Here is a 132,413-nt window from a genome sequence, read left to right as displayed (position 1 = left end):
TCGCTGCTGGTGCCTCCTACGAGCTGCTAAAACCTTGGAAGTTTCCCTCAGGAGAGCCTCATCCATCGGCATTCCTGCCTGGGAAATGCCCATGGAGAGCACAGGACACAGGGCCAGGTTCTGGAGCCAGGGGGTGCAGGTGCGACATCGGCTCTCGGAATTCGGATTTTGGACTCGTGAGGATTCTGTGAGCGAAGGAGAGGGGGAAAGAAATTAAGGAACAACGGTCTGGCCAAAATCCTTTGGAATCTCCTGATTTCAGGGCCAGCTCGCATGGCTCGGGCTGGATCCCTGGCAGTGCCCAAGGGATGGTGGAAGGGGTCCCTGCCCAGGGCGGGACTGGGTGGGATTGAAGTTCCCTCCAGATCATTCCAGGATTCCCTGATTCCGTGGTCGGGTAAAACCCCTCTCAAACACCCGCAGATGAAGAATTCCCTGCCCATCTCATCACTTCAAGGAGGAGAATTCTGGCACAGCAGGATTTTTCCTGAAGGCAGGGGTGGCTCCTCTGGACACACAAAGCTGCTTTTCTCTTCCTTTCAGTGAACAAAACCGCTCTGGACGAGATCCTTCTTCCCCTGGATGCTCCAAGGAAGCACCAAAAGTTCTTTTTAACCTTAATTCTCATTTGAGATGTTCTCCTCAGCCACGGATGGATCTCCTGCCCACACCTTTGCATGGAATGCAGAGCACCAACCCAGAGGCTGAAGATGGAAAAAAAATTTCCACATTCCATCTAAAAAAAAAGCACTAAAAAAGTTCATTGTAACAGAAATATTGACAAAATATTCCAAGTTTATGGATTTAGAGAAGAATCATCAGCTTTCCACTGAGAGCGTGACCCACGCTGGGCACTGCAAGGGAAGTTTGCAATTATACAACAAATAAAGTGGATAAAACATTGAATGATGGGTTCAAAATCCAAATCTAGAAAGCTTTTGTGCATCAAAAAACGTTCAAAAATACTGCTGTATCCATGGAAAACATGGATGTGGGAGATAAGGAATCCAAATCTCCTTTCAAGTGGGGGCTCTGGATCCTCAGCAGTCTCCACACCAGAATGTGCTTTTTGGTTAATTCCTCCCCAAAACCGCTCTGTCTGCACTTTCAGATAAAAAAATACAGAATGAGCAGATCTGACAACGAAAATTCACATTTTTCCAAGTAATTCCTTCAGAGCAAGGGAATTTCAGCTGGAAAAAGGACAGATCCCAATTTCCCTTCACGAGACAGAGGTGGTTTCCATACAAAAGTCAATTTTTAACCTCTTGGGACCGATTTTTTTGTTTGTTTGTTTGTTTCAAAAAGTGCACTTTGTGATGGAGCACTCCAAGTGGTGTGCACTGGATTTTAATTATTCACAGAGTTTTATGAGCGTGGAAATTTTATGTTCCTGGATGGATGGATGGATGGATACATGGAAAATGTTTTTATGTCTTTAAAACACAGAGAAGAACCTGCAGCCCCACCGAGGAGAAATCAGAAATGTCAAAAGCGCATTTTATAGCAGCAAAATAAAAGAAAAAATTAATTATCATTAAGTTTTTTTCAACCAGTGATTTTAGGCGTTGATTGCAAAACGAAAAGCTACAAATTCTTGGACAGAAACAGAAATAAAAAACCATCCCTGTCCCAAAGGTGGAGCAACAAATCTCAGCTGGATGGGGAGAAATCTGCACTGCTGCTGGTAAAAGTGCATTTCTAGTGGAACTTTGACCAGTCTATAAATATATAAATATGTTTAAAGAATAAAATGAAATAAAACTTCATCCCTTTAGCAATACCGCTGGACTGCTCGGTGTCCCAGACGTGAGCAGGCTCCGTTCCCGCCTCACATCCCTGCAGGATCAAGGTTTTCATTCGTCAGTTCCCTGGGTTGTATTCGGCAGTTTCTGGTCTGATTTGACTTTTCCTGAGATTTTTCTTCCTGGTGAATCCATGGGAAGTCACATTTTAGCTGCAGAAAAGGTTCTTTTATTTCCACATTCACTGAAATCCTGGTGTTTTTACTCGTTGTGTGTTTAATGGCCGGGCCTCAATTCACTCCACATCAGCCTGAAAAATCCAATCTCTTCCTGTACAGTTGATTCCAGAGCAGGAATTCCCTTCCTCTCTCTTTGAGGATTTATCCCAGGCCCTCCTCAGCTCCAGACAGCTCCAACTTTTCAGGTTTTTCACAGAGAATCTCCCAGATTTGGGACAGTCCAGTCATTTTTATTGTGGTTCACGAGGAGTCAAGCCTGGGATGCTGCCGGAGGTTCCGCTGGAATAATTCATCCCATTTTTTTCTGTCCAGTGCTGTGAAAATGTGAGTGGATATTCAGAGTTTCCCTCATGGTAATTTTTCCATCTCTTTTTCCCCCCAAAAAAACGTGCAGGAAAGGTTTTAAAGGCAACCAATCCTCTTTTTTAGAGGATTTCAAAAACCCAGGAGTCGAGGAAAGGCTGGTGGTGATGAGCTGGGATTGGCCTGGAGCAGGAGAAAGGAGCAAAAAACTGGCTCCAAACACAAAAAGCACATTTTTCTCTTTTCTATTTCCTTCTTTCCTTCCGTCCTGGCAGCCAGAAACGCAGCAGGATTTGGTGGAGTCCAGAACTCACCACCACAATAAGCCACAACCCCAGGGGTCTTTTTTTTTTGTTCCTTTCCAGCCCAACCCCAGCTGTACAAACGTGTGAAATGTCATTTTTTTCTGCAGTGGTTGTAATTAGGTGGTTTGTGCTAGCAGACTGTTCATCTGTACCCTGAGTTTTGCTTTGTATTATTCCATAAAATCTGTGGATATTCAATTAAAATGAGACTAATCCTTCAGCCAACCCTTCCTTCTGTCGGGAGATTTTATTTAGGATTTGGCTTCACGTTGAAAATATGAGGAAAATTTTTTGTTTGGATGTCATTCCCTTGAAGAAAGGCCTCCCTGGAAATTCTGACACTGCAAAATTCCAAGTGTTTTCACTAAAATAACTCCTGTTCTGGAGGATTCTTTCCCAGTTTCCCTCAGCTTTAGGAAAGAGCCCCAAAAAAATTTCCTTTCCTTGGGTTTCTATCAACCTGTACAGAACCCTGCTCATCTCAAGTTGTTTAATCTCATATTATTTTTACATATATTTTTATAATCTAATTAATACCATGACTGGAAATTGAATTATGAGCTCAAACACACGAGGAGTGACTTCCAAGAGGGCAGGGATGGGTGGGATTTTGGGAATTCTCTGTGTGGAATAAAAAAAAAAAGAAAAGAAGCTTGGGTTTGCCTCCAGACAGAAAAATCTTTTCCAATTTCAATCTACCTTTAGCAGCTGAGTGAAAATCAGCATTTTGCCACCTCTTCTGTCACACGAGCTGGGAGCTGAGCTCTGTCCTCCCACGGGCTGCTCTTTCTTCCCTGACTGCAGCTCCTGAGTGGGGAAATCTCCAGGAAAAGCTCGTTCCAGCATGAATATTCCAAGGGGTTTCCCTTCCTGGCTGATGTCCCAGACACAAATCAAAATTCCCAGCTCAAGATAATGAGGATTTCTCCCGAACTGTCAACCCCTACTTGAGGAGTGAGGTTGATCCTGCCTGGTTTTATCCATCTGAAAATGAGATGTGCATTTAAAGGACTTCGGTTTCCCTCTAGATGAGGGAGGTGATTTCAAGGGATGATTTCACCTGCCTGGGGCTGAGTCCCTCTCTGGTGAGGTCTCCTCCCCACTGGGGGTAAACCAGTAAATATCAGTAAATACCCAGTTATCAGAATATAGATAGATAGATAGATAGATAGATAGATAGCAGTAAATACCCACTCACATCCTTTAGGATTCATTCACTGAACCACAGCTGAGGGCAGGAAAACAAAGTGATGATGTGAGAGGAAAAGAGAAGAAGGGCTGGGACATTCCCTCCTTTCCCAGCACACGCTTGGATCGCTCACCTTGGCACCTGGGGTTAAATTCTGGGCCTGTTTGAGGCTTTTTGTTGACTCCACCTTTTGTTTAACAATCCCCAACCATCCAAAGCTCCCCCACAATCCCAGCCTGTCGTATTTTCCAAAGGCTCCTGGAGCTCGGGCAGCTTGGGAATGTCCCCGTTCCCTCAGGAGGGGGAAGAACCTTTCCCTGATTTCCATCCTAAATTCCCCTGGCACAGCTCCTGGTGAGGTCCCTCCTCACTTCCAGGACCCTTTTCCAGGTTGATACCACTTCCCAAAGCAGTGTCTAGAACCCAGTTTAGAACCCAGTCTAGAACCTGATCTAGAACCCGATCTAGAACCGCTCTAGAACCGAGTCTAGAACCCGATCTAGAACCGAGTCTAGAACCGAGTCTAGAACCTGCTCTAGAACCCGATCTAGAACCGAGTCTAGAACCCGATCTAGAACCGAGTCTATAACCCGCTCTAGAACCGAGTCTAGAACCCGCTCTAGAACCGTGAGTCTAGCACTTGCTCTAGCACCACGAGTCTAGAGCCACTAGCCTGCCCTTCCAGCTGGTTATCCTGGGTAAAGCCCCGCACTTACACGTGATCATTTTCCAATGGGACATGGCATTGAAGGATCCACTCCCTATCATCGAGTGGATCTTCACACACAATCAGCCCACCAAAACTATCACGACTCCACAGGAAATCATGGCTGAACTCATTAAAAAAGCAGGAGTTCGTCTCCGCACTCTTGCGGGGTGTGAGTTCACATGCATTCCATTGACAACTGGGGATTTGGAGCCTTTACTCCAAACCAACGAGAGCCTTCAGTTCGCTCTCGATAGCTATTCAGGCCAAATTTCTATACACCCACCTGGCCACAAATTGTTTAAAACCACGTTTAATTTGGTCCCCAAATTATTACTTAGCAAAACACCGCTCAAGGCTCTGACAGTTTTTACTGATGGCTCGGGGAAATCCCACAAGTCAGTCATGACTTGGAAGGACCCCAGGACACAGAAATGGGAGTCTGATGTCCAAGTGGTCGAGGGATCACCACAGATTGCTGAATTAGCAGCCGTCGTCAGAGCTTTTCAGAAATTCCAAGTACCTTTCAATCTGGTGACCGATTGGGCTTATGTGGCTGGAATAGCTCTGAGAGCAGAACATGCATTTCTGAAAGAAGTCTCTAACCCAAATTTATACCAACTGCTTTCTGAATTAATATATTTCATCTCCCACAGAAAGCAACCATACTATATCATGCATGTGAGGTCACACACTGACCTCCCTATCCACACTCGCATCCAGAGACTCCAACATGCGGTTCAGGAACTCAAGACTGAAAAGGAGCCCCAATGGTTTGAGGACTTTTTGGGCAGCTGGAGACTCAAGGGATGGCTTGCTTCCATTCTAAAAAAAAAGCATTTTTTGGGTTATCTTAATTATAATTATTTACTGTTTGTAAGAAGTTGTTGACAAGGTCTCTGGGAGATGCCTTTTTATTAAAAAAAGAAGGGGGAATTGTGGACGCCAAAGAACCAGTCAACCTCAAAATCGTGGCTCGCCCCTGGAGAGCTTCTCCCTAGGTGAGACACTTTTATGTCGTGAAGAGAAGAAGTGTCACTCCCAGAGGCCCTTGAGTTGAAGATGTTAATTTCTTACACCCCATTGGTTTCCCTCCCTATCAATCCACCCCGATATATGTATCCAAATTTCCCCTGCCCCTCTCCTTCCCTATATATAAAAACCGAAATACCTCGGTTTTTCCCCAGTTGGGAGAGCTGCTGTCCCTGGCTGCCTCCACTGAGGGCCCTGCTATAATAAAGGCTATTTCTCAGTGGAATGCCATCCAGCTCTCCAGTCTCTCTCTCCACGTTGCCTGCACGCTGCCGCTGAGCTGAGATCACTCACCGGGCAGAGGATGTGCCTGTGCCCCTGGGCAGTCCTTTTCAGGACGGCTTCTTCAGGGTAGTCACGGCACCCCTGTCATCGACACCGCCACAGCACTTTTACACTGAGGAGAAATGAGCTTTTACACTGAGGAAAAGGAACTTTTACACTGAGGAGAAATGAGTTTTTAAATGAGTTTTTGCATCGAGGAGAAATGAATTTTACACTGAGGAATGGGGTTTGCAGCTGGGAGCTTCAACAAAGCCCAACAGCAACAACAAACAGTCCCGTGTCCTTCAATCCTCCCGTTCCCAGAAGGAACAGAAGTGTTGACATTCCTTATGGAGATAGTGGGACACTGCTCTGGATTCCCTGATCCCAAACCATCCACCACAATCATTGTCTGCTTCCAACACTAATGGTTCCTTGTTTCTTTTGGTTCAGCTTTGGCCAAATCCTCATTTGTTTCACCCTTTCCCAAGGGTAAAAACCCCACCTGTATCCCCGAGCCGCGTCCCTGCAGGCAAATCCAACTGGGCAGAATGCAAATTTCACTCACTGGGATGGAATTTTCCAAAAATACTTGGATTAGCAGGTCTGCAGTGCAAAGAGAACTGGAGCAGAGGTGGCCGGGGTCGGTGTCCCCTCGGACCTTTGACACAATTTTGGAGCCTCTTGGTTTCTTTTTCCCTTCACATGAGGTCAAATGCGGTAAAATAATCCCTGGAGTTGGATTTCTTAACCCAGACAACTTCCTAGTTCAGGAATGGGCGAGAAAAGCAATAAAAGGCATAAAACTCTTGAGTAGGAGACAATTTGAGGACAATTCAGCAATTTTTTTTACCTTTGTCAGTTGAGGGGTGATGTGGGGATACCCTGGAAATGTCCAGCAGGGCTGGAAATTCAACTTCCCTGAGTTTGCTCAAACTTGAGGATCCAAGCTCCAGATTTCTCTGGAATTATCATTTTACCCTGGAATTGATGGTGACAGTGCAAGGGGTGCCTCCAGGAAAAACCAAATTATTTACATTTATATTATTTAATAATAATAAAAGTCTAAAACCACAAGTCTGGAACCACAGTGTCTGGAACCACAGTGTCTGGAACTCAATCTAGAACCATGACTCTGGAACCGAGTCTAGAACCCGATCTAGAACCGAGTCTAGAACCCGCTCTAGAACCGAGTCTAGAACCCGATCTAGAACCGCTCTAGAACCGAGTCTAGAACCCGCTCTAGAACCGAGTCTAGAACCCGCTCTAGAACCCGATCTAGAACCGATCTAGAACCGAGTCTAGAACCTAGTCTAGAACCGCACGTCTGGAACCCAGTCTAGAACCACTAGTCTAGAAACCACCATTCTTTTTTCTCCTCTGTCTTTTCCTCGGCCCCAGCCCTGCCTTGTCCAAGCCCTCCATGTGAGCTCTCCCACGGGATCTCCAGCAGCCGGAATGTCACCCTGATGGTGGCAGCTCCTGGCTGGGAGCCACCAGGAGGAGGTTCCAGCCACTTAAACCTCACACTAATTAACTCTGCTATTCCACTGCCCTCATTTCCCTCGCTCTGAGCTGCTGCCCTCACTGAGGCTCATGGCAAATTCTCCTCTCCGGATGGTTCTGCTTCCCTGTTCTCCTTCAAACACGGAGCCTTGGGAAGCTCTCCAGCCTTGGAGAACGACTCTGAGCCACCCAACTCCCCCAGAGTCCTGCAAAGAATAAATAACTCCAAATTTCAACATTCCCAAGTGAAAATGACTCCCATTTCTTGCCTCTGATGTCCCCTCCAGGCAGGCATAACCTTGGCATAACCTTGCTCATCCCATAAACAATGTCTTATGATTAGGGGAGGATTAAAATTCTGAATTAAAGCCGCAGAAGAAATGAGTCACTTTCTGCAGCAGAAAGGTCAGCAGGCACCCAGGAACTAAACAATCCCAGGGGAATAATGTCCCGATGGCTCCGTGAATATTAAACTGCCCCCTGCTAAATTTAGCCGAGTTTGAACAAAGAATATTTATATGAACTTTTAGTAAACATTAGTACTCTAAAAATAACATTTTGAGAGGGAACATTGCCTGTCTTTGATTCAGACTCCCTGGTGAATGGCATTTGTATGAGTAAAGTGTCAGGCAGATAACGTATCTCTGCCATAAACAAGCCCCAAAAAAAGGAAGTTTCAGATGACCAACGTGCAGCTCGCCCAGAAACGGGGCTAAAAAAAGCCTTTCTGAACATCTGGCATTTGCGTAACTCATATTTTAGTGGTTTGGGTGAAGTTTGCTGGAGCTGGGCAGGGTTAAGGGCCGGCAGTTGTTGGGCTGAGGTGGGTTTTGCTGGGAAGGAAGGAGCCAGCTGGAATGGGAGCTCCAAATACAGGCAGGCACCTCCAGAGGAGCAGCAGCTCCCAGGCCAGGCAGGAATCTGGGAATTCCAGCTATGTGGGTGAATTCCAGCTCCCAGCGTGGCTGCTGGCTGAGCAGGAATAGGGGAGAGAGGAAAAATACCCCGAGGAGCCTGAAAACAAAGTGGGGAAAGGAACAGCACTGAGGGGCTGAGCAAAAGGTTTAAAAATGAGGTTTTATACTGAGGAAAAGGAGCTTTTAAATGAGGAGAAGTGAGCTTTTAAATGAGGAGAAATGAGCTTTTCAATGAGGAGAAATGAGCTTTTACAGTGAGGAGAAAGGAGCTTTTACATTGAGGAGAAATGAGCTTTTACAGTGAGGAAAAGGAACTTTTACACTGAGGAGAAATGAGTTTTTAAATGAGCTTTTGCATCGAGGAGAAATGAGTTTTACACTGAGGAATGGGGTTTGCAGCTGGGAGCTTCAACAAAGCCCAACAGCAACAACAAACAGTCCCGTGTCCTTCAATCCTCCCGTTCCCAGAAGGAACAGAAGTGTTGACATTCCTTATGGAGATAGTGGGACACTGCTCTGGATTCCCTGATCCCAAACCATCCACCACAATCATTGTCTGCTTCCAACACTAATGGTTCCTTGTTTCTTTTGGTTCAGCTTTGGCCAAATCCTCATTTGTTTCACCCTTTCCCAAGGGTAAAAACCCCACCTGTATCCCCGAGCCGCGTCCCTGCAGGCAAATCCAACTGGCCAGAATGCAAATTTCACTCACTGGGATGGAATTTTCCAAAAATACTTGGATTAGCAGGTCTGCAGTGCAAAGAGAACTGGAGCAGAGGTGGCCGGGGTCGGTGTCCCCTCGGACCTTTGACACAATTTTGGAGCCTCTTGGTTTCTTTTTCCCTTCACATGAGGTCAAATGCGGTAAAATAATCCCTGGAGTTGGATTTCTTAACCCAGACAACTTCCTAGTTCAGGAATGGGCGAGAAAAGCAATAAAAGGCATAAAACTCTTGAGTAGGAGACAATTTGAGGACAATTCAGCAATTTTTTTTTACCTTTGTCAGTTGAGGGGTGATGTGGGGATACCCTGGAAATGTCCAGCAGGGCTGGAAATTCAACTTCCCTGAGTTTGCTCAAACTTGAGGATCCAAGCTCCAGATTTCTCTGGAATTATCATTTTACCCTGGAATTGATGCTGACAGAGCAAGGGGTGCCTCCAGGAAAACCCAAATTATTTATTAATATTTCCCCTAATAATAATAATAATAATAATAACAGTGGGAACATTGGAATTAAGACTGGGAAAGCTCATTAGCTGTACTCACACCCATAAAATCACCAGGTTCTACCTTAAAACCGATTTCCTTTCTTACCTTCAATATCTTCCCTCCAAAACCTCCAGAATCTTGACCTCTGACAGTTAAAATTTACCTAATTTGAAGCTCATGTTTATTCATGAGCAGCTCATTTTAGCACTTGGCTTTGGCCTGGTGGCTGAGGAGCAGAAACAGCTTTGAAGAGAAAAACAACATTTTTATTTTTATTTTAGCTCAACGGACACAGCTGGGCTGAGACAAAGGAGGTTTGAAGCCACAAACCTCCTTCCTCAGGCCTGAAAGAGAAAAAAATTCAAGTTAAACACAGCTCAGGAGCAGGTCTGAATAAAAGTTAATGATGTCAAACACAATTTGAGGAGAAGTACCCTGAAGATAATGAGGATAGGAATAAGGAGTGGGATGGTGCCATGGGGCACAATGAGGCAAAGAAGATGCCAGAACCCAAAAGATCTGGAGGATCCTATACTTTATTAAATAGGAAATATCTAAATATATATATATATATACACACATATATTCCTTCAGAAACTTCCCTTGGAATCCTGGATATTTGGATTTTACACTGTGAAAGCTGAAGACCCCAAGGCAAAATGACAAACAGGACCCCAAATACACGAATTTGGTTTTACTGATTTTTTTACCACCCCACTGCAGGACAAGGAACCTTTAATATTTTTAACTGTGACCTTTTAATCCTGCCACAGTGGTTTTATAAAAAGGGAGAACAAGGCAAGATATTATTTTAAAATGCACATTATCAACTTAAAAAAATATGGTTGAAAAGCCTGATATTGCTCAGAGAACCCCAATTAAGAAACATCTGGAATAATTCAAATTAAAGCACAGGTTCCACAAGGTGTTGAGTTAACTTACCTTAAAAAGCCTTATTTTATGTGAGTTAACTGGGGAGGAGGAGGCTCTCTGGAGAGATAATAGTTTAGGAATTTGTGTCTATTTACAAAAAACAAACTGTTCAAAAAATTCCTTGTAAAGAGACATTCCGGGAAGATTCACTCCACATTCCTTTCTCTGAACAGCTTAACTGAAAAGGAAAAAAACCAAAAAAAATTAAAATTTAATTCCTCCCACCTTTTTTTTTTTTCTTTTTGTTTTTCAGGAGTTTAGAGAAAAATCCTTCCCGTGCCACTGCTGGACGAGTTTCAAACAATCAGATGGGAATTGGGGAATAAAGGAGGGGAGACAGCAAAGGAAAAAAATCACGACTTAATTATATCCCGCACACCTCTGCGGCTCGCCGGGCTCCCGAGGGGATGGTGGTGGGGGTGACATTTCCACCTGCCCCATGACTAATTTAGGAAAAGGAAAAGCTGGCCAAAAAGTTATTTTTGGCCACGATGGTGACGGCAGCGCACGGGGCCAGCGAGGGAGAGGGACAGGTGCAGGGCCAGAGTGTGACATGGGGCTGGGATGAGCCCCAAAAATGTCACACTGGAGTTCAAACTCCCTGAAAATGTGACACAGCGGGGATGAAATTCCCCCAAAAATGTGGTATTGGGGGGTTGAACCTCCCTCACCCCCCCAAAAAAATGGAATGAGAGGGTTGGAACCCCACAAAATGTAACTTGAACCACCCCCCTGCCCCAAACTGTGACATTGTGGGGTTGAAACTGCTCAAAATGTGACACTGGGGGCATTACACCCCTCTAAAATATGACATTATGGGGCTGAACCCCTAAAATGTGGCATTGTAGGGTTGAACCCCCCCCAAAATGTGACATTAGAGGGTTGAAACTGCCCAAAATGTTACACTGGGGGGGGGGGGTAAACCCCCTCAAAAAGCGACGTTATGGGGTTGAACCCCCCCAAAATGTGACATTGGGGTGTTGGACCCCCCCCAAAATGTGACATTGGGGTGTTGGACCCCCCCCAAAATGTGACATTGGGGTGTTGGACCCCCCTCAGGATGTGCCCCGGGAAGGTTTGGGCTGAATCTCTCCCAAAAATGTGACATTGAGGCTTGGCCGGACCTGCCCAAAACGTGACATAGCGGCTCATGATGGTCACAGGGCTCCTCCGGGGCGGGGACACGGCCCTATAAATCCGCCCCAAAATCGCCTTTTCCTCAATGAAAGGGTCGGGGAGGCAGAGCAGGAGCAGGGAAAAGAGGGAAAAGAGGGAACAGCGGAGTTTTTGTTCCGCTGAAAGTTCTTTCAGCCTTCCCAAATTTGGGTTTTTTTCCACCCCCCCTTCCTCGCCACATTCCGGCTCAAGAGGCGACTCGGCAAAATGAAATATATTATAGGCATCGGAGGGTAAGTGCCTGCTAAAATCTGGGATATATAATGTTTTTCCTGTTTTAATTTGGGGAGTATTTATCTGGCTATAAAATAATATTCGGGATACAGGGTTTGGGAGATGATGCAACTTGCTGAGTGTTAATTCGTGATGCTTAAATGAAGAGAGCTCCACAGGGTGACATACACTTTTATATATACTTCAACATGTATCTTAATATGTACTTTTATTTAAATATCTTTTTTTATATATTTTTATAGGATTAAAAGGATGGATGCTGCTTCAACAGAGTTTTGCAGGGCAGCACATCCCTTTATACAGACTTAGCTATATTTTAGATACACTTTATATATATCTTATATACTTATTTGTGCTATATACATATTTATAGATACAATTTGCACGTTTATATATTTTTAGAGCTACTTTCATCCATAGTTTTATATATCCTTTTAGAGGCTTAACAGGAGGGATGCTGAGATGGCAAAAACACTCTCAAGTAAATTTAGAGGCCAGATAGGCAAAAAATATTATTTTAAAATTTTCTCTGAAAAACGAAGAGGGGGAAAATCCCGTTTCTAATAAAATGGGATGGTGGTGTATAGAGGGCATTGATTTTCAAATTAAAAAGCAGGATTTAAGGTGGGTTTGTGCTAGGACAGGGTGAGAGTTCGGGAAACAGTGAGGGGTAACACAGGTTATTAGAATGATAATATATTAATAATATGCGACCGAGGGATTTACACAGGCTCGGGACGAAAAAAAGGAGGAACAAGACAAGGGAGAGGAAAGTTATTCAGGGCTTTTACATTAAGCGAGTTATGAGGGAGCGAGGGCATCTTGAGCAACGGGGCCGCGGCTGTGAGGGACCGGCCATGGCGGCCTCCCGTTCCCCTCAGGATCCCCGGTTCTGTGAGGGACCGGCCATGGCGGCCTCCCGTTCCCCTCAGGAGCCTCAGTTCTGTGAGGGACCGGCCATGGCGGCCCCGCGCTCCCTCAGGAGCCCCGGTTCTGTGAGGGACCGGCCATGGCGGCCCCTCGCGCTTACCTCAGCGCCGCCGTTGCGCGCGCGCGGGAACCGGCGTGGCCGTTACACGCGGGCGCGCAGCGCTGGAAGGGGCGGGGCCGGTTGGGGCTGCCACAGCCAATCGGCAGTCGGGGAGGGGGCGGGACCGGGGTGGTCGCAGCCAATCGACGGCCGGCGCTGGAAGGGCGGGAAATTCAAACGGGGGCGGGGTTGGGGTCCCTCAGGGTCAGTGCCGGGGTCCCCTCAGGGGCTCGGGTCCCCTCAGGGACTCCCGCCGGGGTTCGGATACCTCAGGGCTCCGCTCCTTCAGCGGTGTCTGTCCAACCGGGGGTCCCGGTGGCTCCCAGATCCGGTTCTAATGAGATTCTTCCATCTCTGTCTCTCCCCGCTCTGTGCAGGGTCACCAATGGTGGCAAAACCACCTTGACCAACAGGCTCATCAAGGCGCTCCCCAACTGCTGCGTCGTCCATCAGGATGATTTCTTCAAGGTAAGTTGAATCCCCTCTTCCTTGCAGCGTTAATTGTACTGCAAGGCAAGTCAGTTTTGACAGTTTAGGAGCCACAAGCTTTCTGGTTTTGTGGGTTTTTTTAAATATATATATATTTAATTTTTAAATGACTGGGCAGGTGGGGAGTTCCTGACCTTTATAAATGCCACAGGAGCTTGCTATGACCCCGCTCAGTCCAGTCGCAGAAAAACCACCTTTAAGTGTTCACAACAGATTTAAATTTACTACTGATATCAGGCAGAGGTTATTTACTGCTCATGATTTTCTCTAGATTGGGATTTCCCACCTTATTTTATTAAACTAATAATGAGACTGCTAAATGATGCTTTAGGATTTAAGCACCTCTATGCTGGTTTAAATACAGAAAGGAGGTTTCATGGGGGAGCTTTGCTAGATCTATATCAAAACCCAATTAAAGTATTGCAGAGATTAATGCAGAAGACACTCGCTGCCTTCTGTCTGGGAGTGCAGAATGTTCCTAACCCTGCACCATTTCATGGGAATGATGATATCCCTGGACCCCACCAGGTGTGGAAGTCCAAGAGATGCAGGAATGGGCTTGGAGCAGTTGTGGGTCATCCCCAAAACATGAAGTGCTCCAGCCCCAGCATCGTGTGCTCAGTCTGTCCTGCGCAGATTTGATCACTTAGGAGCCCTTGGGGGAGGAATTCTGTTTGATTCTCCATAAAAATCTGTAACTTCTCTTTAGAGTGAATGCCAGGATGAGGAAAGCAGTAACTGAGCAACCAAAGTGCTGCTATGCCCATCTGCATTTGTAGTAGAGGAGTTCAAATACCTGTTCTTTAAAAAAAATGTACATTCTAGCACTTGTTTAACTGTATTTGCACTTTAAAATCCTTACATTTAAAAACAATGCTCTGTAGTATTGTATAACAAACAATGTATCCAGTGATTAACGTAAAAGTCTTTATCCAAAGTGGTTTGAGTGAGCCAAGGGAACTTTCCAGAGCAACTTGGGGTGGGGAAAGCTGGGAATGTGAATGTTCTGCAGCCCCAGGCAGTGCCCAGGGGTGGTTGTGTGTTGCAGTAGTGGCCAGGTGCTGATGGCATCGGAGGGAACTGATCCCGCTGAGGTTGCAGCAATGTTTTATTGCTCACTATATTTCAGCCACAAGATCAAATAGAAGTCGGGGAAGACGGCTTTAAACAATGGGATGGTAAGAGCAGTGTTCCCTATAGGATGCAGTAATGTATATTCCTTTCCTAAGTATTTCTTTTTCATTATTAAAAGCTTTAACAGTAAATTTCCGTAACTGTAACTTTACCAAGCTCAATCTATTTCATCCTTTCGAGCCCGTGGTGTTTGATGGTGTTTGATGGTGTCCCTTTTTCCCACCCACCCCCTTTCTCCTGACTAGTGTTGGATTCCTTGGATATGGAGGCAATGGTGAGCACCGTGCGGGCCTGGATTGAGAACCCAGTGAAGTTTGCCCGTTCGCACGGGGTGAATGTCACACCTGGCTCTAGAGAGCCAACCTCCCAAGATATCCATGTATTGGTCATTGAAGGCTTCCTGCTTTATAATTACAAGTAAGGTTTGGAGAACTCTTCATGGTTTGCCAGGGAAGATCTTTAAATCCCCCGTGCCAGAGCAAAAAAACCCTTTTGGCTAATTTCCCCTTCCTGCCTTGTTTTGAATTTCTCACCCCTGAGGGTTTTCTGCTGTAAAATGTAAAATTAATGATATAGGGCACAGCCTTGAACTCCAGGGGAGTGTTTGGAAGGGGCCTCAAAGCCCATCCAGCTCCAAGCCCTGTCCAACCTGGCCTTGGACACTCCCATGAACACAAGCTGAGGAGTTGCCCTGTCCCAGATTTTGCTGCAAACTGATTTGGAATGATCCAGGAAGAGCCAGGGTTCCCAGCCCAGTGCCTGATCCTCCACAGGATCCCCTCTGATCCCTTCCAGGACCAGTAGCAGATGTTTGGGTGGGAAAAGTCCCTGCTTGGGCCTTCAGAAAGAAGTTTTCCATGGTTTTGAGTTAACAGACCCGTGAGGGAAGCACTTACCCATGTGTTGTCTTCAACAGACACAAGTCCCATAGAGGCAGAGGGATTTTTGTGGTGTCTGGGGTGATTTCATGCTTTTTCCTGTCACTAAAAGTGAGATCTCCACGCTGTGTCCTTGTCCTCTCCCCAGACCTCTGATAGAGCTGTTTGACCTTCGCTACTACCTGGCAGTGCCGTACGACGAGTGCAAGAGGAGGAGGAGGTGAGAACATTCCTGGCTGTGCATCCACTCCTTCCCTCTGCTCCTTTACTTTGCTCTTGGTCATGGAATCCTGGAATGGTTGGGGTTGGAAGGGACCTTAAAGATCATCTCATCCCACCACACCTCCCACCATCCCAGGCTGCTCCAGCCTGGCCTTGAACGCTTCCAGGGTTGGGAATGCAGTTTCTGGGATGTATTGGTGTCATGAATTGGATTTGAATAGAAGTGGACAAAGGGAATTTGCTGTGGTGAGCTTGGCATCACAGGCTGGGGTTGGAGAAGACCTCCGAGATCGAGTCCAGCCACAGCCCTTCACCACTGCCCACGTCCCCAAGTGCCACATCCATCCTTTCCAAACACAGGCATGGCAGCTCCACCACTGCCCTGGGCAGCCTGTGCTGATCCTTTACAATCCTTTCAGTTAAAATTTTAATTCCCAATAGCCAACCTAAAGCTCAGGCCCTCCTGACATTCCTTTTCCGTGCTGTTTTTTCCCAGTACACGGAACTACACGGTCCCCGACCCCCCGGGCCTCTTTGATGGCCACGTCTGGCCCATGTACCTCAAACACAGGAAGGAGATGGAGGACTCTGGGGTGGATGTGGGTAAGTCCCAAACACAAATCCCTCAGCCTTGGGGTTGGAATTTAAGGAATTGGGTGATTTCATTCGAGGAAACTTCCACTGTGATGATGCAAAGTGCTATTTTTACTCCCAAGTTGTAATCCTGGCCTACTTTGGATAAATCCAGGCAGTTTTAGAGCTAAGAACTTACTCCCTTATCTTTGTACTCTCAAGGACTTAGAGGGGATAAAAAAAATTAAAAAGAAAAGGAAGGAATTTATAATGGAGTAAGGACTTCACAGGCCATTATGATTTCAGGATGGTTCTGTTTTCCCAGTAGGAAAACAAGCTGTCCTTTGGGTCAGTAAAATATGAAATATTTAAAAATTAATCTCCCAAAATCTTGTTCTGATGGGAAGCCCCAGCCTGACTCCCCCTTTTTTCTCCCAGTTTATTTAGATGGCCTGAAGTCAAGGGATGAACTCTACAACCAAGTCTTTGAAGATATTCACAACAAGCTCTTAAATTGCTCATAGGTAACTAAAATCCAGAGGGCTGGGACACGAGGGGCTGTGCTGGGAACAGCCTGGATCTCACCCTTTTCCCCTTCCTGCTTTCCAGGGTCTGGGAAGTTCGGGAAGAGCCGTGTACAGCGCGATGTAAATAATACTTGGAAGTGGGAATGGGGGATATTTGTGTGAACTCCTCCCACTGCCCTGTGGCAAGTCCCTTCTGTATATAATTGAAAACTGAGGATAACTTATTCCCACCACATGGACAGGATTGCCTTGTGGGTTTTTTTTTTGTAATTATTTTATATTCCACTGGCTTACAGAGAAGTTGGAAACAGCATTTTTATAGCAGAACAAGCAGAGCTGTGCTGGGAAAACAAGAGAGCTCCTGCAGACAGGAAGGCTTCGTGCAAGGCTTGTTTGTAACCTCATCAATTCAGTAAAAATCCGTTTCAGCCTCCTTTTGAGGTGCTGATTTAATTCATCACTCAGCTTTTATTGCAATAAAAATTGCGATGGAGCTCATCCAAAACACAACAACAGTCCCTTTTTCTGGGGTGTTTGAAATTCCAGCCCTGGGTGGCTTCAGAGCTCTTTCCACGTGTCACTGGTTGGGTTTGGGTGCTCACACAGGCCCCAGCCGGGTGGGGATGGCTCAGTTTGTAAATTTAAATCCATGATGTGAACAGGGGCGATTTCTCAGGGAATGAGAAATTAAAACTGCTTCCCTAAGAACAATTTCAGGCATTAAAGCTAAAACACCACCCCAATTTCAGCGTGGGAGAGAGCAGTGCCATCCCTGCCTGTCCATACAAACCCTGGGAGCTCTCAGGCACTGGAATTACTTGGCTGTGGAGGGGTCCCTTCCCAAGATTTTGGGGCCTGAATTAGAAACAGTGCTCTGGAAAAGCAGCTGCCACAGATTAGTGAGGAGTCACCCAAAAACCCACCGAGGGGGTGGCCAGATCCACCTCCTTGTCCTTGTCCTACTCCAATGATTTCCCAGTTGTCCTGAGCAGGGATGCCATGGCCAGAAAGGGCTCTGGCTCCTGCTGGCTTCCCCAGGCTATAAAAAGGGAGATTTCCTGGTGAGCAGCACCGAACGTGCCTGGGGACACCCACCCCACTCTGCTGTCACCGTGCCAGGGGCAGGGACACCCTGCTGGGACCCAGCACCCTCCTTCCCACAGGGAACGTTCCCCACGGGCTCCCAGGGGCTGCAGCCCTGCTTCCCGTGGTGTTTCCCCAGGCCTCCAGGGCTTGGATTAAGCCCTGCAAAAGTGTTTGGGGTTTGTGAAGACTTATAAGGGAAAAGCCCTCGCTCCCATCTCCTGCCAAAGTCGGGGAAGCAGAAATTGAAGCCTAAAAAAGGCATTTTGGTGTCTCTGTCCACAGAGAAGGAAATGTTGTGGGGTGCAAAGAGGGAACTGGAGCAGAACATCCTGGTGACAGCACCAGAATCCCCTGGGCAGCACATCTTGTTCATTCCCTACACCAGTTCCTACAGGCATCATGAAATCATGAATCACACCCCAAATTCTGCTTTTTTAGAGCTATTTTGGTGTCCTTTTGTGTATCCACGTGGGTGAGATCCCCTGCTGCTCCAGGGCCGGGGTGAATGACCAGTGACTTCCAAGAGCCTTTTGGGAGTGTGAAACCCAAACCCTCGGCACGAAGGGAATCCGGGAAGGATTCTCACTATGTGAACTTTCCCTGACTCGGCAGCAGCCAGGACCGTAGGATTTCCATACATCCCTTCACCCTCTGCTGCAGGGACTCCGTCCAAATCCACAGCCCAAAGCCTCCCCAGGGCACAGGGCCTGGATGGGGCACGCTGAGGGCTCCAAGCCCCCCGGCTGTCCCCTCAGCGTGGCTGGAGCCTGTGGCTGTGCTGGACACTGGGACAGCCCCAGTCACGCCATGGGAGCCTTGGCAGGGAACACCGGGGCAGATTAAATTCTCAGCAGGTCCACGTGTCCCACGGACGGGGATGAAACCTACACCTGCTGTCACGTCAGCAGGGACAGGGACATGGGGCACAGCCCCCCTGATCCCCCCAGGGGCCACAGCAGAGTGACAAATCCTAAATGGAGCAAGCTCCCTGGGCCTGGAGGTGACACCACCCTGGCCAGCCAGGGGGATGCCTGCCATCCACTGGGATTTGGCTGGTGATTCCCCCGGATCAAATTCAGCTGGATCTTGGCTCTGTGGGGCCACAGGCAGTCAGAAAGCCCTGGGTGCTCCCAGGGGAACCCTCCCTGCTCTGGTGTTCCCCAGAACGTGGTGCTTTGGGACCTGGCTCCCCAAACCTGGGAACGCCCCACAAACATCACCCTCCACACCCCCAGCGAGTTCCCCCACCAGCACTGGGTCTCTGTAGGAAAAAAAAAGCATTTCCCCCCGCAAATGAAGGAAATCCCTCTGGGCTGGGAGCCCAGTGGGGGAGCTGTCACCACAGGGCACATCCTTATCCCCCTCCCAACCCCGTCCCGCCACGGCAGGAGCTGAGGCTACACAGAAACCTTTATTCTGGGAAAGGGGGAGCCAGGGCTGGGACAGGGGACAAGGGCTGCAGCACCCTGGGGGGAACAGGGGGCACAGGGGCCACCCGAGGGCTGCAGAGTGAGTCCTTGGTCCCAGCCCACGCGTGGCTGCAGTGGTGCAGAGGGGGGCTCTGCCCACCAAACCCCCCTGGGGCAGCTCGGGGACCTGGGTGGGGGCACAAACGGCCCAGAGCGCGGTGACGGGGAGCGTGGGGACACGAGCCAGGCACAGGGAGCTGCACGCAGGAAGCCAAACCCCAGGGTGGCACAGCCCCAGCCCCCCGAGGCAGGGGCTCCAGGGAGGCACAAGCACCCCCTGCACAGCGGCAGGGCCAGGGGACGCTGCCCGGGGGCGAGCAGGGGGTCCGGGGAGCAGCAGAGCCCCCGGGGCCGGCGCGTTAGCGGATGCTGCCGTCGCCCTCGCTGCTCTGCAGCTTCTCCCGCTCGATGGACCACACCAGCTCCTGCACAAACTTCATCTCCGAGGCCACCTGCTTGGCCAGGGCCTCGTAGTGGTTCTCCAGCTTGCGGTAGCGCCGCTTGAGCCCGTTGGCCGCCTGCACCACGCTCTTGGTCTCCTCCTGCGCCTGCTTCTTCAGCGCCTCCGTCTTCTGCAGCTCCTGCCGGATCTGCCGCAGGTCCTGGCTGATGCTCTCGTTCTCCTCTTTGTACCACGACTCCTTCTCCTCGTAGATGGACAGCAGCGCCTCGATGTCCTCCTGGAAGGACTTCTTGTTCCTCTCCAGCTCCCGCAGGCTCTCCTCGGCCGCAGCCACCTCCTCCATGACCTTGGAGAAACGCTCAAAGTTGATGTAGGTGTTGTTGGGGGGCATGCTGGAGTGGGATTTGATGGTGTACTCCTTCAGGCGCGTCGTCTTCAGCCGGCGCCGCTCGGGCTTCTTGCAGCTGTCCTCGTTGCGGACGTTCCTCCTCTTGATCACCTGTGGCAGGGACAGCGGTGGCTGCAGTGACACCCAACCGGCCCCCGTGGGGGTGAGGGAGCAGCAGAGCCCCAGCCCCGGGGGGTCAGACACCCCAAAAGTGCCAATTCTTTAACTTCTCACCTTAATCCAGGGGTGCTCCAGGCTCTGGGCGATGGTCATTCGCTTCCTGCAAACACAGCAAGGCTGGGATCAGGACAGAGGCTTTGTTCTGATTTCCCTGTTAAAGCCCTGGGACAGCAGCTTGGATCCTGTGGGGTCTGGCTGAGCCTGGACAAACTCGCTGCACTCAGGGCCCCCCCAGGCAGGAGCTGCATCCAGCCCCCAACTCCTCAAACTGCCTCCCAAGAGAAACACAGGCAGAGCATCCGTGGGAGCCTCCCAACTCCTCTGCTCCTTCCCAAACCCTGAGCCCTGGGGGCCCAGCTCAAACCCTCCCAAACCTCAGTGGAGCTACTGCACCCTCGGGGGATCCCAGAATTCACCCCACCCTGGCTCAGGCAGGAGAGGGGGAGCTGCCTGTACACAGCAGGCTGGGCAGGGGGGGCTGTCCCCTCTCCCAGAGGAACCCCCAGCTCTGCTCCCTGTCCCTCACTTGGGGTCCTTGACGAGCAGGCGGCGGATGAAGTCCTTGGCCAGCTCGCTGGTGTTGCTGAAATATTCCTCATCGAAGTCGTAGTTGACAGCAGAGATGTTGGTCAGCGTCTCCTGCTTTGTCTCCCCCAGGAACGGGGAGGCTCCACTCAGCCTGAGAAAAGAGAGGGTTGGGACACCCCAAAAAGGCTCCAGCCTGAGGTGGGGGAGCTGATCCTGCAGCCCTGTCCCCTCCAGGGCTGCCTCATACTCACAGGATGTAGGTGATGACCCCGATGCTCCTGGAAGAGAAAGGGAGAGGAGGCTGAAGTCACACAGAGGCACGAGGGGGTTGGCTGCTGGGGCCATGGGAAGGATCTCGGGAGGGAAATCACTCACCACATGTCGGCCTCCAGCCCCAGGGGTTCGTAGTTCACGATTTCTGGGGCTTTAGGAGCAAAGGGGAGAAAATGGGTTTATTGTGGGGGAAGGAAGCCTGGCCCCATGGACACACCCTGGCAGCAGCACCGGAGTGCTGGGTGTCTCCTCCAGGATTAATCCAAAGCTTTCAGCACCCTGAGGAGCCCCCAGGAACGCTCACCTACAAACTCTGGGGTCCCAAAGATATTCTTGAACTCATTCCCAGCCTCGATCTTGTGGGCGATCCCGAAGTCGATGAGTTTGATGCGAGGGTTTGGCACATTCTTGTCCAGCAGCATGATGTTCTCTGGCTGTGGTGGGGAGAGGAGCTGGCTCTGTCCCTACACACCAGCCTGTGGGAGCTGGGCTCCTCATTCCAGAGGATGTGCCTCAAATTGGGAGAGATCCCAAGCACCAGCCCCACTGCACTGCAGGAGTGCACTGACCCCCACTTCTCAGCTCTGATTTCCAGACCCCAGCTGGGGGCTCATCCCTTCTCCCAGAGCTGGACACGGGGTGGCTGCAGCTCCCAGAGCTCACCTGGGGGCTCATCCCTTCTCCCAGAGCTGGACACGGGGTGGCTGCAGCTCCCAGAGCTCACCTGGGGGCTCATCCCTTCTCCCAGTGCTGGACACGGGGTGGCTGCAGCTCCCAGAGCTCACCTGGGGGCTCATCCCTTCTCCCAGAGCTGGACACGGGGTGGCTGCAGCTCCCAGAGCTCACCTGGGGGCTCATCCCTTCTCCCAGTGCTGGACACGGGGTGGCTGCAGCTCCCAGAGCTCACCTGGGGGCTCATCCCTTCTCCCAGAGCTGGACACAGGGCAGCTGCAGCTCCCAGAGCTCACCTTCAAGTCGAAGTGGGCGATGCGCTTGGAGTGCAGGTAGTGCACCCCGTCCAGGATCTGCTTGAGGAACTGGGTGGCCTCTTCCTCCGTCAGGGATTCCTTCTCGGCCAGGAAATCGAAGAGCTCCCCTCCGGACACCAGCTCCAGGATGAGCACCACGTCGGTCTTGTTCTCGAAGATGTCGTGCAGGGTGATGATGTTGGGGTGCTGGATCTCGCGCAGGATGTCCACCTCGCGCTCGATCTCCTCGCGGCTCACGCCCCTGCGGCTGGACGACAGCCGCCGCTTCTTGATGAACTTGGCCGCGTATTCCAGGCCCGTCTTCCTCTCCCGGCACTTCCGGACGATGGCGAACTGGCCGCTGTGGGGCAAGGGAAGGAGCTGCAGGCTGGGGATCTGCAGGACGCCGTTTCCCCCCGGGGAATGCCATGAACTGGGATCTGGTGATGCCCATCTGCTCCCCGGCTTTGCACCACCCCGGGTGGAGGAAGGAAATTCCTCCCAGGAATGTGGAATGCCAATTCTCCCTGGGCTGTTGAGGTGCTGCTGTGATCACCCAGGGTGGGAGATGCCCTTCAGCCCCCATTCCAAGCCAGGAGGCCCCAGGAGCAGATCCCAGAGCCCGGTGGTCCCAGGAGACCCTAAACCTCTGATGGAGAAAGCAGGTGGAGGGGGAAATGCCTGAAATCAGAGTGACTGCACCTGGACCCGAGACTCCTTTATAGCTTTATACATCCCTGGACCAGGGCCAGGGACACACACAGCCCTGGGGGGGTTCATCCATGGGCTCACAAACAACCACAGCCACAGAGGGCCAAGAGAACACGGAGCAACCCCTGGAAGTTCCTCTGCTTTGCCACTTAAGTGACCCAAAACTCTTTTGCTGCCCAGGCCTCCGAGGAGGAGCCACAGAGCGGGGCTGGCACGGCCGAGGCAGCGCTGGAGGATCCCAAAGCAGCTCCCCCCGCTGCCGCCTCTGCATCCCGGCTGATTAAATCCCATCCGCAGGCTCTGAGTCACCCTGGATCCCTCCCACAGGCTCCAGGCCAGGCGCAGCCATCGAGGAGGGCCGGAAGCTGCCAGCCCCGGACGGGAGCTCCACCGGCACAAACGTTAATTAACACTTTTCTTTTTAATCTCTATCTGCTTTTTAATCTCTTATCTGACTCTGCACAGCCCTGGCCCTGCTGCCTACAGAGGGGGCACAGGGACACCACAGGAGATCCAGCAGCCGGATCCAGTGAAGCTCCCGGCTGGGGGTGCAGCCATGGAAGCCCCCCCAGAATGCAGCGGGATGTTCCTCACCTGCCCAGCTCCTCTCCCATCTCATAGAAATCCTCCACGCTCTCCTGGCGGAAGGTGGACATGGCTGCGGAGCCCTCTGGAGCGGGAGCCGCCCCGGCGCTGCCAGCGCTGGATATCAGGAGCGGGGAGCAGCCCGAGATCAGCACCTGTGGCACCGGGAAAAGGGGGGGCTGTGTCCCAGGAGCTCACACCGACACCCGGCACAGGGATCCCCGGGGACTGCACAGCCCCGGGCTGGGCGGTGCCGCGGGTTCGTCCCGGGGATGCCCCCCGGTCTCACCACACCCCAAAGCCCAGGGATGGAGCAGGGAAGGAGGACAGAGAAGGGGCCACAGCCTCTCCCTGCTCCACAGGCCCCACACCCGCTGTCCACCCAACCCTCCTCATCCCTTTCCTGGCCCACCTCCCCTCCTATCCCAACCCTCTGCTGACCCTCCCTGCCCCACAGCCCCCCACCCAATCCCCACAGCCCCTCCCCATTTCCAGTTCCCCGGAGCCCCTCTCACACCCACAGCCCCCCAATCCCTCCCCATCGCTTCCCTTCACCGCATCCCACCCATCCTAATCCCCACCCCTCCTTTTCCAACCCCACTGCCCCTCCCAATCCCACAGGCCCCACAACCCCTCAGTCCCTCCCCACCCCTTTCCCGACCCACAGGCCCCACAACCCCCCCAATTCCTCCCTTCCCCACCCCACCCCACAGGCCTCAACCCCACACACCCCTCCCCGCGCCATCCCTCCCTCCCCACCCCACCCACCCATCCTCCATCCCCCCTCTCCCACCCTCACAGCCCCTCCCGGCCCCACATCGCCCCTCACAGACCCCTCATTCGCACCGGGCCCCGCTCCCAACCTGGGCCGCCGCCGCCGCGCGCGCCGCCACATTCCACCACAGCAGGCCCCGCCTACCTCCGCACGAGGCCACGCCCACCCATTGCTTATTACCCAAGCCCCGCCCACCCTTGGCCACACCCACCCACCACTTATTATCCCGGCCCCGCACACCCTTGGCCCCGCCCCGCCGGGAGGGTGGGCGGGGCCAAGGGTGGGCGCGCGCTGGTGGCGCCACCCTCGCCCTTAAAATCAACCCCAAAAAATTCAATTTTCGTCACCATTTATCCAATTTTATTAATTCCAGTGGCACTAATACAGGCGGCGATGGGCACGACGGACAGTCACGCTGCAGATAAGGCATCCTCATCCCCTCACTCTTTCTCTCTCCCCCTGTTTTCCTTGCCCTCCCTTTTTGATTTAAGCACGTCCCACCCCCTCTTCTGGGCCATTCTGCAGCAGTATTTTCTTTTTTTTTTTGAGTCAAATAAATACAGAATTGGGCAGATCTAGTGGAAATGTTTTAGTTACAATGGCAAAGATGAGTCATGTGCAACACAGAAACCTATAAGGCTTTTTTTTTTTTTTTCCTTTTTGTTTGTTTTCCTCATTTGAAGTTCTCAAAATCGCTATGAAACCCATTTAATTAACAAGATGGTGGTCACAGGCGTCTAGCCCCTGGCGGGCATGGGTGATAACGCTAATTAATTAATTTTTTCCTGTTCTCCCAGAGTTCCATGAGTTTCATTAGAGTTTGTCCAGGAAGTTGTCGAGGGCGGGGATTCCTTCCTTCAGCCCTTTGCGTTTGCGGGTCTCGGCCACCACCTGGCACGGCCGGCTGGCGCTGTCGAAGGGGTCCCCGGGCAGGATCTGCCAGTGGTCAAAGACGCACTGGGGGAAGGCCTGGCCTCCCGTGTTGGACCTCAAATCTGCTGTGAAACCTGGGAGGGGAAAGAGAAAAGGTCAGACAGGAATGGGCGCAGTTCAATGTTGCTTTCACGGATAGAGCAGAGGAACCCGGAGCAGCCCTCAAACGCCTCCCGAGATCCCAACCAGTATGAGGTGGGAATGGAAAAAAGGTTCCCTGAAGTCCCTTCCAAGGGCCTAAAACTGGAGAGGGACTTTGGACAAGCACAGGGAAGGACAGGACACAGGGAATGGCTTCCCACTGCCTGAGGGCAGAGATGGATGGGATATTGGGAGGGAATTCCTGGATGGGAGGGTGGGGAGGAGCTGGGATGGAATTCCCGGAGCTGCTGGGGCTGCCCCTGGATCCCTGGCAGTGCCCAAAGCCAGGCTGGAGCAGCCTGGGATGGTGGAAGGTGTCCCTGCCATGGCAGGTGTAGCACCAGAAGACCTTGAGAAGTCCCATCCAACCCAAAATGTTCTGCAACCTTGGTCTCCTCCCAGTCAACACTTGACAGGATGAGAGGAAACAGGTCTAAGTTGTACCAGGGGAGAGCAGGAGATTAGGAAAAGTTTCTCCAGAAGGATGGTCAAGCACTGGCACAGCTGCCCAGGGCAGTGCTGGAGTCCTCACCCCTGGAGGGGTTTCAAAGCCGTGTGGATGCAGCGCTTGGGGACAGTTCAGTGACAGGTGAACAGCTCAACTCAGGGATCTCTCCAGGTCCTTCCCAAGGCTCTCCCGCCCAGGGCGGCTCCAGGACTCACCGAAGGACTCGTTGACAGGCAGGTAGGCCTTGACCACGAACATGGGGGTCCCGGCCACCTGGGTCTCCTCAAACACGTGGCCACGTTTCCTGTTCAGCACCCCATAGATGCCTCCGACCACCTGCTCCGGGCACTGCGAGGGAGAGCGGGGTCAGGACTGCGCCCACCCGCTGTCCCCCCTTCCCCTTCCCTGGGGGCTCTGGCACTCCAGGACAGGCTCCTCACCTGGATCTCCACCAGGTAGATGGGCTCCATGAGGCGTGGCTGGGCCGTGAGCACGCAGGCGTAGAGGCAGCGCCGGGCCGTGGGGATGATCTGGCCGCCGCCGCGGTGGATGGCGTCGGCGTGCAGGGTGACGTCGTGCACGTCGAAACGCACGGCGCGCATGTTCTCCTCGCACAGCACCCCCTGCCAGGGGACAACAGGGTCACACAGTGCCACCCCGGGGCACTCAGGGCCCCCACACGGGGCTGCTGCTCCCCTGGCTCACAGGAGCTCCCTGGAGCAGCAAGGGCCCACCCAGGAGCCACTCAACCTCGCTGAGGGATGAACCTTCAAACCTACAGAGCTTGGACTCTTGGAGGTCTTTCCCAACCTAAGGGATCTGGGGAGCACCAGCTCCCACCCCTGCAGCATCCTCATGATCAGCTCTGAAGTTCAAGCCACAACAGCTGTCACACATTTATGGTGCTGAAACCCAAGTATTTGGCCAAGGGAAATGTTGGTTTTTTGTCCCAGTAACGTCACAGAAGTTGCTGGCTTGGAATCTCCTTCAGACTGAAACTCAGTGCTGTGCAAGAAAATTAATTCCCCCTGTTGCTGTTCTCAGTCTGTCAACTTATCCTGCAGCCCTCTCCTGTCTAACCTGAAAATAACTGGTAGGTACGGCCAGATCCCTGTCAGGCCTCTCTGAGCACCTCTCCTTCTGAGGCCAGCTGTGTTATTCACCTGGACTGTTCAGATGCCGCTTTCTGCTCCATGAGAAGCTTAAAAAACACAAGGATGTGTACGCAGACCAGGACACCACCCCTCACCTCCTTGGTGGCCCACTGGAAGCCGGCCACCACGCTGTCCTTGATCTCGTTGAGGTACTGCACTCCCTTGGTGATGTCGGTGAGGATGTTGGGGCCGGTGCCGTCGGGCCCGAAGCACCAGATCTTCCTGGCCTCGGTGACGTCCCACTCGTACTTCTCGGCCAGGTACCGCGCCCGCTGCTTCAGCTCCTGCCGCGCCGACACCTCGCCCTTGTCGATGTCCTCGGCCAGGCCGTCGGGGAAGGGCCGGGCCTTCATGTACAGCCGGTTGTGTTTGTTTGGGGACTTGGAAAGGCACATCACGTTGGACTCCTCGCTGACTGTCTCGCGGTAGGACACCACGGGATCCGATTTCTGCGGGGACAGAGGGCGTGTGAGGCACCAAACCCGGCCAAAGCCCCACCCCGAGCTCAGCCACCACTCAGCCTCTCTACCTTGATGGGGATGCAGGCGTGGTCCTCCTCCAGGTCCTTCAGGCAGATCTCCAGGTGCAGCTCCCCAGCGCCAGCGATGATGTGCTCCCCAGACTCCTCGATGATGCACTGCCAACACCAGGAACAGCAGGTGAAGCTTCAGAATGAACCACAGCCACAAACACCAGCAACTCTCCATGGGTTTTCTACGTTTGACCCATAGAGCTACTTCCACATGTTCCCCCCACTAATCTGGGGGTGGCACAGCGCCAGCCAGGGCGCAAGGCAGGGACCAACACTCAAGACTTTGCCAGTACTGGAGGCAGCACCCCTGGATCCATTCCTGCCACTCACCTGCACCATGGGGTCAGACTTGGCCAGGCGCTTCAGCCCCTCCACCAGCTTGGGCAGGTCGGCCGGGTTCTTGGCCTCCACGGCCACGCGCACCACGGGGCTGACGCTGAACTTCATCACCCTCATGTTGTGGGCGTGCTCGAAGGTGGTGATGGTTCCAGTCTTCACAAGGAACTGGTCCACGCCCACCAGCCCCACGATGTTTCCACAAGGCACGTCCTCAATGGGCTCCACGTAGCGGCCCATCATGAGAATGGTCCTAAAGGCAAAGCTGGATTAGTGAGGCTGGGAAGGGGAGGAGATCCCACTCAGGCACCTCGACAGGCCTCAGACACAGAAGAGACATGAGACAGCACCAGAACCCCAAACCTGAACCCCTCGACACCCCAGCCAGGACACACCTTTGAATTGGCTTCAGGTACAGATCTTCCTTCTTGCCAGGTGTGTAGTTTGGTCCCATGATTCTGACTTTCAAGCCAGTGGAGACGAGACCAGAGAAGACACGGCCAAAAGCATAGAAACGTCCCTTGTCAGAGGTTGGCACCATTTTGGAGATGTACATCATCAGGGGGCCTTTGGGGTCACAGTTCTTAATGCCTGGGAGGAGGAGAGTGATCAGCTTAGTCCAGAGTTATTGATGTATCTGGCAGCCACCCCAAAACCCAGCTCAAGACCAGCACCCACTGCCCCAGCCCGAGGGGCCAGCCTGTCTGGACAACAGGACATGGAGAATGGCTCCCACTGCCAGAGGGCAGGGCTGGATGCGATATTGGGAAGGGATTGCTCCCTGTGAGGGTGGGCAGGCCCTGGCACAGGGTGCCCAGAGCAGCTGTGGCTGCTCCTGGATCCCTGGCAGTGCCCAAAGCCAAACTGGATGGGGCTTGGAGCAGCCTGGGCCAGAGGAAGGTGTCCCTGCCATGGGTGGGGATGGGGCTGGAGAACTTTCAAGATCCCTTCCAACCCAATCCATTCTGTGATTCCATGGAAGATCACATCACCAAGAGATGTTTGCAACAAATCCAGGCTGAGCGCCACTAGAACTGTTGGATCCATGCTAAAAAAGCTAGACTCAATTCCAGACACTGCCGAGCTGTGCACGTGGAGGGTTACAGGCACACTGGAGCTGAGGCCTGGCAGCAAAGAGCAGCAGCTCGTCCTACCTATGGCAGCCTCATCATCGGGGGGGCCCTCGTAGAGCAGCTCGCAGCGATACTTCTGGGCTGTGACAGGGGAAGGCAGGTGGATGGTGATCATCTGCAGCAGGGCATCTCCAGCTGGCAGCCACCGCCTCATCACGGCCTGGGCAGAGCAGCAGGACCCAGTCAGAGCGCTCTCAACAGGGATTCACCTCCCCGTCCCTCCCCGCCTCCTGATGTTGACACAGCTGGAGCAGCACAACTGCTCAGCTGCTCCCCAGAGGACTCAGACCAGCCTCACCTTCAGCAGGGGCTTGCCCTCCTTGTCCTTGTCCTCACTGTCCAGCTTGATGTCCAGTTTCTCGATCAGTTTAGCCGCCTCTTCCTTCTTGAAGTTCATGATTGCATCGAAAACCTGCGACAAGAGCAGCCGTTGGGAGCGCTGCTGTGACCCAGTTTGGAGCAGCTGCACCACTGCACCTGCAGAGAATTCCTGCTCCTCCTCAGCACCCAGCCTCCCTCCAGGAGACACCTCCCCCAGATGTGTCAGACAGCTGAATTTCTTCAATCAAACAAGTCAGGTCAAAGTGAAGAAATTTTCCATCATCACGCACGGAACAGAAGCGCAGAGCAGCCGGACAAGGAGGAACCCTGAGGAACTCACCTTGAAGATGGGGTCAAGGATGAGCTGGCAGAAGGTCCTAGGCAGTTTCTTTCCATCAGGGCTGGTGGCAGATTTGCTGAACTTGCCAGTAGCAGGGTCAAAGTACCTGCAGAGAGAAGGAAACAGACAATGTCCACACTCGAATAGACACGCAGCTTGTTCTGCATGCTCAGGGCAGGGCCAGGGGCTGCTGAGGAACTGCCAGCTCCTGCTTTCCCCCTTATCCAGCTTTCCAACACTCACCAAGTCTGAATTAACTCCTGTTAAACCAGGCACAACCACATCCTCCCCCCCTTTACCCATCCCCTGCAGTGTCAGGCTCTGCCATGCACAGCTGGAATTCCTACCAGCACCTTTCCCTCCTCACCTGTCTCCCCACAGCTTCTTCATCATGTCCTCAACTTTCTTGGCACGCTCGGCTGGGCTGAGCTGGGCATCTCCCTTGGCAGCAAACTTTGCCACGTACATCTCAGCAAACTGCTTCAGGGTGAAGGCCCAGCCGTGCAGGCCCGAGCCAAAGCCCACGGTCCCGAGCACCGGGTCAATCTGAGAGGAGACAGCAGAGCTGGGTCAGACCCCTCAGTCCATCCCATCCCAAAAGCTCTCCAGTACAAACTGGAGCTTCAGGACACCGAGAGTCCCAAGCGGTTCTGTCGCAGCGAGCACGTTTGAGGTCTGGGACAGGCACCATTTTAGCTTTGCACCACAGAACGGGGCTGGTTTTCCTCCACCCCCAGCAGGTGGAGATTCACATGCAGGTAGGATTCCCACCCTTCCCAGGAGGATCAGGAAGGCATGGACAGCTCCAGCGTGCAGGAGTCCAGCACAAACTTCTCCTCAGAGCCTGTGTCCCACAGCCCTGCTCCCTTCCCAGGAGCCCAGGAAGAGCAGAGCAGGTGGGAAGGGACCTTAAAGACCATCCCATTCCACCCCTGCCATGGACACGATCCCAGGGCGCTCCGAGCCCTGTCCAGCCTGGCCTTGGACCCTTCAGAGACTGGGCAGCCACAGCTGCTCTGGGCAACAATCCCAGCCTTTATTTGCTCAGGCCTTGAACAGGAAATTTGGGAGGGGAGCCAGCGAGAGCCCCAAGCCTGGGAGTTCAGGCACCTTCAAGAACCCCCTCTCCTCCACCTGGGCTAAGGAATTACCACTGAGCAGGGTAACCCAAGGGTCTCAAGCCAAGCCCAGCGCTCAGAGCCTCCCCTCACCATGATGTTGCCCATGGGGCCGCTCTCTCCCTCTCCGTAGGTGGAGATGATGACGTTGACGTTCTCCACAATGCGCTGGAAGGTCTGGTACAGCTCCTCTGGCTCCAGCTGCAGCTCCAGCAGCGCTCGGTCCATCTTGTTCATCATCAGCACAGGCTTGATCCTCTCGGCGATGGCCTGACGCAGCACAGTCTCTGTCTGCACGCACACGCCTGCCAAACGCACAATCAGTTAGGAATGAGTTATCCCCCTCTCCAAATTCCCCCAAAATACGCTCCAGCTGCAGAAAACCTCACCAGAGACACAGTCCACGACGACCAGGGCACCATCAGTGACTCGCAGAGCTGCAGTGACCTCTGAGGAGAAGTCCACGTGCCCAGGGGAGTCAATGAGGTTGATCAAGAAACCAGAACCATCCTTGCTCTGCTTGATGAAGGCCAAGTCGTTCTCAGAGAGCTCATAGAACAGAGAAATAGCTCTGAAAGAAAGGAGAAACTATTAAAATGATGACCTGTGTTATTCCTCCCTAAAGCTCAGAAATATTTTGCCGCCACTGAAGGTGGCACCCAGCGCTCTGCTCTGGTTGACAAGGTTGGAGTTGATGACCTTGGAGATCTTTTCCAACCTAAATGCTGGGCTCCGGGGTTTCCTGAAGTGTGTGGGAGATAACAGGAACGCAGGCTACAATCTACCCTTCCTAAACCATAACATCCTCCAGAATCCAAACCTCCTCCAACTCCCTGCAGTTCTCCAGCACCCATAAAGGGTTCCAACCCCAAATCACAGATTTAGGCTTTTCCTATTAATCCAAACTATGTTCTCCACCCCTTTTCAGGCCCATCCTCACACTCCCCGTGGCAGCACAGCCAACAGGAACATCCCCAGTGATGCTCCCAAGAGTCTCCACACCGCATCCATGAGACATCCAACAATCCTGGGGCTGAACTGGGGGGATGAAGCTCCTTCTTCCCCAGTGCCCAGCACGGAACTGCTCAATGACCGAGCAGAAGCCGATCAACACTTGCTCCATCATTCAAAACCCTCAGGAGCACGAGCTGAGCTTCTGGACTAGCCCAGATCCCAACAGCACCTTCTTCCAGCTCCTGGAGGAGCCCAGTCCTGCCGGAGCTCAGCCCAGGGAACAGCAGGAGCCTGAGGGGAGGGCACTCACGTGGATTTGATGGTGATGCACCGCTCCTGCTCGTCCTTGCGGGTGTCGGTGAACCGGGTCTCCCCAGCACGCGCCGAGGCGATGATCCCGGCCTTGCACACCAGGGAATCCGTCAGCGTGGATTTGCCGTGGTCCACGTGGGCGATCACGGACATGTTCCTGATGTTGGCCTTTTTGTCCATGATGGCCCGTATCTGGTCTACTGTGAAGTTCACCTTGAGGGAGGAGAGAAGGGAGACTCAGCGTCTACGGAAACAGCTCTGGCAATTCCAAGGAATCCCAATCTCCCATAAATACCTGCCATAATCACGGTGACACCGACTCTGCCTGGGTGACAACACAACCCGCAGCGAGGGCGCTGCAGCCGGGCTGCAGCACCAACCCCTCCCGGCCCCAGCGTCCCTCAAACCGCGGTGTCAGCAGGTGCTGGGCGCAAATCGCCCGCAATACCGAGCCCGGGCCGGTGCCGGTGCCAGCCCAGACCGCAGCGTTACATAAGACACGAACGGCACCGCAGCGCCCCGTCCCCGGCACCGCCACATCAGCGCGGCCGCTCCCGGGGGGCAACGGCAGCCCGGGCACCGGCACCGGCGGGTCCTGCCGGCTCCGGGGGTGTCACGGCCGCCCGGGCCGGCCCCCTCTCGCCGCCCCACCCTCTCCCCGCAGCCGCGGCCCAGCCCGGCAGCACAGGCCGCAGCCGCCGCCGTGCGGTCCGCGGCGCTCGCGGACCCGCCATCCCCGGCGATACGGGAGGCGCGACGGCCGCTCATCCCGCCGGGAGCGGCGGCGGGTGGCGGGGGCTCACCATGGTGGCGGAGGGCGGCGGAAGCTGCGGGGCGGGGGGATCACGGCAATGGCGGCGGCTCGGCCCTGTCTCGCTGGCGAGCGCAGAGCGGGCGGAAGAGAGCGCTGACGTCAGCCGGCGCGCTCTTATAGGGCGGCACCGCCGAGGGGCGGGGCCTGCGCCGAGCGCGTGCGCGGCAGCGCCGCTCTATCCCGCGGACTCTATGGTCGGGAGGCTGTTCCGCCTCGCCGGCACCACGTGCGTGTCACCGCGGCTGCACCGGGACTTCAGCGAGGCGACACCGGGAGAACAGCGACCGGCAGCGACAGCTCCGCCCCGCCCGGGCTGCAGCGGTGGGGAAAGTCCGCCCCTCCCGCTGCCGGTGTGGGAACCGGCCCGCGGCACCGCGGTCGGTGAGGCCGCTCTCGGAGCGGTATCACCGAGCGGTAGAGGAGCACGGGGCTTCGGCTAGTAGGAGAAGGCGGTAGGGCCGAGCCCGGTGGCAGGCAGCGGTCCCGGGCACCGGTGGGTCCGGCCCGCCCCGGTCCCGCAGGGTGCGCGCACTGCGCATGCTCCGGGCGGGCCGGTGCTGCAGCGCCCCCTGCGGGCGGGAGGAGCGCGGGGACTCCGGTACCGGCCGGACCCCCCGAGCCCCGCTCGGTGCCACCGGGACCGCGTCCCCTGACGGCCCTGGGCGCCCTCATCGGCCTTCGAGCTCACAAAAACCATGGAGTCATGGAAGGGACATGGAGGAACATCCAGTGCCACCCCTGCCATGGCTGGGACACCCCCCACTTCCATGGGCCTCCAAGCTCCATCCAACCCAGCCTTGGACATTTCCAGGGATCCAGGGACAGCCACAGCTGCTCCGGGCACCCTGTGCCAGGGCTTCCCCACCCTCCCAGAGAACAATTCCTTCCCAATATCCCATCTGTCCCTGCCCTCTGGCAGTGGAAGCCATTCCCTGTGTCGTGTCCCTCCATCCCTTGTCCCAAGTCTCTCTCCACGTTTCTTGTGGGGTCCCTTCAGGTCCTGAAGGCCACAATGAGCTCACCCCAAAGCTTTTCTTCACCAGGTTGAACAATCCCAATTCTCAGCCTTAATCCCCACATCACCTCACTGGCAGCTCCCAAATTCCCAGCACGTTCCCAGTCTGTGTGAGGCAGGGACAGGCAGGACGGCGATGGAGCTGAACCCAGGACGGGTTTGGGCCCATCTCACCCTGACAGGATGAATTATCGGCCTTTAGGGTTTCCATAGCAATCTGGTGGATTTTTAGCACCAACCGAGGCTTTTCCCAGCCTAGAAGGGAAAACTGGGAAACCCGATTAACATCCTGCTTTTCCTGCGAAACTGTTAATTGCCTTTTTGTTTAATTAGTATGTGGGGTTGATGGCAAGGGGAGGAAAGTGCTGGAAAACCTCTTGCAGTGCAGCGTTTCACCCCAAACACTGGAGTTACCCTGAAGATGATCCAGTCCAACTCCTGGCCCTGCAGAGACACCCCAACAATCCAAACCTGTCCCAGAGCTCTGTCCAAGGGCTGCTGGAGCTCTGGCAGGTTGGGAATGTGCCCATTCCCTGACCTCCATCCCAAATTCCTGACACAGCCCCAGCCCTGGCTCCTGGTATCAAAGCAGAGATCACAGCTGCCTCTCGGGAGAAAGCTGCCAAATACAGTGTATTTATTATTGTTGTTATTATTATAATGATCATTAATATTCTATAAAGGTATTTTTAATAAGCGATGGGTTAAGTTGCAGAAGGGAGCACAAACACTGGCTGGGGTAGGAGGGCTGGGGGTTCTCTGGGACGTCGCTGCCACCGAGCCAATTTTGGCCAGGAGATCCCCATCCCCAGCCCTCCCTTCCCGGGGCACCGGGACCCTTCCCCATCCCCATCCCTCCTCTCCCAGAGCGCGCTGGGAGCCCCCCCAGCTCTTCCCTCCTCACCGGGGACGGCCCGCAGGGCACCGGGACAGCGGCGGAGCCTCGGGCCGAGCCCACCGGGCCCTGCCCTGCCCCGGGGGCACCCACCTGCCGCCATCTTGGGGCAGCACCCACCGCCTGCCCACCCACTCCCCCTCCCGCCGTGCCTGCGGGGCCGCCCCCATCCCCGCCCCCGCCGCTGTTGCTCCGGTGCGCCCCCGGTTTGCGGAGCGCGGCCCCTTTAAGACTCCCGGGGAGGCGGGGCCTGGCGGGGCGTGGCTCGAGGGCGTGGCCGAGGAGCGAGGATCGCGCGCGCGAATTGGGCGGAGCGCGCGGTGCGGCCCCGCCCACCCCCGGCGCGAGGGCGTCACGTGACCCGGCGGCGGCGCCCGGCGCGGTGGACGCTGGAGGCCCAAGATGGCGGCGGAGCTGGTGGAGGCGAAGGTGAGGGAAGCGGCGCCGCCGCCCCGCCCGCGGGGCCCGGCCGGCACCGGGCGGCTCCCGGCGCGGGGGGGCGGCGGGGGGCGGCGCTCCGGACCGCGGGGGCGGCGCTCTGGGGCCGCCCTCTCGCCTTTTTACCTCAGAGACTGCCCCGCCCCGCCCTCAGGGCCGCAGCCCCCGCCGGACCTCCTGGGGCCGAACCGGGCCGGGCCGGGCCGCGGTGCTGCCCGCCTTCCTCGGGGCTGTCCCCGCGCCGGGCCTCCCCCGCTGATTCCCGCGATAAAGGATGGCCGGGGCTGCCCCCGCGCCCCCCGGGCCGGCTCCCGCTGCCCTCTCCGGGGGTGGGGCGGCTCGGTGCGGAGCTGTCCGGCGGGCGGGGGTCGGGGGAGCCGCTGGGACGGGCAGTGCCGGGGCCAGGGGCGGCCCAGGGCCCCTTTGGGATGCGGTGAAGCAAAACCATGCTTGGAGTTGTGTTTCCAAGGCGGTTTGTGGCTCGCTTCAGGCCCGGGGAAGGGGACCGGGAGGTTTTCCCGTTCCCCTCGGGATCCCGGTTCTGTGGCAGCCGCTGCTGAGGGCACTTAAGAAGCAATGGCAGCGACCGGGGAGCGTTCCCTGGAAGTGTTCCTAAGGAAGTGTTCCCTGGGAAGCGTTCCCCGCCCGCAGGAGCAGCTCCTCGGCAGGGATGGGGCTGGGTGGCCTCAGGAATCCCAGCGGGAGAGGCTTTTTTGGGGTGCTCTGCCCTCCTCCTGCGATTTCAGAGGGGGAAATGCGATTCCCAGGCATCGTGGTCGCCCCAGGGGTTTTTGGTGGGGTCTGAGCCGTCCCACACGAGGGTTCCTGAGAGGAGGAACCCCCAGGAGTGTCGGGGATCTCGGCAGTCCATGTGCTCCCCCTGCTCTCACGGGGCAGGTCGAGCCCTCGGTTTGCTTTGTCTGGGTTTTGTTGTTGTGTTGCTGCTCAGATCTCATCATCCTGCTGGGCCTTCGTTCCTTCCAAATGGAAACTCTGGGCTCCAGCTCCACTTCCCACCCCAGGAGTCCTGGGTGAGGTGCTCTAGGGGCAGCTCCCGCAGGAGGAATTCCTGTCTCCTGTGCTCCTGGGATGCCCTGGTGCCTCCTGCTGCTGTGTCTTGATGAATTTTTCTTTCCAAATACACCTTTTATGCTCAAATCCCTCAGGGAGAACAACACTCTCCCCATTTCCTAACACAGCTTAATGATCCTGGTGGGATTTGATCAGACTGGCTGATCTTTGAGGTATTTTCCAACATTAATGATCCTGATTCTGTTTTTTAGTTGAAGAAAACTGAGGCACAGAGTAGATTTCTCCAGGATTTCACAGGTGGTGTCTGCTGGAGCAGCACCATGAATCCAGGGCTCTGAAATCCTGACTCTCTCTGGCAATTAAACATTTTCTTCTCTCCTCTTTAGTCATCAGTCTTTTTTTTCCCTCATCAGGGATATTTTGGGAGTCATCACGACTCCCAGAAGTTCTAACTACAGACAGTGACATAACAGCTTTTGGGTTTTCAGATTAAATGACATATGTAAGGGAAAAGGAGAAAATCAAATGGCATTTTCTCTCATCTAATTCCCACACATCCAAAAGTGGCAGTGAAACATTTCTGGAAACAGTTGTAGCTTTCTTAATTTAAAAAAATCTGTAGCTGCTTTATTCCAGGAAATGATAAGGTTGTTAGATTATATTTTATGCTTTCTTTTTAATTATTAATTCAGCAGTGGGGTAGAGGTTGGGGAAGATCTGCTGGATCTTTGCTGCTGTTTTTTTTAGTGGGATTTCTTCTTGAATTCCCGTATTCCTCACAAACCAGGAAGGATGTGGAGTGAATATATGTGGATATCAACCAAATTAATTTCCAGGGCATCTTGAATTTTCCAACCCATGTACTTTATAAGCCCTTTTTTTGCAATTCAAAGGCTGTTTGGTGTTTAGGGAACTGAAATGCCAACCTGGAGCTGTGGGTTTAACAGGAGGAATTCCTGGTTTCTGGTGGGAAGTTGCCTTGTGGCCTTTGACTCTGCTGACAGTTACAGACCTGAATTGCCACAGAGAGGGAGTTTTCGAAGACTGAGCTGGGTTTTGCTGCTTATCAGACGCTGAAATTGATAATTCCAGTGTGACACCAAGGCAGCTCCTGGCTGGGTTCACAGGGAAGTGCTTGGCATTGTTCTCCTGGGAACACACTGCTCCCTTTAGCAATCTGAATATCCTTCCATACTCTAAAATACGTGGTTTTTTAAAGATCCCGTGGCCGTAGGGAGGATTCTGGAGGGGTTTTCCCATCCAGAAATCCAGGAGTGGTGGCCCCAGTTCGCCTCAGCCTCTCCCAGCTCGGATTGATTTTCTTCCTGTGCCTTGCACTGACACCATTTGGGATGAAGTTTTCCATATTTCTCTGGGAATTTTGGATGCCTCAGAGTTCATGAGCTCTTTCACAAGTGAGGCTCTTGGTTTAGATCTCTGAGGTCATTCCTGCTTCCAGCTGAGCTGTCTTGAGGATGCTTAGCACTGTCAAAGTGATTTTTGAGTCATTTGATGACTGTGCTGGTGGTTTTGTCATTTAGGTGATATTTCAGTGGGTGATCTCTGCGTTTGTGTTGCTCAAACAAGAAATGGGAACCAAAATCAGGTGACAGCCGCGGGTTTGGACAGGTGTGGGGTCTTTCTTTGAGGGAGAATTTTTAATATCTTGCCTTGTAGTTATAAAATGAGAACTGCACTTTTGCCTTTTATAACTATGAGAACATCTTTTAATTTTTTATCCCCCAGAACATGGTGATGAGTTTCCGAGTCTCAGATCTTCAGATGTTGCTGGGTTTTGTTGGCAGGAGTAAAAGCGGACTAAAACACGAACTAGTGACCCGAGCTTTGCAGCTGGTCCAGTTTGACTGCAGCCCCGAGGTGTTCAAGAAGATCAAGGAGCTCTACGAGACTCGGTACAACAAGAAGGGCTCGGACGTGGCGCAGCCGCCGGCGCCGCACCGGGCCGAGGCCCTGCCCCTGCACTCCTCCTACGAGCGCGGCAGCGCCGTGCCCCGGACTCTGCCCACCACCAACATTGACTACCCTGCCCTCTACGGCAAATACCTGAACGGACTGGGCAGGTTGCCCCCCAAAGTGGCCAAGCCCGAGGTTCGCTTGGTGAAGTTGCCCTTTTACACCACCCTGGACGAGCTGTTGAAGCCGACAGAGTTAGGTGAGTTTGGGGCGTGTTTGTGTTGATAAAAACCCGGCGTTTTCAAGGGCTTTGTAAAGTGGCTGATGGATGTGGGGCTGAGACCCCTCCTCAGCCCCCTCTCCCTCCCCTCACGCTCAGAATTTACAGAGGAATGTTTAGCTCTGTGCCTGCCAGGGCTTAAAGGTGGCTGATAAAAGAGGGAGAGTGGCTTTTGAGACGGAGAGAGAGAGTTCTGGGAAAGGGGAGTGATTTTAAACTGAAAGAGGAGAGATTTTGATGGGATATTGGGGAGCAATTCTTCCCAGTGAGGGTGAGGAGGCCCTGGCACAGGGAAGGCCCCTGGCAGTGTCCAAGGCCAGGTTGGAGCACCCTGGGACAGTGGAAGGTGTCCCTGCCTGTGGGATGGAATGGGATGATCCTTCAGGTCCTTCCCAATCCAAATCTTGTGCTCCCGTGATTTTCCTCAGACCTGGAATGTGGTCACTTCAGGATGTAACTTGGAAGCCCACCTTGTTTGGTTCCTGTGGATTATGGAGCCATATTCTACACCAATGCTGGTTTTCAGCACTAAAAATCCCTCACCTGAAGCACCCTATGGATAAAAGAGGGTGGCAACACCTCAAACTGTATTTTTGACTTTTTTTTTGTGCTTGTCACAGTTATTTGTGTGTGGTGCCGTGTGTTTTGAGGGATAACCAGTAAAACTGGAAGAAGAGTTTATTCCCCGGGGTTTGGAGACTGGTTTTTCATTATTTTCATTTGGAGAAACAAAGCATATTGTTAACTGATGTTAAATAGAATGTTCTGGTAGCAAATTCAGCGTGTCCAGAGAAGTTGTGTTCTGCTGAGTGTCTCATAAATTCATGTGGTAATGTCAGAATTCTCTACCAAATGATTCTACAACTTGAGCTGGTCTGGTTTTGCTGAAAAGATATTTGTTGTGGCTTGGAGAAAAAAAAAATAGATGAAGATTTGATTGTGCAGAAACAAAAAGAAAAAGGACTAATTAGTCAGATTTCATATAATTTCTTTTTCATTTGAAGGCATTAATGCTGTGACAAAACAGCTGAGTGGTGACAGAGTCAAGCTCAAACATCATAATTGTGTGAGGAATGGTTTGTTCAGTGTTAAATGTGTGTTAGTCAGCAATTCCAATATGGGATTTTGAAGGAAAACAAATTCGCAGGAGGTGGAAGCATCCAGAGACAGAAGAGCCTGGATACACTCACTGGGATTACCAGATTTTGTTTTGAATTGCCATTAAATCTCCCCTGCACCCGCTCGGAACTGAGGGCTCGTTAAGTGCAGGTGACACCTCCCCTGGGCCAGCCTGGTTTTCCCTGCCGGTGGGAGAGGTTTCTGTGGAGCCAGGAGGAGTCTCAAACCTGAGCAGGTGCCCTGCACCTCCCACATTTTCGCCTTCTTTTCTAGCAGCAATTTAATTTTTGTATCAAGGAAGAGTGAGGTGATATAAATGCAAAATAAACCGTGAGCAGCTTCTCGCTTTTCCTAATCAGGTTTGCTTTGTCTTTGTGAGGCTGAACAATCAGCAGGACTCGGTTTACGGGCAGTTTCTTAATCAGAAATATTAAAATTACTTTCTGTTATTGTCCCTGTCAATCATCACTTACTAAAAATACCTCATGAAATGCTTTATTTTCTGCTGCTTGTTTTTGTCAGGAGATATTTGGACGGAAACTGGAATGAAACAAAAGTTCCATAAAGATATCTTGATTCTTACCTTTAAAATTTATTTTTGCGAGGTCCATTTGCATTTTTAAAGCAGAAAAGGGAGCAAAGGGAAGCATCTTTGGAGTGACTCAGGTTGTCACCAGGTCTTCCAAGAGCTGCTGAGGTTTTATCCTTCCTTCATCTCTTTTCCATACAGAAGTGCACTTTCCTACTCCTGAAATCCTCTTGGCTTTGAATAACCATGCAGTGGAAGTGAGGCAAAGCAAAACACCCAATTCTCGCTAAGTAATTTTTAAAAAGCCATTTTAGCACTTCCTCTTTGTGTTCCTCCCGTGACTTTCAGCAGCTCAGGGTCTGAACTTTGCTTAGAGACCCAAACCAGAAATAAAACAGGTTTGGATTGAAGTAAAGGTTGCAACAGAAATTTCCCACGTCTCAAGCTTCATTTTCCCCACATTAAATGCACTTGATCTTAAAATTATCAATGTGCAAAAGGCCACAGTTAATGCTGGGCTCTTGTTAAACCTCTCTGAGGGTGAGCTGCTGTCCCACCCTCAAGGTCAGGGGGTTGGAAGTCGTGTTTTGTCTCTTCCAGCTGCTTTTTGTGTCGCTTTTTTATTATCTGAGCTAATCTTTTTTGTTGCTGGGTTTGTTTTCTTTCTTTTCCAGAACCCGCCTGCTCAGTCTGGTTGGTTTTGGGCTTTTGTGTCAGGCTCAGGTCTCCTCTTGGGCTTCTTGAGGATGTGGTCACACTGTGACACCACTGATGTGGTGAACTGATGGCTCTTCAATTATTTGAGGGGAGGAAAAGTAATAAAATAAAAAGAGGAAAATCCAATCCAAAGCCTGCGCTGATTGTACTCAACAGTGAGCAATAATGAGCAAAGCTCTAATCAAAGCAGAATTACCAAAACAGGTGAAAACTGCAATTCTGGGGTGTTGGGGAAAACAAGACTTGGAGATAAACAGAGCATAACAATCGCCTCGTGCTCAGAGCTGCTGTTCTCAGTTTGATGGACGCTCTTTCCTTCCCTCCTCAGTTCCACAGAATAATGAGAAGCTTCAGGAAAGTCCGTGCATTTTTGCATTAACACCAAGACAAGTGGAGCTGATCAGAAATTCCAGGTACTCCTCACTGGGTATTAACAGTTCAAGAAAATGCAGCTGCATAATTCCATAATTCCTCCGTGTTCCCTGCCTGTGGAAGCTTTTGTTCTCTGCAAGGAAACGGGATTTGTGTGAGGACATCAGGCTGCTCCTCATGTAAAGCAAAGAGCTTTGGGGGAAGTGGGAGCTGCAAATTCACCCATCCAGGTCCTTAAGTTTCACTTGTGCTGCTCTAATCTCCCTCTGGAATGGTGCATTTGGGCAGGAAAAGTGGGATGAAATCATCGATGACCTAAATTCTGTGCTGGAGTGGTGGTGTGAGTGTCTGCAGCCTTTCTTTTGCATGCCAGGTTCAAAAGGCAGAGTGTGAGGCTGTTTGCATCTGAAAGGAAACTTCCTTGGTGGGGAGGAGGCTGCAGGAACTGCCTGAGGAAACATCTCGGATTAGGATTTACCCTGACCTCTGTCAGATGCAACTTTTGAGTCAAACAAAGCCTCTCCCTCAGAGGTGGCACTGCAGGCAGGGAGGTTTCCTTTTGGCTGACCTGCTCTCTTCATGCACAACAATTCCTCCAAAAACTCAACATAAAACCTTTAAATATTTCTCTTTATCATCAAATAAAGAGAAAGAATATCTTGGTTATTTTGCCTCCTGGTTAAAACAGCCTTGTTGTGTCTTCCATTCCTTTCCTGATTCCAGTTAAAATCCTGCCAGGAGTAGCTCTGATGGAGGTTGCAGTATTCACAGTGGGGCCTTAATATTCAGTCCCTTGGTTTGCATGAACAGCTTCAGCTGAATAATTAAACACAGAGAGTCTTGAACTCTGTCAGGTAAACCTGACCTTAAAACCCAGTTTTTATAAATTCTCACAAATCACCAAAAGGCACCTGAACAGCTTTAAAAACACAGAGAAAAGCTGTAGGTTGGTGCATCAGGAGAAAAAAAAAATAATTACAGGACCACTGATATTTGCAGGGGGAATTGTCCAATTTAAATAAAGTTCTGTGAGGTAATTTTTTAAAGGTCTATTTAAAAAATTAAGAACAATTACTAAAGTTCTCGAGTCTGTCAGCTGGTTTGGGTGATTTTGTTGGGGGTAGGGATTTTTTATTTACATAATTAATTTGAAGTTTCTGTTCTTTCATTTACCAGGGAGTTGCAACCCGGTGTGAAATCGGTTCAGGTGGTGCTCAGGTAGGTCTGGGCTGGGTTCATTGAACATCTAGGGCAGAGCAGGGGAGGAGGGAATGTTCCAGCAAAACCCAGCAAGTTCCAACATGGATTTCATGGCTCCAGAGAGAATTTCCTGTGAAGTTTTCATCCCTGGGCCTCACAGGAGCATCTTAAACTCCACTTTTGAACCTGGAGCAGAAGCAGCAGAGTCCCACCTGGATGGGCTGTGCTGAGGCAGCGTGGGTTGGGATGGGGAATGGGATGGGCCTGTGCAGAGTGTTGGGATTTTATGGGATGTGTTGTTTCTGCCCAGAATCTGCTACACAGACACCAGTTCCCCTCAGGAGGATCAGTACCCTCCCAACATCGCCGTCAAGGTGAACCACAGCTACTGCTCCGTGCCGGTAAGGACTGGGCAATTAGGGAGGAAAACTGGGGGAATCTGGGGGGAATATTTGTGGAATTTGGAAGGAAATTGCTTTCCTGATGAATGCCAGACTCTAGAAGTGCACTGCCTGCTTTAAAGCTGATTTTTTTTATGGATTAGCCATGTTGTAATGAACTGTTCTGTATAAAGGCTCCATCCTGTTTACTTTGTGCTCCAGCTGTACTCAGCTCATCCCTGGGGCTGAGTGGAATTTAATGGAGCTGATCAATAGATGTACCCTGAGTAAAAAATGAATATCTGTATTTAATCTTTCTGCTCTAGGGCTACTACCCCTCAAACAAACCCGGGGTGGAACCCAAGAGGCCCTGCAGGCCCATCAACCTCACCCACCTCATGTACCTGTCGGCGGCCACCAACCGCATCACGGTCACCTGGGGCAACTACGGCAAGGTGAGAGCCCAGGGAGCGCCCAGAGCTCCCCAGGCAGCCCTGCAGAGCAGCCTCCTCATCCTCTCCTGCCTCTCTCCCCAGAGCTACTCGGTGGGGCTGTACCTGGTGCGGCAGATGACCTCAGCAGAGCTGCTGCAGAGGTTGAAAACCATCGGCATCAAGCACCCGGAGCTCTGCAAAGCACTGGGTGAGTGGCTCAGGAAGGGCCTGTCTGCAGCCTGCTGGGGAATAACCACCACCATTCACACCTCTGCTTCCCTCCAGCTGTGTAAACCCCACTTTTTATCTGAACAGACTCGCTGAGCTGTGGGTGAGTCGTGGGAGGTCACCCCAGACCCGTGGTTCTGGTGGCTCTGCGGCAGCTCTGTAGTTGGATTTAGGATTTGTCGTGCCGGTGTCGTTGTGGCTGGAAGGGCTTCATGCCTTCACCTGAGTCAGTGTGAGCAGCATTGACCCTCGGGATTTCCAAAGGAGATTTCTGGAGCGGGGGATCCTGGTGACAATGTCCTGCTGCCCCAGTCCCTGGGAGTCCTTGGGGTGGCAGTGGGATGTCACCAGCAGCACTTTGATATGCCTTGAGAGCTTCAGAGAAGAGATGGTCCCCAGAGATGCTTATCCCAAACCACTCAGGTAAATCCTCCTGGTATGAGGCACGTGTAAAACATTACTGGAAATGAGGGGAAATTACCTTTCCACGGTGGAATCTGACCTGGATTGATGAGCGTGGAAGATTCCCAATTTTTCACGTTGCTGAACAAAACCTCACTGTTTAATTCTGCGTGGGAGAACTTACCCCGTGATCCTGACAGTCTTTAAAACTGTCCAGATCCTGGAAAGCTCTTCCCAAGGATCCCAGGACGGTTTGGGTTGGGAGGACCTTAAATCCCACCCAGTGCCACCCCTGCCATGGCAGGGACACCTCCCACTGTCCCAGGCTGCTCCCAGCTCCATCCAACCCAGCCTTGGGCACTGCCAGGGATCCAGGGGCAGCCCCAGCTGCTCTGGGCACCCTGTGCCAGGGCCTGCCCACCCTCACAGGGAGGTATTTCTCCTGCACATCTTAACCTCAATTTCCCCTCTTCAAGCCATTCCCCCTTACCCTGTCACTACAATTCCTGGTGAAGAGCCCCTTTCCAGCATCCCTGGAGCCCCTTCAGGGACTGGAATGCTGCTGGGAGGTCTCCACTCAACCTTCTCTTCTCCAGGCTGAACTTCTTCAGCCTGTCAGTCTTGGAAGTGGATTGTAGTTCACAGGGAAGGTGATGACTCCAGGTGTATCCAGTCTGCAGACACCTGGATTTCAGGCAGGGATCAGTTGTATTTGGTGACTTTAAATAAAACCAAATAAGAGCAATGTCTTATTTCAGCTTCTTTGTGTTTTTGTGCTTGGAAGTTGTTTGGATATCCAGAACTGAGGAGCTCCTAAACTTTGCTTTTCTAGCCCTGGTCTGCTCTGCAAAGAATTCCCTGTCACTGAAGCTGCCCTTTGGCTTCACATCTCACTGCTGCATCATCTTCCTTTGCATGAAATTCTGTATAATACAAGAACATTGAGAACAGGTTCTGGCTTTGGATCCAAAATCCTGATCAGGAGATCCTAGGAAATTCTCCTTCCCATGTCTCCCAGTAATTGATGCACAGAGAAGGCTCTTGCAAAGAGCTTCATAAAAAATTAAGCTCGGATGAAAAGGCTCCTAATGTGAGGAAAACAAGCCCAAATCTTGTAATCTCCTGGGAATTTCACATCTCAGAAGTCACTCTCTAATTAAAGCTGGGTGTTGCAGAGCTGCATGTAGCCTCATTGTCTGGAGACATCTTGTTATGATCTGAAAAGGTCAAAAGAAATGGTTGACTTGCTCCAAAGAAAAACGGTGATGGAAGTGTCAGAGGCAGTTGCAGGCAACAGTGGGAGCAGCAGCTCCTCCTCAGGACTTGGGGAGCACTTGAAAGCTGGTTTTGTTGATTCTTGCACCGTGGTGTGGGACCTGCACACGTGGGACCTGCCCATCTGCTGCTTTCTTTGATTTCCCTGCTGCTCCTCTGCGTTTTCCTTTCAGGCTGCAGCAGCAGGGGCAGGATTCCTCCTTTCCTAACATCTGATTCTTCCCAGCTGCCTTGCTCTGAGCTGTCTGCCTGGGTACCTCTGGGCCTGTTTGTGGTTCCTGTGGAATGTTCTGGAATAAAAGAGGTGGCCAGCCTAGAGGCCAAGGAGTGCTGAGAGGAGGCCTGATAACCTGATGGAAAAGGGATGGGATGTGTTTTCCCTCCCAGTTGGATTGTTTGCTCGCTTTGTGGGGGGACATTTCCCCCGTCCTGCTGCCACAGAGCTCAGGAGAGAGCAAACCTCACCGTGCCCAGGCTGAATCCATGTGCTCACTCCCTCCCCGGCAGGGAAAATGATCCATACACACCCCAGGGCTGGGGTGAGCTATTCCCCCTGTGCTGCCAAGGCTGGGGTTTGTTAAATGTTGTGTTCTCTGCTCTCCCTGCAGTGAAAGAGAAGCTACGCCTGGACCCAGACAGTGAAATCGCCACCACCGGGGTCCGAGTGTCCCTCATCTGTCCGGTGAGTCCCTGCAGGCTTGGCATGGAACTGGAGTTGGGGTTGGAAAGGAACCCAAACCCATCCAGTGCCACCCCTGCTATGGGCAGGGACACCTTCCACTGTCCCAGGCACTTCCAGGGATCCAGGGGCAGCCACAGCTGCTCTGGACACCCTGTGCTAGGTCCTCCCCACCCTCACAGGCAGGAATTCCTTCCCAGTATTCCCTCTGGCAGTGGGAAGCCATTCCCTGTGTCCTGTCCATCCCTTGTCCCAAGTCCCTCTCCAGCTCTCCTGGAGCCCCTCTAGGCACTGGAACCCCAGCTCTTCCAGTTTGCTGCAGAGCCAAGGAGCTCTGTTTTAGTCTGGTTTTGTCAAGAACTCCCAGACCAGCTTTCCAAGCTCACAGATGTTTTTCCTCCTGAGGGGATCTGGGGGTTCCTTGCCAGGTGTCCTGGCTGATGCTCTGCTCTCTGGTCCCACAGCTGGTGAAGATGCGCCTGTCAGTGCCGTGCCGGGCCGAGACCTGCGCACACCTGCAGTGCTTTGATGCCGTCTTCTACCTACAGATGAATGAGAAAAAGCCCACATGGATGTGCCCTGTGTGTGACAAACCTGCCCCCTACGACCAGCTCATCATTGATGGGTGAGTTTTGCACCTCTCTGCCCTTTCCCCTTCCCCACTGGGTGCAGCATCCAGCTCTTGGTTGAAGTTCACTTTGAAACTCTTTGAAAGTTTATTCTGCTGGTGCATAATATTGTGGTTTCAGTGTCTTGGTGTGTTAGAGCAAGTGGGGATGTGCTGGGAGGGAGCAGGCTTGTGGTGCAGCACTTTTGGGGTGGGTTTGGAAGCAGCTTTGTTGCCCCCAAATGCTGGGAGTCCTCTGTGGACTGGGCACCGACATCCTCGTGGTGCTGGCCAGGGACTGGTGGAACAACACACGTGGCTCCTGCTTGCTGGGAAATGATCTCCACCCTCCTGGCTGCCTGGCTGGCCTCCACTGCAGGTTCCCTCAAGAGCAGGGAGAGTTTGGAGCGATGTTTGGGGTGCCTCCAGTTCCCCTGGCACAGGGAAGTGAGCAGACCAGTCTGTTCCCAGCCTCACCGAGGGTTTCTGGAGCGTTGCTGCCTTTGTGGGCCGTGGGCAGATCCAGCAGCTGTGGCTTTCCAGGCAGCCTGGAGCAGCCTCAGCACAGATAACCTGTTTGCTTTGTCCCCTGGCCAGCCCTGACAGGAAAATCCAGTTCCTTGGAAATCTCTGTCAGGGGAGAGATGAAGGGGAAGCTGCGAGGGGTTGGATTGTGGAACCCCCATGGGTCAGCCATGCCCGTATCCTGCATGAGGAGGAGCAGGACGTCCCTGGAGAAGGCTCAGCAGACTTTTGTCCCTGCTTAGGGCTGGGTTTGGTGCCAGTTCTGTTGGGTGAAGTCCTTCCCAGATTCCCTGGAAGTGAGAGAGGGAAGCTGGCACTCAGCTGGGCGCTGGGAGTCGAGAAAGAGCCGGAGGCTCCTGAGCAGGGAGGGAGGTGGTTGGTCAGGTCTGGGATGCTCAGGGCCTCATCAGCTTTTTGGGAGCTGCAGCTCGGTGGTTGCTGTGCTGGTGATGGGATTGGCTGTGGGAACAATTCCTACAGGAGCTGGGCAAAGCTGAAACGCTCCCACTGGGATGCCACAAAGGTTTCCTGATCTTGGAAGTCTTTCCACTAGGAGTTCTCCTTCCTCCTGAAGGAAAATGCTCAAGTCCAGGAGGGAGTGAGGCCTGGCAGAGCAGCATTTCCAAATAAACATCCCAGGCAAACGGTGGGACACGGGGAATAAAGCACATCCCTGCTTTCTCTGGAATCAGGGCCTCGTTCCAGGTGTATTTTCATGGTTTCATTGTGTTCCTGTTGCAGGAATGTTGTTCTGGTGGCTACTGTAGAGATTTGGGAAATAAAACTAGGAAGGAGGGGAAGTGCTGCTTGTTGGATTGCTGAGTTCCCAATGCCAAAGGATACCTCACCTTTTGCTGAAGCCTCGCTGGGAATGTCCCTGGGAATGTCCCGTGGGATGGGGCAGCAGTGCCTGGGAAACAGGGTGAAGAGGCAAAACTGTCTGTAATTGTTAATTAAGCTGGTAGTTGATGCTTTGGGTGCATGGACAGGAAGGGCTGGGATGGGTTTGCACTGTCAGAACCTGCACTGGTTTTATGAGGAGCAAAGTCTGACTCCAAGGGCTCTCAGCTCAGGAGCCAGCAGCAGATTCCTTCTAAATGCAGGGTTACTGCAGACATCCTGCAGATTGCCAGGGGTGTGACAGCTCCTCCTGTCCCCTCTGCAGGCTCCTGTCCAAGATCCTGACAGAATGTGAAGATGCAGATGAGATCGAGTACCTGGTGGATGGCTCCTGGTGCCCCATCCGAGCCGAGAAGGAGCGGAGCTGCAGCCCTCAGTGCCCAATCCTGGTTCTAGGTGAGTGTCCCTGGGGGAAATCAGAATTCCAGAATGGCTTGGGTTGGAAGGGACCTGCAGGATCATCCAGTCCCACCCCCTGCCATGAGCAGGGACACTTTTTTAACTCTCCCAGGTTGCTCCAAGACCTGTCCTGTCTTGGACACTTGCAGGGATCCACAGCTGCTCTGGGCACCCTGTGCCAGGGCCTGCCCACCCTCACAAGGAAGAACTGCTCCCCGGTATTCCCTCTGGCAGTGGGAAACCATTCCCTCTGTCCTGTCCCTCCACCCCTTATCCAAGTCCCTCTCCAGCTCTCCTGGAGCCCCTTTAGGCTCTGGAAGTGGCTCTGAGGTGTTCCTGGAGCCTTCCCTTGTCCAGGCTGACCAGCCAGGAGTGTTGGATCCTCCCCAGAGCTGGGCACGAGTGGTTTCAGCTCCTCCTGCCCCCTGCCAGGTTCCTCGGACGTGAACGGGCTCCTGGCCACGGCCAACGGGACGGGCGAGAACGGCAAAGCCCCGGCAGATGTTGTGGATTTAACACTGGACAGCTCATCCTCGGAGGAGGACGAGGAGGAGGATGAGGAGGAGGATGATGACGATGAGGGACCCCAGCCCAAACGACGCTGCTCTTACGAGAAAGGTTTAGTCTCTGCCTGCTGACTGCAGCCACGGCTCGCAATTCCCAACGGACAGACTTGAATACTCTGGTGCTTATTAAACTGGAGGAGGGGGAGAACGTCCTCTCCCACCTCATCTCCCTCCCTCCCTCATCTCCTGTGACTTTCCTATTCCAATTACTCATTAAAACGAGAGAGAAAAAAGAGAAAAAAAAAAAACAAAAACAAAAAAACGACACAAACAAAACAAAAACCATTGAGCTGCTTCTTGGTTGGAAAACGACCCCACTCAGAGCCTGACCCTGAACTGGAGCCTGAAGTAAAGAAAGTGTCTTAAGCCAGGCAGGATCCTCCCTCACCTGGATCCCGGGATCGGGGGAGCTCCCCTGCACACCTCCAGGACACCCACCCCTGCATCTCCAAAGCCGTGTGCAGTTTGATCCTCTTGTTAATTAACCATTCCTTAATTAATCGAAAGGTTTTGCTGGACGTGTGAGTCCGGGGCGGGGCGGGAGGGGGGGAGCGGGGAGGGCTGGGGGGGGTTGTATAACCCAGCGAGTATATGGGGGGGTTTGTAGGGAGGGGCTGGGTGCATGGGGTGCCAGGGGTGAGATGTCCGGTTGGAAGCGCACTGTTCTAGCTCGGAGCTCCAGCAGCTCTGCACCTCATGTAAAGAGACACGTTTGGAATTTTAACCTAATCCCAAGGGAAGTGTAGAGATTTGTGCAGTAGTGACTCGTTTTAGTTGAGCAGAAGCCATGGGGGGGACGGGGGGTGGGAGGGGGGGGCTTGAACCACAGATCTGTTGTATTTTTGAAGTGCAATAACTTTGGTGTTTTTGAAGACTGACAAGGGCTGCGCATTCCCTTTTCGTTGAGGTTGGTTCTGGAGGCGGCGGCCGTGGCCTGAGGGCCACCCCCAGGCCTGGGGCTGGGGACAGTGACCTGCGGGCCACCCCCAGGCCTGGGGACAGTGGCAGTGGCCTGCAGGCCACCCCCACACCTGGGCACACCTGGCACATGAGCAGGAGCAGGGCAGGGGGGTCCTTCCAGAAGATGCCGGGTGGGGGAATCTCAGTTTTTAGCCAACTACCTCGGTAACTCCAATTCAGGTTTCTTTGAGTCCCGAGCCCGTCCCGGGCGGGTGCGAGGGCAGGGCCCGGGCGCTGCCGCCGCCCCGGCCCCTCCACTTCTCTGTCCCAGCCTTTGGCCCCAGAGCCAAAGCGCCTCCTGTGCTCTTTGGTGGCAAAACGTTGTTGCTTTTGAGTTTGCAAAGCGTCACCTTTTTGACTTTGTCTTGGAGAGTTTCTGTCCCGGCCTTTGCGTCAGCTCTGCTGTTCCCACTGGCTCCTCCCGGCTCTGGTTTGCTCTGGACCTCGCTGGCTTTTCCCCCTGGAGCTCAGGATAACCCCGGGAGGGAGCTGGCCCTGCCCCTGGGGTGGGTGAGGAGCAGGGGGGATGCCCCTGTGCCCCGTGCTGGGCTGAGACCCCCGAGGGTCTTGGTGTTGCTGGGCACTGCCAGACCCCAAACCCTCCGTCCTTCCCCCATCCCTCACCCCAGCAGCAGGGGGGCACAGAGAGGGAGGTGTTGGTGCCTTTCCCAGCACTTCCCCCTCACTCCAGAAAATTCCACATGTGGCCAATCTCACCTGGAGGGAAAAGCCCCCGAGGTCCAGCCAGAGCTGCCCTAAATCCTCGTTGGCCACTTGCCCAAACGCAGAGACCCCTCTCCGCATTGAGGAGGGGTCCCCTGCCAGCTTGGGGGCTCCTCTCCCCCCATCTCCCAGATGGGGTGGGGGTCCCCGAGCCCCTGTGGGAGGGGGATTCTCCCTCCCCTTCCTGCCTGGCTGGGTTTTGTCTCCAGACCTGGAACGTGCGGGGGGTGGGGATCAAACCCTCCCCAGGTCTGGCAGGGGGGACCCGGAGCAGCTCCCGCTCCCACAGGGACACCTGCACTCGTTGGCCCCAGGCTTTGCTTTTCCTTCTCTTTCCTGGCTGTAAGCAATATGTTTTCAGGTTGAAACGGGGGTGGGGGTGGGAAAAGGGGGATGAAAACAACTGAAAAAAACCCGGGTAGAGCTCCCAAATTAATTTTACTGTACAAAGTTCTGTGCTCGCGGCCCTGGCTGCACAGTAGCTTTAGAGTCCAGTTGTTTTCCTAATATTTTTATTCTAATTTAATTGCTTTTAAATTTTCCAGGCCAAGCAACTGTTTGGAAACACCATGCTTGTTTTAGTGCTTTCTGTTGGAGTTGGCCAGCTCTTCCTGTACATATGTTGGTTTTAATTTTTTTTTCTTATATCCTGTTTGGTTTTTTTCTTTGTTTTTTAAAGAGAAGAGAGAAAAAAAAACAAAACAAACAAAAAAAAAGAAAATTATTTTTCTTTCCCTCAGTACACATTCTTCAAATTATAGTGTTTGTTAAATAAAATGAAAGATTTACATTTAATTGTGTCGGCTTGTTGGGATTTCTGACCCCAGGGTCTCCCAGGGGGTTCCAAGGATCTCGCTCAGCATCCCCAGGATCTTACCTGGGAAAATCTTCCCACGGGGCCTCCCCAACCTTCCTGGGGTCACCAGGAGCTTCCCCAGGATCCCCCCGAGCTCCTCAAGGTCTCCCTGGGATCCCCAGGAACTTGCTGGGGTTCCCCAGGATCTGCCCCAGGCTCCTGAGATCTCCAGAGGCTCCCAGGGTCGCTCCCAGCTCAGCCCAAAATGAGACCAGGGGATTTTCATGTTTGGCAGGAGGGTCCTGGGGCAATCCCAGGATCTCCCTGGGCATCCCAGGATCTCTCCAAACGGAGCCTGGAGGGTTCTGGGGCAACCCCGACCCCCTCCAGGTTCTCCCCCGGGGTTTGGGGGGCAGCCGGACCCCCGAGCACCCCCGGGCCCGTCCCCACGGGCACCTCCTCGGTGCCACTTTGAATTCCTCCACCTCCAGCGGATTAATCATTTTATTTATGAGGCTTATGGGCCCAAATCCCGTTAAAGCCGGGGCTTTGCCAGATAAACAGCCCGCTTTGGGGGCAGCGCGTTTGTGAAAACACAATTAGCAAACGCTGTAATCTGCACTAATTACCGGGCCATGAGCGCCGGCACTTGCCGGCAGCACCTGCACCATGGGGGACACGGGGGACACGGCCGCGAGTGGGGACACGGGAGCTGCGCCCCGGCGCCCACCCGGAGCCTCCTTCACCATCGAGTCCCTCCTGTCGGGGCGGGGGGACGGGGCCGCCCCCAGCCCGGAGCCCCCCGGCCGGAGCCCCCCGGCCGCCCCCCGGCCCCCGCCGGAGCCCGGGGACAAACCGGCCCAGTCCTACATCGCCCTCATCTCCACCGCCATCCTCTCGTCCCCCGAGAAGAAGCTGCTGCTCTCCGACATCTACCAGTGGATCATGGACCACTACCCCTACTTCAAGAACAAGGTGAGGGAGGGGCTGCGGGGCCGCGGGCGTTCCCTGGGGATTTCCCCCGGTTCCCAGGGCTTGGGGTGAGCGGTGCTGCTGTGGGGTGGGGACTGGGCTGGGGAACTCACCCGGCTCATCGGGAAATCCTCCGCGGTGTCCGGAGCTCGGCGGGGCCGGGGGTCTCCGGGCTCGCTTTGGAGCCGCCGCTGCTGAGCCCGACCCACCGGGAAACGCCCGCAGCGCTGGCCCGGCCCCGGGGCCGCGTCCTCCAGGGACTGGGGCGGGAGCGGCGGGGCCGGGGGCTCGGCCTGGGTGACCCCTCCGGGCTGAGTGACCCCTCAGGACCTGACTGACCCCTCAGGACCCGACTGACCCCTCAGGACCCGACTGACCCCTCAGGGCCTGACTGACCCCTCAGCCTGACTGACCCCTCAGGACCTGACTGACCCCTCAGGGCCTGACTGACCCCTCAGCCTGACTGACCCCTCAGGGCCTGACTGACCCCTCAGGGCCTGACTGACCCCTCAGGGCCTGACTGACCCCTCAGCCTGACTGACCCCTCAGGACCTGACTGACCCCTCAGGGCCTGACTGACCCCTCAGGACCTGACTGACCCCTCAGCCTGACTGACCCCTCAGGACCTGACTGACCCCTCAGGACCTGACTGACCCCTCAGGACCTGACTGACTCCTCAGGGCCTGACTGACCCCTCAGCCTGACTGACCCCTCAGGGCCTGACTGACCCCTCAGGGCCTGAGTGACCCCTCAGGGCCTGAGTGACCCCTCAGCCTGACTGACCCCTCAGGGCCTGACTGACCCCTCAGGACCTGAGTGACCCCTCAGCCTAACTGACCCCTCAGGACCTGACTGACCCCTCAGGGCCTGACTGACCCCTCAGCCTGACTGACCCCTCAGGACCTGACTGACCCCTCAGCCTGACTGACCCCTCAGGACCTGACTGACCCCTCAGCCTGACTGACCCCTCAGGGCCTGACTGACCCCTCAGGACCTGACTGACCCCTCAGCCTGACTGACCCCTCAGCCTGACTGACCCCTCAGGGCCTGACTGACCCCTCAGGGCCTGAGTGACCCCTCAGGACCTGAGTGACCCCTCAGGGCCTGACTGACCCCTCAGGACCTGACTGACCCTTCTGGGCGCAGGAGAAGAGTTGGCGCAACAGCGTCCGCCACAACCTGTCCCTTAACGAGTGCTTCGTCAAGGCCGGGCGCAGCGACAACGGCAAAGGCCATTTCTGGGCCATCCACCCCGCCAACCTGGAGGACTTCGCCAAGGGCGATTACCACCGGCGGCGGGCCCGGCGCCGCGTCCGCAGGTCGGGGGGCTCCGGGGGGCTCCGGGGGGCTCCGGGGGGCTCGGGGGGGGGTCCCCAAGGAGGGGGTTCGGGTCTCAGCGCTGACCCCGTGCTCTGTTTCCCCTCGCAGGGTGAACGTCGGCTACTTCCACCCCTACGCCCTGTACGGCCTCGGCTGCTGCTGCCCCTGCTGCCCCCCAGGCCCCCCCGGGACCCCCCTGGCCCTGCCCAGGGTCCCCCAGAGCCCCCTGGCCCCGCGCTGGGGTTGGGGTCGGCGCCCGCTGCCGCGGGGCTCCGCTCCCCTCCTGCCCCGGGCCCCCTTCCTGTGACCCCCCCCGGGACGTGTCCCCTGCTCCGGGTGTCCCCTGTCACCCCCGCTCCAGCATGGGGCTCATTCCTGGGGTCCCCACGCCCCCATCCCGGGTGCCCCCCTCGACAGGAGACCCCCAGGATGGCACCCGGTGTCCCCCCATGGGCAGCACCGGGAGGGGACACCGGGAGGGGACACCGGGAGGGGACACCGGGCACACTGAGGACCCCCACGCTTTGCCTTCGCTACCTAACAGCGGTTTCCCATTGGGGGAAACTGAGGCAAGGCCCCAATTGGGACCGATCCCCTCCGGACACCCCCAAACCGGGGGGATGCCCCAATCCCCCCCTCCCCACCCGCACGCTCAGGCACATATGGGGCTTAAACCCTGCAGCGGCTGCCTCTGCCCTAATTATTCCCTTACTAATTGTCCCTGACGCCCCTAATGAAAATCACGGCTCCCAGGTGTTAAGTGGCATTAGGGCGTCTCGCTAAGAAAGACGACTCGGCCACTAAATCCCGGGATAAACCCCCAAAGCCCCGAGCGCGGCCCGAACAAGGCAGATTATGACACAAATTAATCCCCCCGCACCGCCCGTGCCCTCTGGGGGGGTTCGGGGGTCGGGGGGGCCCGGGGGACATCGCCCTTTGGGGTATTTGGGGGAGTTTTTGGGGTTTTGGGGTCCCCGCGCCTCGGCCCGGTTTGAGGTGCCCTGTCCCGGCTGGGGGGGTTTGGGGAGGGGGGGACACCCCGAATCTGTCCCCGGAGGCTCCTTAAACCGCGGCCATCTGTCCCCAAACGCGATTAGGGACCCCGAGCCCCCCCCCAGCTCCCCCCATGCGGCTTAATGGGGCCGGGGGCACTGGGGGGGGCACCCGGTGCTGAGCAGGGGATGGGACCCCCCCTTTTCCCTTATTCTGTAAGGGGGGAGGGGGTTCGGTCCGTCTGGGGAAACTGAGGCACGGCCACAGGTTGTGACAGAGCCCCCCCGCAGCAGCCCTGGGCACCCCAAAATGGGGGGAACACCCCCAAAAATCCCTTCGTGCAGTCCTGGAGACCCCCAAAATGGGGGGAACACCCCCAAAAATCCCTTCGTGCAGTCCTGGAGACCCCCAAAACGGGGGGAACCTCCCTAAAAGTCTCCCTGTGCAGCCCTGGACATCCCCAAAATAGAGGAAATCACCCCAAAATCTCCTCCCCGCGGCCCTGGAGCCCCCAGATCCCAGGAACCCCCACCCCAAAATCATTAAAACCCCACCAATTCCCCCCCAAAAAATTAAGTGGCCCCCAAGAAGAACCGGTGCTCTCCTTCCTCTCCTCCCCCAAGAAATCCAGCGGGCTCCGGGTGTATTTTTAATATATAGTTTATTTCTCTCTTTTTTTTTTTTTTATTTTATTTTAAAGCCCCCCCCCCCCAAAGTGCAATTTTTATTATTTTAATTTTTTTTTGTCGTTTTTTGTCATCGTTTTTAATTTTTTTTTTTTTTCCTCATCTCCCCCCACTTTATAAAGAACTATCAAAGTTACAATCTATGGAATGTCTTTTCTGTGCTTTATTTATTTTATTTTTTAATATATTTCTTTATATTTATTTTTTTTTTCTCTCTCTTCCTTTCCTCGCTCCTTTTCCTCCCCACCCACCCCCGCGAAAATCCTCACCAAAGAAAAAAACAACCAAAAATTGAAAAAAAACCACATAAAAACCGCTGCAACCTTTGCGAGTGCTTGAAGATAAAGAATCTCTTTAATAGATTATATAGAAAGACGCAGAAAAAAAAACCAACAACAAAAAAAAACCAACAAAACCAAAAAAAAAAGGGAAAAAAAATGAAAATAAAATTAATATTTATAATAAAGTGGCCCCACCTCGAGCGTCCTTTGGGGTCCCCGGGCCGAGCTCGGTGTCCCCCCCGTCCCTGGGGACATTTCAGCTCTTGCTGTGTATATATATATATATATATATGTAGATAGATAATTTTATTATATAAAACACAATTTAACGCAGCATTTTTGCCCCCTCCCCACCCCAAAATTTCCGTCCCGTTTTGCTCTTTTTTTATTTGTTTCTCTTGATTGAAATTGAATTTTAATTTGTTTTTTTTTTTTCTTGCCGTGAATCGAAAAAAAAATTTAGAAAATTTAGAGAGAGAGAAATTCAGGGGGTTTTGTCTTGGTTTATTATTAAATTGTTAAATTTGGGGTGGGAAATTTGGGCTGGGGGGCTCTAAAGGGGGGGGATGAAGGAGAATTTGGGGGTGGGGAGGGGGAATCAGCCCTTTCCTGTGGAAAACTGAGAAATGAAACCTCTCCTGCTCAGTTTGGGGGGCAGGACCCCCCCAGAGCCGATTTGGGGGGAAAAACCCAAAATTGGGGGGTGACACCCCTCCCCTGGCACCCCCAGACCCCAAAACCAGGATTAATCCCCTAAACTTGGATTAATCCCCCAAAATTGGGCTGAGCCCCCCAAACCTGGGCTCTGCACCTGAAACCTGGATCAATCCCCCCAAAACTGGGCTGAGCCCCCCTAAACTCGGATTAATCCCCCCTAAATTGGGCTGAGCCCCCCTAAACTCGGATCAATCCCCCCAAAACTGGGCTGAGCCCCCCTAAACTCGGATTAATCCCCCCAAAATTGGGCTGAGCCCCCCTAAACTCGGATTAATCCCCCCAAAATTGGGCTGAGCCCCCCTAAACTCGGATCAATCCCCCCAAAACTGGGCTGAGCCCCCTCGGGGCTCTGGGGGGAGGAAAAGGGGGGAGACACCAATTTTTTCCTCTTTCAAATTAAAACAAAAATCCTTTTTTCCCCTCTCTATCTCCCCTTGCCCCTGCTTGGCTTTGATCCAAATGTTATTATTTAATCATTTATTATTATTATTATTATTATTAATAACTTCTATTATTATTCCTCTCTCTCTCCCCGCCGTAACTCAGCACTTTCTTTGGCAACGCTTTCATCCCAACCCGGATTCAGAAAAGGAAAAACAAAACAAAAAAAAACCCAACTGGAATGAAATGAAAATTTTGAATAAAGACAAAATTGTGGCTGCTGAGCTCCGGGGGGGGATTTGGGGATTTGGGGATTTTGGGGTGGGTTTTAAGGCGACGGGACCGGGACAACCCTGGGGGATTTGGGGCTTTTTTTTTAATTTTTATTTTATATTTTTTTTGCTTTCTCTTGATTTGTTTTTAGTGCAAACTTCACCTTGTGCTGAAGGGGACAGGGAGGGGACACGGGGACATGGCTGGGGAATCCTGAGTCTGCTCCTCCCTCCTCTTCCTCCTTTGTGCTCTTTTACCTTTGGATTTTTCCTTTTTTTCCTTCTTTCTTTCCCGATTTTTCTCCCCCTGCCCCTCCCCCCGGTTTATTCAATCTTTTCTAATTTTCCCCCCTTTTTTTCCTCATTTCATTTCTCATTTCTCCTTCCCCCCCTTTCTTTCCCTTATTTTCCCTCTTTTATTTCTCCCCTCCAGTTTCCCTTTCCCCTTTTTTCCTTCTATTTTTTTTAATCTTTCCCCCCTTTTTTCCCCTTTCTCTCACCCCCTCCCGGTGCTGCTTCCCCAGAGCCCCAAACATCCCAAAATTCCCTCGGGATTGGGAAGGGGGAAGGAAAAGCAGCAGCGAGGGTGGGAAAGTCCGGGATGAGAGGAGCCCCCGAGCACAACCGGGATCCTCCTCCAGCCCCTAAATTCCAAATCCACACGGAATTTTCTTTCCATATTCCCAAAAAATCCCAGCCAGTGCTGCTGGAGGGTCGGTCCTGCCCAGATCCCAATTCCCCTGCCCAGATCCCAATTCCCCAGCCCAGATCCCAATTCCCCAGCCCAGATCCCGATTCCCCAGCCCAGATCCCGATTCCCCTGCCCAGGGCAGAGTTGGAGGGACACAAATCCCATTCCCAGCCCCCTGATCCCAATTCCCCTGCCCAGGGCAGAGTTGGAGGGACACAAATCCCATTCCCAGCCCCCTGATCCCATTCCCAGCCCCCAGATCCCATTCCCAGCCCCCTGATCCCATTCCCAGCCCCCAGATCCCATTCCCAGCCCAGGAGAGCTGCATGTCCTTAGGGAACAATCCCAGCCCCCTCCATTCCAAGCCGGATCCCTCCAGCCCCTTCCTGGGGGGATTCCCTGCCCAGATCCCAATTCTCTGCCCCAGCTGGATCCAAATCCATGGGATCCAAATCCAGGGGATCCAAATCCATGGGGATCCAAATCCAGGGGATCCAAATCCACAGGGATCCAAATCCACAGGGATCCAAATCCATGGGATCCAAATCCACGGGATCCAAATCCACAGGGATCCAAATCCATGGGATCCAAATCCACAGGGATCCAAATCCAGGGGATCCAAATCCACGGGATCCAAATCCATGGGATCCAAATCCATGGGGATCCAAATCCACAGGGATCCAAATCCATGGGATCCAAATCCATGGGGATCCAAATCCACAGGGATCCAAATCCAGGGGATCCAAATCCACAGGGATCCAAATCCATGGGATCCAAATCCACAGGGATCCAAATCCACAGGGATCCAAATCCAGGGGATCCAAATCCACGGGATCCAAATCCACAGGGATCCAAATCCATGGGGATCCAAATCCATGGGGATCCAAATCCAGGGGATCCAAATCCATGGGGATCCAAATCCATGGGGATCCAAATCCACGGGATCCAAATCCACGGGATCCAAATCCACAGGGATCCAAATCCACAGGGATCCAAATCCATGGGGATCCAAATCCACAGGGATCCAAATCCAGGGGATCCAAATCCACAGGGATCCAAATCCAGGGGATCCAAATCCAGGGGATCCAAATCCACAGGGATCCAAATCCATGGGATCCAAATCCACAGGGATCCAAATCCACAGGGATCCAAATCCAGGGGATCCAAATCCATGGGATCCAAATCCACAGGGATCCAAATCCACAGGGATCCCAACACCTCTGGCTAAAAACCATCCAAAAAATGAAATTATTCCTACCAAAAAAAAAAGAACCAAAACCAAAGAACCTCCTCAAGGCTGTGGGGAGCGGGGAGCGAGGCACGACCCCCAGGATTCCTGCCGAAAATTCAAGCTTCCATGGATTTCTTTCTTTCTATTTAAAATTCCCGAGGGTCAGGGCACGTCACAGAACCTAATTAGCATCTTCCTCCCATCCTCCAATCTCACTTGGATTCTGCCTATATTTGTCATTTTTTTTTCTAGGTTTTTTTTGTTAAATATATATATATATATACACATTTTTTTTTTCTTACAAAAATAAATTTAGGCTTTTTTTTTTTTTAATAATATTTTTTTTTTCTCTCTGTAGAAGTCTTTTTTTTTTAAAGTTTTTTTTTTTTTTGACTTGTAAACATCTTGAATTTTGCTTTTTTTTTTTTTAAATTAAGATAAAGTGAGCTCAAAGTACCCGTTCCATCGCAAAGTGCTAAGACTTCTTTGTTTTCTTTTTTTTTTTTTTTATTATTATTTTTTAAGCTTTTTTTTTTTGGAATTTTTTATTGCTTTTTTTTGTTTTTCTGCATTAAATAAACATCCATCTCTTCCCCCAGCCCCACCACTCACCCCACCCCCAGCACACACTCCCCTCTCACTCCCTCTCCAAAATACATTCGGCCAAAACCTGCTCTTTGCTTTTTTTGCTTTTTAAAAGTAAAAACACCAAAAAAAAAAAGGAAAAAAAAACCAAAAAAAAACCAACAACAACAAAAAAAATTAAAATAAAAGGAAGAGAATCTAAAAAGTGCTTTGAAAATAAAAGGGCTTAAAATCTCTCTGGGTTTTTGTTTTTTTTACTCTTTTTTTTTTGTTTTTTTTTCTTTTTTTTTGTTTTTTTTAGCATTTAAAAATGTGCATTTAGAAAACAGGTGACCAACTCAAAGGTGCCTTTTCCCCCCGAGGGTCGGGACCCGCCTCTCCAGCCATAGAACATCTCTAGATATATATTTATATATATTTATTTTTTGGGAACGGGGCTGGGGGGGCCAGGCTGCTCCCCCCTTCCCAAAGGCCTCCTGCTCCTTCAGGGAGACCCCACTGAACCTTTTTTATTCCAAAGGAATTCGGAGGCGTTTTTGGGGCCACGCTGGGACGGGGAGGGGAGAGAAAAAAATTCCCCTGGGTGGGGGAAAAAATTCCCTGGGGGGGAAAAAAAAAAAGATTCCCTGGGGGAGAGATTTGGGACCCCCCAGCCCCAAATTCTGCCGGCAGCGGGGGCTGGGCTGACTCAGGCACTTCCCGGGCACTGCGGGGTGGGGACGGATGGGGGGACACCGGAGGGACTGGGAGGGACTGGAGGGACTGGGATGGACAGGGATGGACACAGGGATGGACAGAGGGATGGAGGGATGGACAGAGGGATGGACACGGGGATGGAGAGGGATGGACACAGGGATGGACAGAGGGATGGACACGGGGATGGAGAGGGATGGACAGAGGGATGGACAGGGATGGACAGAGGGATGGACAGAGGGATGGACAGAGGGATGGAGGGATGGAGAGGGATGGACAGGGATGGACAGAGGGATGGACAGGGATGGACAGGGATGGACAGAGGGATGGACAGGGATGGACAGAGGGATGGACAGGGATGGACAGAGGGATGGAGAGGGATGGACAGAGGGATGGACACAGGGATGGACACAGGGATGGACAGAGGGATGGACACAGGGATGGACAGAGGGATGGAGAGGGATGGACAGAGGGATGGACACAGGGATGGACAGAGGGATGGACAGAGGGATGGACAGGGATGGACAGGGATGGACAGAGGGATGGAGAGGGATGGACAGGGATGGACAGGGATGGACACAGGGATGGACACAGGGATGGACAGGGATGGACACAGCAGCCCTGAATCCAGGGCATGGCTGAGCCATCCCTGCTGTCCCATCCCTGGGTGCTGTCCCTGTCCCATCCCTCCTGTCCCATCCCTCCTGTCCCCATCTCCGCTGTCCCCAGCCCCGGGTGCCCGACACAAACCCTGCCGAACCTGCTGCCCTCTCTCTCTCTCTCTCTCAATCTCTCTCTCTCTCTCTCTCACACATGATTTTTTTTAGGCAATTTTCCAGCAATTTCCAGCAATTTTTTCCGGCCGCTCCCCACCCGGAGCCCTCGCTGCCCGACTGAGCCTCGCATGGGGCTGGGGGGGACGGACCCCAAATCCTGACCCCGATCTCCTGGGAAGGAGCCCCCGGCCCCCAAATCCCAAACCCCACCCTGCCACAGCCCTTCCAACTCCTACCACTCCTTTTTTTTTCTATTTTTTCCTTTTTTTTTTTCTTAAATAGATCTCTCTCTGAAATAAGTTTTTTTTTCTTTTCTTTTTTTTTTTTAAACACGTGTTTGGACACAAAATAAAGCTTTGGATTTACATGGAAGCTCTTTTCCATGCGACAGAGCCACTTTCCATCCCCACCTCGTGCTTCCCTAACGTCCTTGCCTTTCCAAGAAAAGGTCCTTGGCTATGAGGGATCCTCGGGGGAGAGCCCCGCTTACGATGGGAAGATTGGAAAACGTTAATATAATATCTCTCTTTTTTTTTTTTGTATTTTTTTTGTTGCTTTTTTTTTTTCCTTAAAAAAAGGGAGAGAAACATCTTTTAAAGAGAAAAATCGGAGGAAAAGTACTAACTAGATTTTGTGACTTTCTGTTTTTCTCAGGTGGTTGTTTTGTCGGTTGGGGTTGATTTTTTTTTTTGTCATTTCTTATTCTCATTTTGTCAATATTTTTTTTTTTTTTTTTTGGTTTAGGAGAGTCCTTGCGCGTTACCCTCATCCGACCCTCCTGCTACATTCAATCCCGGCGCTTCGTTATTGGAATTCTCCTCAAAGTGCTGCTGCTGCTGCTGCTGCCGCTCGTGCTCGGCGCCCTGCGCGGTGTCCTCGGGCTCCTGGCTCTCGGCTGGGAAGCTCCCCCCGTCCTCGGCGCTGCCCGTGGGCGTGGGGGGCATGGCCCCGGCCTCCCTGACCCGCGGCTTGCGGCCCCTCCGCGACGGGATCCCGTTGCATCCATCTTTTTTAAGGTGCCTGTGCAGGTGGTCGGAGCGGACGAAAGTCTTGCAGCAGCTGTCGCACTGGTACGGCCGCAGCCCCGTGTGCACCCGCATGTGGTTCTTCAAGTCGTAGTTGTGGGCGAAGGCGGCCCCGCACTGCTGGCACAGGTAGGGCTTCTCCCCCGTGTGCTTCCGCATGTGCACCTTGAGCTTGTCCTGCCTGCGGAGAGCACGGCACGTCAGCCTGGGGGGCGGCCATGGGGCTGGGGGGCAGCGGGGGCGGCCATGGGGCTGGGGGACAGCCATGGGGCTGGGGGGTGGCCATGGGGCTGGGGAACAGCCATGGGGCTGGGGGGGCAGCCATGGGCGTGGGGGGTGGCCATGGGGGCTGGGGGGCTGCCCTGGGGCTGGGGGACAGCCATGGGGCTGGGGGGCAGCCACGGGGGCTGGGGGGCAGCCATGGGGCTGGGGAACAGCCATGGGGCTGGGGGGTGGCCATGGGGCTGGGGGACAGCCATGGGGCTGGGGGGCAGCCACGGGGGCTGGGGGACAGCCATGGGGCTGGGGGGGCAGCCATGGGGCTGGGGAACAGCCACGGGGGCTGGGGGGCGGCCATGGGGCTGGGGGGCAGCCATGGGGCTGGGGGGACAGCCACAGGGCTGGGGGGCAGCGGGGGCAGCCATGGGGCTGGGGGACAGCGGGGGCAGCCATGGGGCTGGGGAGCAGCCATGGGGCTGGGGGTCAGCCATGGGGCTGGGGAACAGCCATGGGGCTGGGGGGCAGCCATGGGGCTGGGGGACAGCCATGGGGCTGGGCATCAGAACAGGGCTGAGCCAGCTGGAATGGGGCTGGGCAGTGCCTGCTGTGGGGCTGGGAACTGGAATGGGGCCGGGAACTGGAATGGGGCTGGGCATTGCCCTGTGCAGGGTGTGAGTGTGGGGTCACACACTGTCTGAGCCGGGTTATGGGGTCCCAGTCAGCCCCATGTGGGGTCTGAACTGGGTTATGGGGTCCCAGTTATCCCCATATGGGGTCTGAGCAGGGTTATGGGGTCCCAGTCAGCCCCATATGGGGTCTGAGCAGGGTTATGGGGTCCCAGTTATCCCCATATGGGGTCTGAGCTGGGTTATGGGGTCCCAGTGAGCCCCATATGGGGTCTGAGCAGGGTTATGGGGTCCCAGTTATCCCCATATGGGGTCTGAGCTGGGTTATGGGGTCTGAACTGGTTTATGGGGTCCCAGTTATCCCCATATGGGGTCTGAGCTGGGTTATGGGGTCCCAGTTATCCCCATATGGGGTCTGAGCTGGGTTATGGGGTCCCAGTTATCCCCATATGGGGTCTGAGCTGGGTTATGGGGTCCCACCCTGCCCAGCCCAGCTCTGGGGTCCCACACGGCACATTTAGGGCCGCAGCTCCCCCAGGCAGGGCAGGGCCGGTGCTGAGGCCGGGCCGGGGGCCAGCAGAGCCACGTGAGCCGCAGCCATCGCAGTTTCCTGGAGGAAAATCCCAGCCCCGAGCACGTGGCCGGGCACTGGGAGCCCCTCCTGACCTCCCCTGCACCTGCCCGACCCTTCCCGAGCGGATCCACCCCGTTCCTGGATGGAACGCTCAGATCCCAGCCCTGAATGCTCCCCCTTTACCCACGGGATCCCCAAATTCCTAAAGCTCCAGGGAATTCCTAAAGCCCCAAGGACACAAAAACGGGCTTGTGAAATTAAAGTTTGTCATTTTATAACCCCCCACTCTCTCCTGTGGTACCGGAGCTGCCGCTGCTCCTCCTCCTGCGGCCGCAGAGGAACCAGGAAGAGCCAGGGAGCAAAAATCCCTGGGAAGGGCCGGGCTCGGTCCCCACCCCAAACCCGCTCCCCGAGCCGGGATCCCGGCTCCAGCCCTCCCAGAGCCCCTCGGGATGGGGAAGGGATTTGTTTTCCAGCCATGGGATGTGGATGGGAAGGAATAAAACCGGGGGGAAACGGAGCTCAGGGCACAGCAGGGACCGGCCATGCCAAGGACGGCTCCCGACCCTGTCCAGGCTTCTCCAGGCCCAAATCCTGCTGTGGGAACCAGTGGGAAGCTGTGTTGGGATGGAATCTGGGGTTTTAGAAAAGCAGCTTTTCTACAGGTGCCAGGCTCTCCTGGGACAGGGAACAGGTTCTCATCCCAGGGAATGGGAACAGGTTCTCATCCCAGGGAATGGGAACAGGATGGAAAAGGCTGAGGTGGCACTGCCCCACCAACTCCCCCTCCCCAAACTCCCCGTGCCTCCCCTCGCCTGGCAGTGCTGGGGGAGCCCTGGATGGGGCACAGAGGGGTGGGATGGCTCGGGATCGCTGCAGGATCACCCAGGATGGCTCGGGATCGCTGCAGGATCACCCAGGATGGCTCGGGATCACTGCAGGATCACCCAGGATCCATCAGGATCACCCAGGATCCATCAGGATCACTCGGGATCACTCAGGATCAGCCCCGAGCAGGGAGGTGCCGCGTGGCAGGGCCGGGGGAGCGCAGGGAGGGCTGGCACCCTGCCCCTGCCATTATCTGCATTCCTCAGCTCCCCGGCGTGGGTGCGGCCGCAGCAGGGGAAGGGGCAGGACACGGCTCCTGCCCCTCGGGCTGCCCCACGGATCCCACACGGATCCCACACGGATCCCACACAGAGCAGCCCCATGGGATGGAGCCCCCAAAGCTCCTGGAAGGGCTGGCCTGGGGGAACCGGCACAGTGGGAACGTGTGGGCAGGCAGGGAAAGGGAAAGGGAAAGGGAAAGGGAATGGAAAAGGAGCAGGGAAAGGGAAGGGAGCAGCCCCCCCAGGCCCAGGTTGCCCTCGGCAGGGCCAGGGCTGCTCCTGGCTGGGACCCCCGGCCCGGCACAGCCCGGGGAGAGGAGGCGGCGCCCGGCTGCGGAGCGGAGTGAACCGGAGCGATCCAAACAATATTCCCTTTCTTCGGTGCTCCCGTGGCCCGGGCCAGGAGCAGAGGAGCCCCCATTAGCAACAGGGCCGGGGCAAACGCCCCCGGGAGCTGCACCGGGGCTGCCAAGGACACGAGTGGGCTCCGGCCTCCTTCCAACCCAGCCTCCACCACCTCAGCCATGCCACCAAACCATTCCCGAGCCATTCCCCTGCTCCTGCCTCCGCCACCATGGACAGACCGAGAGCTGCAGCTCTGTTTCACCCCCACGTGGAGTTTCCAGCAGAGCTCATCAAGTCAGGACAGCGAGAAGGTGGCACTGGCCATCGAGCCAGGCCCCTTGTCACAAGTGCTCAAGTGTCACACCCACAAATTGCTCATCTCCCTGGAAAACTTTGGCCTCCAGCCCCAACTTGCCTGTTAGGATGGAAATGAGTTGAGCAGAGAGATAAAATCACCCAGCCCTGTGCTGGATTCCGGGGTGAGGGGAGGGCTGGGGCTGGGTGCAGCCCCCAGGTCTCAGTGCAGCCCCCGGGTCTCGATGCAGCCCCCCTGCCCAGCCCGTACCTGGTGAATCGGACGTTGCAGATGTTGCACTCGTAGGGCTTCTCCCCGGTGTGGGTGCGGATGTGGCGCGGCAGCTTCCCGGCGCCCTGGATCACCTTCTCGCAGATGGGGCACTTCTGGAATGCTTTCGCCCTGATCTTCTTCTCCACCTTCTGGGACCAGGACGGGTACACGTCGCCCTCGCTGGAACTGCCGAAATATTTCAAGTAATAATCCATGACCCCGTCCTCGTCCTTGCGGTCGTCGTCGCCGAGCTGCTGCCGCCCCACCGAGTTGATCATCTGCTGGAGCAGGGCGCTGGTGGCCAGGTCATCCACCTCCCTGGCGTCGTCCTCCGTCTCCGTGCCGGTGGGGATGAAGCTGGGCGAGTCCCCGGGTTCCTGCGGGTCCAGAGGGCCCCTGGGGGTGCCCCCCTCCTCCTCCCCCGGGGTGGCCAAGCCACGGCTGCTGTAATGTCCGTTCTGGGAAGGGGAGAACATCCCGCCGCTGACCGGCTCCTCGTCCTCGCGGTCCAGCCACATGGCCGGGTTGCTGTCAGGGTCACAGTCACTTGCCTTTGGTCTTTCGGTTGGGGTGGCTTGCGAGTAGAAGTCCAGGCCGTTGCAGTTTGACTCCTCCTCCTCCTCTTGGCCTCGGAAGTTCAGTCTCTGAAGGTCTCTCAACTCTGGGTTGGTCCACGGAAAGCTGCCTTGGTGGCCGTTCACGGGGTTGCTCTGGAAGAACTCCAGGTACTCTTTTGCTCTGAGATGGTTCCTCTGATCAATTTGATCTACTGTATCCATCTGGTCATTTTTGGCCAGAATCTTCCTCTCCAGGAGATCCGTGCAGACATCCCTGACGGCCGGGATCTCCAGCAGCGTGGCGGCGTTGAGGATGTCGTTGACGTTGGAAGTGCTGACGGTGAGGGTCGCGGTGTAGGCGAACTCCAGCAGCGCCGACAGGGCGTCCGCACTCACAAAGTCTATCTCATACACGTTCTGCTGGTCCACCACTAACCCTGAGGTGAAGAGCTTCTTGAAGTACTGGCTGCACGCTGCCAGGACGGAGCGGTGGGTGGGGAACTCCTGGCCTTCCACCAGGATGACCACGTCGCACAGCAGCCCGTTGTTCCTCTGCTCATTCAGGCTGCTGAGGATGTCGCTGCTGTGATCCGGGAACGGGATCCCTATGGGGCCGTCCACGCCACCCGCCATCTTCCACGCTAAAGGCTGTGGGGAAGGAAGGAGGGGGACACCGTGAGTCACAGCCTGGAGACGTGGGGAGAACCCCCAAATCCCTGAGGCGGCACCGCGCGTGTCCCCCGCGCCTCTCCCGTCGTCCTGCCCGTGCTGTGCTCACCTGGGGAGGAGGAGGAACAGAGCCCAGGTGCTCTCAAGTGAGAGCAGCCGAATGAATGCAGATCTGGGCCGGAGCAGCAAGCCTTGGCAGGAGCTGGGATCACCTGGAGCGGGCACAGCCGTGCCCAGCGCGGGGCTACGGCAGCCTGAGCCTCCCCAGCACAGCCCAGTCCAGCTCTGGGAGCATTTCCCGTTCCCATTCCTACTGGGAATGTCCCCGGCTCCCTGACAGCAGCCAACACGGTGATGTCATCCCGGGAACACCGTTCCCATCACTCATCCCAGAACACCTGGAGAGATGCAGGCCGGGAATGTCCTTTGGGAACAGGAGAGGGGAGCCCCAGGCACCCCGAGCTGCTGCTGCAGGGGTTTGACAGAGCAGAGCTGACCCCTGGAACCCGAGGCAGCTCCTGCTCCTTCCCCAGAGCAGGAGACAGCAAAGGACACCGGGATCACCAAGTGCCAGCACCAGACCCGGATCTTGGACAGGTTCCAGCAGGAGCAGCAGCTCTTCCCAATGCCAAGGGTTTGTCTGGGACAAGATAAACAAATAAAGGCAACTCCTGACAGATCCACTTGACTCCAAAGGTTGGAAAAACCCAGAGGGATCCCCTCTGCTGGGAAAGGGGCACTGGGGCCCAACTGCGAGCCTGAGCAGCCCCTAAATTCTCCCACAGTCTCATTCTCCTGATCCCAAAAATTAGGAATACCATTTCCCTCCTGTCCATCTCAAGCAGCAAATCCACACGCTCCTTGAAGCAGCGATGCCTTTGCTGGAAAATCAATGTAATTGAATTGTAATTCCCTCCCATCCCAAGCACTGGGATCAGCAGGAGCCAAGAAATCCACGCGCAAACCACCCCAGCACAAGGCTGGAGTATCCGAGACCCTGATTCCCAGATGGGGAAACTGAGGCACGGCGGGACGTGGCCTGTCCCACGCCACGGGGGGGACGGATGAGTCAGGATGGATCCAGAACAGGAGTAATTATCCAGGAAGCAACTCCCAGCCCCGGGTCCCGGCACGGAGCAGGAGCCCAGGTTGCACAACTCCAGCTTCCCCCACCCACCCCCGGCCTCCTCAGTAGTTTTCCATATTTACTTATTTTTGAAAAGTTTTGTTAAGCCCAGAGAATAAGTTTAACTTTGGCACCTTCCTGCTTTTTACAGAGAAAAGGCAGGAGGAGGCAGGTCTGAGGCTGTGGAAAACTGATCTGGAGCAAAGCCCTGAGTGAGGAACAGCAGCAGGACAGCAGCGTTCAGCTCCCAGCAGGAATGGGATGGGGGTGAGGAGGAGGAGGGAGGATCCAGGGGATGTGCAGGCTCCAGTTCTGCCACCAACACCAAACACCAAAGCCTGAGACACCCGGGGTCAGCTCCAGAGGCACCTCCCGAGCACCAGGTCTGACCTTTAAACCCCAATTTCAGGGATTTTTTACATCAGGGAGGAAAAGGCTCTGGCTTTGGTGCCAACTTCAGGTGTGACCTTGGGCAAGGTCACCCTATCCCAGCATCCCCAGGGGATCCCAGGCTGGGATTCCAGGGAAGCTTTCCTGCCTCAGCACCGCCTGTCCCATTCCCACCGGGGCAGCTCCCGAGCTCCCCAGAACCTCCCGATGGGGGCTGCAGCACGCAGGACAGCACATCCCACATCCCTGCCCACCCCAAACACGGCCCTGGAGCTTCCCCCTCTCCTTCCTCTCCACAAGAGATGCTTCACAAAGCTTTTTCTCCCGCCGGCGCTGAACTGGAGCCGCACGCAGCGTTGGGAGCTCCGGGCAGGGATCCCGAGGGAGCCGTGTCCGTGTCCCGGCTCCGGGGAGATCCAGAGCAGCCAGGGGAGGTCACCCCCACCCCGGGGGCTGGAGAATCGTCCCCAAGTGTGGGAATGGCTGCAGGGTCATGAGACCGCCCGGAGCCTGCTCCAACTCGGCCACCCCGCACACAACACGGCCTTTGTGTCCCGCGCTGCCCGAGGACGGCGGGGGGCAAAGGGGCCGCCCTGAACCCCCAGGAATGGGTTCAGGGCCTGGATGCTCCAGCCACATCCAGAGATGGAGTCCTTAAAACACCTCCCCCATTCCCTTTCCAAAGGGCTGGAATTACCAACGGGAAACGGAGCGTTCCGAACTGTGCATCTGGGGTTTGGGAACTTCTTGAGCCTTCATGAGGTGGGCGACTCAAAACAAGTTCCAAACACCCCAAACCCACTCCTTGCTCATGGCAAAGTTCCCACGAAGGAAAGGGCAAAATCCTCTTGGGAATGTCCTGAAGCCAGGTGACAAGTGACACAGCCACAGCTCGTCCCCTCCCTGGCACGGAAAGGTCTGAATGGGCCACCAAGGGGGACTGACCTGAATTTCCCAGCAGCTCCACTCCCTCCCTCTTTCCTTCTTCCAAACTCCATTTCTCACCTGTCTCCCCCCAGCCCCAGAGCAGCACCCAGAGCTCACGGAGAGCCCTGAGCTCCTGCCTCCCTCAGCAGGATGTCACCCAATCCCTCTCCTCCAGGAGCTCTGGAATTTGACATTTACATTCAAATGAGACGACCACATCAAGATGGGATCACAACCAAAAGTGCTGACAAAACACCTCTTTAATTACCAGTTTTCCACAGCACCTCAGTGGGTTTTTGTTTTGTTTTGTTTTTTTTTTCCCCCTTTGCTTCTCTGCCTTAAAGTTTAGAGGAACCTGAGCAGTTTGGGAGGGCTCAGGTGGAAGAGCTGGGTCACAGCTGGGGAACCGGGAACAGCCGATGTTTTCTATGTGCTCCAATCCGGAAAAGATCCCAAAACTCTTCCCAAAGGCAGAGGTGCCGCCCACTGCAGCAGCACAGGTGAGAACTTGAGCAACACCTGGCACCTGCTCGGGGCAGGAAGGGAGAATCAGCATCACCCTTTCCACGGAGCACGAGGGAAAACAGCTTTAGGGAATTCCGCCATCCACAAAGCAACATTTCCCAGGAATAGCTGAGCTCTGGGAGATGGATGTTGAGTCTGTAGGATGGAGAGGGACTCTGGACATGGCAGGGCAGGATCAGATGGGATATCGGGAAGGAATTCCTCCCTGGGAGGGTGGGGAAGGATCCCTGGAAGTGCCCAAGGCCAGGATGGAGCAGCCTGGGATACTGGAGGATGTCCCTGCCCATGGCAGGAATATTTAAGGCCCGTCCAACCCAAACCAACCTGGAATTTGGGACACTCAGCCTCTCACTCAAGGTGCCCAAGGATCCCAAGCTGCCCTGGGATTTCTCGGAGCAAAGGCACGTGACCGAGGCAGGGCAACCAGGGAAGAATTAAAATAAAATAAAATATTAATATATTATAATTATTATATTATAAATAAAACATTAAAATAATGGTGCTTTATACAAAAAAAAACCACCCCAGTGGCTGCTGCCCAACGTGATCCCAGCAATCCCTCAGCAGCAGCTGCAGAATCCCATTTTCCCCACAAATCCTCACCTCCCTGTGACCGTGCCATCCCCGGTGGCAGCAGCACGGACACCCCGGGGCGGAGGCGCTGCCAGGCAGCCCAGGACAGGCCCCAGCAGGTCTCCCCTGGCCAGGATCCACCCCAAACTCTGCCGAGGCCTCGGGACCAGCACGGGAGGCAGCAGCAAGGGAAGGAGGTGTTCTGCCTGCTTGGGAGAAGTCACAATTCCAACCACCCCGCAGAGCCACGGAAACTCAACTGCTCCCAACAAGGAATGTGCTGTCAGTGCTTTAGGGCCAAACTATCCCAATTATTTGGACCTGGAAAACAGCTGGATGTTCCTGACAGGAAGACCCTGCACATCAACAGAGGGAACTGCACCGTGGGAAAAATCGAGATTAAAAACCCCCTCAGCACGCTTTTATTTTAAATAAAACTACATTTTCAGTGATGCAGTGGAAGAAATCCTTGGTCTTGAGAAGGCAATGAAGCCTTCAGTGGGAATTCAGAGTCAATTCCAGCTTTCTTCTGTCCTGACCAGACATCCCATCTGGGGTAACATGACCAAGATCATGCAGCTCTTGAAGGGAAGAGATGGGAGCAGCAGTAGCGCCCTGCAAATATCCGTGGGCTGCTTTGGACAATCTGGCTCTGTTTTCCAAGCACGAGCATCCATCCCCTCCAGCCCAGCTCTCAACAGGGAAAAGCGACCACAGCTCTGGATTTGGGATGTGGAATCATGGGAATGAGACTGAACCACACAAGGAGGGTTCAGTTGGCTCCCAAAGAGGCTCCAGATCACAGCCCTGACCAAACCCTGCTCCAGGGGCTCCTCAGAGCGCTTGGATCGCTCTGTCCTTCCAAAGATCAGAGCATCCCACTCCTTGTAGGTCCTTTGGATGCTGGAATGCTGCTGCAAGGGCTCTGGAGACCTTCCAGTGCCTAAAGGGGCTCCAAGAGAGACGGGGAGGGATTTGGACCAGCACAGGGAGCGACAGGACAAGGGGGAATGGATTCCAGCTGAGGGTTGGTTTAGATGGGATATTGGGACAGGGATATTCCCTGTGAGGGCAGGGAGGGACGGGAGTGGAATTCCCAGAGAAGCTGTGGCTGCTCCATGCCTGGAAATGTCCCAGGCCAGGCTGGACAGGGCCTGGAGCAGCCCTGAACAGAGGAGGTGTCCCTGCCATGGCACCGGATGGGCTTTGAGGTCCCTCCAGCCCAAAGCACTCTGTGACGAGTCCAAGTCTCAAATTCAAGGTGAAGTGGAAGAACATCCGAGATGTTCCGACAGCTCCTGGGTTCCTGCAGCCTCCCCCCGTCTCAGCCCCACCTGAGGGACTCGTGCTGTGACCACGGAACCAAAACAGCCGGGCTGTCCTTGCCCAGCCTGACCTGCCAGGGAGCTTTTCCTCTCCCTGCTCTGGGAAGAGGCGCCTGGGCAGCACAGGGAGCTCCACCCCCCTCCTACAGCCCTTCCACACCGAGAAAATGTGCCCCAAACCCTGCAGGTCCTGGGGCACGGATGGACACATCCCTGAAATCCCAAAATCCCAGAATCCCAGGCTGGAGTGGCTTGGGAGGGACCTTGAAGCTTGTCCTGTTCCATCCCACGGGCAGGGACACCTCCCACTGTCCCAGGCTGCTCCAACCCAGCCCTGGACACTCCCAAGGATCCAGGGGCAGCCACAGCTTCTCTGGGAATTCCATCTCAGGGTCTCCCCACCCCCCAGGGAGGAATTCCTTCCCAATATCCCATCTATCCCTCATTTTGAAGCCATTCCCCTTCCCTTGGCACTCCAGGCCCTTGTGAAGGGAAGAGCCAAAGCTCCCCATGAGCCATTTCTGCCCAGGGAAGAGCCAGGACACACCAGGATCTGACAGGCAGGAAAGGAGAATCCCACATCCTGCAGCTGCTGCCAAGGGAATTCTGGCAGGAAGAGCAATTGCTCCCACTGAAGTCTGGACAGGGCCCTGGATCTGAACACCCCTCGTCCCTCCACCAGCATCCCAGGAGCTTTCTTGGAATAAAAACCCATTAAAGCAGGAACTGTGGAGGGACCACAACGGAGCAGGGACCAGTCAGGCCAGGCTGGAGGTCTGGGAATCCTCATCACCCACAGGGAATTGTTTGGAATGCTGCTATGGAGCCACCAGGAAGAAAGGGGCTTGCTCGTCTTGGCTTTCCCAAACCGCCTCAATTCCAGTGGTGTTCACGTGGTGGCCCAGAGGAGGCTGGAGAAGCCAGCTGTGGAATTGTTCCAGCGGGAGGACAAGTGTCACCAAGGAACAGGCTCACTCCGACTGATGCCCAAGGCCTGGGAACGACTGTGCATCTCCCAGGAAACCTGACAGTGTTCCCAGAGACACGGCTCCCTCTCCAAGGACTCGCTTCCACAGCTCAGGCAGACGAGGGATGACCCAATGTCACATTCCACAGCTCCCTGGGATGTAACTGGGATGGGATTTCCCTGCAGGGCACGGCCCAGCTCCTGGGAAACTCCGGTTTCCAGCTGCTGGCCAAAGGCAGGACGCGGACCCCGATGGACACGTGGCCAAACACCGGCGCCGTTCCGGAGGATCCCAAACCCGAGCCGAGGCACGGAGCCTTCCCGAGCTGCCACCCTCAGCCCTGACAGCACCAAACTCCTCTCGTGTTGCAAGGTGAGCCTGAACTGGTTCCTCCACCCAGCCCTCCTCACCAATTTTCTCCTTTGTCATCAGAGGCCGGATTTAATCCGGCAGGAATGTGCCTTGGTTTGAGGCCGGGGAGTCTCCCACCCTGCTGCCTGTGAGGGGTTATTTGGGGTGAGAAGCCCCTCCGCCCCCAGCACTGTCACTCTGCCCCAGCACAAGTCCAAGGCACAAACTCCGTGTCCTGGGATTATCCCCGACAGCACCAACAGCTCACAGGAATTTCCCTGCGCTGAAACAAAACCTCAAACTGCTGAGAGCTGCTCAAAGAGCTGCTCCAAAGCCACCTCTGCTCCAGCACCCCCCGGGCCTCCCTGACTGCCCAGGCTAGGCTGGGTCTATCTGAGCTCAGCCCAGGGCCCGGGAAGGTCGGGTACCCCGGCACTCATGGGAATTCCCTGTTTTCCTGCTCAAACAAACCCTTTTCACCCAGCCCAAGTGTGCCCACACTGCTGCAGTCCCAGCCCTCCAACAGGTTCTCTCCCACGTGGCTCCTCTGGGAAAGCTCCTGGACAACACCAGGCCATGGCTGAGCCAGCCACAGTTCTCCAAAACACTTTAAAAAGTCTCAGGAGTTCCATGGAAAACGGGGGGACACTGCACAAACCACGAGGCTGTGTGTGCTCCAGAGCTGGCTGCAGGAGCAGCTCTCTCCCAGGAGGGTTCTTTTCCAACCTGGGAGCCCTGGGAGCCTGGAGGCACCGGGATCCAGGCAGGAATAAGCAGCTGCTGTTCCAAAAAGGCAACGTGAGGCCCCTTTGGCGAGGGAGCAATTGAGGACTCGAAGCTCTAACCCCCAGCACGGCCCAGCTGCTCCAGGTCGGAGAACAATTGGAGCAGGTCATGCTTGGACACCCCCTCCCCTTCCAATCCCTGTCCCCACCCCAGCCCAAATCCCCCCAAAGTCATTCCAGTGTTTCCCTGAGGAAAACCAAGCCCACGTGCCCCTTGACCTCACATTCCCCCTCTCCTGTCACAGCTCTCGTGGCCTCCTGAACTGAGAGAACCATAAAAACTGCTCAAATCCCAAATTCCCCCCTTCCCACAGCCCCCAAACCCCCGTCCCTCTGTCCTGTCACAGGATTCCCTCTGCAGCCCCATGTCCCCCTCGCCACTCCTGACATTCCCTGCCCTCGGCTCCGGCATTAATCTGATTGCCTCAAATGACACCTCACAGACCGCTTGTTCTTTTCCACACCGGGAAAGGGGGGAAAAAAAAAAAAAAAAAGAAAAAAGGGAAAATAAATAAAAGAATAAGACTGGAGTTTGGTGAGAGAGCAGGGCAGGGCAGTCCCTTATGTAATTCCCAGTTTGTGGATTAACAGACAGCTCGTCTCGCCATTCCCGACTCCGGGTGATGACGAGCAAAAGCGAATCCCGGGAACAAGCGGGGCTCCATCCCTGGCAACGCTCTCCTGCCACGGAGCTCCTTCCTCCTGCCCTGCTGGGAGCGCAGGGATGCGGGCAGGGAGCGAACGCTGATCCCTGTGCTCTGCCTGTCGGGGCAGGAGGCTCCGAGGAACTGCACGGCAGCAACCTGTAGCTACAAGCCCACCTCCGGCACCTTCCCAGCTCCAGCAAACACCGGGGAAAAAAAGACATTTACCCGCTGGTTCCCGGTGTGCTGGGGGCAAAACGGGAGGGAAATGGGGGCAGGAACGGGGTGAAGGGTGGGGAGGAGAGGGTTAAAGCCAGCGCTGGGAGCATCCTCCGCTGCGGAATAACGCCAGGCACAGGGACAGGATCCAGGATCGGGAGAGGGTGACCGGCCTCGGGTGGGCACAGGGCTGGGAAGGATCCCGAGGGTGCCGGAGTTTGCATCCAGCAGGATCGGGAGCAGCGTTTCCCCAGGGATGGCGGAGTCAGGCTGATTGCCAGGGGATCTGCGGCTCATCCCACCGCCGTGCCCTTGGCTCCCACCTGCGGCCCCGGGGCAGCTCGCGGCAGTTTCCAGTTTCTCGCACCTTGTCGCATTAAGCTGAGCCCTAAAGTTCCTTTCCACCTGCAGCCCGGGGCCATCGGCAGAGCCCTGGGCCGGCCGGGGCGTTGTACACCGGGGCTCCGAGCCCCACCGGGAGCGATGGAGCCGCGCCCCGGCTCTGCCAGCGGAGCCGCCGGCCGGGTGGGAAACTGAAACTGAGCGCAGGGAAGGCGATCCGGGCAGGGGGCTGGGCGGGGAACGATCGGCCCTGGATACTCGCACAGGAGCCCGCAGCTCGCCTGACCTCGATTAACTCCGGTGCCGTCCTCCCGGAGCTCCCCCGGGACCGGAGGCACAGCGACCGGCACGGACCAAAGCGCCACTGGGGACAAACGCTCCCCTTATCCCAGCCACTGCCTGTTCTGCCTCCCTTTCCCCGAGTTCTGCTCCTCAAAAGGCTTTTAATTACACACTGGGACCGGTCTGCTCCAATTTGAGGTTAAGGCTGGTTGAGAGCGTAGTTAAAGCAACTGTTTGTTGCCTGGAATAGGAGAGATAACGAGTCGGGTTCTAATTGTTCGCCACACAAGCTCATCTTCCAAAAAACTCAGCATCCCCAGATGGGAGAAAACCCTCAAGTGTCAGTTTTAATCAAGATTAAACCACAGTTCTCGGGCGTTTTGACTCAGTCTCAAACGCAGACCTGGGATTTCAGAGTTTTTAGGTGGGACACCTGCGTGGGACGCGATCCTGCAGTTAAACCCCAGCACTCGATCCCAAAAAAACCGTCTTGAAGGGAGACAGGAGCGCCCAAACCACCACAGAGCCTCGATGGCAGCATAAATTTCACCCCTCATTTGCGTCCCGTGCCCACATCCAAATTCCCACGCTGGGAGAACAACTGGAATTTTTAATTCTGCTTCCAAAAGTCACCAAACACGAAGGGAACCCGGCGCCCTCACCGTGCCAAATTAATTCCACCCAGCAGAGCTCCTCATGAAGCCACAGCTAAAGATCTTCACCAGACCCACAGCCACGAGATGAAATACGAGTGAAAAACGTATTAATAATTTAAAAAAAAGGCAGAGGACGAGTTGCAGAGCAGCAAAGTGAAGAACTACTTTCATTCACCACATTTATTAAGAGCTCCTGCCTTGCAAAACCCTCCCTGGAGTTTTTGAAGCAATTAAGGCTTGGTGGAAAAATCCCACCATCTCACCCATGTTTGGGTTGTGCCTCTTCACTCCCTCTTTCACCAGAACAAGCCTAAACAGGGGCCAGAATGAATATTAAACAAGAAAGGCTCCTCTCTAATAAACTCCTTGGTTTCTCTCGGTCTCTTTTATTTTTTTTTTTATTTTTTTTTTTTTTTAAAGTAGTTGAAATCCAACAACTCCAGCAAAACCATCAGAATTAAAGCCAGCCCAGCTCTTCCTGCTCAGCCTCCAGAAGAGCCCACACGCTGCAATTTCCAACCAGGACGGGCAGAATCCTTGAGAAATCGCACAGTTCCTTGAAAAATACCCCCACCAACCACCCCAACACTTTTGGAAAGCACCAGGATGACCTTTTAGCTCCGTTGCTACGCCGAGCACAACTTCAACCCTCATTAGGTTGTAAATTCTTCCAGGCAGAACCTTTCTCTCCCCACGTCCATAAAATAGTTATTATATAAGTTATGGTTTCGATAGCCAGGACAATTACCAGCCCCAGGAACACGGCTGCTCTTGAACTGGGACCGGCAGCAAATTCTTGCTCCGAGTCCTTGAGCCCAAAGAAACTTTGGCTGCCCAAACTGGTCGGGCCCCGCAGCCGAGGGTCTGCAGGAACACCGAGAGCCAGGCAGGGGCTGGGCAGTCACGTCGGCTGGGGCTGTACAACAGGAACTGTTGCTTTCGACACGGGAACGCCGGCATTTACACATTCTGCTGCTGCTGCCGGAGTCCCAGGGCTTTCCATGGAATAACCTCAGCTGGAAGGGACCCACAGGGATCACCCAGGCCAGCTCCTGGCCCTGCACAGACCCCAATAATCCCACCCTGTGCATCCCTGCGAGCGCTGTCCGGACGCTCCTGAAGCTCCGGCAGCCTCGGGACCATTCCCTGGGAATCTGTCCAGTGCCCCACCATGCTCTGGGAAAAGAACCTTTTCCTGATATCCAACCTCAACGTCTCCTGACACAGCTTCATAAACCAACTTCTCCCACACTCCTGGAACAGCACAGCCAAGGAACCTTTCCCTGGCAGCGCCCAGCTCCCGGCCCACGGTCCCAGCGATGTGTCCGTGACTTTGTCCCGTCTCCAGCCTCACCAAGCTCTGCTCCAGGGGGAGGAGGGCAGGGACCTTCGGCACTTTTGGGCACCTGAGCCGAGCCCCGCGGTGGGGGACGGCGGTGATGAGGAGGCAGTGCCGGGTACCGGGGCACGCAGGGAATGTTTTGGCAGGACCAAGGGATGGATGCTGCCCCTCACGCCGAGCTCCGGCCGGGCTCGCTGCCGCGCAGTCCCGCGGGGGGAGAGGCTTATCCCGCCGGGCTCCTTCGGGCAGCAGCGCCCCAGCCCCGCGGGGGGATTATCACCGCGGCCCCCCCCGCCCGCAGCCGGCCGGGGGGAGATAAGGGACGGCCAAGGGGGGTAAAAACAAGCCCGGCCGCGCAGGGCCGGAGCGGGGCGGGCAGGCCTGGGCCGGGGCCCCCCGGCCGGCAACGACCTTGGGGTGCGCGGGGACGGCCCGGCCCGACACCCCCGCACGGGGCGGCCCCGGGGGACCCCACCCATGACCGGCCTCGCCCCCCCCCCGGCCCCGGCCGCCCCCCCCGCGGGGCCCCCAGGGAGCCTTGGCCGGGCGCCACGACCCCACCCCTTCCCCCGGGCGGGCGGGCGCCGCAATGGAGGCCGGGGGGAGGCGGGAGGCGGGGGGCGCCGGGGGGAGGAGGGGGGGGGGGGGAGGTGTCGGTGGCGGCCCCGGGGGGGCGGCGGGGCGGGGCGGGGGTCGCGGCGGTGCCGGGGGCGGGCGGGGGTCGCGGGCCCGGGCGGGGGAGCCGCGCAGGCCCCGCCGCGCCCGTCCCCGGCCACCCCGCGCGGCGCCCGCCATTGGGCCGGGCGGCGGGGGGGGGGGGGGGCGCGGGGGGCGGAGGGCGCGCCCCGATTGGCCCCGCCCGCTGCCCATCAACACGCCTCCCGCTCGCCGAGCGCGCGGGAGGCGCCGGGAAGCGTAGTCCGCGCGCCCACCGGTACCTGCGGCGCGGCACCGCCGAGGGACTACAGCTCCCAGCAACACCCGCGCCGCTTTCCCCCCCAACTCCTCCCCGCTCCGAACCCTTCCCCCCCCCCCCCGCGACCCCCCCAGCACGGCCCGGCCAAGTACAACGTATACGGAGGGGGGGGCGGAGGGGGGGGGCAGCCCCCACCCCCCCCCGCAACGGACCCAACCGACCCCTCCCCACCCCCCACCACCCCCGGGGAGGGGGGGGAGGGTCAGGCCTGAACCACCCCCCCCCCCCTGCGCCGCCCCCCCCCCCCCCCTCCCCCGTTCCGCGCCCACCCCTCAGTCCCGTACCGGGCGGGGGCCGAGCGGTCCGGGCGAGCGGAGCGGGCCGCGCCGTGCCGAGGCGGGCGGGCCGGGCCGTGCGGGCGGGCGGAGCAGGCTCTGGCCGCCCCGCGGGAGCTGCTCGCCGAGGCCCGTATGCGGCCTCTTCCAGCTCCGGCCGGGGCCGCCCCGCTCTTAAAGGGGCCGCGCGCCGCCCCCCCGCCCGCCGCCCCCCCCGCGGGGCGCAGCCGCCTCCGGCCGGGGGGGGGCGCAGCGCGGAGCGGCCGCGGGGGGGGCCCAGGGGGGCTCGGGGGGGCGCGGCCGGGGGAGCCCCGCCAGGAGACCCCGCGGACCCCCCCGCGGGACGGCACGGGCCGGAGCCACGCGTGTCACTCGCTGTCGCCTCCCCGCTCCCCGGGAGTGTCACACGGACCCCGGCCCGGGGGGCGTCACTCGGTGTCACCTCCCCCCCCCCCCCCCCAGCACGGACCCCGGCCCCCCAGGGGTGTCACTCGGTGTCACCTCCCGCCCCCCCGGGAGTGTCACACGGACCCCAGCCCCACGCGTGTCACATCACGGGGCGGCCCCCGCCGCACCTCGCACGACCCCAGACCCACTCGCGTCCCCACGGGGCAGCCCCCGGGTCCCTTCTGTGTCACCCAACCCCCGGCTCACCCCACGGCTCACCCTGCTACCCCCAACCCCACTCGTGTCCCCACCGGGCGCCTCTCTGAGCCCCTCTGGGTCACCTTACCCACCTCAGCGCTCCCCAAACCCACCCGCGTCACCCCACGGGTCACCCCTCGGGGCTCCTCTGGGTCACCTCCCCACGTGTCACCCCCTTCCCGTGCCCCCAGACCCACGTGTGTCCCCACAGGACACCTCCCTGTCCCCCCAAACCCCCTCGGCTCCCCCCACGGCCGCCTCCCCGAGCCCCTCCGGGTCACCCCACCTCGGTGCCACCCCCCGGGCACCTCCCCATGCCCCCAGACCCACTCCTGTCACCCCACGAGCCGCCTCCTCCCCCTCCCAAGTCACCTCCCCGAAGCACCACGTGTCACCCTCCGTGTCCCCAATGTCCCCCCGGCCCTTGCGTGCCTCCCCCTCCCCGTGTCCCTCGGGATCCCCCCCAGTCCCTGCCCCCCGACGCTGGGAAGGGGACACGGAGCCCAAGGTCACGGTGGGCTGGCAGCCAGCCTGGCGAGCACAGGACAAGCCCGGGCTCCGGGCCTGCCGAGGGGGACACGGGGACAGCAGGGCGGCTGTCCCCACCCCGGGGGGGGGCTGTGCCACCCCCCCAGCACCCCGCTCCCCTGGGAACAGCTCCCTTCCAGCCGGATCCGCGGGGAAAAGCGCCTGCCGGGGGGCGGCCCGGCGAGATTTTCGGGTGGATTTTGAATTAATGATCGTTGGGGGTTTTGAATTAATTAAAGGAAGAGAAAGCGAGAAAAGCAAAGCTTTGATCAACACCCCCCCCCCCCCGCCCCGGGCTCGGGGGGTCTCGTTCCACGCTCGGCTCCCTGGGATTTCTCCTTTCCCAACTCTTTTTTTTCCCTTAAATAACCTCGGCTCAGCTCCTCGCCCACCCCTCACCCTCCCCCTGCCCCCCGGGGGGGTTTAGGGAGGTTTTAGGGGGGTTTTGGGTCATTAACCCCACTGAGCAGGTGGGGAAACTGAGGCACGGGGGATTGGGGGGGTCCCTGAGCCCCCAAACAGAGGCGGGGGGGAGGTTCAGGAGGTTTTGGGGTGGGGTTTAGGGCGGGGGGGCTGCACCCCCGGGCCCGTCCCTGCCGTGCCCCAGCAGCCCCAGCTCCTGACTGCTTTCGCTTTCCCCCGGCGGGCCCGGGGCGCGCCCCCCAAAATATTCACCCCCAGAGTCCCCCCCCAACACTGAGACCCCCCCCGAAATCAGCTGGAGAAACCCCCCGGTGAGGCTGGGGGGGGGAGGACCCCAACCCCCCCCCCGTTGTGCCCTACAAAGTGACCAGGGGTTGGGGGATCCCCTTCTCCAGCCTGGCTGGGCACCCCCCGTTCCTCCCTGCACCCCCAAAATCCTGCTGTGGCACAAGGGCCACGGTCACCCCCACCCTGGGGACCCCCCGGGACCCCCCCCAATTCCCAGCTGGCAGCACCAGAAGCTGGCACAGCTCCCAGGGGAGCAGGGAGCCCATCCCGGGCTCTGAAGGGCACCCCAAAACACCAGGAAAAAACGAACCGGGACCCCCCAAAGCGGCACCACGGGAGCCTGGAGCCAGGGACCACGGAATGGGAACCCCCCAAAATGTCCCAGAAGGAGCCTGGAATTCGGGATGGCACCACAGAACCTCCAAAAGTGCCACTGCAGGAGCCTGGAATTCGGGATGGCACCGTGCTGGCGTCACCCCCCGAGCCCCTGCATCGTTCACAGCACAAAAACTGCAAAATATTTCCCTATTTTGAGCCAGATTTGGATTTTTCCAGCTTCGCCCGGCTCCTGCTCACCCCAAATATTGAACACCCCTAAATATTTTTCACCCCCCAAAATATTTTCCGACTGGATTTAGGTCCTTGGATTCCACATCCATCCCGTTCCGGGGCTGCCTCGTGCCGGGATAATTCCGGTGTCTCCCGCTTCCACTGGAGGCAGCTGCTGGACAGCGTGGCCAGCACATCCCTGGGAGAGCCACGGGCACATCCCAGAGCTCCCGGAGGCAGCGCTCCCGGCCGGAATTCCGGCTCCAAAGGGATTGAAGGGGCACAACCGAGGAGAGAAACTGCCTGGAAATGTAAAGTGCCGTTTATTTATTATTTTTTTTTTTCCCCCCCACCCCCACCCATGATGAAAATATCGAGTTTAAAATAAAAAAATTAATTGCACCACCAAACTGCTCCATCCACGCTCTCCTCCTCCTCCTCCTCCTCCTCCTCCTCCTCTCCTTTTCCTCCTCTTCCTCCTCCAAAACCCAGCACCAAAATCTATGGAAAATAGCCCGAAACTTGAGGAACCTTCCCTGCTTCCCACATAAAATAAGAAGCAAAATCCATCCCAATGAGCACCCCACGGCTCCAGGGTGGCTTGGCCGGGCGTGAGCTGAGCCAGCAAGCACAGACCCCTCAAATCTGGGGTGTTCCCCCCAAAATGGGGGTGTTCCCCCCCAAAAAACTGGGGTGTCACCCCCTTTGGGGACGTGTTTGCCCTGTGGCTTGGCCCCAGGCAGGGCAGTGCCTTTGTCCTGTGCTGGAAAACAGGAAAGGAAAAGGGATGAGGGATTTGGGGTTAGCCAGCCCTGGCAGTTAATTCTGGGGGTTGCCATGGTGGGAGCCAGGGCAGGCAGGGGGATGGCAGCTGCCAGCCTGACTGGGGGAAAAACAGCCAAAAAAAAAGGAAAACACCAAAAAATTCCCACCAAACTTCCCAAATCCTCACTCAGGGGGGCTCAGGGGCTGCCAAGCCCAGGCAGGGGTAGGAGGGGAATGATTCACCCCAAAATCCCCGTGGTGGGAAGGGAGGGGGTCGCAGCCTGGGGGGCTGCAGGGTCCAGGATGGGACAATCCAGGGACAGCGTGGGCTCGGCATGAGGCGGCTCAGGGGGGCTCCAGCAGGGAATCCTGGAGCTCTGCCACGTCCACAATGGCTGAGGCCACCCCTGGGATGGGCTGGAGGCAGCCAGAGGGGGAAATCGGCAGCCTGGAGGGTTCCCTGCGCCCCCGATGGATCAGGAGAGGGATCCCGATCCCGCCGGGAACTGCCGGGCTCTGCCCCAGCCTCTCCAGGGAAGGAAAATCCACTCTCCCGTCACCTGGACACGGAAAAGCAGGAGCCATCCCCATCCCATCCCATCCCATCCCATCCCATCCCATCCCATCCCATCCCATCCCATCCCATCCCATCCCATCCCATCCCATCCCATCCCCATCCCCATCCCAATCCCGTCCCTGAACATCCAGCGTGGGACAAGGCCAGGCTTTAAAAGATTCGTTTAAAAAGCAGCCCAGGCAAAGCTGCTCTGCCCCGGCCGTGTCCCCGGGCAGCGCTTCTCCACTCCTGATCCCACTGATTCTCCATCCCAGAGGGAAAACCCGGCAGCAGGTGAAGCATCAGCTGCCCATCCCTCATCCCCCACACCTCGCACCCCCCGTTACCTTCTTGTTTAACCCGAGTGAACGCATCCCAAAAAAAACCCGAAAAACAAACAACAAACCGAAAAAAACCCCAACGAAACCCAAAATAAAGAAAAATCAACATAAGCAGCACCACAGTTCCCAAATGTCAGGAGCTCCAGAGCTGGAGCAGAGGCCTGGAACATCCCCATATCCGAAGGGACCGACCCCGCCGGGCATTCCCGAGGATGGAGACGCTGCCAGGGCCCGGCGCTTTGGGGCCGGAGCTTTGGCGCTGGGGCTGGGAGGAGGAGGAGGGAGGGGCAGTTCTGGGAGGAGGGAGGACGGGGAGCGGTGGCAGAGGCAGCAGTGCCAGCCGGGCTCACATGGCAGCTCGGGTGGGAGTGCTGGGCTGGTTCAGCCGCAGCGTCCGGCACAGCCAGCCCGCAAAATCCACCTCCTCCACCTCGGAGCGCTTGATGAACGTGTGGCTCTGCAAGCACAGGGAAAACACGGTCAGCAGCAGCCCCCAGGAGCATCCCACGTCCCAAAAAGCCAGCCCTGCGCTCTGGGATATGCCCTGGAGAGGAGGGAAGATCCTGGCGCAGGGAGAGAGGATTTGGGGAAAACATTTGCTCCTTGCAGCCCTCCCACCATTGCAGGAATTCCTTCCTACTATCCCATCCATCCCTGCCCTGTGGCACTGGAGCCATTCCCTGTCCCTCCATCCCCAGTCCCTCTCCAGCTCTCCTGGAGCCTCCCCAAGCCCTGAAGGGGCTCTGAGCTCTCCCTGGATCCTTCTCCTCTCCAGCTGAGCCCCCCCAGCTCTCCCAGCCTGGCTCCAGAGGGGCTCCAGCCCTGGAGCAGCTCCAGAGCCTCCTCTGGACTGGCTCCAGCAGCTCCAGCTCCTCCTGATGTTGGAGCAGAGCTGGAGGCAGCTCTGCAGGTGGGGCCTCACCTGAACAGGGCAGGATCCCCTCCTTTCCCTGCTGCCCAGGGCTCAGCTGATCTCTGGGATGAGAGCACAGCTCGGATCCAGCCCTCAGCTGAGGAGCCAGGCTTGTCCCAGCAGAGCCTGGACTGGCTCCAGCCGAGATCCATCACTGGATCAAGGGGTCCATCCCTCCCCCCTGCCCCCATCTGCCTCACCCTGGGAATTCCCAGCCTTTGGAGGGATGGGGTGGCAGCTGGTGCCACCCCAGTGCAGGAGAAAAATCCCCTCCCCACTCACCATCAGCATCTTCAGATCTGCTCGTTCTGCTGGGTTTTTAATTAAGCTGAAACGAGAAGGGGAGCGAAGCCGACGTGAGATTCCTTGTGGGAACGTGGGGATCAGGCTGGAGAAGCTCCAGCTTCACCCAAAGCCCCCCAGGATCCCGGGAGAGGCCCCAGCGCTGCCAGCTCAGCTCCCAGGGAGAGCTGCAGGATCCATCTCCTGCACACTGCGGGGACAAACTGTGCCCTGCAGATGGAGAAAAGGCACCGAGGCTTGGCAGGAATTGGGCATTTCTGTAATATCCAATCTCTGCTTTACTGGGAGCTCTGGCAGCACCTTCAGGTGTCCCCGTGCCCACGGGGTGACTCAGCCCCGGGATCTGCTCCACCGTCCCCCCCTCGCCAGGCTCAGATTTAGGAGGAGCTGGGATCCTGCTCTGCAGCCCCACAAATAAACTGCTTTCATCCCAAGCCTTCCCGAGGCAGGAGCTCCCAGCACCAGGTGGGATCAGGCAGGGAGAGAGAGAGATCAGGCAGAACACAGAGGGTGCAGCTGCAGAGCTGTCAGGGAGCACGTCCAGGCCTCCACCTTCAGCCCCGAGATGAAATCCTCACCATTTATTTACAAACTCCTGGAAATCTTGCGTGAAGACTCCACTTGGCAGCTTGGGAGGCGGCTGTGGAGAGAGGAAAAGGGGTTCCTGCACCTCTGCTGTGTTACTGTGCCAAAAACCAGCGTGAGGGAGCTGTGCTCTACGGCCACTCTCATCCTCCTCATCCTCGCTGCTTTTCCAGCCAGGAAAATCCTTCCCTGCCATTCCTTGCCCTGCTGCTCCAGCTCGCTCTGCACCTGGGGGACCCCACACTGAGCCCCAGGCAAAGCTGGGAAATCACCAAGCATCCCAATCCTAAACCCAGCCTCAGAAATCCCAGCTCTGGCCATGCCTGTGGCTGGTGAAACAATCCCAAAAAGAGAATTTTCCATCACCCTGGAAAGGGGAGCTGCCCTTTCCACTTGCAAGTTGGGTAGGACAAGGGGGATGGCCTTAAGCTGGAGGAGGGAAGGTTTGGATGGGATTTTGGGAAGAAATTCCTCCCTGTGAGGCTGGGGAGGCCCTGGAATGGATTTCCCAGAGCAGCTGTGGCTGCCCCTGGATCCCTGGAAGTGCCCAAGGCCAGGCTGGAGCCCCGGGGACAGGTCCCTGCCCATGGCAGGGGTGGCACTGGATGAGCTTTAAGATCCTTCCAGCCCAAACCATCCTGGGATTCCCTGACTGAGCAAACATTCCCGATCCCACCCTGACTCGGCAGAGCAGGCACATCCCTGCGGAACCTCCGGGAATCCTGGCAGAGCCCTGGGAAAACCAACACCCACCTCGTTAACGATGTAATCCAGCAGCTCAAAGATGGCCATGGCAGGCCTGGTGTCCATCCCGTGGCCTGGGGGGTGACACAAACCACACAAACGGTGCTGAGAGGCTGCTCAGGGCTCAGTTTGGGGTGAAAAACACGACTTTGGGGACAGTTCTGCTGGGAGAGGCTGAGGCAACTCCCAGGGAAATTGAGTCATGGTTCAAGAGAAATCGAGTTCATTCCCAAATTGGATTTCCTTCGCCAGACCTCCAGTCCAGATTTATTTCCCAGCTTGGAATGTTTGGACAGCACCAGACCATCTACTCTGGCTGGCTGGCAGCGCTTCCAGAGCCTTCTGCTCCCAAGGAAACGGCTCCAGCAGAGGCTCCCTGGAATCCTGGTGCTGGTTGGTGCTTCCTTGAGAGCTCCCAGCAAAGCTCTTCCCAAAAAGAGCCGGACAGGAAGGTGCTGGCAAAGCCAGAGGAGCTGTGACAGTGTCCCTCAAACCGCCCTGTCCACGGGAGCCCCGTTCCAGTCGTGCCCCTTGGCGGGACACGGGAGGCTCGAAGGAGCCCTTGGACTCTCCAGCAGATCCCAAATCCACGCTGAGGGCGCCCTCCCCGCGCTCCCACCGGGACTCCACAAACCTGTGGCGGATTTCCCTGCAAACATTCCCAGCACAGGCTCGTGCGGAGCGGCTCCCCCACCCCAACCCCGCTCGTCCCCCATGGAAGCGTTGCTGCCGATGCACACCACAGCCCCTACCACTGACGGGGCGTCCTGGGGGCCTGGCCCGCGGCGAGATGCTGGGGGACTCTCCCTCCGCCCCGTCCACCACAGGACGGCCAAAAATTGCTTCCAGTTCCTTGGAGTCTGGCGGGGGGATTGGGTACCTTCCGATCGACAGCTCCACTAGGGACAGCCCCATGCTCCAGATGTCCGACTGCACCGAGTAGTGCGTGCCCTGCAGGCGCTCGGGCTGCGGGGAGAGCACACGGAGGCACTGGGAATGGGATAATGGCACTGGGAATGGGATAACGGCACTGGGAATGGGATAACGGCACTGGGAATGGGATAACGGCACTGGGAATGGGATAACGGCACTGGGAATGGGATAACGGCACTGGGAATGGGGACATGGCACTGGGAATGGGATAACGGCACTGGGAATGGGATAACGGCACTGGGAATGGGATAATGGCACTGGGAATGGGATAACGGCACTGGGAATGGGATAACGGCACTGGGAATGGGATAATGGCACTGGGAATGGGAATGGGGATAACGGCACTGGGAATGGGAATGGGGATAACGGCACTCCCAGGCACTTGTGTTTGGGAGTCTGGAACACCCAGCAGGAATATCTATTTCCCTGTGTGCTGAAATCTAAGGAACTCAGCTTATCCATAGAAATGTTTTTTCCTGCTCACTCCTGTTAACACCCAAGAGGAATCAGAGGAGCAGAAAATCCACTCGAGGTTATGGCCATTAAAAGAAAAAATTAGAAATAAATCAATCCATGCAAGTCATCCCCACTGGCAGCTCTGAGGGAGCTTGGAGCCAGGGCCTGGGAGCAGAGGGGACAGGACTTTTAAATAGCCCCTGTCTAACTATAACTGCACTGGAATAACCATTCCCAAAATACAGGAGCAGCTCAGACCTCAGGATCCCTCCCTGGGAGGGTGGGGAAAGCCCTGGCACAGGTTCCCAGAGAAGCTGCCCCTGGAGTGTCCAAGGCCAGGTTGGACACCGGGGCTTGGAGCAGCCTGGGACAGTGGGACAAACCCAAATCACCCAAAAACCCCGCCTGGAAGGAACTTACAGACATGTAGGACCGAGTTCCCACAAAGGAGTTGGCCATGGAGTCAATGAGCTGCCCGCTGACCCCGAAATCACAGAGCTTAATCTCCCCTCGGGAATTCACCAGGATGTTGGAGGGTTTCACATCTGGGAAGGGAGAGAGAGGGGAGTGTGAAGGTGGCTCTGGGTGACACCTGGCACCCCAGGCTGGGGTTTCCAGGGCCCTGCTCTCACCTCTGTGCATGATTTGGTGCTTCTCCCGCAGATAGGCCAGGCCCCGCAGAACCTGGGAGGAATCCAAAGGCTGGCTGAGAGCAGAGCTGAGCGAAGAGCTTTGCCCTCAGCTCAAGGAGAGCTGCCCTGTGGTGTCCACATCCCTCAGGGATTTGCAATTTGTCCCAAATTCCATCACAGATTTTGGGTGAACCACCCAATAAAGCTTCTCCCAAACCTCCTGGAGGTGAAGCCAACATTATCCAGAGGGGCTGGAGGTGGGGAAAAGGGTTGGGAATATTTCCCCTCTGCTCTGGCCTCTCGGCCCAGGAAAGTGCAGGACTGGGAAACACAAAAAGCTTCCCAGGGCAGCCCAGGCTTTATTCCCAATCCCAAACCCCCGCTGGAAGCCTGAGCAGCCCCATCACTCACCGCTATACTGACTTTGCCCAGGATTTCCTCAGGAATTCTTTTGGCTTCTTTCAACACTTGATCCAAAGAGCCTCCATCCTGAAATAAATGGGAATGACCAACACAGCAATTCCCAGCAGGAAACCAAAGCAGCTGGATGTACAGGGGAGCAGGTGGGTGAACAGCATTGGGCACACTCCTTTTCCAGCCAAAAGAAAAAGGGAGATCTGGTGATCTGAGCTCAAGTTTATCACTGAAAACTGTTTTTTTAACAGCTCTGCTTCTTGCTGTTGTTTCCTCCCATCAGTGAAAATGCCACGATGATTTGGAGGAGAAATAACATCGTTCTCCACCAGAAACAACAGAATATGTTCACTGAGCCTCACAGCAGGCTCTGCAGAGCAGTGGCTTGGCAACATTTCCGTTTGGCCAAGCCCCAAACCTCTGCTTCCGCTTCCCAAAAGTCGCTGTCTCCCTCATTCCGAGGCCTGAGCGGGAATGTGTGGCTCCCACCAGGAGCAGAGCGGCCAGAGCAGGGAGCTGGCAGGGAGAGGGGACTTGGGAGGCTGCAGGGAGGGCCCTCACCATGTGCTCCATGCAGATGGAGATCTCCCCGTCGCTGTAGAAGGCTCCGTAAAAGCCCACGATGTAGGGGGAGTTGCACTCGTGCAGCACCTGCAGCTCCCGGATGATCTGGTTCCTGATGGCTGGTTTGATTTCCAGATGGATCAGCTGCCAAGAGAGAGCATGGGCAAGGTGTGAGTCCTGCAGCGAGAGAGAGCTGAGGGGGAAGGAACATCGTCTGGGGATCTTTGGGAAAAACGAGATCCTCAAGAGAGGCACAGCCTTGCAGCAGAATCTTTGCCATTGGCACACTAATATAAAGTGCCAGGACACAGGGAATGGCTTCCCACTGGCAAAGGGCAGGGTGAGCTGGGATATTGGGAATAAACCCTGGGAGGGGATGAGAGACCCTGGCACAGGGTGCTCAGAGCAGCTGTGGCTGCCCCTGGATCCCTGGAAGTGTCCCAGGCCAGGCTGGACGGGGTTTGGAGCAGCCTGGGATGGTGGAAGGTGTCCCTGCCATGGCTGGGGTGGCACTGGGTGGGATTTGAGGCCTCTCCAACCCCATCCATTCCATGCTGAGGGCAGAGCTCTGTGCTGCCTCAGCCACGGAAGGCGCCGGGATTGCACCGGACACGGGTGGAAAGACGAGTCAGAAGTTTGATCTCAGCCCCTCTGAGTCAGCAGCCAGGAACATTTTCACAAGCTCTGGAGGTGGTGTAAGAAGGTGCTCCGAGATCAAGGAAACCACAGAAGAGGAAAAGCCCCTGTGAGGGCTCTGCACAAGAACGAGCAGCGGCTTCTGGGGCTCCACGTGGGGTCAGAGCAGAGTGGGGAGGGGAACACCCTGCGCTGGTGAAAGCTGGCCCTGCCATGGAACTGCATGAGCTGTAAGGCCCCTTCCAAGCCAAACCATTCCACAATTCCATGGATCCCAAGAGCAGGAGGGAAGAGAGACTCTGGAGGAGGCAGAGCAGTGGTTGTGCTGCTCCTGCCAAGCACAGCCTCTCCCAGCAGGCAGATGAAGCAGCTCCTGATTTTCTACTCCATGGCACCACAGTAGATGTTCCCAATGAAGCCAAGCCTGAGAGGAACCTCTGTCCCTGCTTGGAATGACCTTGGGCTGTGTTAAATGGGACTGAGGGATGTGTGTGCCAAACCCATCCTTCCCACTGCCACTTCCAGCCCTCCTCAGCCACAACCTGCAATCCTCTGGAGATCCAATTCCAGTCCTGTCATCCATCAGAACTGGGAAGAAAATGAACTCCTGTATTCCAGAGCCCAGGGATCTGTCACTGGGAGTGCAGCCTCTCCCAAAGGAGCCAGCTCCATGTAGAACCCATCTGGGAGCAGCCAGGACTCTGCTCCTGACCCAGGTGAGGTGGTGAAGGTGCAAATGCAGAGAATCCAACCAAATCCAGCCCTCCCAGAGCCAGGGAGAGCCCCAGATGCTCCCCAGCATTCCCAGTCCCTCGTTACCTTCCGTGCCATAATGAGCCCTGAGGGTTTGTGCTGCACTTTGGTGACCACCCCGCCATTGCCAGCGCCCAGCTCCGAGATCCTCTCAAAGTCATCGTCCTTCAGCTCCCCCACTTTGGCTTTCTGAGTCAGGAAAGCTTCCAGGCGCTTCTTCTGCTGCTCATCCAGCTCCAGCTCCTCCAGCTTCTTCTGCAGGTCCACCAGGTTAGCCCTGGACAGGGGAGGAGGAGGTGGGAGATGCTCAGCACCAGGGAAAGGAGGGGTTTGTTTTCAGGAAAGTGGAGGGAAATGATGGAAAAGCATCCCCTGCCATGTCCCGAGGCCCTGACCACGGGATCAGCTGGACAGGAAGGCTGGGAGAAGTCCCTGCCCAGCACGCACAGCCCCTCTGGAGAGGAGCTCTGGAGCAGTCAGGTGTTTTGGGAGAGCCAAGGAACAGGAAAAATCCTATGGCCCTTAAAGAGGCAGCACCAGACGCCGCTCCCTGTCCCGGGGAGCCGAGCTTGGCTTCGGCTGTGTAACATGAGAAGGGCTTTCCATGGGGTCCAGCAGCTCCGTTACATCCCCCACCCCAAATCCTGAGCACAAAGGGGGTCTGTGCTCCCCCAGCACCTGCTGCCGAGCCCCCACCGCCTGTGCCAGCCCCAGCTGCTCCGTCCCAGTTGCTGCCACCCCCTTGTCCCCCCTCACCCACACCCAGGGGGAGGTGTGGGGAGAGTCTCACCCCATCCCTTCCACCCGGCACCGCCACGTATCCCCCTCCACCAGCACCTCCCACCCCACACATCCCACCTGCCGAGCCCCCTCTGCTGCCCCAGGGCCCCCCCAGACCCCCGGTCCCCATCCCAGCTCCAGCCCGGCTCTCCAGGCCCGTTTCCCTCCCTCCCTGCGCCCCCCGGCCTCAGCTACCCCTGCAAACCGGGGGGTCAGAGCAGCCTCCCCCTGCCCATCCCATCCCCATCCCAACCTCACCCTCCTGCCCGCCTCTGCCTCCCTGACCCCTTTCCTGCCCCACACACCCGGACCGGGCCCATCCAGCCCCCCAGGCCTGTCCAGACCCCCGGAGCTGTCCCGATTCCCCCAGGTCCCCCCCTCAGCTCTTCCCAGGCCTCCCCAAACCTGTCCCGGCTCCTCCAGGCCTTCCCTGGCCCTTCCCACGCCCCGTGCCCGCCGTGCCCCGACTCCCCCAGGCCCGGTGCCCGCTCTGTCCCGGCCTCCCCGGTCTGCCCAGGCCCGGTGTCCCCCCGAGGCCCGGTGTCCCCCCCGGGCCCCGCGTCCCCCCCAGGCCCAGCCCCGCTGCCGGGGCGGTCCCGGCCGGGCCTGACTCACTCTGCGGAGCCGTCGGGGCTGGGCCCCTCGGCGGCGCTGGGGGCGATGTTGAGGGCGGGCAGCACCGGCTTCCTCTTGGCCGGCATGGCCGGGCGGGGCCGCGCCTGCGGGGCCGGGGGGGCGCGGCCGGGCGCGGGGGCGCGCGGGGGCGGGGCCGGGGCGGGGCCAGCGCGGGCCAATCGGGGGCGGGGCCGGGCCTGGGGGCGGGGACGGGGCCGGTACCGGGGAGGGGGCCGGAACCGGGGCGGGGTCCAAGGGCGGGGCCACGGTCAGGACTATGGAGGCGGGACCGGGAGCTCCGTGGGGCGGGACCGGGAGCTCCGTGGGGCGGGACCGGGAGCTCCGTGGGGCGGGACCGGAGGCTCCGTGGGGCGGGACCGGAGGCTCCGTGGGGCGGGAGCAGAACGCCCGGGGGCGGGGCCTCATACAGGCACAAGGGGCGGGGCCCGGGAAGACCGAGTGGCGGGGCGGAGTCTCGCGAGATCTCACTGAGGGGGAGAAGGCGGTGGGCCTGTGGCGGAGGTGCCCCCCGAGGGGCAGGGGCTGTGTGGATGGAGCGTTAATTAAATTATCACTAATTAGTGACGCACAAACGGGCAGCAGTCCTCCAGCCGCAGTCTGCTCTGTTCATCTGCTCATCTGTTCCGTGCCTGATCCCATGCCCGAGACCCCCGAGGCTCATCATGAGGGGCCCCGAGCGGCCCCGGGTGGCGGCACCGGGAGGGCGCCCTTTGCCCGGTCCCGGCGGGGCCATAAAGCAGGGAGCAGCCGCCGTCTGCTCGGGCAGAGGCCGTGGGGCGGCCGATAAGGGGCCGTGGCCTTGTCCCCGCGCCACGCCTGGGGCACACGGAGCCTTAGTCAGCGGTGTCCCCTCCCTGTGCCCGGGATCCCGAGGATCCGGGAGTCCCGGCACCTGCTGGGGTGGGATTCGCTGGGGGGTGCTGCTGTTGTGCTGCCGCCCCTCACTGCAGGGGATGAGGCTTTGGCACAGCCACACCCCGTGTGCGGCCCGAGACAGCCGTGAGGGACTCGTGAATAACCCCAGGACGGTGTGGGTTGGGATGGATTTTAAACACATCCCATTCCATGGCAGGGACAGCTTCCACTGTGCCAGGGCGCTCTGAACCCCGTCCAGCCCGGCCTTGGGCACTGCCAGGGATCCAGGGGCGGCCGCAGCTGCTCTGGGCACCCTGTGCCAGGGCCTCACCTCCCTCACAGGGAACAATTCCTTCCCTCCATCCATCCCTGCCCTCTGGCAGTGGGAAGCCATTCCCTGTGTCCTGTCCTTGCATCCCTCAATGGTCTCTCTCCAGGGAGAGCCACGGGCCACCAAGGCTTTTTTGGATAAGCCATCAGTGGTAGAGTCCAAGCCAACGTCCCCGGATATCGCCCTCAGTGCACATCGAATGTGATTAATGCCAAGATGTCTGAAAAAAGGGAAACTGTCCCCAAAAGTGGGTGAAGGTTCATGGACAATTATAGCACCTGGACTTCGCCCGGCAGCCCCGGCCCCTCCTGCCCCGCTTGGCAGAGGAGCACAAAAACATTTGGCTAATGAGTTATGGGTCCAGCCCCGGGGCGGCCCTGCCATCACACCCTGACAGCCCCAATCAGGGCTGGGACATTTTGCAATCTGGGATATTATTTCTGTGCAGTTGGAGTTTAAACTTTGCCACTTGAGTCAGGAGGAGGAAGAGGAGGAGGAGGAGGGTGAAGGCCAGGCTTGTCCCCTGCACTCCTGTGTGTGCTCAGAGAGGGTTGAGAGGACAATCCACGGCATCTCACTCAGGTATGTCCTGACTGCCACCGCTCAGCGAGATCCCATGGGGACATCAGTATTCACTGAGAGGACTGAGGGTGAAGGACAGGGTGCAATAAAGCCCCGTGTCCACCTTGGCCAAATGTCAAGTAATGACAGCTGTCCCCAGCTGGCTGGGAGGACATTTGAGTGGGTTGGTTGGGTGGTGGGTTGGTTGGTCAGTCAGTCAGAGATGACTGCTCAGTCTGTTGGTCAGTGGGCTGGTTGTTGGGTCAGTCCATCCATTGGTCACTTGGCCAGCAGGCTGACCATTTGGTGTGTCTCCTGATCAGTTCATTGACTGACAGTTGGTCAGTGGGTCAGCTGGGATGCCAGTTGGCTGATTGGCCACTTGGGCTACTGGTCAGCTGGCCCAGTGGCTGTCTCTGAGTCCGGAGTCTCAATCAGTGCCCAGGGTAGCAGTGAGGGACTGAGTCCCTTCCCTGGGGTGGCCAGTGGCCGCAGTCCTTTCCCCTCCACTTGCCACCCAAAATGATTAACCAGCTCTTCCAGCACAGTCACCTCCAGGAGGGAACCCCTGGCTGGGCTGCTCTGGGTGGAAAACTGGAGGATTTGGGAATTTCAGCTGCTGGAAAGAGAGGGGACACTGCCACACCTGGAGCCCCCGCATCCTGTCCCACACCTGTAGGGCTTTTCCAGGGGGTGGCTATGGGGGGAACGGCGGGGCCTGGGCTGGACAATGACCCTGTCACCCCGCAGCCATGGCCTCCAGTGTGGGCAGCCTCGAGAACCTGGACCTGCTGGATCTCCTCTTCGACTGCCAGGACTGGATCCTGCGTGGGGTGGAGCTGGGGACACCGCCGGGAGCCTGGCCCCAGGACAGGGTGAGCCCCGAGCCCGGCCCGGCCCGGCCCTGCTGGGTCCCAGCCCGGGGATGCCACACACCAGGGAATGGCTGCTCCCGGTGACGGTGCCGTGTCCCCACAGTGTGCTCCGGACAGCAAGGACCTCCTGAGCTCCATCCTGGGCTCCGGGGACTCGGTGTCAGACTCGCCCAGCTGGTCCCCGGCCACCAGTGACAGCGGGGTGTCCGAGGACCCCCCCTCTGACCAGCACGACAGTCCCCCCCGGGGCTGTGACAGGGGTCCCCGAGAGGTCCTGTACCCCTACACCGACCCCTGCCAGGCCCAGCCCCCCCCGGCGGGCTCTGGGGTCCTGCACCCCGAGGTCTCCATCGACCTGGGTGAGCCACACTGGCAAGGGACCAGGCTGGGGACACTGGGGAGCTGAGAGCGGTGGAGGAGGTGGGGGGTTGTGAGGAAATTAAGGGAGCTGGGGGAAACTGGAAAGAACTGGGAGGTCTGGTGGGCTGGGGAGGAGATAGGGAGAGTGTGGAGAGCTTGGGAACTGGGGTGAGCTGGGCAGACTGGTGTTGGGGGGCTAGGGCAGGACCAAAGGGACAGTTTGGGGGTTCGGGGGGACAGAGTCAGGGGCAGCAAGTCACCCTGGTTCTGGGGCCATGACAGGGGGAGGGTCCTGAAGGGGGGACACTGGGGACATTGGGGACACAGCACTGCTGACAGCCCCGCTCTGCCCTCACCCAGACATGTGGCACCCTGGGTTCTTCCTGGAGGAGAGCCAGGACGTGCCCGTGGTCCCCCCTCCTGCATCCTGTGCCCTCACCGTCAAGGACCTGCTGCTCTCGGGCAGCTCTGACAACGTGAGTCCCTGTCCCTGTGTCCCCAATGCTCCCTGTCCCCAGCCTTGTCCCTTCCTGGACCCTCATCATCCCCATTCCCAATCCTATCCCTCCCCATCCCCACACTTGTTCCCTTTCCCTTCCTGGTCCTTGTCTATGACCCCTGTCCCTTCCTGGCCCAAGGCACCTTCACCATGGTCCCAGGGACCCAGAGGTGTCACCACTCCATGTTCCCACAGCAGCCACAGGCTCCTGGCTCCCTGCTCCAGCCGAGCCAGGGCCCCTTCCAGGAGCTGGTGCTGACGGAGGATGAGAAGAAGCTGCTGGTGAAGGAGGGGGTGACCCTGCCCAAGCAGCTGCCCCTCACCAAGGTGGGTGCAGGACACCTGGGAAGGGTGTGGAGTGAGGGTCCCAGGCCTGCTGGCCCTGACCCCGCCGTGTCTCCCCCAGTACGAGGAGCGGGTGCTGAAGAAGATCCGGAGGAAGATCCGGAACAAGCAGTCGGCTCAGGAGAGCCGCAAGAAGAAGAAGGAATACATTGATGGGCTGGAGAGCAGGTACAGAGCCCAGCCCCTCCCCTGGGCACGGTGACACACCGACCCCCGGGGTGGCACCCTGGCCACTGCTCCTTGCCAGCCCTCCCATCCCGCTCTCCCTGCCCCAGGATGTCGGCATGCACGGCCCAGAACCAGGAGCTGCAGAGGAAAGTCCTGCACCTGGAGAAGCAGAACTCGTAGGTGTTCCCAGGGTGGGATGGGGACAAGGTGAACTGGGAAGTGTTGCGATGGGGGCTCATGGGCTCTCCCTGCTCCCAGATCCCTCCTGGAGCAGCTGAAGAAGCTCCAGGCCATGGTGGTTCAGTCGAGCAACAAGGCAGCACAGACAGGAACCTGCCTGGCGGTGAGTGGGGCCTCCACACCTGGGAGCCCTGGAGATGGGCTGGGAGGGATGGATGGATGGATGGATGGATGGATGATGGATGGATGGATGGATGGATGGATGGATAGATGGATGGATGATGGATGGATGGATGGATGGATGGATGGATGGATGGATAGATGGATGGATGGAGTCTCTCTCCCGTGCTGTGCTCAGTGATGTCCCCTCTGTCCCCAGGTCCTGCTGCTCTCCTTCACCCTCATTGTCTTCCCCTCCATCAGCCCCTTCGCCCCCAGCAAGACTGAGGCAAACGGCGACTTCAGACCTGTGCGAGGTGAGGGCTGGGCTGGGCTGGGCTGGGCTGGGCTGTGCCAGGGCTGTGCTGGGCTGTTCTGAGCTGAGCCAGGGCTGGACAGACCCTCAGGGACCAGGCCCTGACCCTCTGGGGACTCAGTTTTCTCCAGGTCCCTGCACAACGCCGCCGCCTCCCGCGTGGTTCACACCCAGCCCCAGGCCGGGGATGAGAAGCTCCCGGAGCCGCTGTGGTCGGAGGAGACGCCCGAGACCCTGCCCGAGGCGTTCCAGGGCACATTCCCGACACCGCCGGACAAAGGCTCCCTCCGGAATGACACGCGGGCATCGGCCCCCGAGGGGCTGAGCCGTGAGGACGGCGACCACGGGGAAGCTGTGGCAGGGGATGGCACCGTGCCACAGCCGGGGCTGCCATCCCTGGCGTGGTCCAAGCCCAGGCACGGCCGGCCCGCGGTGCTGGAGCCGGCGGAGGAGCTTTAGGCAGAGCAGGGAGCACGGGGGTGCTGTGGGGTGCCAGCACCTCATCCCCTACAGGACAAGCCCTCGGGGGAGCCCTCCAGGATCTGCCTCCGGATGCTGGCCCTGCTTGGCTTTGCTTGGATTCTGTGAACTGGGAAGAAGAGACCTGTTCCCACTGGCCTTACTGGGAGGGAAGGGGCTGCTCCTGCCCCCCGGCACAGTGGGAGTTGTGGAAGGGACATGGGGTCAGTCAGGATGGAGCTGAAGAAGCAGAAGGGGCCCTGGTCTGGTTGGCTGCTGATGGTACAACTGGTTGGTTTTGTTCTTGGTTTTGTTTTGGTCTTTGTTTTTGTAATTTTATTTTCATCTCTAAATATAAGATATTTTGGAAAAAATCCACTGGCTGTAGTTTAAGAGGGGGTGATCCACGAGGTTTCAAGGAGCCCTGGGGCAGGGGGACCTCAAGCTGCCAGGAGGGGCCCAAGAGAGCGGGGACACACGGCCATGCCCAACCTGGAGCTTGTGGGGAGTCAGGGCAGCCTCCCACAGCTCCCATCCCTGAGTCCAGCTGGGATCCAGTGCCCTTCCATGACCAAGTGACGTGGAATTAGAGTCACCTTCCACTGTCCCAGGCTGCTCCAAGCCCTGTCCAGCCTGGCCTTGGACATTCCAGGGATCCAGAGGCAGCCACTGCTGCTCTGGGAATTCCATTCCAGGGCCTCACCACCCTCACAGGGAGCAATTTCCCTGTGCAAGGCCCTCTCCAGGCCCATGGGTGCAGCTGCTCCGTGAGCCACAATTCAAGTGCGTTTAATACTGACATAAAAAAAGGGACAATATTTAAGGGTATAAAAAAAAGTTGGTAGGAAAAGCAGCCCAGGTGAGACAGGGACAGTCCAGGTCAGGTGAGGAGAGGCTCCACCTTCATCTTCTTCACCGGCGTCGGCCCCGTGTCCGGGCTGGGACACTCCAGCTTGAGCCCGTCGCGGCGCTCCAGCGGCGCGTTCCCGGGACACGGCGCTCCCGTGCCATTGTGCTGGGACAGCGGCTCCTCCTTCAGCCGCCCCTGCAGCTGCTCGGCCTTGGCCAGCTCGGCGCTCTCCACCACCACCGGCCCCGTCCACTCGGGCACCTCCAGCCCCAGGTGCTTCATCAGCTTGGTCATCACCTCATCCACGTAGCCGTGGATGCGCAGGTCGGCCTGGCGGTCCTGGACAGCGGGGACACGGCTCAGGGGACAGACGGCCCCTCCCAGGGACAGCGAGATGTCCCCGGTGGGCCACTGCCAGTGGGACACGAGGTGACCCCGGGGCTCTGCCGGGGCGTGGGCTGGAGCCTGGGGACAGGGACACAGGCACAGAGCCAGGGACAGAGCGTGACACGCACGAGGGAGCTCTGGTGACACCCCAGGGACCCCCAGCTCTGGGTATTAAAGACTTTGGACACTTGGGCACCAACATCTGAGCAAGAACTGAGCAGGAACCGAGCATGCCCTACACAGACTCCCTGTGTGTGGTCATTCCGTCGGGCTGTAAACCCTGAGAGGACACAGCAGGCTCCAGGCTGAGCTTTTACTCTGCTCCTAAGACTTGCTTGGATAAGGTTGGACAGGGCTTGGAGCAGCCTGGGATGATGGAAGGTGTCCCTGCCCATGGGAGAGGGAACGGGATGAGCTTTAAGGTCCCTTCCAACCCAGCCCTTGCCACTATTCTAATATTTACCTGCAATCTCTGCGTGTTCAGCAGGAGTTGCAGGTTTAAACCCTCCAACCCAGGACTCCCAGCCTGTTTGCCTGCTAAGAGAGGCCACCTGGGAGGGGACAACGTGCAGGGACAAACTCGGGATGGGCCTGGAACAGGGGACAGGAGGGGAAAGGAGCAGTGTGGAGCTGCAGGACGCTCACTCACGTGTTTGGTTGCTTGGAGGTTGACAATGACCAATTTCCCTCCTCTCTTCTTGGTGATCAGCGGGAGGTTCCCGCTGGGTTTGATCTGCAGAGAGGTCCCCAGGGTGACGGAGAGATCGGCTTTCCTGCAGGGAGGAGGAGAAATCCAGAATCAGGGCATGGATGGGTGGGAAGGGACCGTTCCCCTCCTGTGTCAGAAGGGTGTCAGTACCTGCAGGCTTCATCTGCCAGTGTCAGGTCACGGTCGGGCAGGGAATCTTCCCAATCCAGAATAGTGTCTCGTAACTTCCCTCTGGAAAACACACACAGGGACCATGGTTTTCCCTGGAAAAGGCAGGAGCTGCCTCGGCAGAGGGGACAACGACCAGAGCCTGTCCCACCCTTCTTGTCCCCACACTGTGAAGGGACCGAGAGCACCCAGACAGATCTTCCTGCAGCCTGGGCTGCTTCTCCCAAATCCGAGGGGCTGCTGGCTCATCCCCCTGTCCCACATACCAGGAGGGATCCCTACCTGCAGGCCCGCAGCCCCCGGGCCTTGGTGACGCTGCAGAGGCGGCCCGTGGGCTTGAGCCCCATGCTGCCCACGACGGCATCGCGCACGTACTGCCTGCAGAGACACGGAGCTGCTCAGGGCTGGGCTCAGGGAGAGGCTGGAGTGCCCCCCACCACAGCCTGGGATGGAAATCCCAGCCCAGGCCCTCCCCAGGCCTCACGTACTTCCCGCATTTCACGCACTCTTCCACAAACATGTTCCCGTGGAGCTCGGCCAACTTGTCCCTGTGGGAGAAAGGCACAGGTGAGCTGGGAAGGGTGGGGAGCCCTGGGAGAACCCTACCTCCTCCCCAGGAACCTCAAGGGCTTCCCTGCATTCCAGCTCTGCCAAGGGATGGGTTCATCCCCCAACAGCTACTGAGGGAGGGACAGCAGGTCCTGGCCTTTTTTTAATTTCAGTGTTTCCATCTGCAGCACTGATTGCAGCTCCTGATCCACTCAAATCTCTTCTCCTGGGAGCATCCAGATCTTTGCTTTTCCAGCACCCAACATTCCTGTCTGTCCCTGTGCTGTTCCAGCCCTCTGACACCTGTTTTTCCTAAAATTCCCCTCAGGCTCAGAGCAAAAGCCAGAGGAAAACACAGCCATGCTCTCCCTATTTTCCTCAGAGCCCCACGCCGACTGGGAACTTCCTCCAGGCTGTGTGAGACAGGACTGACTTGATTTCCCCCAGTTTGGCCCCAGTTCAGCTTGCTCAAGCACAGGCTTCGTTTGGGATGCAGAGCTGGGCTGAGCTGGAACAGGAGCCAGTGGCTCCGGGCTGTGGAAGCACCATGGAATTCTGTCATCATTCCCTACTGCTCTTCCCATGGTTGTTTAGCTTAAACAGACAAACACGGGGCTGGGAGCAGGACCCAGGACCTGGGGTTTGTAATGTCAGGAAATGCCTGGAGGCAGCTCTGGCTGAAGGTGTTTGTGACAGGCACCTTCTCCTGGTGCTCCTCAGCCACATCCTGACTCATGGAATCACAGAATGGATGGGGTTGGAAAAGGCCTTAAAAGATCAGGCCCCTGCCATGGGCAGGGACACCTCCCATGTCCCAGGCTGCTCCAAGCCCCATTCCACCCCTGGCCCTGCACAGGACACCACAACAATCCCACCTTGTGCCTGAGAGTGTCGTCCAAGGCCTGTCCCTGTCTCCATCCTTGTTTCCAGGGATGGGCCATCCCATTTTTCTCTGGGAAACCTATGCCAGGGCCTCCTTCCCCTCAGCATAAAACACCAGAGGTAGCAGTGTCACACTGGGCATCTTTCAAGCCTGTCCTCGGCAGGGGGAACGAGATGGGCTTTAAGGTCCCTCCCAACCCAAACCATTCTGGGATTCCATGATTCCATAATCCGTTTTTGCACAAACAGCACCTGGAAGAATTTCCAGAGAGCAACAGCCAAGGCTGATTTCATTCCATGACCCTCTGGATCAGAAAGAGAACCTCCCTCCTCTAAAATTCCAGCTGGTTTATCCCCTCCCAGCTTCTACTCCCCGTATCAGACAGGGCAGAGATTCCTTGGGAATCAAACCCTCTGTGTGGGGCTGGGAAAGTACCGTGGGAATCCTGACCGCACGTGCAGGCCGTCCACGTTCTGGCTGACCAGGAATTTCAGGATTCCCACTCTCTGCAGCCCCAGCAGCGCCATGTGAGTCTTGGAGGGCCTGGCGTTCTCGAAGGTGGTGTCGAATTTTGGGGAGAGCCCTTTCTCTTCCATAGTCCAGACACCATTGGGACCTCTGGAAAGAGCAGGAAGGGAGAGCTCAGGCTCCAGGTGCCCCATCCATGGGAGCAGGGCTCACGGATCAGCAGGGTTCTGGGGCAAACACAGCACACGTGGGGATTCTGTGGGAACAGCTGAGGATCCGGGATGGACAGCAGGGATGGGGCAGGTCTGGGTTAAATCAGAGCTTTCCACAAAGGAAGATGGACACGATGGAGGTGCCACCCTGCCAGCCCTGCGACTCACCTGAAGTCAGGGATCCCCGAGGCCGTGCTGATCCCTGCTCCCGTGTGAAACACCACATTGGAGGAGCTCCGGATCAGGTCTGCCAGCTCCTGCACCTTCCGCTCCAGCTCCTCCGGAGGGTCAAAAATCTGGGAAAAGACAAAAACCAGTGTGGCATGGAGAGATGTGGGCATGGATTATATAGGGAATTAATCCTTCCCTGTGAGGGTGGGGAGGCCCTGGAATTCCCAGAGCAGCTGTGGCTGCCCCTGGATCCCTGGAATGCCCAAGGCCAGGCTGGACAGAGCTTGGAGCAGCCTGGGACAGTGGAAGGTGTCCCTGCCATGGCAGGGTGAGACTGGATGATCCCTCAGGTCCCTTCAACCCAAACCATTCTGGGATTTCATGATTCTAGAGCCCCAGTAGGCCACAATTCTTCCTTTTTCATGAAGGATTTTGCATTCTTTAATGACCAAAACATTTAATGGGAGAGACTCTGCGTTGTCTGGAGCGTCTCCACGCAGGGACAGGGCTGGGAACAACCAACACCAACAGGGAATTTGTTGCTCTGACAGGCAGCTGGCCCAGGCTGGGCTCCAGGAGCGACCCGGGGCCACCCCACGTGTGCTCAGCTCCAGCTGTCACCAGCACTGCCACCGGCTCTGGGGACAGGGCAGGGCCGAGGGACAGCGAGGGACGTGGGAACCGTGGAGGTGGGGACACGAGCCGCTGGTTTGGGCACGAGATTTAATTCCTGAGATGCTTCTCCAGCCCATTCTCCTGAGGACAGGGACAAGGACAGGACCGTGTGTGTCCCCTCAGCATCCCCTTGGATCAGGCCAGGTTCCTGAGTGTCCCTGTCGCTCCCCCCAAAGCCCGTTTTAAACTTCCCAGGAACTGCTGGGGCTCAGGGGGCACGGACGGAGCCAAGGGGGGAGAAGGAGAGAGCTGGGGTCATGGAAAGGGCCATGGAGGGGGCACAAGGAGGGAGCTGGAGGTGGGCTGGGGAGGACACGAGGGTGACGAGGGAGCCATGGGGTGCCTGGGGGCAGACACCCGGGGAAGGGGGACAAGGAGGGAGCCGCGGGCTCTGCTGGGGACACACAAAGGGCTCGGTCCCTCCCCGGTGCGGGGCGCAGGCCGCGGTTGCCATGGGAACGCGCCGGGCCGCGGCAGGGCCCGCGGGAGGCCCGGGCGGGCCGAGGCTCCCCGGGGCGGGCGGAGGTTCCCCCGGCGGTGCCGCGCCCCCCGCGGGGAGGCCGCACTTGCCCTTGTCCGAGTACGGGGACAGCCCGGCCGCGTAATTCACCGCCATCGGCGCGGCCGCGGCGCGGCCGGAAGAGCCGGGCGGGGCCGGGGCCGCGGGACACGCCCCGGGGCCGCCGCCGCCATCTTGGAGCCGGGCAAGGCGGGGCTGCCCTCAGCTCGTCCCGGCACCGCCCCGGCACCGGCCGGGAACGGCACTGGCCTGAGTGTGCTGCGAGTGTGCCCGGCACTGGCCTGAGTGTGCTGCGAGTGTGCCCGGCACTGCACGGACACTGCCCTGAGTGTGCCCAAAGCCTGCCCGACACTGCCCTGGGTGTGCTGCGAGCGTGCCCGGCACTGGCCGGACACTGCCTGGACACTGCTCGCATACTGCCCTGAGTCTGTCCGGACACTGTCCCGAGTCTGTCCTGACACTGTCCCGAGTCTGTCCTGACACTGTCCCGAGTCTGTCCTGACACTGCCCCGAGTCTGTCCTGACACTGTCCCGAGTCTGTCCTGACACTGTCCCGAGTCTGTCCGGACACTGCCCCGACACTATCCCGACACCGCCCTCCCCCTGTCCTGACACTATCCCGACACTGCCGCACCTGCACTGAACCCCCGGCCCGGGGGGACACGAGGATGGGTTAGGGGTGCTGGCAAATCCAGGGAAGGACAGGGAAGGACAGGGGTGCCAGGGAGGGGCAGGGCACACTGACAAGAACAGGAGGTGCTGGCAAAACCAGGGGCTGCCGGGGCGGGGGTGTCAGGTCAGGAGAGGAGCCGCAACCAAGGGTGAGGTGTGTTTGGGATGGGCGAGAGGTGCCAAGCCTCCCCAGGCACCCCCAGCCCCCCCGGGCCGTGTCCCCTGTCCCCGGGCATGGCAGGTGGCCGCAGATCCCTCCCCAAACACGGCCCGGCCCGGCCCCCCCGGCTGCCCGGGGCTGAAACCGCAGCCGCGGCCGTAACACAATCCCCGGCTCCGGTTCCCGGCTCCGGGAGCGCCAGGACGGGCTGGGAGCCGCGGGATCGGGGGCGCTGAGCTGTCCCCAGGCAGGGACAGACCCTCGAGCGTGGCCATCCCCCCCGAGCAGGTGCCGCAGGGCTGAGGCTGGGCCACCATGAAGAGCCTGAAGGCCAGGTTCAAGAAGGCAGATGTGAGTGCCATCCCTGGGGACATGGGGACACGGGGACCTGCTCTAGGATGTCCATGGGGACACGGGGACCTGCCCTGGGGCGTTCACTGGGACATGAGGACCTGGGGATTTCCCCCAGGATACCCCCAGAGTCACAGCGACACGGGGACTTGCCCTGGGACACATGGTGGTCACTCACAACGGGGGACAGCAGCCCCACAGAGGTTGGCACTGTCATCCTGGCCGATGGGATGGAGCCCCCAGTGCACTCCCAGTGCTCCCAGAGCCATCACTGGGAGTGGGGCAGAGCAAAGGGGAAGGAAGCGTGTCCCAGGTCCCCTCCCTGTCCCCTTCCTGGGGACAAGTGCCGCTTTGCCAGCTGCCACAGCCCGCGGAAGCAGCCTGTCGATGCTCCTCAATTATTCAGCAGCAGCCTGGCACGGGGCTGCAGAGGGCAGAGGGGCACAGCGCTGTCCCCAGTGCACTGGGAGGGACACAGCTGGGGACATGGGGACACAGCTTGAAGCTCCTCACCTGGAGTCTGGGGGACCATCCTGCACGGGGTGCCTCGGTTTCCCCACACTGCCCTGGACGCGTCCCTGAGGGGCTCCCGATGTCCTGCTGCCAGCGGGACTGCCCGGACAGCACCTGGGGACCCTCTGAGTTTTGGGGTTCCTCCCTAGGGGTGTTTGGGGGGCCAGTAAGGTGCAGGCGGGGGGATCTACCCCTCCCTTGGCCCCAGGGCAGGCCGGGGGGCACCAGGGTCCCCTCCTCGGGGGCCAGGAAGATGCTCAGCCCTGTTTTGGGGGTGCTTTTGAGCACGAGGTGGGACAGCTGCCCTCCCGCAACCTCTCCGACTTTTCCTGGGCCCAGTCTGGGTGCCGGTCCCTGCCTGGGAGCTGCTCCCCGCTCCGTGGCGGGATGCAGGGATGCGCGGAGCGGGGGATGCTGAGGAGGGAGGGAAGGAGGGAGGGCCGGGGGTGGAGGAGGCGGGTCCGGCTCCCACTGCCGCAGCCCCGGCCCCCGCCCGGGCGGCGATGCCGGAGCGCTTCGGGCTCGGGGGTGCCCGTGCCGGCCGGGGCGGGGGGCGGGGGGCGCATGGCGTCCTCCCGCCGCCTCCTGCTCAGCACCATGAAGCAGATCTGCCTTTGCGCCGCCGCCTCCTTCGCGGTACGTCCCGGCTCCCCTCCGGCCGCGTCCCCCCCGCCCCACCTGCAGCCTCCATCCCCATCCCCATCGCGGGGCTCCCCCGTGTCCTCCCCATCCTGCTTTGTCCTTGCCTGACAAGGGGGTGGGGGGAGCGGGCACCACCCTCCCAGTTTGCCCAGGAGCTCTGGGAGACTGGTTTGTTCCCTGTCCCTGGTCCCGCTGGGCTGGAGGGGCTCGGGGGGCACCCGGCGGGCACAGGCGGGTTTGGGACAGGTGCCAGCGGCTCCCGAAAGGTGACATCCATTTCCTGCCGCCGCGACCGCAGCCAGCGCCGCTTTGTCGTCACCGGCTGCGGGGTGAAGCCAGGACTTGCAGTCCTTGTCCTGGTCCTGTCCTGCTCCGGGTCGCTCCTTCGGGACAGGGATTGGGGGGGCACCGGGAGAGCAAATCCCCATCTGGGGTTTTGTGGGGGACAGAGCTGTGCCCCGTTGTCCCGGGAGGCTGGAGCATCCCTAGGGATCTGCTCTGGCTGCCAGCTGTGCTCGCCCCGGTTTGATCCCTTCCTCCTCCGGGAAGGAAAGCAGGGCTGGGAATGGGATCAGCGGGGAGAATGGGCAGGGCTGGGGCTCCCAAGGATGCTGGCTGGGTTTAGTACTGGGATTTTGGGGTGGCTGGGGCAAACCCCGGGGCAGTTGAGCTCACTGCCAAATCCCAGCCTGGCACAGCTAAACTAGGCTGTGTCTGTAAATCCCCTGCTCCGTGAGCTGCAAACTGGGGGGGCTGCAGGGGATTTTCATCCCAATCCCAGCTGAACTCTGTAGCTGGGGGTGGGCTCCCAGGAGAGGGGCACAGACACAGCCACCCCCAGGGACAGGGCTGGATGGAGCACAGCAGGGATGGGGACAAGGACAGCCAGCCCAGCCCAGCCCTGCCCGCCCTGGGGACAGCACTGTCACAGCTGACACTGTCACAGCCTCCTCTGGGCTCCGTTGCAGAGCCAGGACTGGACCAAGAACGACGAGAAGCTGCTGCAGGCCGTGGACTACAACGATGCCGGGCGGGTCACGTCGCTCCTGCTCCGCAAGGGCCTGGTGCCCACCAAGCTGGACTCGGAGGGCAAATCGGCGTGAGTGCCAGCCCCGCCCTGGGGACACAGCTGGGGACAGGGGACACGAGTCCCACAGCCCCTGGTCTCACTGCAGGTTCCACCTGGCCGCCACGCGGGGCAACGTGGACTGCCTGGAAGCAATGCTGGCCCACGGCGTGGATGCCATGACCAAGGACAGCTCGGGTGAGGGCACGGCCACCACGTGCCCCTGCCTCATGCCATGGGCCACCTGGTTGTCCCCAGGTGTTGAGGCTGAGGGAACAGAGGTGGTGGCCACACCTGGGGGGCTGTGAATTGTCCCAGTTTCCTAAAGGAGCTCAAGCAGTGCCTGATGAGCTCCTGGGGTTGTCCCCTTCCTGCTCAGCCCCATTCCAGCAGATCCTGCTGTGCCCGTCTCTCTGTCTGTCCCCAAGCTGTCCCCTCTGGCACAGCCCTGCTGGCCGTGCTCTGACCTGTTTGTCCCTTCCCAGGTTACACTGCCCTGCACTTGGCCTCCAAGCACGGCCACCCTCAGTGTGTCAGCAAACTGCTGCAGGTACAGGGAGAGGGAGGAGGGACAGAGGGATGGAGGGAGGTGCTGTGCCAGCGCGGTGTCCTCCCTGTCCTTGAACCCCCTTCCCTCACCCTCGGCATGCTGGTTCCCAGCTCCGTGCGCTGCTGCCCGGCACCAGGGAGCCACAGGGGGTCTGTCCCTTGTCCTTCACCACAGCGTGGAGCCAGAGGGGGTTTGTCTGTCTGTCCCCCTCCTTCGCCACACCACGGAGTCTGTCAGTCCCCTGCCCTTCACTGTGCCAGAGCCACTCGAGTAGTCTGTCCCTCTGTCCCCCTCCTCCCGTGACCCAGGCTCTCCCCCCAGGCCTCCTGCCCCGTGGATGTGGCCGATGGCAGCGGCAGGACCGCGCTGCACCTGGCGGGTGAGTAGGGACAGTGCCAGCCCTGTCCCGCTCATGTCCCCGCGGGGGCAGCGCTCAGCCTCTGTCCTTGTCCGCAGCTGCCAGCGGCTGCATCTCCTGCTCCGAGATCCTCTGTGACTTCAAGGCTCCCTTGAACAGCAAGGACAAGGTGAGGTCCCTCTGCTCCCGGTCCTGCTGTGCCAGGCTGCGGCCATCCCGAAACGCAGCACAGCTTGGGGTGGGCCATGGAAATCGGGGTGACATCGGGAGCAGGGTGCCCGTGGGGGGATCTGAGCCTTCCTGCTCATCCTCCCCCGTGCCGTGCCCAGGACGGCTCCACGCCGCTGATCCTGGCTGCCAAGATGAGCCACTCGGAGCTGTGCCGGTACCTCCTGCACCGCGGGGCCGCCGTCAACTGCCGGGACCTGCAGGGCAGGTGGGGCTGCAGCGCTGGGGGCCGGGAGCGGCCGCGGGGATTGTCCCTCACCCGCGCTCTCCCCGTGCCCAGGACAGCCCTGATGCTGGCCTGCGAGAGCGGCAGCGTGGACACCGTGGAGGTGCTGGTCAGCGCCGGCGCCCGCGTGGCCGTGGTGGATGCCACCGGCCACGACGCCGCTCACTACGGGCTGGCCACGGGCAACGCCCTCATCCAGCACCTCCTGCAGGAGGCGGCCCAGCGCCGCTCCTGGGCCAGCGGTGAGGCTGCCGGGGCACCCCGCGCTCCCTGACACCGTCACTGGGGGTTGTCGCCGGCAGGGAAGGGCTGGCAGGGGCCGGGGGCACGTGTCCCCTTTTTCTGGATGTTTGGAGCCGCCTTTGCCTGTGCTGTCCCCAGCCCAAGTGCCCCTGCACTCACCTGAGCTCCTAAATCTCCTCAATTTCTCTTCCCTGCTGCTCTGTCCCACAGAAGAGGAGTCGACTGAGCAGACATCGCAGGTGAGGGCTGGTGTCCATCCCTGAGGGTCCCCTGGCTCAGGAAGGAGGGAGGGCACTGTGAGTGTCACCTCTCCTCTGCCCTGGGGTGCCCACAGACGTCTTCGCCCAGCCAGTCATCCGTCAGGGAGAAGAACAGCACCCCAAGGAAGAGGAAGGCCCCTCTGCCTCCCCTGGGCACCTCCAGCCAGGTGAGAAATGGATCCCCAGGTCCTCACCTGGCCTGGCAGGTGCAGAGCAGCCCAAACCACTCCTCAGTGAGAGGTCCCTCATTGCGGGGTCTGTGCCAAAAAGCCCCCTCAGGCACGCAGCGGGATTTCTGGGGTTTCTTGTGCCAGGAGTTGGACTCAGTGCTTTCTGTGATTCCCTGCAGGAGGACCGGGATGCCTACGAGGAGATCGTGCGGCTGCGGCAGGAGAGGGCCCAGTTCCTGCAGAAGATCCGGGGCTTGGAGCAGCAGGAGAAGCAGAGACGGGAGGTACCGGCTGCAGGGTCCTGGGGAGATGCTCCCGTGTCCACAGGGAGCAGAGGGGACGGGCAGATGGGGACAGCACTCATCCCTCCCCGTTTTCTCCCTGGGTCCTGCCAGCGGGCGGAGCTGGATGAGAGCTCCCTGCGCTCCATGGAGAAGCAGGTGAGGCCAGGGAAGAGCTTGGAGGTGACCTCAGCTCTCCGAGGGGTCCTGGTGCTGGGAATGCCACCAGGACTCTGCCAGGAGCCAAGGGGACCCTATTTCTGTGTCCTGCCCTGCAGATCCGGGAGCTGGAGGAGCAGCTGGTGGCACGGGATGGGGAGAAGGACAAGCTGGGCAAGGAGGTGGAGGCTCTGCGGAGCCGCCTGTCCTCGATGGAGGTGGGTGTGGGCAGGACACAGCTGGCAGTGCCCAGGGCTGGGGACAGGGGGGTCACCTCCACCCTGCACCCCCAGAATGAGAAGGAGAACACGAGCTATGATATCGAGACGCTGCAAGACGAGGAGGGGGTCCCACTCGAGTTCCCAGGTAGGTCTTGCCGGCCTCCCAAGGACACCTCGGGGAGGTGGCACTGGGCAGTGGGGGCACAGTGGGCACAGCCCCAGGTCCCTGTGCCCTGCAGGAGCGGAGATGCTGCTCTCCAAGAAGACACTGAGCCCCTCGGCCGAGGAGCTGCTGGCCACACTCCAGGGGCAGGTGCAGTCCCTGACTGTGCAGAACAAGGAGCTGAGGGAGAAAATCCAGGCACGTCCCCCTCTGTCCATCCGTCTGTCCCTCTGTTCCTTGTCCCCTGGCCCACAGTGGCCTCACGGTCTGTCGGCAGGTGCTGGAGAACTACGAGCGGGATGAGAGCAGCCCCGCTGCCCCGGGGGACGTGGTGCCCGCCAGTCTGTACCAGGCCCTGCAGCGGGAGCTGGAGAGGCTGCGGGCGCAGGGCAGGGAGGCCACGGCGCGGGCCGGAGGGGTCGGGCAGCGCGGGGCCTCGGAGCCCATCCCGGAGGGAACCGCGGGGCTACGCCCTGCCGAGGAGCCAGCCTGGGCCTGGGGCGAGTGCAAGGCGGCCCTGAGAGAGCTGGGGGTGCAGACATCCTCCTCCTCTTCACCCTCCGGTGAGCGGGAGCCAGGCACGGAGCTGGCAGAGGCACGGGCGGCCCTGAAGCGGGCACAGACCGAGCTGGAGGAGCGGGAGCGGCGTCTGAAGGAGCTGCAGGCCCAGCTGGAGGCCGCGGCCTCGCCGGGAGCCTCCGTGGAGGAGACGTCGCGGGAGAAGGAAGCACTGCTGGAGCGCTGCGGGCGTGCCGAGGCCGAGGCCGAGGCTCTGCGGCGGGAGCTGGCGGCGAGGCCGCGGGATGCGCCGGGAGCGGCGGAGGCCGAGGCACGGCTGGCGGAGCTCCGGGCCGCGCTGGCGCGCAGGGAGGCCGAGCTGGGCGCGCTGCGGGAGCGGCTGCGGGAGCACGAGGAGGAGGCTCCGGCGTGGCTGCAGCGGGCGCAGGCCGAAGGCTGGGTGCCCCGGGACGAGCACGCCCGTGCCACGGCCACGCTGCAGGAGCAGGCGCGGGCCCTGCGGGAGCGCCTGGCGCAGCTGGAGGCCGCGGCCGACGCCAAAGCCCGCGAGGCCTCGAAGCTGCAGGCAGAGCTGGCGGTGGCCGTGCCGCGGGCCCAGCACGAGGCGGCCGAGGCCGGGCTGCGGGCGGAGGCGGCGGCGCTGGCGCAGCGGCTGCAGGAGCTGGAGCGGCGGCACGAGAAGACGTGCGAGGAGGTGTTCCGTGTGCAGCGGCAGGCGCTGTTCATGAAGAGCGAGCGGCAGGCGGCGGAGGACAGGCTGGGCGCCGTGCAGAAGCAGCTGGAGCAGGCCCAGGACGAGGCGCGGCGGCTGCGGGAGCTGCATGGCCACGCTGAAGATGCGGCACGGCTGGTCAGGGACAGGGACAGGAAGGTAGGGGACAGAGAACCGTGAGGGGCTGCTCGGCCACACATGTGGAGTCACTGAATTTGGGCTGGAAGGGACCTTAAAGCTTATCCCATTCCACCCCCTGCCATGGCACTGTCCCAGGGTGCTCCAAACCCCGTCCAGCCTGGCCTTGGACAATTCCAGAGATCCGGGGGCAGCCACAGCTGCTCTGGGTAACCTGTAACCCCTATGCCTTGTGCAGATCACGGAGCTCTCCAAGGAGGTTTTCAGGCTGAAGGAAGCCCTGAACGCCCTCCCCGAGTCAGGGGGGCCTCCACAATCCCCACCCAACACGGCCGCGCTCCAGGCCCAGATCCGGGCGCTGGAGGAGAAGCTGGAGGTGGGTCACCTGCTGGGTTCGGGGCTCCCCCGACCACCCAGCCCTGTGGCCAAACCCCCTCCCTGTGCTGCAGGAGACAGAGACGAGGCACAGCAAGGTGGTGACGCTGTACCGGAGCCACCTGCTCTATGCCGTACAGGTGAGCTGGGGACAGGACTGGGGACGCTGGCATGGAGGCTGGGATAGGTGCCAGCCCGGGGACACGCATGGAGCTGCCCTGATGTCCCCACTCCATGTGCCCACCAATGCCTCCTCCACCCCAGGGCCACATGGACGAAGACGTGCAGAGACTCTTGTGCCAGATCCTGAGGATGCAGCGGCTGCAGGAGCAGGGCAGATGAGCCCCTGCCAGCACGGGTGGCAGGGGAAGTGGGGGGACAGGTCTGTCACAGCACCCTGTGTGTCCCTTTGCTTGTCCAGGCACCCAGTCCACCCCCAGCACCGCAGCAATAAAGTTATTTATAATCACACGAAAGCGGAGGCTTCTCTCTGACGGGCTGCGGTGGGCACGGTGGGCTGAGGCGGCCGCGGGCCGGAGCCCCGAGGGGTTCCAGGCCTCACACCGGAGCCCTGAGGTTGTCACAGGCCTCATGTCAGAGCCTGGGGAGTTCCAGGCCTCACACCGGAGCCCCTGGGGGGTTCCAGGCCTCACACCGGAGCCCCGAGGTTGTCACAGGCCTCACGTCGGAGCCTGGGGAGTTCCAGGCCTCACACCGGAGCCCCGGGCCCGTTACAGACATTCCCCCCCCCCCCGGTGCCCTCTGGTGGTCAAGCCCGTCGCTGCTTTCCCGCGCTCTGGCAGGGGGCGCTGCGCACATGCGCAGTGGGGCCCGAGGCGGTGGCGCCCCCGGCTGGTCCCGGCGCTTCCCGCCGCTCGCAGCCCCTGCGCGCGGGGCCGGTAGAACCCGGGGCGCAGTCCCTGAGGGCTGGGGCGATGGCGGGAAACGGGGGCAGATATGGAGGGGGAAAAGAACCGTAAAGATTGTCTTGGGCCACCCCTGCCATGGGCAGGGACACCTCCCACTGTCCCAGGCTGCTCCAAGCCCCGTCCATCCTGGCCTTGGACACTTCCAGGGATCCAGGGGCTTCTCTAGCCACTCTGTGCCAGGGCCTGCCCACCCTAACACGTAGGAATTCCTTCCCAATATCCCGTCTCTGGGATTTGATGGAGACCTAGGCAGAGATCCGCCACTTTCCGGAGAGCACCGAGCCCTTTACCAAGCTTTGCCAGGATTTGTCCCCTCTCGATTTTCTTCCCTGAGCTCTCCTGGGCTCTGGAAACACTTTGTGTCCTCACAGATCGTTTTAGAAAAAGGGCTGCCTCGTCCCATCCTGTGAAGTTCCACCTCACTCCAGCTGAGGGCACGATTGGGAGCGTGTGGAGCCGAGGCTTTTTCCAGGAAGACAGACAGCCTGTTGGACAAGATCCCAGATTTCCATCTCGGGTATCCGAGACAGAGCAGCCTCACACCCGACCAGTGTTCGTTCCCACCAGGAATGAGAGCAGGGAAGAACCTGGTTCTTATAAAATAAGAAAATAAATAGGAGTCACCAGGTCAGGGATGGGACCGCAGTTATCTGCGGGATGAGCAGCCAGCAGTTGGAGGCTCCAAAGGATTTCCAGCCCCAGGAATACACTCCCACCAGCAGGAGTTAATGGGATGTCAGTCCACGGGAGAGCTTCCTTCCATGGGACATGTGGGATGGAGGCAGTGATCCCTGCAGGCTTCCAGCTCCTCCTGTGTCTGCCTTACAGCTGTGTAACCTTCCAAACACACAGCAAAGGGAAAATCCCTGGGAAAGTGGCGGCTGCCTTTGGCCACACGCTGACAGTCGGCTCTGGTGTGTCCATTCCATGATCCCAAAGCGGCTGGCCAGCACACCTGGGCTGTCCTGGGGTGATCCTGTAACCCAAACAGCCTCGGGGGTGCCTGGAGTGAAATGGGGGGTCTGCGATCGGCCCTTTGGAGCAGCTGCTGGCTCGGGAATGCGGCTTTACAAGGCAAAAACGGATTTTCATGAGGGGACAAATTCCCCCTCCTGGTTGTCTCGGCAGTTTGTGGATTTTGCTGTGTGAGCAAGAAAAAACAATAAATTATACTGCTTATTTCAGGGAGGCAGAATTGCTTAACACTTAAAACCAAGACCAATTATTTTTTCTTCCTGGCTCCATTTCATCACGTCTGACCTTAGGAAGGACGTCAGCTCTCCTGCAAAATTCCTATATTTTAGGGTGACAATAATCACTAATCCATCCCAGAGTGTGGGACTGGTTAATATATCAAAAAGGTCTTTAAGCTTTTTGTTGATTCAGATTTTCCTAAAGCCGCTGCTGCACCAACAGGTTTGCACTGTAAAAGCAGCAGAAATTCTGCATTCTTTCTAAAACATGATGGCAGGTTCCTGAGGGCTTTTCCAGGATGGTTCCTGTGTCATTTGTGTTTGTTTTGTCATTTTGATTTTGGGTTCTGATTCAAAAATGGCCTTGGCGGGACAGGTTCAGTTGGTGCCTGGCAGCTCTCAGATCTCACAGATGTTTCTTCACCGTTTATGTTCAGATTCTGGAGGTGTCTATGTAACCAAAAGACGCTGCTTTTGATTAATTTTTGTCCTTACTGATCCCTGGGCAGGCTGGGAAGGGAATCTCTGACAGCACAGGAGCTTTTTTACTCCTGTAATGTGAGTTCCCTGGGTTTCCTATGCCAGCAGCACAGGGGTGTGTAACTCAAGCCATGGTTTGGGAAGAAAGGAGCCTGCACACCCTGACTTTCATGGGTGGAGAGCTTGGCAATCCTCACTTAGACCCTTTCCAACCGGGGGTTTTGGCCTCAGGAGAAGGGGCCTGCTGGGGAACTGCCCCTATAAACCTTCTCTGGATCTTATTGCACGTTCCCAAAGCTCCTGGGTTTAGTCTGGAGCTTGTTCTGCCTCAGTACTGGGGAATGTCCCAATTACAGAGCTCCTGAGTGCCCCCCGTGCCAGGCAAAGGGTCTCTGCTGCTTCCTGACACTGCCCCTTCCCTCCTTCCCCTTCACAGCCCCTCCAAGTGCAGCAAAACTGCTGATTCCCATCGAAGGGATATTGCTGGGCACTAACAAGCTCACCTCCCTTTTAAAAGGCAGCCCTGGTCTCAGGAGATCTAATTTAGGAACACATGGAAGGCCAGGGTGTCCTGCAGGGCCCCGGGGTGGGAGCTGCTCTGTGAGGAGCTCCAGCCTGGTTAGCTGCCAGAGCCTGGAGTATTTTTATCCATCTCCAAGCTGCCAGAGGCTCCCAGCCCCACCTGAGCGTGGTGCAGGACAGACTCACCTCTGCAGCGGGAGTTTGTTCTCCCAGGGACTGGCAGCAGGATTCCATGGGAATTCCCATTTGTCCTTTGCCATGGGCTTGAGCTCCCACCTGCTTTCCAAAGGTTTTGGGAGAGGATGGCAGAGGAAGGAATTCCCAACTGGGAGGAGGTGAGGCCCTGGCACAGGTGCCCAGAGCAGCTGGGGCTGCCCCTGGATCCCTGGCAGTGCCCAAGGCTGGGTTGGATGGAGCTGGGAGCAACCTGGGACAGTGGGAGGTGTCCCTGCCTTGGCAGGGGTGGCACTGGGTGGAATTTAAGGTCCCTCCAACCCAAACCATCCTGAGATTCTTGATTCTATAAGCCTGTGTTCCCACCAAGGACAGAACCCCGCAAAGTCAGAACCCCCCAAAATGGTGACATCCAGCCCCAGGAATGCCATGGTGATGGAGTGACAGGAAACGAATGGGGTCCTGAGACAAGCAGGAGACATGAAAGCAGCCAGCTTCACCCTGGTCAATATGGTCTGCTTTAAACTCTGTTTTTACTTCAGATTCGGGCTGCCAATAACTCCTTCAAACAATGATCTAATGCCTGTGTGAATGTTTGTAAAACCTCACTGCTCTGGCAGGTTGAGCTCTTGCCAAGAAGCAATCACATGTAATTAGGGAGAAGGAGTTGGAATCTCCTGGCTGTGCAGTGCAGCCCATTTTCCAGTTGTGTTTGTCCCATTTGGACCATCTCACTCCTGGGGGTGTGCTCCGAGCTGGGGTTTGTGGGACACGCTCCTGTCCCCAAGGGAATCTCTGTGGGAAGCACTGCCAGGAACCTGCTGGAAAACACGAGGTACCTGTGCTGGCCAGCGTGACAAGGACAGAACCAAATGGCATTTTGGGTTCTCAGTTCACTCCACCTTTCCTGCTCTGCAGGAGATTCCTGAGGAGGATTCTCAGGCACGTTGAGTCTTGAATGGGAAATGGAGTATGGAGAAACTCTGAGCTTTTGAGGGACACCTGGAAAAACCCCTTCCCTGGAGAATAGGGACAGCCCAAATCTGCTGTGGGGCTGGAGAGGTACAACTGTTCAAAGAGCCCTGGAAGAGTTTGGATTGGCAGGAATCAGTGCAGCCCCTGTTAAATGTTTGCTGCTCACACAATGAGAAGCTCCCAGTGGGAAATTAGAGCCTGTCCAGGACAGTGGGTCCCAGGAATGAGGCATCCTTTGCCCACACAGAGTTTAAACCTCAGTCCCCACTCTCTCACCTGGCACCTGAGGCACCAAAAGACATTTCCAAGCAAGTAGGGAATTTTGACATGGAAAGTTTGATGAGAAAACCCCTCTCAGAATTCCTGGAGCATCCTGAAATTCCCTTCACTCCCTTTTCCAGATCTGGAGAACCAGGCCTGTTGTGCAGTTCCCGGGGTGTTGTCCTGAAACAGCAGGAGGTCAGGGACACACAGGTCAGGTCCTGTGGGACAAGGAGCTGTTATTTATGGAAGGAATTTTTTCCTGAATGTGAGAGAGGAGAGGTGGATTCTGTTCTCCAGTGGGGTTTGAAATCCTAAATTCCAGCCAAGAGTCATCACATAAACTTGTGCTGAAGAACCTGACCTAGTTGGAATAATTGGAGGTAATTGTCAGCTCTTTCCAGATGACAAAACCCTTAATCACCAGCAGATGCTCAGCCAACCTCACAAAAAAGGCTGGAAACCCAGGGTGAGTGGGGAGGAATTGCTGTCCCAGAGGCACCGAGTTTCTGGAATGGGCAGGAATCATCCGTAGGGGTTTTTCCAATACATGGTCAGATGCCAGGACTGGGGCAGTGGTTTGTGCTCATGGCCTGGGCATCTCTGCAGAAATCTGGAATTGTGCCATGAGCACACAGTGGAGTGACACGGGAATATCCGGGAACAATCGGAGATGGAGCGACTCTGAAATGAGGAGCTGAAAGGTTGGGCTGCTCCATGGGTTCCTGCCCCAGATCCTGGAATCCAGACTGTCAGATCCTCGAGGTAGCCTGAGGTTTCCTGAAGCTTGGAATGAGTTGGGTGTGAGGTGGCTGCGCTCCCACAGAGCTGCAGGAGTTGCTTTGGGTTTCACCTGGGAGTTCCCTGCAAGTCAGCAAAACCCTGAAGAGAGGAGATGGGATCTGATGGGGATGAGGATGCTGAAGGAAGAGCGGGATACCTGGCACTGCCTGGGATATCCCAGTCCCAGCCGCGCTCCTGGGGGTGTGGAGACACTGTACGAGAAGAAGTGGTCCTTCTAGAAGGGTCTGACCCCACCAGACAATTAGCCTGGATTGCTAATTAATCAGAGAATTGTAGAACCATGGAATGTCCTGAGCTGGGATGGATCCACAACGATCACAGTCCAGCTCCTGGCCCTGCACAGACACCCCAACAATCCCAGCCTGTGCCTGAAGTATTGTCCAAATGCTCCTGGAGCTCTGGCAGCCTTGGGAATGTGACCATTGCCTGGCCAGAGCAGTTGCAAATTCCAGGAACCAGGGTTCCCAGAGGTGTTTTCCTTTGTGCAATGAGATGGAGAAAGCATAGGAAAACTGGGAACCCCTGGAAGTGGTCAGAGCAAGGAGCTGCCCTTGTGCCCAGCAACAGCTGGATGTTAATTACCCAGTGCTGGAATGAGGCTTTGGGAGGCTCTGGAATGGCTCTCAGCACATTTGGTGTTTTACAGCCACGGGGATTCATCCCTTCCCGTAAACCTCCTGCAGTGGGACCAATAACCAGGGATCCTGCCTGGAAACCAGCGGCTCCCCTGGATGGGAATGTCTGGGACAAGACTCGCTGAGGGCTCTTTGAAGTGGGCAGCAATGTGGAAACACTGACAGCAGCACCGTTCCCATGAACCAGGGGTCTCCCATGGGAGCAGGGGGAAAAATGAACCACCTTTGGGAAGAGCTCGGTGTGCCCAGGGTGGGTCTGCAGGGCTGGGCTGTGCTCCCTTCCTGGGATGGAGCTGCTGGCCCAGGGGATGGAGCTGCTGGCCCAGGGGATGGAGCTGCTGGCCCAGGGGATGGAGCTGCTGGCCCAGGGGATGGAGCTGCTGGCACAGGGGAGGCTGGTTGGGGGCCATGACCTCTTGTTGGAGTACTCCAGACCAGCAGAACTCAGCAGCTGTGTGAACTGGTTGTGGCCTCAAGCAAAGGCCATTCCTCCGCCACTGGCTCCTGCCAGATGGTCCCAGCCCAGGCCCAGGGCCTCACGTCCCCTCTCAGCTCTGCTTTTCATGTGTCTCTCCCCAAAAAAAGGCCTGGGCCAGTGCCAGACTCCAGCGAACCCTTCGGAGCAGTCCCCCAGCTCTGGCAGGTCACCGGAGCTGGAAGCAGCCCCGTGTCCTGCCTCTGCAGCCCAGACATCCTCCTCGGCTCTCCCTGCCAGCTCTGGAATGAGAAATGGCTCTGCTCTTCTGTCTGCTTCCATTCGAATCCCTCTAGGAAAGCGCTCGTGTTCTCCAGCTCCGTGCTGCTGAAATTAGCACTGGCATCCTGCAGGATTCCAGCCTCGACTCGCGCCTCCAGGAGTGGGAAGAGCTGCCGAGACTGCGGAGACAAGTTGGATGTGAGAGCCAAGTGTCCAAAAGAACACGTTCAGGAACAGCACAGCGAGCAGGAGGTGCTCCAGCACGGCGGGGAAATCGTCCTGCTGAGGATAAAACCCCCCCAAAAAAAGTGTTCCTGGGCAGCCAGGAAGGGTTAAACCATGGCACGAGCTTTGGGACAGCTGCAGGATGCTGGAGTGGGCACTGGGATTGGAACCAGGATGACGGTTTTAGGTCACTCACAAAGCTTTCTAATTACACTTTTTTGGGGGAAAAAAAAGAAAAAAATGGTGTGTTTGATTCTGTAAGTGCTGAACATTCCACAATTGCTGTGTTTAATAAATACAGCGGGGGCTCCTAGGAGACTGAATGGGGCTGAATGAATGAAGTATGTGAGACATCTGAAACCTATTAGTTGGAGCAAACTGGTGGAGAGGCAGGAATTCTTCTCTTTTTAAAAATATTTATACATTTTCCTTTCATGTCAGGCCAACATCTTATTTGGGGTTATGTTCCAGTGGAAGGAAAGGTGTGTCGGGGGGAAATGTAGGGGGAGGGGAGGTGCAGATTTGGGTCAGGCCCAAAAGGAGCAGAAGGGCTGGGTGGCTTTAGGGCCATATTTTCCTTTTGGAATCGAAGCCAGAACTTTGGTCCATCAGGGGACTTTGCCCCAGCCTCGATGGGGATGGATGTTTTGGGATTTGGTTCATTTCTGTGTGTTTTGGGAAGCTTGTCCTATCTGGAGCCCCTCGCTTGAGGCACCAGAACTCCCCAGCTCTCTCCAAGTGAGGTTTGTGGAGCCGTGGGTTCTGGGTTAACCTGGTTTGGATATTCAGGTTGAATTAGAACACACATCCAATGTCTTCCCCACCACATGGACAGCTCCAGGAGATCCCACCAGTGTCCAGCAGCAGCAGGAATGATGCCACATCCCAGAGGTTTCCACCCAGGCTTCTCCTTCTCCTGCAGAATTACCTGAGTGACTTGGGGGAAAATAGGGAAAAATAGGGAAGATGGATGGGAAGGACACAGAAGGTTCCCCCAGGGAATAAGCAGCACTGACAACTCTTCAGGAGCCACTTCACCTGTGGGAAAGTCTCTGAAAAGGGAGAGAAAGAGTTAACAACACCCAGCTCCAGTCTGGGCAGATCATTCCAAATGGAGACTGAATTCCTGCTGGAAGCTGTGGCTGTTTCCTGCTGGAAGCTGCACAAATCTGGGACAAGTCTCCCACCTTTGGTTCTTCCCTCTGTGTCTGAGGAGCTCACCCAAGGCTTGGAGTGACACCTGAGCTCACCTCTCCTCGTGCAGGAGCTGTGGATCAAAGCTCGGGAAGGTGTCAGAGAGGCCTGGATTTTGCAGTGTTTTCCAGCTGATAAGAGATATGTAAATTATCCCTGCTTTCCTGTGATCCCTAATGAGCTTTGTTCAGCCCACTTTTACTGCAGCACACACTCAACCCTTTCCCTTCAGGCTTCCTGAAATGAAAATGAGAAGTTTTAGGAAACTAGGAATTTTCAAATGTCTCCCATTATCCTTCTAATCTCCCCAACCTGATTAAATCAGAGGATATCTCCCCGCTCCATAGGAAACAGATGTTCCTCTTGCAGCAGGGACACGCAGGAGGCATCCCGAAATTTGTTTAATTTAGAGTCTCCTGGAGATGGGATTTTGGGGGGGGATTGCAACCTTCGATGTCCAAGCTCGGATCTGGCTGAATTTGGAGTGGTGCCAGTAAGGAATTTCTGTGGAGTTTCTTTCCATCGTTAGTGAAGAGAAACTCAACATCCCTAAGCTGAGAGCTTGGAAAATAACTTTGGAATGGTTTTTGATGGCATCTTTCAGTCAGTTTAGAGGTGAAAACATGACTGGGACATGGGATGAGGCTGGTTCTCTTTTTGTGAGGGAATAGTGGAACCCATTCCAAGAGTCCATGAATGGATTTAACTCTTTCTGGAGCTGCAGGGAATGAGGCACTCATCCTTTTCCACCCCTCTGCACTTTCTGTGCCATCTGTTCCCCATCAGGGGGAAGATCTCGCTGGATTTCAGTCTCATCAGTTTTGTCCACCTGTATCTCTTGGGTTTTCAGATCTTTCCTTTTTATTTCTTTTCCTCTTTTTTACCAGGTTCAAACAAAATCCTGGTTTTGCTGAAGGCACTGAGGGAAGTTGCCCAGAGCAGTGGAAGTGTCCAAGGCTGGACAGGGCTTGGAACAACCTGGGACAGTGGAAGTTGTCCCTGCCCATGGCTGGGGGTAGAATGGGATAATCTTTAAGGTCTTTCCAACCCAAACCATTCTGGGATGCTAAATGTCAGTGCTATTTCTGAAATATCTCGATTTCCCTCTGCATTGGTGGTTCTCAGTGTGTGTCCATCTGTGCATGTGTGGGTGGTGGTTGCATTTCAGAATTTCCAGGACTGTTATAGCTCTTATGTTTTTTTCCAAACAACTTCCTCCAGTGTGAATTCTCTCTCCTGACGGATCTGGACCCCACTTGGAAGAGTTCTCCATGGATGAAGGAAGCTGGATAGAGAAGCTGAATTAAAGCCTGTCTCACTGGAGGTGATTTAAGGGTTCCTCCAAAGCAGAACCATGTAACAACAATGCAGATTTGTTTTAGATATTGGACACATTTTCCACCCTCCACGTGTTGATGGTGCCAGTGACAAACTGTGGAAAAACCTGCTGAGGTGTGAGCCAGGAATTGCCTTCATCAGCCTTTTGCTAAGGTGCACAATCTACCCCGATTTATCCCGGTTTATCCCAGCCCCAGCCTTGCTCAGACACATTCTCAAGGCGTGTCTCCTCCCAGCCTCTTGGGAGCACCATGTCCACGCCTGGCTGGACTGGCTGGACACGTCACCATCCCTGTCCCTGGAGGGGGACGGGTGTCTCCGGTGGGGAAGTGACCCGTGGAATGTGAGGAGGAGGAGCTGGGGCCCAGAGGTTGGATGGGGCAGGTGCTGAGCTGTTCCTGAATTAAACACAGCTCTGGTTAACTAAAGCAACTGGGGGCAGTGCTGTGGGTTGGGAAAGGCGATGGATTGGGAGCATTCCCAGAGTCCTGTCTGGGGACACAGAGGGACAGGGCAGCAGCTGAAGGGTGGCTGGGACCTTAGACAAGGAGATGTTTAATAACATCTCCTTCCTCCTGAGGAAGGCACCGACCTCTTCCCTCTGGGAGCAGGGACAGGAGCCAGGGAATGGCTGCAGGAGGCTGGGATGGATCTCAGGGAATGGTTCACCCCCACGGGTGTCCTGGCAGTGGGCAGGACTTTCCCAGTGCTCCTGGGCTCCGATCCCCCCCTTTCCCTGCTGTCCTCGGTGGGGTCTGGGTGTTTGTGTCCTCAGTACCGTGCCTGGACCCCGATCCCAGCCTCTCCCTCGGGGCATGACCGAGCCTCAGCACGGTAGCTTCGATGGATAATTCGCATCAGAATAAAGAGTCCAAAAACTGGGATCAGCTTTGACCACAAACACAGCGTCCTTGGGCTGTGGAAAAACTGCTACAAAAACAGCAAGTTCAGGCTCCCTGGCTGCTGAGTTTTGTCTGAACACGGAGGCTGAATACCATCAGAATAGTTTGTTTTATTTCCAACTTGCCTGAAACCAGAGATTCCTGGGAGGTTTCCAAGCCAGTTGCTGAACCCAACTGGATTTGGATTGCTCTATCGCCTGTGAACCTGAAATTCTGGAGCTGCTCGGATCCCTGCAGCATTTTGATTGTCCCAGCTCCCTCTCCTGGCATCCCAGTGACCTTTTCACAATCTCTTTGTGTCAGGCTGTGGTTTGTATTTGTCGTATTTTTCACATTCCCAATTTATCATGGAATGGGTTGGGTTGGAAGGATGCTGAGGGATCATCCAGTGCCACCCCTGCCATGGCAGGGACACCTCCCACTGTCCCAGGTGGCTCCAGCCTGGCCTGGAGCACTCCCAGTGATCCAGGGGCAGCCACAGCTGCTCTGGGAATTCCATCCCAGCCCCTCTCCACCCTCCCAACCAGGAATCCCTTCCCAATATCCCATCCAGCCCTGCCCTCTGGCAGTGGGAGCCATTCCCTGTGTCCTGTCCCTCCATCCCCTGTCCCTCTGCCTCGCCTGTTGAAAGTCCAGCAGGATTCCTGTGTTCAGTCCCAAGCACGGAGGGAGCAGAGCTGAGCCCCACTCCGGCACATCCAGAGGTGGGGAAGCAGCCAAGGCCTTGGAATCCATCCTGGGCTGGGCTGGGAGCAGAGCCCTGAGCTCAGCGCCGGGGCAGCTCCGCACATGGAACGTGACGGCTTTGGAGAGCGGCACCTCTGCACTCCTCAGTTCCAGGAATGTTCTAGGAAGTGGGCAGGAGCCTCCTGGTTTGGTGAGAGCGGGAGCAGCCCCATTTCCCTGGAGTTTGGTCTCTCAGGATGCTGCTGTGGCACAGCAGCCCCCGGCAGCCAGGTGCTGTCTGGGGCTTGGGGCCCCCCCGTTTTCCCCAAGCACTTCCCTCCCTTTATCCCCTTCCCTCTCTTCCCACCGAAGCTTTTCCCTGCAGCCGGCAGAAAATGGGATTTTGTAATTAATACCAAAATAAACACAGCAGTGTCCAGCACGGGAGGGGAGAGGGAATGGGGAGAGCCAGGGGATGGGATGGACAAGGAGCACAGACATCCCAGAGAGCTGGAGGTGCTGCAGGGCAGGAAAATCCTGAGGGAATCAGCAGAGCTAAGATGGGATCTGAGTCCTTTTCCAGCTCCTGCAGCCTTAGGATTGCTCCTTGTGGGATTTCTCTCCCTTTTCCCAGGCAGTGCTGAGTGTTTGGGGTTTGTTCCAGGGCTCTTCTTTGTGGTGATGGGGAAAACACGAGCAGAGTCACTCCCCCACTCCCTGCAACAGGAATAACACAGGAGCAGAAAAAACAGCCTTTGGTGGGGGCCAAAGGTCTTGCAGAAGTTGCCTCCATGGAATGACAGCGAGCAGAAATCTCCAAGGATTTTCCAGGTGCTTGGATATTCTCCCTCTGTTAGTGCAGGTTCCATCCTGGGAAGGATTCAGACCCCGGGGTTGTGCTGACTTTGTGCCTGATTTGATTCCTTTCCCTGGGGAATGCACACACAAAAATGAGCGGTTGGAAAAGTGGATCCAGCCTTTGCTGTGAGGGAGGAACCTGTGATCCCCTCCAAAGCCCTGGCAGTCCCAAAGCCCCGGGATTGGATCTTCCTTGGCTTATTTTCCTTCTTCCTTCGTTCATTCGCTTCAAGCACCCGGCAGGAGCCGGTGAACGAGGAACGGGGAGAGGGATGCTCAGGAATCTCTAGGGTGGGAATGGATAATCCTTAAGGTCCTTCCCCCCCAAACCATCCTGGGATCCTGTGATTTATGATCCAAACGTGCCTTTATGCCCCACATCCCCTTCCTCTGCTGCAGCCAGGAAAACTCCTTCCCTGCACCCCAGATCCCTCCGGAAAAACACGGAGAGCATGGAAGAATCCGGCTGAGGGGCTGAGACCGGTTAAGGAGCAAGATTAGATCAAATATTTCCGAGCATCTGGGGCTTCTTGACCACCCCATTGTGGCCCATCCCCGGCTGTCAGAGCCTGAGCATTCCCAGAAGGAGTTAAGGGAGTCCTGGGCGGGAGCCAGCAGCTTTTGCCGGAAGCTTTATCTTCCCCCCCAAAAAAAACCTGATGTCTGGAGCTCTGGACAAGGCATTGTCCTCATAAAACACAACAAGAACAACAAAACAAGCCCTGCTATTCCCAGCTCTGTAACAAGCCATAAAATGGGGGGAAAAAAAGGCAAAAAAAAAAAAAAATTAAAAAAAAAAAGGCCCTGGAAATGTAAAAGTTTTATTAAACTGGAACCATGTGTTTCCCATAGTCCCGTCTCCATAAGCTGTGCACATCCCGTCCATGTTTATGTTCTCCTCGGGGGTGTGAGGGGGTTTTTTCCATGCCTGGGAATGATTAGGAGGAGGGAGCCTGGATGAACTCATGTCTCCTGTGAGCAGCACCAGGAAACCTGCACACACCGGGAGAGGCACAAACCCTGCGGGAACGGCCGTGGAAACGCGGGAGAAAGGAAAATTCCAGAGTGGAAAAAGAGGAGAAAGTTGTCCCACGTGTGGCTCGTTGTAGGAAGTGTGGATTGAAGTGCTGGATTGAGGATATTCCCTGGATATTCCTGAGGGCCTGGAGCGATCCTGCCTCACCCTGGGAGGCTCAGAGAGGCCCCGGGCCATGTGTGGCTTAAACAGCTCCCCCTCCCCTTCTGGGGTCTCCAGCACCCAACAGGCATTCCTTGAGGAGGAGGAAGATGATGGAGAGGATGATGAGGAGATGATCCTGATGAGCGTGGAGCTCCCTGGAAACTTCCCAGGAAAGGAGAAGGGCCAGGTCTGGGATTTTCCAGGAGCCCTCGGCCTGGCTGGAGACATTTGGGCACAAGGAGTGGCCACAGCGTCCGTGGGGAGCTGGGTGGTGACGTTTGAATTCAGATTTGGGCAGGAGTGCCCCGAGAGGAAGGCTCAGAGGAGGAGTCATTTCGGGGGAAATGGGTAATGGGATATTTTTAGCTGGGGCTGGCAGTGCTGTGGTTGTTGTTTCCATGTGGGTGAGCAGCCCCAGGGAGGACTGGGAAGGACTGGGAATCATCCCCCGGACGGTGAGCAGGTGTGGTGACACCTGCATGGTGACAGAGCTTCAGAGAAGGGACATTACATCATGGAGAGTGACCTCACAGATCCCAGAGATTACGGAATTTCACCCATTTTTCCTGGTCCTGAGCCCATTCCCTCCCTCTGGCCGCTGCCTCTCCTCCTGCAGGACATCCAGGCGTGCCCAGGACGGCGGGGGCTGGCGATCCGTGATCTCCTGGCATCAAATCCCAGGCTGCTTTAGGCTGGAAGTGCCCTCAAAGCTGCTCCCATTCCATGGGCAGGGACACCCTCCACCCTGCTGTTAAAGCTTCCCTCCTTATTCCTCGTTTGGAATCCTTGGATTTGGCATCCAGCTGATGATGGGTTTTTTTTCCTATCCCACATTCTCCTTCTCCAGCGATATCCATGCCTGGCAATCAAATTATCCCTCAGACTTCCTTTAGTTTTGATAAAGTGGCTCCCTCAGCTTTGCCAGCCCTGGGACCAGGCACTTTCTCCAGGCCTTTGATCCCTTTTGGAGCTGTTTTACAGCTTCTGGGCCTCAGCTCTTTCCCTTTGCTGGTCCTGTCCTTGTCCCTGTGGAAAACCCGTCCACTTTGGCTCTGCCGATGTTCCCAGCAGCACCTGGACATTTTTTGCTGCGTTGCTCCAAGCCCTGTCCAGGGTTGTGGACACTTCCAGGGATGGGGCAGCCACAGCTTCTCTGGGAATTTCATTCATCCCCACCTTCCCAGGGAAAGATTCCTTCCCAAATCCCATCTAATGCTGCCCTCTGTCCATGTGAAGCCATTCCATGTCCTGCACATCCAGGACAGTTTAGGAGCAGCACAGGCCGTGCGGCTGAACGTGGATATTCAGCGTGTGGGATCCGATGGTCGCCGTTCCCTCAGCCTTGTAATTCCTCCTCTTGGTGGAATCTTGAACACATCCCAGAAATAAGGATTGGTGGGAGCGGAGCCAACAACCACCAGCACCTTTCCTGGCAGAATTCCTGCTCCCACCACGGCCCTGCCAGGCCAAATCCAGCTCCTGCTCGGTGCCAGCCGCCAGCCAGGAGCGGCCTTTTCCAGGGAATGGCTCCTGGAGGGGCTGGCACCGAGGGCAGTCTGCTCCTGCTGCTGAATCCCGGCTGGCAGCGGGCAGGGGGAGCAGGAGAAAAGGGGTTTGCACCTCCCAGGGAAGGCAGAGCTGAACTGTTCCCTCCAGTCTGGAAATAGGAAAAGATTCTCTGCTGGCTCTGGGTTTGTTCCCTCGTTACCCCGAGCTGGAAAAGGGTCCCTGCTGGAGAAGGGGACACTGGGGTGTCCTGGCCAAGGGTGACATCACTGAGGGCTGGCTCCAACTCGCACACGACCCTGACAGGCAGAGCCGAATGATTCCAAAGGAAAAATCTCCTTCCCCAGACCTTGGAATATTAATAATGCCTGTAAGGCAACAAAATAATGATGCAACTCCCCGGGGACGTGGAAGGGTCTTGGCCAAGCAGCTCAGACACAAAGGCTGTGCTGTGTGTGCTTCCTGCGAGGAGGCTGCGCTGATCTCATGGAATGACAGGAATTGTGGAATCCCAGACTCCCAGAGTGATTTGGGTTGGAAGGGACCTTCAGGATCAGACCCAGCCTCTCCATCCTGGGGCAGTAAGAGGCCAGCGGAGCGCAGGGACTGCTGCGCACAAACTTCTTCCCGTCCCTTGTGGGTCTTGCTGTGTTTTCCAGAAATTCTTTTCAAATGTATCCTGAAGGTTTTGGGCTGTTCCTAGGCCAGCAGAGCAGTACCCATCCAGACCCTCAGGGTTTGGGATGAACTGATAAAATCCTCTGGAAGCCAGGTTTGGAGCGAGATTCCTCCAGTCCTCCATGGCCTGCTGGGGATGGGGCCGTGGCCCACCTGGGGCAGGAGGGGAGTTTGGGATCTGGATACCCTCCATGGGGTGATGTTTGCAGGGCAGGACAGCTGTCCTTGCCTTGATTTGGATGAAGTTTGTTCCCCTTTTCGTTTGGGTGGCAGAGTGGGGCTCTGCTCCAGCATTTGGGACATCCCAGGGAGGCCACGGGGCTGAATTTGCTGCTGGGGAGCAGAATTGGGTGTTTTTGTGGCCCTGGGCTGCTGCCATGGCCAAGCTGCTCCACACAGGCTGAGCTGGGGCAGCTCCAGCCTTGCCTGGGTGGTCTGGCAGCTCTGGAGCTCCAGACGCTCCTTCCGAGGGGAGAACCCCGGGACAGGGAGGGAAGGGAGGGATGCCCAGGCACGAGGAGAGCTGAGAGGGTTTGCGTTTACCAGCTGATCCTGCACGAGGAGCAAATCAAACCCCCTGGACGTCCTTGGAGCAGGATCAAATCCACGCTTGGAGAAGAGTTAAAGAGGATCCACCCACCATCCAGCGGTGGAGCGTCCGGAACCTCGGAATCACAGAACATTCCGGGTTGGAAGGGACCCACAGGGACCATCGAGCCCAGCCCTCAATTCATGGCCCCTTCAACTGCAATTGCAGCGTGCTTTGGGCTCCAGGGGACCCTAAAGCTCGTGGGACACCTTCACCTCGGTGTGACCACGATCTACAGGGATGGAGCCTCTGTGCCATGAGGAAAAGCTGAGGGAATGGGGCTGATCCAGCCCTCAGGAGCACTGACAGGACACGGATTTTCATTTAATCATCAGCAGCTCCTCAGCCTCTGGCCAGCTGTTCTCCCTCCTGCTGAAATCCCGGCAGCTTTTCCCATGGAGGATCCAGCACCTCTTGTCTCTCTGTTTCCATGCTCCAATTCCTGGGCTGTGAACTTTTCAAAGGAAGGGCTCTCCACACACCAAACAAGCTTTGCTCCTGTAGTTTTTCCTTTCTTTTCCCATTTTTATTTCACCACAGAGCCCTGCTCAGCGGAGGGCGATGGGGAGAGCCCTGGAGTGCCATCCCTGCCCTCTGCTCTCCTCCTGGACCCCTCCAAGCCCTGTGGACTCGTTCCTTTGCTCCTCCTTGTGCCAGCCCGTGCTCTGGGCTGGGATTGGGCACCACATTCCTGGCCATGGATGTGGTTTTTCCTCCTCTGCTGCCGCTGGGAGACAAAAGAAGGATCTTTTCCATGAGGAACGGCTCCAGCCTGTGCCTGCTCAGGCTTGGGTGTGCTTGGAAGGCAAATGCAGAGCTCTGCCCCATCCTCACCTTCAGGAGAATCCAGTGTGGATCCACCATCCTGGGAATTCTCCAAACTGAGCTGTAGGAAGGGATATCGATATTCCCTGAAATTACCCTCTTGTTTTCCCTTGAAATCAGCTCACGTGGAATTCCCCCCTCCCACAGGGGCAGGGTGCTCATGTGGTCACTGATCCTAAAGGAAATTCCAGCTCCTCGATCTGAGAGTGGATTTTTTTTAGGCTCTGCCTTGGCAGATCCAGGTGGAGAGTGGCTGGAAATGCTGCCCACGGCACCGAGCAGGAGTTCCTGGGATCTGGGGAGCCGGGCCAGGGCTCTCCATCTGCTCCAGCCCCGCTGCCAAGTTAAACTTGTGTGCTGCAGATCGCACAAAGGGGAGAAGAGAGCCGCGAAAAAGGGTTGGAAAAGGGGAAACTCGGAATTCAAGCGAGGGCAGAGGGAGTGAGGTGGGGCTGGAGCAGCCAGATGTGGTGGGGAGAGTCACATCTGCCTGGGGGTGACACTCCAGAGCCCGGGGACAAGGGCTGGATGTGCCTCCAGCCCACCTGAGGGCAACAAGAAAGGTGTTTGTATCCCTGCTTGGAATTTCACAGGAAATGGAGGGATCGCCTTACTCCTGGCAGGAGAAAGAGGCAATTTTCCTTCTAAATCAGGCAGCTCCCGTGTCAAAAGTTCCACAGCGAAATCCCACTGCACTCAGAGCAGGGCTTTTTTATGAATAAAATCTTAATAAATGTCCAGGGCTTGATTTTTCGCAGCAGCCTCGCCTGGCTTTGATCTCCCCTTGCCTGGGCTCAGCCCCTGCCAAGCCAAAGAGGGAAAAAGTCCCTTTCCCCGGCTTTAAAGCAAAGGGTGTTTTTTTAAAAGCTCTTGGCTGTGGAGCCGTGTGTGATACATCATCCCTCGGCCCCATCCCTCCTCTCCCAAATCCAGAGCACACACTGAAACAATTTCCCTGTGGTTTCCCTCCTTGGTGGAGTCGAATTCCTAGAAAACAAAAGGAATGTTGCAACCGTGGTCACAAGCTCGGAGGCTGGAAATGTTACCCAGGGCCGGGGGCTGGGATCAGCCCCACATCCCTGCACTGCACCCTCCCACCTGTGGGGAGAATTCGGGACATTCTCCAGCCCTGGGAATTGCAGGAGGCAGTGAGGATTTCGGGAATGCTCCTTGTCCCAGCCCTGAGGCCACTGAGGTCTCACCTGGTCCTGTCTAAACCCAAAGTTTTGGGATGGGCACAGGCTCTCATCCCAGAGCATCCACAGTGAGCGCAGCCAGGAATTCCTCCTGGTGCTGGAATAGATTCCCAGAGCAGCTGTGGCTGCCACAGGGATCCCTTGGGATGTTTTTTGCCTTTGGGATTTTTTGGGGGTACGTTTTCAGGGCATGTGGACAAGGTGCAGGAGCAGATTTGTGTGGATCATCCCAGGAGGTGACAGCCACTGCCTGTATTCCCTGCTGTTGGGAGATGGGATAATTCACATCCTTGGGATCACCTGTTCCTGGGCTCATCCGCTGAATTCCCCCGCTTGGAAAGGTCTCAGGAGCCCTCGTGTTCACGCAGGACCTTTTAAAAGGGTTTTTGGCAAGCTGAGGTCACTGGACTGAGCCAAAGGTGAGGCAGAAGGTGCTCCAGGCTGATTATTTAATCTATTCTTTATTTAATTGATTTAATTATGGATTTAAGGCCAGGGAGGAGCAGGAGCCAGCGGGGTGTGTGTGGGGCAGGGAGAGAGGGAAGGAGTTAATGCTGCCCAACAATTTCCCCGAGGAAAGCGCTGGGCTGGTTCCTGAGCGTCCCTCACGTGCTGCCACCTCTGATCTCCAGCTGGAGATCCCACGGGAAGGTTCTGGACATTGTGGGCAGTGCAGGTCCAGCTCATCCCCCTCCCCGTGCCCCCCTCAGCCCCTCTCTCCCCATTCCCACGAGGAACTGAGGAATTCTCTGGGTCGCACATTCCCGGAGCCCGGCTCTCTGCAGGGATCGCAGCACCAGAGCCACAGTTCCCTCCTGGCTTTTCCCCCCTGATTTTTCCTGAGCTGACATCACGGCTCGGAGCTGTTGCTGCCCTGACAGCACTTGTGTCGTGCTGGGAGAAGCACCACGGGCTAATTTTAGCTGAGGCAGATTTTAGGTGACACTTTTAATAAAGGCAGGAGTGGAAAAGCTCCAGGGGCTCGCAGGCAGCTTTGCTGGGGGCTCCTGACAAGCCCAGCTCAGCTTTGATACAGAAATGAAGGAAAGAGGTCAGGGAATCAGGGCTGGCACCCAAATTCCCAGCTCTCCTCAGACTTGGGAGATCAAAGGATCCCGGGATGGTTTGGGTTGGAAAGGAACTTAAATCTCATCTCATCCCGTGCCTGCTGTGGCAGGGACACCTCCCACTGTCCTGGGGGCTCCAGCCTGGCCGTGGCCACTGCCAGGGGTCCAGGGACAGCCACAGCTGCTCTGGGAATTCCATCCCAGGGCCTCATCCCCCTCACAGGGAGAAATTCCTTCCCAATATCCACGTAACCCCCTCTCTGTCCATGTAAAACCATTCCCTGTCCCTTCTCCAAAGTCCCTCTCTGTGTTTGTGGCTCCTTCAGGCTCTGAAAATCCACCTTGGGCCACCCCAAGCTTCACTTCTCCAGGCTGGACAATCCCAATTGCTGGTTTCCCTGTTCCTGATACCCCAATTCCCAATACCCCAGTTCTCAGTATCCCAGTTCTCAATATCCCAATTCCCAATTCCCAATATCCCAATTCTCAATATCCCAATTCCCAATTCCCAATATCCCAATTCCCAATATCCCAATTCCCAATTCCCAATATCCCAATTCCCAATATCCCAATTCCCAATATCCCAATTCCCAATTCCCAATATCCCAATTCCCAATATCCCAATTCCCAATTCCCAATATCCCAATTCCCAATATCCCAATTCCCAATTCCCAATATCCCAATTCCCAATATCCCAATTCCCAATATCCCAATTCCCAATTCCCAATATCCCAATTCTCAATATCCCAATTCCCAATATCCCAGTTCCCAATATCCCAATTCTCAATATCCCCATTCCCAATTCCCAATATCCCAGTTCCCAATTCTCAATATCCCAATTCCCAATATCCCAGTTCCCAGTATCCCAATTCCTGGTATCCTTTCCTCCCAGGGAAAGAGCCACGAACTCGCTGAGCATTAAAATGTAAATGTTGAATTTAACAACTTTTAAGTGGCTTTAAGCCCCCTCCCCTGGGCATTTCCATGATTCCAATGACATTAATAAATCTCATCCCATTTTCCCACAGGATTTCCCCACCTCCAGCCTGGAGCTCCCCAAAATGAAGAGGTTGGATCTTTTTCTCTGCCCCCATTTGAATTATTTATTGCTCCAAGTTCCAGCTGCTTGCACAGGAGACATGGCAAAAATTCCTGAATCCAGACCGGGAAAACTCTTAAATCCGCTCTGGGTTTGTTAAAGGGTTTGGACGGATAATGAATCATCTGCAAATATTTGATTTCAGTAATGGTAAAGTTCTAGGCTGTACTTTTTCCTTTTCTGAACAACATTTTAGGAGCTTGAATAAATAAAATAATTGAAAATTAATTAGAAAGCCCTTTGAAACTAAATTTGTATTATTTAAAATCAAATTCTATGTTCCGACCAAGCTAAAACATTCATCAAATCACCCCGAAATCAAATCACCCCTAAGTGACTCCTCCTTTGTCTTCATTTCTCACTCTGCCCAGGGCAGCAAAAAACTCAGTTACTCTGAAGGTTCTGCTCCAAGCACATAATTAACAACAATAATAATTAATTACAATTTTCCCACTGTGCTTCACTCCTTAGGAAGTGAAACCCCTCCAGGAGGGGAAAATGACGTTTTGGGGTTTTTCCTGGCTGCTTCTTCCCATGGGATGTCCCAGTCCTGCCCTTCCCAGGCAGCCAAAGGCCAGGGTGGTTCCAGCTGGAATGGGAATGGGATGGGAATGGGAATGGAATGGGAATGGGAATGGGAATGGGAATGGGAATGGAATGGGAATGGGATGGGAATGGGAATGGAATGGGAATGGGAATGGGAATGGGAATGGGAATGGAATGGGAATGGGAATGGGAATGGAATGGGAATGGGGATGGGAATGGGAATGGGAATGGGAATGGGAATGGAATGGGAATGGGAATGGGAATGGAATGGGAATGGGGATGGGAATGGGAATGGGAATGGGAATGGGAATGGGATGGGAATGGGAATGGAATGGGAATGGGAATGGGAATGGGAATGGAATGGGAATGGGAATGGGAATGGGATGGGAATGGGAATGGGAATGGAATGGGAATGGGAATGGGAATGGGAATGGGAATGGGAATGGGAATGGGAATGGGAATGGAATGGGAATGGGAATGGGAATGGGAATGGGAATGGGAATGGGATGGGAATGGGAATGGAATGGGAATGGGAATGGGAATGGGAATGGAATGGGAATGGGAATGGGAATGGGAATGGGAATGGGAATGGAATGGGAATGGGAATGGAATGGGAATGGGAATGGGAATGGGAATGGGAATGGAATGGGAATGGGAATGGGGATGGGAATGGAGTGGGAATGGGAATGGGAATGGGAATGGGAATGGAATGGGAATGGGGATGGGAATGGGAATGGGAATGGAAATGGGGGTGGGAATGGGAATGGGAATGGGAATGGGAATGGGAATGGGAATGGGAATGGGAATGGGAATGGGAATGGGAATGGGAATGGGAATGGGAATGGAATGGGAATGGGAATGGGAATGGGAATGGGAATGGGAATGGAATGGGAATGGAATGGGAATGGGAATGGGAATGGGAATGGGAATGGGAATGGGAATGGGAATGGGAATGGGAATGGGAATGGAATGGGAATGGAATGGGAATGGAATGGGAATGGGAATGGAATGGGAATGGAATGGGAATGGAATGGGAATGGGAATGGGAATGGGATGGGAATGGGAATTGTCCCCTGCCAGAGCTGCGTTCCCTGCCCGGCTCCGTTCCCTTTTCCCTGGCACCCCGCAAGGGCGCTGTTAATTAGGCCGCTGTTAATTAGGCCGAGGCTCTCCTGAGCCCTGCGGAGGTGGCAGGGGCAGCCTGGGAGCAGGGCTGGCAACAAAGCAGCGCCGAGGGTTTCAAAGGGAGCAGCGGGAGAAGGGCCCCGGCTCTCCTGGAATTGCTGCTCCGCTGGGAATGGAGCCGATGGCGCTGGGGTCAGGAGGGGACGGGGCTGGAGCTGATGTGGAGGAGCCGTGGGGAATCCTGGCACCTCCCTGAGGATCCCGTTTGGTTCAGAGCTCCTCCGAACCCCTCGGACCTGGAAATCAGCTGGATTTGGGCTGTCCCGGGAGAATTCCGGGCTTGCACCCCTGGGAAAAGCCGTGGGTGTGCGGTGGCATGGAGCAGAGAGAGGATTTATGTGTATTTTATTCTGTGTTATGTGAAGAAAAGCCATGGGCTGTGAGGCCCACAGCACACAGGAAAATCGGGGATTTTTGGTTTTATTGTTTTGTTTTTCCACGGAGCCAAAGAGCAGAACTGAACTCCCAACTGACAGAGTTCTTCCTCAGAAGGAAGGCTGAATATCTCCAATGTGCTTTTCTTTTTAAAACTATTTATTTGGACAAAATGCTCCTTAACCTCCAAGATTTTTCTCCTCTGGGGCCAAGGCAACTTTTGGGTGTGAAGATCCTGGGCTGGGCCACCTATTCCTTCAAAAACCCATTTTTCCTCCATTGTCTCACTCGAGTTACACTAAAACCAGGAAAACCATCAGCCAGAAAAGTGCTTTTTGATATTTCCCCCTGCTGTACCACACCACCGTCTCCCCGAAGTGAAGCCTGAACCCCAATTATCCCGCGAGGATAACGGAGTCAGGAGCTGGGGATCAGCCCCGGGAGGAGCAGCGAGGTGAGCCCGGCTCTCCCCCAGCCCCTCCTCGGAGAACTTTGGGCTGGAGAATGTTGAGCTGAGCTACTCCCACCGCCCGGGCCCTCCCCCTGGCCCGATCGGGCTGTACCTTTTCTCCTCTCCCCAGGACTGAGCCTCGCAGTCCCTTCTGCTCTGCCCAGACCTCCGCTAAACAAAGGAGCTCTGGGCACATCACCAGCTCCACCACTCCAAGGTATTTCACCGCTTTCCTCCTCCCTCCGGAGCTGCACAGCTGATTTCTTTCTCTTTATCGGTTCTTTTCTCTGTTTCATTGTGTCTTGAATACTTTATTATTTTTTTTTTTTTTAATTGATTCGGTTTCACACTCGCAGGCTTGCACTGGAAATGTTTTCCTGCTTCTTTCCCCAAAAAAATCTGATTTTTAGGGCTCGGTTCTCTCATTGCTTTCTCGGTGCTTTTCTCACAAGTGGGGTTTGCTGGAATTTCTCAGCGCTGCAAAGAACTTTTGGAGGCTTTTATTCCATTGAAGCTGCGACTCTCTCGCGGCTGTAAATGACTTTTCCATGCCTGTGCGAGCTCTCCGGGAATGTCCCGTGTATCGATCATTTGTCAGGCTCCTCATCCCCCCGCGGGGAAATGGATGCAGCTGGAATTCCTTCGCTTTAAATCGCCGGAGTGCCACACTTTTAATGTTTCTTTTTGCCACTTTTTCCCCGTGCTTGTGCCCCGTTCCTGGGGAGCTGCGGGACAGGGAACACTTCTCCTTTTGTGTGCCTGGAGATAAGCGGAGCCCGCAGAGCCCGGCGCGGCTCGGGGGGCTGCAGGGAGGGC

At 56.6% G+C, this 132,413-nt stretch overlaps 11 protein-coding genes, 1 long non-coding RNA gene and 1 other non-coding gene across 20 annotated transcripts in view; 6 read left to right on the top strand and 7 right to left on the bottom strand.

The window, feature by feature from the left end:
- ATCAY (ATCAY kinesin light chain interacting caytaxin) overlaps positions 1-2,817 on the top strand; it is a 13,751-nt gene extending 10,934 nt beyond the window's left edge. For all 3 annotated transcript variants that reach the window (XM_088067776.1, XM_005531639.3, XM_088067777.1), the window contains one exon: positions 1-2,817. This exon is cut by the window's left edge and continues 829 nt beyond it. The gene's annotated coding sequence lies outside the window, so the exon portion shown is untranslated.
- Positions 2,818-8,924: 6,107 nt separating this feature from the next.
- On the bottom strand, positions 8,925-10,787 carry LOC106628636 (uncharacterized). The gene is made up of 3 exons (XR_001332047.2): positions 10,730-10,787; positions 10,360-10,528; positions 8,925-9,761 (listed from the first exon to the last, which is right to left on the bottom strand). It is a non-coding gene; the product is annotated as an uncharacterized LOC106628636 (long non-coding RNA).
- Positions 10,788-11,579: 792 nt separating this feature from the next.
- On the top strand, positions 11,580-17,046 carry NMRK2 (nicotinamide riboside kinase 2). The gene is made up of 8 exons (XM_005531638.3): positions 11,580-11,759; positions 13,168-13,258; positions 14,409-14,457; positions 14,659-14,830; positions 15,440-15,511; positions 16,010-16,116; positions 16,525-16,610; positions 16,696-17,046. The coding sequence occupies exons 1-7, from the start codon at positions 11,734-11,736 to the stop codon at positions 16,608-16,610; spliced, it is 603 nt and encodes a 200-aa protein (XP_005531695.1). The 5' UTR covers positions 11,580-11,733; the 3' UTR covers positions 16,696-17,046.
- Positions 17,047-19,091: 2,045 nt separating this feature from the next.
- On the bottom strand, positions 19,092-24,155 carry DAPK3 (death associated protein kinase 3). Of its 2 annotated transcripts, none has more exons than XM_088067660.1 (9): positions 24,068-24,155; positions 23,214-23,359; positions 21,909-22,269; positions 21,245-21,374; positions 21,043-21,091; positions 20,919-20,945; positions 20,666-20,818; positions 20,194-20,239; positions 19,092-20,070 (listed from the first exon to the last, which is right to left on the bottom strand). In XM_088067660.1, the coding sequence occupies exons 2-9, from the start codon at positions 23,273-23,275 to the stop codon at positions 19,528-19,530; spliced, it is 1,371 nt and encodes a 456-aa protein (XP_087923786.1). In that variant the 5' UTR covers positions 23,276-23,359; positions 24,068-24,155; the 3' UTR covers positions 19,092-19,527. The 2 variants fall into 2 exon arrangements, with proteins under 2 accessions (XP_087923786.1, XP_087923787.1); XM_088067661.1 differs by having other exon boundaries at positions 24,038-24,120.
- A 161-nt stretch (positions 24,156-24,316) lies between these two features.
- EEF2 (eukaryotic translation elongation factor 2) lies at positions 24,317-32,689 on the bottom strand. Its single transcript, XM_005531636.2, has 15 exons — positions 32,505-32,689; positions 31,700-31,914; positions 30,825-31,006; positions 30,529-30,740; positions 29,685-29,863; positions 29,318-29,423; positions 28,955-29,068; positions 28,678-28,816; positions 27,919-28,114; positions 27,518-27,776; positions 27,185-27,292; positions 26,751-27,104; positions 25,942-26,124; positions 25,717-25,849; positions 24,317-24,986 (listed from the first exon to the last, which is right to left on the bottom strand). Exons 1-15 carry the CDS (start codon positions 32,505-32,507, stop codon positions 24,793-24,795), a joined length of 2,577 nt encoding a protein of 858 aa, XP_005531693.1. The 5' UTR covers positions 32,508-32,689; the 3' UTR covers positions 24,317-24,792.
- Positions 29,198-29,266, bottom strand: LOC148182501 (small nucleolar RNA SNORD37). The gene has a single exon (XR_015774644.1). It is a non-coding gene; the product is annotated as a small nucleolar RNA SNORD37 (small nucleolar RNA).
- A 2,062-nt stretch (positions 32,690-34,751) lies between the features above and the next one.
- On the top strand, positions 34,752-48,947 carry PIAS4 (protein inhibitor of activated STAT 4). The gene is made up of 11 exons (XM_005531635.3): positions 34,752-34,854; positions 37,642-38,068; positions 40,783-40,867; positions 42,003-42,044; positions 42,337-42,427; positions 42,733-42,861; positions 42,943-43,048; positions 45,354-45,427; positions 45,889-46,049; positions 47,722-47,852; positions 48,288-48,947. The coding sequence occupies exons 1-11, from the start codon at positions 34,828-34,830 to the stop codon at positions 48,491-48,493; spliced, it is 1,479 nt and encodes a 492-aa protein (XP_005531692.1). The 5' UTR covers positions 34,752-34,827; the 3' UTR covers positions 48,494-48,947.
- A 2,622-nt stretch (positions 48,948-51,569) lies between these two features.
- Positions 51,570-53,499, top strand: LOC148182500 (forkhead box protein L2-like). The gene is made up of 3 exons (XM_088067597.1): positions 51,570-51,875; positions 53,019-53,191; positions 53,301-53,499. The coding sequence occupies exons 1-3, from the start codon at positions 51,570-51,572 to the stop codon at positions 53,497-53,499; spliced, it is 678 nt and encodes a 225-aa protein (XP_087923723.1).
- Positions 53,500-61,203: 7,704 nt separating this feature from the next.
- On the bottom strand, positions 61,204-77,988 carry ZBTB7A (zinc finger and BTB domain containing 7A). Of its 2 annotated transcripts, none has more exons than XM_088067787.1 (3): positions 77,906-77,988; positions 64,962-66,169; positions 61,204-61,704 (listed from the first exon to the last, which is right to left on the bottom strand). In XM_088067787.1, exons 2-3 carry the CDS (start codon positions 66,152-66,154, stop codon positions 61,239-61,241), a joined length of 1,659 nt encoding a protein of 552 aa, XP_087923913.1. In that variant the 5' UTR covers positions 66,155-66,169; positions 77,906-77,988; the 3' UTR covers positions 61,204-61,238. The 2 variants fall into 2 exon arrangements, with proteins under 2 accessions (XP_087923913.1, XP_005531691.1); XM_005531634.3 differs by lacking the exon at positions 77,906-77,988 and adding an exon at positions 66,300-66,567.
- Positions 77,989-81,817: 3,829 nt separating this feature from the next.
- On the bottom strand, positions 81,818-90,449 carry MAP2K2 (mitogen-activated protein kinase kinase 2). Its single transcript, XM_005531633.3, has 11 exons — positions 90,320-90,449; positions 88,991-89,201; positions 87,533-87,679; positions 86,969-87,046; positions 86,558-86,609; positions 86,346-86,470; positions 85,289-85,502; positions 84,546-84,610; positions 83,786-83,847; positions 83,187-83,232; positions 81,818-82,448 (listed from the first exon to the last, which is right to left on the bottom strand). Exons 1-11 carry the CDS (start codon positions 90,403-90,405, stop codon positions 82,338-82,340), a joined length of 1,197 nt encoding a protein of 398 aa, XP_005531690.1. The 5' UTR covers positions 90,406-90,449; the 3' UTR covers positions 81,818-82,337.
- Positions 90,450-91,983: 1,534 nt separating this feature from the next.
- On the top strand, positions 91,984-96,081 carry CREB3L3 (cAMP responsive element binding protein 3 like 3). 2 transcript variants are annotated; one of them, XM_005531632.3, is made up of 10 exons: positions 91,984-92,108; positions 92,838-92,962; positions 93,066-93,321; positions 93,683-93,798; positions 94,017-94,148; positions 94,228-94,334; positions 94,442-94,510; positions 94,593-94,677; positions 94,894-94,990; positions 95,111-96,081. In XM_005531632.3, the coding sequence occupies exons 2-10, from the start codon at positions 92,840-92,842 to the stop codon at positions 95,446-95,448; spliced, it is 1,323 nt and encodes a 440-aa protein (XP_005531689.1). In that variant the 5' UTR covers positions 91,984-92,108; positions 92,838-92,839; the 3' UTR covers positions 95,449-96,081. The 2 variants fall into 2 exon arrangements, with proteins under 2 accessions (XP_005531689.1, XP_087923732.1); XM_088067606.1 differs by having other exon boundaries at positions 95,121-95,431.
- Positions 96,082-96,221: 140 nt separating this feature from the next.
- Positions 96,222-101,146, bottom strand: SIRT6 (sirtuin 6). Of its 2 annotated transcripts, none has more exons than XM_088067607.1 (8): positions 101,073-101,146; positions 99,843-99,972; positions 99,430-99,612; positions 98,051-98,110; positions 97,845-97,940; positions 97,545-97,625; positions 97,335-97,458; positions 96,222-96,637 (listed from the first exon to the last, which is right to left on the bottom strand). In XM_088067607.1, the coding sequence occupies exons 1-8, from the start codon at positions 101,134-101,136 to the stop codon at positions 96,329-96,331; spliced, it is 1,047 nt and encodes a 348-aa protein (XP_087923733.1). In that variant the 5' UTR covers positions 101,137-101,146; the 3' UTR covers positions 96,222-96,328. The 2 variants fall into 2 exon arrangements, with proteins under 2 accessions (XP_087923733.1, XP_087923734.1); XM_088067608.1 differs by having other exon boundaries at positions 99,445-99,612.
- A 959-nt stretch (positions 101,147-102,105) lies between these two features.
- On the top strand, positions 102,106-109,475 carry ANKRD24 (ankyrin repeat domain 24). 2 transcript variants are annotated; one of them, XM_088067605.1, is made up of 19 exons: positions 102,106-102,223; positions 104,347-104,477; positions 104,554-104,642; positions 104,930-104,994; positions 105,316-105,373; positions 105,451-105,521; positions 105,682-105,788; positions 105,861-106,048; positions 106,260-106,288; positions 106,384-106,476; positions 106,659-106,763; positions 106,875-106,919; positions 107,039-107,137; positions 107,213-107,285; positions 107,380-107,501; positions 107,581-108,693; positions 108,911-109,048; positions 109,122-109,187; positions 109,312-109,475. In XM_088067605.1, the coding sequence occupies exons 1-19, from the start codon at positions 102,188-102,190 to the stop codon at positions 109,387-109,389; spliced, it is 2,706 nt and encodes a 901-aa protein (XP_087923731.1). In that variant the 5' UTR covers positions 102,106-102,187; the 3' UTR covers positions 109,390-109,475. The 2 variants fall into 2 exon arrangements, with proteins under 2 accessions (XP_087923731.1, XP_087923730.1); XM_088067604.1 differs by lacking the exon at positions 102,106-102,223 and adding an exon at positions 103,234-103,372.
- The last annotated feature ends 22,938 nt before the right edge of the window (positions 109,476-132,413 follow it).

Source organism: Pseudopodoces humilis, chromosome 28, assembly GCF_049639895.1.
Source record: "Pseudopodoces humilis isolate 2021_Gansu_Grassland_sample_001 chromosome 28, ASM4963989v1, whole genome shotgun sequence".
NCBI classification, from domain to species: Eukaryota; Metazoa; Chordata; class Aves; order Passeriformes; family Paridae; genus Pseudopodoces; species Pseudopodoces humilis.
Note: the sequence above shows the minus strand (reverse complement) of the source record. Positions and strands in the feature narration are given on the sequence as shown.

What these genes read in the sequence shown, in the direction of transcription:
- NMRK2 (XM_005531638.3), top strand. Translation starts at nt 11,734, where the DNA reads ATGAAATATATTATAGGCATCGGAGG. An exon ending in TATATTATAGGCATCGGAGG is followed by an intron (nt 11,760 to 13,167) that starts GTAAGTGCCTGC and finishes CGCTCTGTGCAG; the next exon opens with GGTCACCAATGGTGGCAAAA. An exon ending in GGACTCTGGGGTGGATGTGG is followed by an intron (nt 16,117 to 16,524) that starts GTAAGTCCCAAA and finishes TTTTTCTCCCAG; the next exon opens with TTTATTTAGATGGCCTGAAG.
- DAPK3 (XM_088067660.1), bottom strand. Translation starts at nt 23,275, where the DNA reads ATGTCCACCTTCCGCCAGGAGAGCGTGGAGGATTTCTATGAGATGGGA. An exon ending in GGGCTGGAGGCCGACATGTG is followed by an intron (nt 20,946 to 21,042) that starts GTGAGTGATTTC and finishes TTTCTCTTCCAG; the next exon opens with GAGCATCGGGGTCATCACCT. An exon ending in CTGCTCGTCAAGGACCCCAA is followed by an intron (nt 20,240 to 20,665) that starts GTGAGGGACAGG and finishes CTGTGTTTGCAG; the next exon opens with GAAGCGAATGACCATCGCCC.
- EEF2 (XM_005531636.2), bottom strand. An exon ending in TCCTTGACCCCATCTTCAAG is followed by an intron (nt 29,069 to 29,317) that starts GTGAGTTCCTCA and finishes CTCTTGTCGCAG; the next exon opens with GTTTTCGATGCAATCATGAA. An exon ending in GCCTGTCAACGAGTCCTTCG is followed by an intron (nt 24,987 to 25,716) that starts GTGAGTCCTGGA and finishes TTCCCCTCCCAG; the next exon opens with GTTTCACAGCAGATTTGAGG.
- PIAS4 (XM_005531635.3), top strand. Translation starts at nt 34,828, where the DNA reads ATGGCGGCGGAGCTGGTGGAGGCGAAG. An exon ending in ACAGCTACTGCTCCGTGCCG is followed by an intron (nt 42,428 to 42,732) that starts GTAAGGACTGGG and finishes TTTCTGCTCTAG; the next exon opens with GGCTACTACCCCTCAAACAA. An exon ending in CCTGGGGCAACTACGGCAAG is followed by an intron (nt 42,862 to 42,942) that starts GTGAGAGCCCAG and finishes CTCTCTCCCCAG; the next exon opens with AGCTACTCGGTGGGGCTGTA.
- LOC148182500 (XM_088067597.1), top strand. Translation starts at nt 51,570, where the DNA reads ATGGGGGACACGGGGGACACGGCCGCGAGTGGGGACACGGGAGCTGCG. An exon ending in ACCCCTACTTCAAGAACAAG is followed by an intron (nt 51,876 to 53,018) that starts GTGAGGGAGGGG and finishes TTCTGGGCGCAG; the next exon opens with GAGAAGAGTTGGCGCAACAG. An exon ending in GCCCGGCGCCGCGTCCGCAG is followed by an intron (nt 53,192 to 53,300) that starts GTCGGGGGGCTC and finishes TTCCCCTCGCAG; the next exon opens with GGTGAACGTCGGCTACTTCC.
- ZBTB7A (XM_088067787.1), bottom strand. Translation starts at nt 66,154, where the DNA reads ATGGCGGGTGGCGTGGACGGCCCCATAGGGATCCCGTTCCCGGATCAC. An exon ending in TGCAACGTCCGATTCACCAG is followed by an intron (nt 61,705 to 64,961) that starts GTACGGGCTGGG and finishes TGCTCTCCGCAG; the next exon opens with GCAGGACAAGCTCAAGGTGC.
- MAP2K2 (XM_005531633.3), bottom strand. Translation starts at nt 90,405, where the DNA reads ATGCCGGCCAAGAGGAAGCCGGTGCTGCCCGCCCTCAACATCGCCCCC. An exon ending in GAACTCGGTCCTACATGTCT is followed by an intron (nt 85,503 to 86,345) that starts GTAAGTTCCTTC and finishes CTCTCCCCGCAG; the next exon opens with CCCGAGCGCCTGCAGGGCAC. An exon ending in CAGGAGTTTGTAAATAAATG is followed by an intron (nt 83,233 to 83,785) that starts GTGAGGATTTCA and finishes TTCTCGTTTCAG; the next exon opens with CTTAATTAAAAACCCAGCAG.
- CREB3L3 (XM_005531632.3), top strand. Translation starts at nt 92,840, where the DNA reads ATGGCCTCCAGTGTGGGCAGCCTCGAGAACCTGGACCTGCTGGATCTC. An exon ending in ATTGATGGGCTGGAGAGCAG is followed by an intron (nt 94,335 to 94,441) that starts GTACAGAGCCCA and finishes TCCCTGCCCCAG; the next exon opens with GATGTCGGCATGCACGGCCC. An exon ending in AGACAGGAACCTGCCTGGCG is followed by an intron (nt 94,678 to 94,893) that starts GTGAGTGGGGCC and finishes CTCTGTCCCCAG; the next exon opens with GTCCTGCTGCTCTCCTTCAC.
- SIRT6 (XM_088067607.1), bottom strand. Translation starts at nt 101,136, where the DNA reads ATGGCGGTGAATTACGCGGCCGGGCTGTCCCCGTACTCGGACAAGGGC. An exon ending in TCGGGGATCCCTGACTTCAG is followed by an intron (nt 99,613 to 99,842) that starts GTGAGTCGCAGG and finishes TGCTCTTTCCAG; the next exon opens with AGGTCCCAATGGTGTCTGGA. An exon ending in CTGGCAGATGAAGCCTGCAG is followed by an intron (nt 97,459 to 97,544) that starts GTACTGACACCC and finishes TCCTCCCTGCAG; the next exon opens with GAAAGCCGATCTCTCCGTCA.
- ANKRD24 (XM_088067604.1), top strand. Translation starts at nt 103,301, where the DNA reads ATGGCGTCCTCCCGCCGCCTCCTGCTCAGCACCATGAAGCAGATCTGC. An exon ending in GTGTCAGCAAACTGCTGCAG is followed by an intron (nt 104,995 to 105,315) that starts GTACAGGGAGAG and finishes CTCTCCCCCCAG; the next exon opens with GCCTCCTGCCCCGTGGATGT. An exon ending in GACCGCGCTGCACCTGGCGG is followed by an intron (nt 105,374 to 105,450) that starts GTGAGTAGGGAC and finishes CCTTGTCCGCAG; the next exon opens with CTGCCAGCGGCTGCATCTCC.